Raw genomic sequence first — 144179 nt, 5'->3', positions numbered from 1 at the left:
TTTTAGAGAGAATAGTAGTCAACAGGGGGAGACTGGCAGTGGATGGTTGGTGTTCCCTACCCAGTCAGGAGGTCAATAATTCAGCGGGGCCAATAGGAGACAATGTGATCCTTCAGTATCATTCTTGCAGAGGTTTTTCTGGTGTAAACCTGATAAGATTCTTATAAAGAGTTGAGGCTCCAGGCCGGAGGTCCTGTTTAAATGGCAGAGTTTTAATCCAAAGCCAGTAACGGATTTGAAGTCACATCACATGGCGTCACGTCACGTCAAGTGTCTTTCTTGTCATGTTAGCCATACACCGCATTGCAGCATACAGTGGTGTGGAATAACAGGCACACAAACAGAGGATGAGTGCAAGACAAGTAAAGAATTACACAATTGTACATTATATTTCCTCTTGGGATTAATAAACTATCTATCTATCTATAAATAGGTAATCGATAAACAGTAATAAATGATACATTGAAATAGAGAGGAATAAATAATGAATTCATTAAAACAAGTAATAACAAAAAACAACAGCAGTAACAAATCTCCTGTATGTAGATTGACCACTAGGGGCAGAACTGAGGGCAGTCTGGATTTCTGGATGGGCTATTATAATATATATAATATATAATTATAGAAGCTATTATAGAACCTTCCAGAATTGGTTAGGATGCCACAGAACAGCCATGAATAAAGTGCCTCTTGAATTTTTTCCAAAATTTTCTGCTGCTGAAAGGTCACCTCGACAGCCATTTTGTGTCCAGTCTGCTCAGAGCATAGGAGTCAGGCACAGGAGAAAGAGCAGAGTTCAGGCAAAGCAAAGCGAGGGGTCAAAATGAACGTCAGAGTCACAGGGCAGAGCTTTGGGTCAATAAGCAGTAATCCAAATATCAAGTAAAGGGGGACGCTGGGTTTGGTTCAGTCTCAGATACAAAATAGCCGTTTAGACGACCTTTTAACCCCTTAGCAATTACCCAAATGTCATGACCCTAGAGGCCACTCCCCCAGCAATCATCAAATAAAATACAGTGTGCGTGTCATAGTCATCACTTTCGAGGTGCCCTACGAGTGCTTAGTGTGACGATTCGGTGACCTGAATTATTATCCGCGTGAGTTGTCACTTAGCAGGTTTGGCTGCATTTCCCCTACTTGATCAAGGGTGTCGCCATTTCCCCGTTTCTCTGAAATGGTTTTGTAAAGTTGGATCAGAGTTGCCGTCAATATAAACAAGCTTTTCAGTCAGGTTCTCTTTTATCAATCCTGACATTTGTGTGGAAAGTTACGCAGGCACATTTAAAGCCTCTTTTGGTTCGTACGCAAGTTTAACAAGTTGCTGACCCCGGGAGTGTGGAGAAGGAAATAGCGCAGTGAAAAAAACAAAGCAAGAATCAGAAAAGCCAGGAAGTCAAAGTGAACAAAAACAAAGTAAACACGCAAAAAAAGTCACTTCATGTGACTTCTAGTCAGAAGGGACGTCACACTTGGAGGCTGCAGTTTATAGCATGGCCACATCGTGCATTGTTTGTTTTGGTTTCTTTGTCCTGATGTTTAGGGAAGTGGGACAGCACTTCATGACAGCCTTCATTGTACCTGCATGGATATAAGAGGTCTCTGAGGACACCACTTCTGGGGCCACCAGAGGTCCTTTATGAGGAATAAGAGCAGCAAGAAGATGAAGAAGACAGACAGCTGTGAACATTCACTTCAGCATCATATAGGAGTGATCTCACCCACCACCTCCCAATGCTGGAAAGTCACAACGGTGCCATTTTTGCCAGACCTGGGAATACTTCTGGTGCCATGGCATGGAGAGCCCATTGGAAATCACTTCCTTATCAAGCTGGAAATCTGCTGGGAGATAAACCCCCCCCCCCATCTACAACCCCCCATATGGAACCGAACAAGGCTACAGTCCCCAGCATACCTTGTGGGTGTCCATATGGGTGTTGAACCCATAGGATGCTACCAGCTAACATATTAGGGGGGCAGATAGTGATGCTCTGCATTATATTGGCTTTCTGGCTGGGTAAGGGTCTTTGGTCCATCCTAGTTCCACAAAGGCACCCTCTTCCTCCACTTTCCTCCACCTGGAAAGCCTTGTCCACCACCTCCCAACGCTGAACTCTCAGGAAAAGTCACAACGGTGCCATTTTTGCCAGACCTGGGAATACTTCTGGTTGCCAGGGCATAGATAGCCCATTGGAGATCACTGCTGAGAGTCTGCGAGAGTGCAGATCATAAACTCCCATAGCAAACCACCAATGGAACCAAACAAGGCTGCTCCATGGCACTACATTTTCCAGTATACCTTGCGGGTGTCCATATGGGTGTTGAACCCATAGGATGCTGCCAGCTAACATAATAGGGGGGGCAGATAGTGATGCTCTGCATTATACTGGCCTTCTGGCTGGGTAAGGATCTTTGGTCCATCCCAGCTGGGACTCCAGCAAACCCAGTTCTGCAAGGGCATCTCCTGCCAGCCCTTCTGGCCAAAGTAAAGACCCCTCAGCGTCTTTCTAGATGTGCCTCTGATGGTCTGGTAAGAAATCTCACCCAGTTGGGAGAAACTCCCAGGAAGAGAACCATCACTACAACACCCAGCAGGTCTTGGCTTTATGGCAGGGTGGCCAGAGAGAAGCTTCTCCTCACTAAAAGACACATGGAAGCCCCCTTAAGAGTCTGCAAAATGTCACCTGAAGGACTCCCAGACTGTGAGAAACAGGATTCTCCAGTGGGATGAAGCCAAACTGGCATACATGTCTGGAGGACCCCAGAGGCGCCCCTTATGTGGAGCATCGAGGTGGCAGCACCACACACATGGAGACAGACGTACACACACATCTACAGTATACGTTATTATTCTTGTTACTGAGAGATCTTCGTACTTATAGTGTACCAGCCGAAGTGCCTGGCACTGACTGGTGTGACCACTTGGGGGCACAATATCACCCCAGATACAACCTCGTAGACACGAGTCCCAGGTCTAAAGGACCCTCTGGCTTCATCATGAACTTCACAATCAGCAGCTCAGTTACACTCGTCCTCGCCCACCACCTCCCCAGGTAAGTCAGAATGGCACTGTTTACACCGGACCTAAGAGTCCTGCCTTGCCCGTTGGAAATCACTTCCTGGAACAGCTAGAAGTCTGCCAGAGTATGGACCATGAAACCCCTGTAGCACCCCCAAGGCAGCACCCACAGAGCCCACCTGGGCTGCTCCATGGCACTGCAGTCCTTAGCATGCCCTACGTCAGAATGAAGCCCAGGGTGCCATCATCTAATATAAGGTGTGGGTGCAAATCTACGACACACGTCTATGGCTGCCTACCCGCACACGCAAACACACAGATTTGCACGCACACTCACACACACACAAACACCCTTAGAGAGTCACACGTGCACCTGAACATACAGTATGTGGAGTCCTATGCACGCACACACACACGCCCAGAAGTACACATGCAATTACACACGCTTACACACTAGCAGTCGCACGCTCATTAGAGTCTCACACACACACACGCATTCTCCAGAGGCCTTCTGAGCTCACCCACAATGCCCTTCACCTGCCAGTCTGTTCTTCCTATGCCAGTTATCAGAAAGTCTCCTTTTCTTTGTAAATCTTTTGTCATGTAAGGCGCTATATGAACCCAAGCTGAACTGACTAATTGATGGGTGGACTGCTGGGTTTCGCTGTGCTGGGTTCACCAGAGGAGACCAACTGTCCCTCGGGTTTCTTTTCTTTTCATTCTAAGAGACTCTTTGTGGCATCCCCAGAATATGCCAACCTTGATTAAAAGGCTGCCATCCCAGAGCCCACTGCCATGGCTTCACCAGACCTGACAGCTTTGCCCATCTACACTAGCTCACTCAATCTTTCCTTCTGTATTTGGGGTCTCAATTGGAGTGACCACGTCTGTCAGCCACATCGAGCCTGGTGGCCCCCCTCCACCATGCCCAACAAGGGGCCTCAAGTCCCGACACAGAGAGGTGCCACCTTCCCGTTTGTACCCTTTGCGCCCCTCGTGGATGATCATTCTCAGTCAGTTGCCAACCAGAAGCAAGACAGAAAGCTCCTGCCACTTTAACGCTCAGCCGGCAGCCCAGCCTTGGTTTCCGTGGCAACGGAGCCAATTCCCGCTAATATATGAGGTCATTTAGCATTTCCTTGTAAAACAGGGAATAATGTATGGAGCCTGCTTAAATCTCGGGCTGCCTTTATTGATCTTCATTTAATGGAAGTTAATTATAGCAATCATTTAATTAATAGAATCCCATCCTGCTTTATCGGTCGCCTCGTTCTCCCTATGAATAAAAATGACTGCCTGACAGGCCCATCGGTCATAACGAGTGAAACGGGGGGCCTGGGTGTGTGCAAGTGCAACCCTTTGTGTGTGAGCGTGTGTGTGAGTGTGTGTGTGAGAGTGTGTGTGTGTGTGTCAGTGACTCTGTGTGTGTGAGTGTGAGAGTGTGTGTGTCTGTGAGAGAGGGTGTGTGAGTGTGAGAGTGTGTGTGCATATGAGTGTGTGTGTGTGAGAGAGAGGGTGTGTGAGTGTGAGAGTGTGTGTGCGTGAGTGTGTGTGTGTGTGTGTGTGTCAGTGACTCTGTGTGTGAGTGTGTGTGTGAGAGTGTGAGTGCGTGACTCTTGTGTGTGTGTGTGTGTGTGTGAGTGACTCTGTGTGTGAGTGTGTGTGTGAGAGTGTGAGTGCGTGACTCTTGTGTGTGAGTGTGTGTGTGTCAGTGACTCTGTGTGTGAGTGTGTGTGTGAGAGTGTGTGTGCATATGAGTGTGTGTGTGTGAGAGAGAGGGTGTGTGAGAGTGAGTGTGAGTGTGTGCGTGTGAGTGCATGTGTGTGTGTCTGAGGGCTCCTTCCTCCATCATTCCTGACCCCCTGAGGCTTCACTGGCTCAGCGTTTATGACAGCTGCTTTATGGCTAACATCGTGACTGAGCTGGGATCTACAATTGGCACACAGATGGCCTCCAGCGGGCACAGGTGGTGCAGATGAGTGAAGATGTGCGGGTAGGTAAAGGAGTAGGCCAGTGGAGTGAGGGGATGAGGGGGGAGGTAGCAGGGTGATAAGGCCACAGAAGGGCCATAATGGTACGAGGCCTAGGAGTGGGGTGTTGGTGAGTGGTACTTCAGTCGGGTAGTGGGGTAAAATGCAGGGTAAGGCAGGTGAGTGACACACTAAGGTGAATCAGAAGAGCGAGGAGATGGAGGAAAGACTGCAGAGTGAGGCAGCAAAGGGGCACAGCTAATCAAGGTGATAAAGAGAGACGGCAGACTGGCACAGCGGGTAGAGACGGAGCCGAGTGAGGGGCGCGAGTGACACCTACCAGCTGCGAGACTCTTAAGGTGAGCCAGGCCTGCACTCACAGCCCAGTGATCTCAGTGTACGACCACCTGGCAGCTTTACCTGGCATGGCCTACACTGGTGCCCACAGAGTAGATGGGCTGTACAGCAGGATTGGGGCCGCCTGGCTCTGCCAGTAAATCCACAGGTAACATGAAGAAATACGATGGACAGGACCACACTTCTGTCACGGCCACCTCGTGAATGGCTGTGAGCCCAGGAGATCAAATCTAACCTGCAGCTCATGTGTATCTCGAGGCGGGGGTACACCGTGAGGTGGGGTGGGGTCTATGAAAAGTGCACAGTCACTGTGAGCTCTGATGGACTGGCATCACCTCCAGGGGTGGGTACCAACAAGTCCTCAGCTCTGCTTGGATAAGCTGGCACCCATGTGACCCCGCATTGGGTTTAAGAGGTCTTGAGGATATCACATTATGTCACGCGATGTGATGCCATGTTAGATTGCTGAAAGTTATGTCATATCCTGTTGTTATAATATGGCCTGGTTTGGCACGTAATGATCATGTCATGTGATGCTATGCTATGTTAGTGAAAGTTATGTCACCTTACGTCATCTCACGTTATGTTATGTCACCTTATGTCATTCCATTACATTACATTATGATACGGCATGAAATAATTAAATCATGTAATGCTATGCAATGTCATCTCATGTCATGTCATGTGATTTTACATTATTATGTTACGTCACCTCATCTTATGTTATGTCATGTGATGCTATGCTATGTCACCTCATCATATGTTGTAATTTCATATAGTGCCTTTCCATTGTTTAAACTATCATAATTAATGCCTGGCAAAGGATTACACCATTTGGGATCAGAGTCTAATTTCATATATAGCGCCTTTTCATTGTGAAAACTGTAACATGAATTGACTGGCACAGATCCCACTCAGAGTTGACTCAGGGGGTCTCCCACTTGTCAGGCGGCCAGCACTATTGCTATCAGGGCTGTAATTATATTTTTGCACCTTTTCATTGTGAATCCCACAACACTACGTGTCTGGCCCAGAACTGCACCCGTTTGGGTGGGTCTTCTGATGTCATATAGCGCCTTTCAGGTGTATAAATTACAATAATTACAAGTGTCTGCCACCAGGCTTCTCATAGAGACTGGCATAAATCACACCCATAAATTGCCCTTCCACTGGACTCGAGGTACGAAAAGCTGCTGGTCAGTCAAAGGGTGAAGTTTTGCAGCCTTGCACCACCTCCTCCCAATGCCCACCCCACCCCACAGCCCACCCGTGCCATTTTCCGTCCCTGTCTGGGTGTTATTTAAACGCTACCCCCAGATGGCAGCTCTGTGTTACTGCATTGTTGCTAAGGAGGGGAAGAAGCGTCACACAGTCTCCAGCTGTAAAGACCTCCCTAATGGCCGGCAGATGATTCATGTGATTGCCCACCCGTGTTTGGCAGTGCCTAACGAGGCCGCAGTAATTACCAGTAACGCCGCGTCCACACTTATTTATGGTGACTTCAGCTGCCAGATGCCTGGCTCTGTGTGGGCCAAGTCCACATCTGGACGCCATTCTTGACAGCGACTCTGCATGGGTGGGCCTCACTTAATTGGGGACACTGGAATTCTGGCTGGTGGTTCCCTTGGCTGGACTGGGTGGCAGCGTCACCTTGGCACCCCTTTATCTCCTTCTTTTCATTTTCGGCTCTCGCTCTGCTGACAGATAGCAGGCTGTCAAGGTATAACCCACCCCAGCTCCCCAGCCCCGGGGGGATCCTCTGGCCTACAAATGTCCCAGGACAGCTGCCTGCCTGACAAATGGCTGACTAAAAGCTTCGAACCACGTACTGCCCACCAATATCCGATAATCAACGTACAAGAGGGTAATTGGCCTTAAATCACCCGCTGCTTATGCCAAGTGGGGCATCCATCAAAATAAGCATCTGTGCTTGAGCGGCTGAGCATAGTGCCGGCCGCCTGACCAGAGGGAGACCCCCTGAGTCTATCTGTCACAGAGAAAAGAAATGGTACAGGGAATACTACAGGGGCTTTGGGTGAAGGTGTAGGGGCAGAGGTGGGCAGCTCCAGCAGTGCTTGGCAAATAGAAACAACAACTGTAGCCCTGAAAACATCACAGGGCCACTGCCCCCCAGGGTCCAGCTGAAATGGCCCAGTACATTTCACACCCCCATGGGCTTGAAGGAATCCATTGGCACTTTACAAGGGGTATGGGGGGGCACAAAAACTAAAAAGTTTTGGGGGGGGGGCGCTAATCCCACTTCTACCACCTCGAGCATCACGGCTTTGACTCTCCTGCACAACACGGTGTCCGATTCTGAACCATTAGAAACTGACTCTGCAGGGTGGTCCGCTGGCTCCTGACATTAGACCCCTTTGTATTATACGGCCCCTTTCAAGGCCCTCGACAAGGACACCTGAGCTCTGGAGTCGCACACACCGGGGTGCACAGGTCTACACTGAGTCTGCCTTTTATAGCGCCTTTCCACATGGGGCACACGCAGAGTTGGCAGATGGGAAGGTAATGTTTTATAGCGCCTTTCCAATGAGAAAATTAGGCTCTATAGAAATAAAATTTATTATTATTAATTATTATTATTATCATCACAATAAGGGTCTGGCCCAGGAATACACATAGAATTTGAAATAAGGATTTTAAGTTGATATAGCGCCTTTCCACAAGGGCACATGTGGAGTTGGGAGATGGGACCGTAATATTTTATAGCGCCTTTCCCATGTGAAAATTAGGCTCTCTATAAATAAAATATATCCATCCATCCATTCTCTAACCCGCTGAATCCAACCACTGGGTCACGGGAATCTGCTGGAGCCAATCCCAGCCAACACAGGGCACAAGGCAGGAACCAATCCTGGGCAGGGTGCCAACCCACCGCAGGACACACACAAACACACCCACACACCAAGCACACACTAGGGCCAATTTAGAATCGCCAATCCACCTAACCTATTATTATTATTATTATTATTATTATTATTATTATTATTATTATTATTATTATTATTATTATTATTATAACAATTAGTGCCTGGCCTAGGAATACACATAGTATTTGAAATCAGGAAGTGAAATTGATATAGCACCTTTCCATTGTGAAAAGTAGGCTCTATATAAATAAAATGTATTATTATTATTATTATTATTATTATTATTATTATTAGAACAATTAATGTCTGATCCAGGAATACACATAGAATTTGAACTCAGGATTGTAAGTTGATTTAGCACAATCCATTATAAAAACTATAATAACGAGTGTCCAGTACAGAGGTGGTTGTCAGGGCTGCCATTTTATAAAGCGCCGTTCCTTTTGTGAAAATCACAATACATCAGAGTATGGCACATTGTTACACGTTGTGTTGGAAGGCAAGACCATTATTCTGTATAGCGCCTTTCAATTGTGAAAATTATGAAAAGAAGCTTCTAGCACAGGGTCGCAGAGTTTTATTCAGAATTGTGATTTGATTCCTGGCTCTTCCTGGTGAAGATAAATAAATAAGAAAATGTTGGGCACAGGGTCACACTCAGGGTTGGTAGGCAGGGCTGCAATTTTATATAGCGCCTTTCCATACCGAAAAGCACCATACTGAGAGCCTGCCATATGAAGTTGGACGATGGGATTGTAATATTGTATATAGCGCCTTTCCATACTGAGCACCATAATAATTAGTATTTCTCTCTAGAGTCTGAAGTTGGGATTTTAATTGTATACAGTATAGTGCCTTTCCATTGTAAGAAATGTAGTAATAAACGTCAAGCACGGGGGTCTCAAACAGAGTTGGTGGTCAAGCTGTAATTGTATATAGTGCATTTAAATTGTGAGGAATCTAATAATAAAAATCAGGCACAGGGTTTGTCATGGCGTAGGTGACCAGGACTATAACTTCATAAAGTGCCTCTCCATTCCAATCAATCCAAAATGATTAGCAATAAGGGTCCGGCTGGCACAGGATCACAAAAAGAGTTGGTGGTTAGGACTGTAACTCTTTATAGTGCCTTTTCAGTGAGGGTATGGAGTCTGTGACTAGTCAGTCAATGTCCAACCCGTTATATCCTAACTACAGGGTCATGGGGGTCTGCTGGAGCCAATCCCAGCCAACACAGGGTGCAAGGCAGGAAACAAATACCAGACAGGGTGCCAGCCCACTGCAGGGCACAAACACCCACTAGGAACAATTTAGGATTGGCAATGCACCTAACCTAACCTATATGTCTTTGGACTGTGGGAGGAAACCCATGCAGACATGGGGAGAACATGCAAACACCATGCAGGGAGGACCTGGGAAGTGAACCTGGGTCTCCTAAATGCGAGGCAGCAGCGCTACCCACTGCGCCACCGTGCTGTCCGTCTCTAACCAGAATTCTGTTCTGTTTTTTTTTTTTTTTATATGATGCCTTTTCTTTGTGAAAACTGTACTAAACATCTGGCTCGGGGTCACACAAAGAAAGGGTGTAATGGCTTTTATCCTATGTAGCGCCTTTCCATAGTGAAAACCATTATAATAAGAAGCTGACAAAGGATTACACGTGGAGTTGGAAAATGAAAACGTGATTGTGTATAGCGCCTTTCACTTGTAAACACTGTAAGTGTCTGACACAAGTTACACAAGGAGTTTGCAGTCAGGACTATAATTTGTATATAGCGCCTTTCCATCGTAAAAATAATAATGAATGTCACAAATAGGATCACAAGCAGAGTTGGTGACCTGAACTGTCATTTCATATAGCGCCTTTCCATTGTGAAAACTTTAATACTAAGTGGCACTGGCTTGTAAGATGAGTAATAGTTCATAATGTCTTTTACTTGCAAAAAAGATAACAATAAACGTCTAGCCCAGGATTACACACCGAGGTTGCGCTGCAGCTACCCAAGTGAAACTTGACTCTCACGTTCAGTTAAATTAAATACTCGTTTTGAACGAGGGAGCCCATAAACCCGTTTATTTATTTAGCTGTTACTTCTTTATCATATTATTAAAGTCCCGGATGTTTGAGACAACGCATTTGTAAATGTTAACATGCGAAAACGCGCTATAGAAAGATCACAACTATAATTTGGAATCTCAAATGCACACTCAAAATGAAAATGAAATGCCATCAATGCGTTCTTACCCGTAACTGATACGTAAATGTTGCGAAATTACCGCAAGACTATACGAAAGCATCGGTTTACCGGTTGAGGTCTTGACATACGCGTCAAAGTCGCAGGCGGTGTAGGTCGGAGGCTCAGTCGACGCGTCACTTTCGGTGTGAATTAGCGCTTACCTCGCCCGCTATCAGGGCTCGCGCAAGCGCACTGCGAACACAGCAGCAGGCGCAGGAAGCTGCGAGCGGGCGTCTCGCCAACAGACTGCGTATCGATCGACAGTCGTAGCGGCTCCAGCCGGCAGGCCCTCACCACAGATGGGCCGCCCGTCGCTCGACGCGTCGGGAGATGAATGAGGCTGCTTAGCCGAGTGATCTACAGACACTAAATGTCAGCAGAGCACTTCATGTTGAATTGAATACTTTTCAGAGGTCTGCTGGACTTCATCGGTCCACCTCACGACGTGGAGGTGTGTGTGTGTGTGTGTGTGTGTGTGGAGGGGTCTGAAAAGCCAAGATGGTGAGGGCGGCACGCGACAGCAGCACGCAGGGAACAGGCGCGCACGGGTACAGACTCAGTCCAGTCCGGTCCGGTCCAGTCAAGTGGCCGCCATTTAGATGTAATGTGAGTGTCTGCAAGATATGTGACTGGCTCATGGTCACACCGCGCGTTAGTGATGGGGATCGTAAAGTCACCCTTGTGGTTTTATATAGCGCCTTTCATTCGTGTACATCGCCTAATCCTCTAAAGACAGTTTACGGATGCAGTCAGACCGCTTCAGTGTTAACAACAATAACCTTGTAATTTTATATCGTGTCTAACATTCGTTTAAATCGCGCGAGGACATTTTACAGTTACAGCCAAACTGCTTTGACGTTATTAAAATATGCGCACCGGCAGGTTATGTAATCAGCTGGGAAACAGCGGAGAAAGAGGACATCTTATCCTTACAGTTTTATATAGTGCCTTTCGTTAATAAAATCAGGCAAAAGCACTTTATTTATTTAGATTTATTTATTTATTTTTTTTTTTTTTACGGCTGTGTTCTTATTTCCACAAATTGAGCCCTGGTGGATAAACCTGACTGGTTTCGGGTGACAGTCATTGCGTGCCTTTATTTGATGTTATATAGCGCCTTTCAAAAGTTATAGATATCCATGAGCTCTTACCAGATACAGCTGTTTGTACACTGCGAGCACCAGCGAGAAAAAGGGGCATGGCGCAGGGTCACACTTGTAATTTTATATAGCGCCTTTCAAAAGTACACCAAATTCCTAGACGATCTTACTAGATGTGGCTTTTTTTAACATATTTGTACAGAGTCAGCACCAACGAGAGAAGGGTAAGACACACGTGGACATTATTTTTTATGCGCCTTTCCAAATGAAGCACTTACTGAATGCAAGTAACAGGAATATCTTTACGTAGGCAACACTAACAAGAAAAGCGTCCGGCACAGCGTTATACACGTGGAGTTGCTGCACAGTATTATGATTTTATATAGCGCCTTTGTGTAAGGAAAAGCTTCCAGAGACCTTATACGGGTACGAATTGGGGAGATAGTGGGGTCTGGGAAAGACGCTATAAAAACAAAATGTATTATTATTATTATTATTATTTACCAGTACGCCGGGCACACGTAGAAGCAGCTTGACGGAGACAACAGGCACGCGCACATCGAAGTGGCGCGCTGTGCAAGGATACGCGCCTTACGTATTATCGCACGTGCACGCGCACACAATACTTACACAGATATGTAACATTTGCACACGCGCGCACATATAAACACACACACATTCTGAGGACGCCGACACATTCACACGTACAAGCGCACGCACAGGACCGACGTGGACGCGCACACCAACACACTCGGAGGCACGCGCTGGTACACGAGCACACGACAGTGGTACGTGCAAATACGCTAACGTGGACGGTGAGAGCCGACCCTGGGGGTGTCATATAGGACCGACACAAGCACATCTACTGCACAAAAAGCAGCCTCGTCCACACACACACACACGGGCGCTCAAAGTGCGTTTATATATTTACACTCGGGTGACACGCGGGACACGAAGAACAGACCACCCAAGCTCAAAACTCGTAAATTACACTCATCCACACACAAACCTTCACACACAAGCGCACACATGCTGAACAGAAGTAACATTCGGGCATTTTCACACGCGCAAGCACAATCAGCGGGAACGAGCGTGCTACTAGACATTCACACGTGAACAGAACGGAGACACAGGCGCGTTCACACACGCGCACGCTGTACCCCGGAGAGAGCAGGCACGCGTGTGTTCACGACTGTTCACGTAGTGCCGTCACACCACCGAGAGCTCGAGCGTTTGCATAAGCAAGAGTCGCTTTTCACGCACGCGTGTAGTCAGTGAGTCGGTGCCGGTCGAATTCCATATGGAACCCCAGGCGTTGCGGGGTGGGGTACACGCGCGGCCCTGTGTGCCAATGTCGTAGAGAGGTGGGTGGAGAAGAAGGGAGTCGGGAAAGTCTGGAGAGCGCGCCCCTCGGTTGTCCACACTGTGTTTTCAGTGTTATTTGACTTCAATAACCTGGGGTGTTGGGGAGTCGGAGCATCTCCTCGATGTTCATAGCTCGGGGCATAAAGGAAAGGCAAGGAACGCTCACCGCTCGAGTTAAGCCTACATAAACGGCGCCCCTCACTGACCGGAGCGCGTGCCTCTTAACTTTCATGAACGACACCCCTCGGGTTGCCTTTGTCGCCCGATGGACTTTGCGGCTTACCCTCGATACGCAAAATCGCTCGTAAACATTCAGGGAGAGCAGTCGTAGGCGTGCGCGCACGCGCAAACGTTAAATACACGACAAACACACACGAACGGTAACCTCGGACTCACAGTACGCACACACACACTCGGACAAATATGACAAATATGCCTGTCACCGAAGTGTTGGCGACAGACGTCAGGGTACGCGCCAGGGTGTGCCATTGTCCACAGGAGGCAAAGGGAAACCCACACGTGACGCAAACCTGTGCGTCCTTTGTCTTTTACATTTCTAATTAAATCAGATAAAGATGGTGGGAGTCGTGAATGACTGCCAACCAAGTCAACAAACATGATACAAAGTGACCTTGTGAGCACCTTGTGTGGCATAAATAATAGCATCTCCTAGCATGTGGCACAATTCAGGCTTGGCTCATGGAACAATGCCAGCTTGCCCTTGTGGAGTTCACACCTGGCATTAAGCTGGGTGCCCTCTTGGCATATACTGTAGTAAGATTTGCTGGTGAAAGTCACCTTACCTGAATAATAATAATAATAATAATAATAATAATAATAATAATAAGCAGAAGAAGAAGAAGAGAAAGAAATTCTTATTATTTTACATTTAAAGCATTTTTGATATTATTGAATACCAAATAAGCTTCTGAAGACTTACCTAAAAAAATCATGCCTTCCTGCTATAATTATAAATAGCAGCATAAAACTGGTATGAGCCACAATAACTTTATGCATATCAAAATGTCTACTGCCAATCTGGCACAGTGTGTGTGGTGCCATGTTGTTATTATGCTGGACTCCCACTTGGCACAACCCAAGTCATATTCATTCAGTTAAGCAGTGTGCCCACCTTGCCTGATACAAAGTTACTTTTCTGGGAACTCTGTAAGCAAAATGCAACGTGTCCTCATGGTGCCACCATGGCATCCCCTGTGGGCATCGTACAGCATGCCAACCCCTCCTACTGGTATAAATCAGGATTGGTTTCAGTTGTGCTGGGTTGTTCCCAGCTGGCATGAAGCAGGGGTCACTGTATTGCTGCTGCCCCAATGCAATGTGATGTACTGATCACTCGCTTGCCCAATTCCTTTTCTTTTGCTATGAAAACAGTGCAAGATACATCATGCCATCTTAAATAAATGCCAAATAATACCGCATTTCCCAGAAATGACCACAAATTGACTTTTATCATGATGTGTGGCATAAAGCAGGCCACTTCCCTGGCATGATCCAGATTTGTGTTAGGACTCAGTGTGCCTATCATGCATGGTTATAATGACCTTCTGGACTTTGTGATTATGCCAGGGCTCTCCTGATATGATTTGTGATGCCCTCCTAGCTGGAGATTTATGCCAGCCTATTATAATGATATGGTGCCATCCTTATATATATATATAGGTCTTTGGGCCCTCCTGTAATAACACCACCTGATGGGAGCCACCTTGGCACTGCCCAGGATGCTCTTAGCAGGAGACTTTCGAGAATGGCAGATTCCAGCAGACTCCACACATCTGCGTCCCGTTTATCCAGCTCGCGGATAACTTTTCCCTTTGGCCTCAGTGCCAGCTGGCAGCCCACGTGAATGACTAGAGGTCTTGTTAGTCACCATAATTGGCATCAGACCCCCCCCCTCTTAGCACCACTTGAGCCCGCAGGCTCAGCTCTCATGCTTTCCGTCGATAAAGATCAAAAATGGAGTGTGCTGCCAGCCGCGGGCACGCCTCAGCCTAGAGGAGGTCAAGCTGAAGGTCAGAAGAAGGTCGGCCACCCCCTCCCCGGTTGAAGGGGGCCGTAAATTTGCCACCTTGCTGCCGGGACTCGCGTGAAATATTAAAGAGGCGCGGGTGCGTCTGCCATCAGCGCCTCGTCGCCCCGGGTCCTTTGTCTTTTACATTTCTAATTAAAACAGATAAAGATGGTGGGAGTCGTGAATCCCACCGCGATTTCGGCGTTAAGATTTTAGAGAGCACCATAAAACATTAAGGGCAGCAGGAATTGATTTTGTAATTACCTCCAGCTTCACTTGCACAGGCCGCGCCAGTGGATGCAAGGTATTAAACTTATTAATAATGGGGAGAGAGAAGGGCGCCAGGGCTGGCAGGACCCGGGCAAAGGCAGCGCCAAAGACTCACAGTGTACCGAGCCTTCAGGCGCTTGGCAGGAACAGTTTAGGGCGCCAGGTGACATCGGAAAAAGCTGGGGTTGGGTGTTCACATCTGTCCTCCCAGACCTATGAGATATTGGGGGTCCTCAAACCCACACTGTTCAATATTAGGTGAAGAAGGGTGAACGAATGGTGGTACAAGAGCTCCTCCCACAGAAGACAGTGAGGCGGGGCTTATATTACATTTGGCATCACTTTCTCAATGGTACTGGGGGTAAAGAGGAGTCCCTAGGTGAAATATGGCTGCAAGGGGGCACTCCAGCCCTGGCAGAGGAAATGGGAGCTGCGAGGCTCACCAATCGGATGGCACACTAGGTCGGGCAGAGGAAACGCAAGGCAAAAGCAAACAGGTGGTCTCGAGGTCTGGTATAGGAAATGCAAATTGTGGGTAGCATTCTAGGTCTGGAATAGAAAATGAGTCATGAGGCTCACCAATCAGATGGCACTCTAGACCTGGCACAAGAAATGTGTTACCAGACTCGCCCGCCAGAGGGCCATCTAAGCCTGGCAAACAAAATGCAAGATCACCAAAGAGATATGGCAGTCAAGGTCTAATATTGGAAAAGAGTTATGGGGCCCACCCAATTAGATGGCACTCTAGACCTGGCATAGGAAATGTGTAAGATGTGGGGGTTCACACACACTATGTCTGGCACAGGGATCACCCACCAGAGGGCACTCTATATCTGGAATAGGAAAAGAGTTTGTGGACTGGATGGCACTCTGGGAAAGAGAGCTAAAGTCACAAATCCTGCCTACCGACTGGCATCTGGGATGAAGGCCCGTTCTGAAGTGCACTGGGGTGGACCCGGTCAGGTGTCTTCTTACCACACTATGCTTGGTGGAGCTGAACGCACATCCATATTAAATCTGCTCAATTCAGTCCGTAATCATAGAGACTGACTCCGGGTGCGAGGCACAAATCAGTCATCAGACGGCGTACTCATGCCCACACCTGCAATAAAATCATTGTGCCACCGCAGGAGAACTCCCCTGGGCACAAGGCAAATGTGAAGACCCCCACAAAAGTGTGTCTGCTTTGCTTGGGTGACGGCCATTTTGTTTTTGTGGTTGCTAGGCACATAATGCACATGCCACATGACCAGTGACATCACAGCGGACAGGTTACATCAGATGCCTACCGGTTACAGTAACTTTACTAGTTTATTTAAATCTGTTTTTCCCACCTAAGCATATCGTTCAAGGTTTTCTGAATATAGAGGACCCTGGGGGTCACAACCCACATGTCATATCCGGTGGGACTGACTGGCAGAGCGTTAGTCGCGGACTGTCTAACTCGTTCCTCATGCGGCTTTCAGTTCGTTCCAAATGCTGCTGCTGCCAGAATCCTTACAAGAAACAGAAAGGTCAAACTCATAACCCCAGTGCTAGCATCTTTATGGGGGCTTCCAGTGACGTTTAAGGGTCATTTTGAAAATCCGAATTCTTACATATAAAGTTGGAAATGGCCAAAGCCCTGCTTAGACGGATCAGAGGGCGCGTTTATAGTTCGGCTTTGTGACTATTGAAATACTTATGGTGGCAGACGACGGGGGAAGGTCTCTATGATGGAAGGACCGGAGGAGAAGGACATACTGGGGACAATACATGAGCGGGCGACCACCCTGGAGTATGCCAGCGCTGTCTGGGGCCCGTGGGTGCTGCCAGGGGGCATCTGGATACTTGTGGAGCCCTAGATGTGATGCCAGAAGAAGGGTCTGGGTGCCCATTCAGCATCTCCGACCACAACCGGGAATGCTCCCAATGTGAGAGCGCCTGGAGGTCTTCTGAGTGCGGCATAAAAGGGGCCGCCTCACTCCATTCAGGGAGCCGGAGTCTGGAGGAGGAGGAGGACAAACTGTGAGGAAAGGAGAGGAGAAACAAAAGAAAAGGAAAAAGGAAGGAAGGAGACGGAAAAGGGGATGAGAGATTTGTGGCTGTCTGTGTGTGTGTGTGGGCCGTGGCGTGGGCTGGCACTCGTGTCGCCGGGCCTGTCTGTGCCAGGCTTGAGTTCCACAATAGATACAGATATCGATATTTTATTTTGATTTTCCTCTGGTTTTTGAATACTTTCTGTTCCTTGCATTTTCCAGATTTCTAATTGGGTCACAAAAAAATGGCTTCCAGGTAACTCGTTTTTGTTTGCTTTGTGGTTTTTCTTTTGTGCATTTGTGCCCATTTGTGCCTGCTATCACTTTTTTTTTCCTAAGACCCTACATACAGAGCCCCCATAACATTATTTTTTCTTTGACTGCCCCCCCTCTGCTCCACAATTTAAAATTCCAGACATTGTGATTAAAGTGCCCACTGCAGACTTTCATTTAAGAGGATTTGTTTTAATTTCGTCCCCACCTTTAGAGATGACAGCACTTTTTCTACAGGGTCCCCCCATTTCAGGGCGTCACAGGTGTGTGTGATCACTCAGGTGGGTTTCATGGCTTCATCAGACCCCTCGGTTTGCTTCTTCTCGCCTTTGGAGTCTGTAGCTGCCATTGGTCAACATGAAGACAGCAGCTGTGCCATTGAAAGACAAAGAAGCCATCATGAGGGTGAAATACAAGAATAAAACCATCAGAGACGTCAGTAAGGCCTTAGGGTGACCGAAATCAGCTGGAATATCATGAAGGAGAAAGAACACACTGGTGGGCTCAGTCATCACAAAGAGTCTGGTGGGCCAAGGAAGACCTCCACTGCCGACGATAGGAGAATCCTCACTATGGTCAAGAAAAAGCCCCCAACAGTCTTCGGGAGGCCGGTGTGTGTTTGTCAGAGACGACTATCAGCAGAAGACTTCATGAACAGAAACACAGAGAAGGACACTCTCCAAGATGAAGACCCCAAACACAGGACGGCAGGTTACAGTTTGGGAAAAAGGACTTCAAAGAGCCTGCAGAATTCTGGGAAAAAAGGTCTTGTGGACAAACGAGACGAAGATGAACCTCATCAGAGTGATGGCGAGAACAAAGTGTGGAGACGACAAGAGGGAGCCGCTCAAAGCAGAGCACCTCATCTGTTAAACATGGTGATGCTGGGGGTGTTATGGCTTGGGCATGTATAGCTGGCACAGATCCTGGCGCACTTCTCTTCACTGATGAAGGAGCTGCTGATGGCACAATGAATTCTGAGGTGCAGAGAAACATCTGACCTGCTCAAGTTCGGTAAATGAGCTCCAAACTCACTGGACGGCACTTCATCCTACAACGAGATAAGAAGCCACGCAGGCTGCTGAGGACACACAGGAGATTATCAAAGCTAAAAGAGGCCATGACAGTCACCTGCTTTCAGTCTAACTGAGCAGGCCTTCCATCTGCTGAAGAGAAAACTGAAGGGAACAAGCCCCCCAAAACAGACAGGAGCTGAAGATGGCTGCATGAGAGGCTCGGCAGAGCAACACCAGAGAAGATCCTCAACACCGAGTGATGCCAATGAATGGCAGACTTCAAGCAGTCATTGCATGTGAGGGACACGTGACAGAGAACTAAATATGACAATGGCTTTAATGGACCTGCCATTGCTGTGTGACAAACATTATGGTGCCCTGAAATTTGGGGGTGGGTGGGCATGAAGAGAAAGTGTCGTGTGACCAAAATGTCTACAAATCCCCTCAAATGAAAGTCTGCAGTGGGCACTTTAATCACAACATCTGGAATTTTAAACTGAGGAGCAGAGGGGGAAATCAAAGAGAAATGTGTCTTTGTCCCAAACATTATGGGGGTCTCTGGGTAAACAGATTCTTTCTTTTTTTTTCCTTTTGTATATAAGCTGGGTGTTTACTGTCATCCTCTCTCTTTTGATGTGTTTTGTGATATTTCTAACGAGTTTATCAAATTTCGTTTTTTTTTTACACCTGCTAGGCCAAAGCCTGGAGGTAGCAGTGAGGTGTAAGCCTGACTGGATGAGTCTCTTCTGGGCTGGCTAGTCAAGTTTTCTGCCTGTTTTAGGCCCATTTTGGTAGCCTTGTGCCCACTTTGTCATATTCAAGCCCCCTTTCCACAGTGAACTGGGAGGGACTCTTCAGGCCTCGGCCAGTCTTGTGCCTGTTATTTCAGAGGCCTTTGTCCCATTTTGCTATGTTTGGGACTCCAATTCACAACTTCAAAGTAGGTCCAAATTGACCTTTGTAATGGATGTCAGACATCGGCTGTCATCCTGGCCAGGACTGAACTTCTTCTTCTTTCGGCTGCTCCCGTTAGGGTTGCCACAGAGGATTATCTTCTTCCATATCTTTCTGTCCTCTGCACCTTGTTCTCTTACACCCATCATCTGCACTGAGACCCTTAAACAGTCGGCAGGCCAGAGCAATGGAAGAACCAGGGGAGATGAGCACTGGTGAATATTTTCTCCTCCAGCACACTAGATGGCAGCCTCACTGGGGTACGATTCCCACACAGGGCATGCTGGGACTTGTAGTTCCATGGGATCTGTGAAGGACCTCCATGGAGGACCTGCAGGGATTTATAATCCCTAATTTCAGGGCCTTCCATTCGATCCGGAAGAACCTCCAGTGGGTTTAGCCCTAAACACTGAGTCATAGATAAAAGGTGAGCCGGAGTCGGCAGAGGAGTTGAACAACACTAGCCTGGGAGGAGTCGAGGACGAAGAAGAAGATGAAGAAGGAGAAGATAAAAAAAGAATAAGACAAAGAAGGAGAAGAAGATGAAGGAGAAAAAAGACAATGAAGGAGAAGACAAAGAAGAAGACAAAAAAGAGGAGGATGAAGGAGAAAAAGATGATGAAAAAGGAGAAGACAAAGAAGAAGAAGAAGAAAATGAAGGAGAAAAAGACAATGAAGAAGGAAAAGATGATGAAGAAGAAGACAAAGAAGACAAAGGAGAAGATGAAGAAGGAGAAGAAGGAGAGGAAGATGACATACAAGGCACTACAAAGATAGATAGATAGATAGATAGATGAAAGGCACGATATGATAGATAGATAGAAAGGCACTATATGATAGATAGATAGATAGATAGATAGATAGATAGATAGATAGATAGATAGATAGATAATGAGAAAGGCACTATATGATAGATGATAGATAGATAGATAGATAGATAGATAGATAGATAATGAGAAAGGCACTATATGATAGATAGATAGATAGATAGATAGATAGATAGATAGATAGATAGATAGATAGATAGATAGAAAGGCACTATATGATAGATAGATAGATAGATAGATAGATAGATAGATAGATAGATAGATAGATAGATAATGAGAAAGGCACTATATGATAGATAGATAGATAGATAGATAGATAGATAGATATAGAAATGAAATGAACTATATGATAGATAGATAGATAGATAGATAGATGTGAAAGGCACTACATAGAGACATTCAGCACATCCCCCGAGTGTCACAGGGTTACCCCGTTAAGCTCATGTGGGCGTGGCTCAGATGTAAGACCCCAAGTCACAGGCCCCTCCCACAGTCCCTGCATAGTGAAAGACGTTTCTGAAGGACATCACAGGGGCTGCAGGGTCCAGATGTGCTTTTTAAAGAGTCACAGAGGCAGGTCATTGAGGAGCACTGGAGGTGACAGAACTGAGATCTCTGGTGTCTCATCCTGCATAGCAACCGCTGCTGAGTGGGCTTCACGAATGCCAGCTTTGAATGGTAATAAATGTCTTTATAAAATGCTCCCCCAAGAGTCACAAAGCTCATCCACAGAATTGCGCTGGGGGGTCTCTAAACTAAAGAGACTTTTAGTCCCCCATCTTCTCCTACTGGGCACCAAACAGGACTGTGGGCCTCGCTCAGGCCCCCCTTCTTCTGCTACATGGCACCTTTACACTTGGGGGCTCAGAGTAACATTACTCGGGGCTGGGCAGGGTGGGCGTTGTGTTGTCCCTCATTCACCAGGTGGTTGGCCAACCTGTAAAAGACATGAGGATGGAGCAGGTCCTCACAGGGCCAGCGTGCAACTCATTTCTCCTGCCTAACAGGTTCACGTCACAGGCCTCCCCGACTCGTAAAGGCAGACTAAAGGCACCATAAAGCAGGATTTTTACAGCCTTTATTGCAGCAATAAAGCAAACAGACACTTTATATCAGAAACAGAAGTGACCGCAGCCACAGGAGAGTCAATTATCTTAACAACCTGAGGTCAGCGTGCCGCACACCAGACAGGACGGCACAGCTGGGTGACTGGAGGCGGCATTGAAACCGACAAGAGCCTCACGAGGGTAAAGGGTTAAGTGGGCGGGGCCCAGAGTGGGACGGCCTTTAGGAGAAATGAGTGACAGATAATCGGTGCTGTGAGAACATAAAGCCACCATTCCAGCAATTTATTTAAAAGGAGAGATGGATGGAGGGGTGGGCTGTGAGCCAGAAGAGACGGTCGACAAGCACAAAGTGAGGCACACACTCAGTTCTGGTCACACACACACACACATAAGACATGACAGACGCACTGACACATGCATGTGCACAAACACACACACACACACACACACACACTCGGGCAAACAAAAAGAGATCCGTCTATTCACAAAACACACAAAGATGCATGCTGTGAAAGAAACACAACACACACACTGGGGTACAAAGCACAGACACAAGGCCACCAGCACACATAAAGATACATAATGAACCCTCTCTGAAGCGAGGGTCTGGTGTTACTCATACCAGGGGCACATTAGAAGAAATAGAGCAATTGCAATGAGAATCGGCCATTCTGCCCATCCTATTCACCCGAACACCAGGCTGAGATCTGACCACCTTGGTAGTCTCAACAGGGAAGGACCATAGCCAGTTCTTACTAGAAGTTAAGACCCAGAATAGGGACCAGAGTCCCGCCTCTAGCCCCGCCTCCAGTTCCAGTTTCCCTGTGTCATAAAGGCCATGAATTGGATGGCACTCTGGGTTAATTACCCAGTCAGGAAGGGAGGAGGGAAGACTGGCACTAGAGGTCACATGCTCCTTCGACACGATAGATGGAAGCCCCCAGTAGGGAGGTATAGTTCTCTGCTGGGTTTCTTGGGAGGCAACAAGGGGAGCAGAAGTGAGGAGGATTCCATATTGGGCAAGGCGGCAGATAGTGGGGTATAGTTGGTTAAGGATTTGGACTTCAAATCCCATTACTGACACTGTGCGACCCTGACCTGCCTGTGCTCCGATTGTACGTCACCAATGGTATCAGAAACTAGCTGTCCCCCATGGCTCAGCCCCCCTAGTAGTGAAACAGGACAAACTTTAAAAATCAAAAAAAAAATGTAATAATTTGTATTGAGAAGAATTTTCGATTAATAGCTTTTGTATCCAAGGGGCTCTTGATGTACAATATTTATGGTTTGTTATCAGGGGTGAGAATGTGGCTGTGATCTCTCTGCCAAACATGGAAAAAGCTGGCCGAGCGACAGGTGGGTACATTCTAACGTCAAATGCTGGCACTGTATCTGATTGTGTTGAGCTTAGACGGGAGAGTGCCCCCCCCCACCCTAACACTAACCCTAATGAGCAGCTACCCTCTAAAACACACGTAGCTCTGATCTCTCTCTCAAAAACGTCAAACGTTACTCCTTCACAATCTCTAGATGATAATGTCTGCTGAACAAACAGGAATCGCTAGCTAAGTGGAGGCGAGGTGCGCTCCAACACGTGGCGACTCGAACGGAGGCTGGTGTGTGAGCGAGGAGGGCCCTGCCCGCTTTCCCCCTCCCTTCGGCCTGTGTGCAGGAGAAGGCAAAATAAACAAGTGTGTTGTTTGGAGATGGCGATGTGATACAGGCTGACATCTTCCACAACAGACACAATAAACACAAACACGCCTAATGCAAAACACACATTAACATGCACACAAACGGAAAATGAACTCCCATGTTGCTAGGTAACACAACACACACACACCCACACATTGTGAAGAAAACACACACACTCACCCAAACCCTCAAAAACGAACACAAAGACACGCAGTTCACACCTCCAGACACGCACACACACACACTGCTGCCTAAATGCACAGACGCACTGCCTACTGTTACGTTTCAGGCACAGGAGGCTCCTCCCCCTTGGCTTTTGCTTAAATTTCTTTCTTTGATCTTTTCCCATTGTAACCACTAGGGGGTGCTGCTGAGTCCAAAACCACAAGACACAGTAACGCAGCACACGTTTTTAGAATAAAATAAAGGATTTTTTATTCTTCACAAATCCTCCAATAAGCAGACATAGCAATAATACAAATACATTCACCAATTCTTCCTACTGTATGCCCTCAGTTGAGTGTTGCCCACTGCCTCCTGACTCTGATTAAATGATATGAGGCAGCAGGCTCTCTTTTTCTGATGCCGGACCTGGGAGTGCTGCTACTTCCACGCCAGCCATATCTTCCAGTGAAGTCTTACCCTGACAGCGCACCCCTCTATTGGCACGCAGGGACCCCGACAGGGCTGCATTTCCGGATTCCATATCCCAAGCATCCCTGTGTGGGAGTCCTGTCTGGGTTGCCATATGAGGACCACTGCCAACTGGCGTATGGGGGATGGAACTGCTCCCTATTCCTGGTCGATCCGTCTATTCATTTATACCAGCCGGGCACAAAGTTATTTTCTTGTCCTGCCAGCCAGTTCATCGGACCCTAGTAATGGATCCTTTTCCCTTCCCAGTCGGGATTGCCCACTCTGCTCTCACACCATTCAGTTTTCATTACTGTTCACTGCCCCTCTTTATGCAAAGAGTTTTGGAGGGGATTGGAAACAAAAGACAGAGACGTGCATTTGAAGCAGAAACCTTGACGACATTAATGAAGCATCTGGGTGAGATATTGGGATAGCATAGCTATTAGTCAAACGAACAATTAGACTCCAAGCTATTAACAGCTATTATTAGCTATAAGCCAAACAAGCTATTAAAGGAGCGACAAATGGACTGAATGGCCTCCTCCCTTAAGGTGGTGGGTGGGACTACAACTGCACATCATGGTGGCTCCACACCCAGAAACACTACCTTAAGGGAGCAGGACGCATAACTAAATATATTTATACATTACTGGAAATACAACTCAGGTTTTTAAACCAGATAATCCAGACTAGGATTGCCAGGCCGGAGACTGTCTCAGATAGCATAGGGCGATCTCACACTTACACCCAAACACAAAGACACACACACACACACACACTAGGGACAATTTAATGTCCCCAATTTGCTTAACCTGCATGTCTTTGGACTGTGGGATGAGTCCGGAGCACCTGGAGGGAACCCACACAGACACGGGGAGAACATGGAAACTCCACGGAGGGAGGACCCGTGATGCAAACCCTGGCCTCCCGAATCTGATTCTATTGGCACGCAGGGACCCTGACAGAGCTGCATTTCCGTATTCCATATCCCAAGCATGCCTGTGTGGGAGGCCCAAATGGGTTGCCATATGAAGACCACTGCAAATGCATGAATAAATCCTTAATAAACAAATGAATATTCAAAAGGAAAGAAGATATGATGTGCACAATTGAGACACTTACATAGCAACAAATAGAACAATAACAAAAACTGAAACTGCATTTAAAAATAATTAAAATGTTACATCCACAAAGAGACTTTCTGATTGGTGCCCACCAATATATGAACTCAAAGACGCCCACTTGCATATAAAAATTAAATATTATCCACAAATGATTATAACAGACAAACTTGGAGAACTAACTAAGCTAACACACCACAGATACGCTACACAAACCAAACCACACACGAGTTCTCCACAAACTCCAGGGAGACACAAAGACTCACCAAGCAGAAAATGCACAGATGCACTTGGAAGCTGCCAGGCAGACACAAAAATACAAACCAAAGGCACTGACGTACATCACAGCAAAGTTAACACACAAATGTGAAGGCTTGTAAACACACACACACACAATTGACACACCTTGTATACCTGTGAACAAAGACAAAGACAGACAGACAGATGCACACTAATAAATGAAGACAAAGACACAATCCAATAGAGCAACACACAGAGTGCATTAACAGCACCGAGGCATACTGATCAGTCTTGGGGACTCAGACAGCATTTCTGTAACATATAAAAACATTTTAAAGTCCCTCCGTTTCAAAGATCCCAGAGTTCAGTGGGAAAAGGATCCCTTAACATTTCAGAAACGGACTGGAAGGCAGCCACGCACGCAATTCCCTCGAGCTCCACATGCGCAAAGCATTCAATTATTCAACTTCAAATTTTGTATCAAGCACATCTGTGTCATTTAAAATTGTTCAAAATGTTTCCAGGGCAAAGTTCAATCTGTGAATATTACAATTGAGCTCAAGCCTCACTTGGCCACATGTTTTGGGCCTGCACCAAATTAACATCATTCTGGACCAACACCTTTAAATGCCTACCCAGAGGTGGCCTTAGGGGTGTGTGCGGGTTCAGTGGGGTTGGGGCCTAGGGCTGACCAACCCACGCGGGGCCGGTTACGTCACACGCTGTTAACGGTATATGTGGGCTGTAGAAACTTGCACGCGAATTTAATAAAAATAATGATAACATTCACCGGATTTTCTCATTAGTGTATTCAACTACATTTTTGCAAGATAACACGCGGACTTGATCAAAATATAACGATATCATCTATTAAAAAAGTGCAATTCACACTTCATGACAATACCACAACAGTGCGAACTGCGATGTCATGCGGAAATTAGCAGGGCCTCTTTTAGAAAGCGTCCCCAAATTGCAAGTGCACTCTGAGTCTCGATATGCAATAAGGGTTCCTCTAAGAAGCATCTCATATATATATATATATATATATATATATATATTATATATATATATTATATATATATAATATATATATATCTATACTAATAAAAGGCAAAGCCCTCACTCACTCACTCACTGACTCATCACTAATTCTCCAACTTCCGTGTGGGTGGAAGGCTGAAATTTGGCAGGTTCATTCCTTACAGCTTCCTTACAAAAGTTGGGCAGGTTTTATATCGAAATTCTACGCGTAATGGTCATAACTGGAAGCTGTTTTCTCCATTTACTGTAATGGAGATGAGCTTGAACGCCGTGGGGGCGGAGTTTCGTGTGACATCATCACGCCTCCCACGTAATCACGCAGTACATAGAAAACCAGGAAGACCTCCAAAAAGCGCTGAAGAAAACATGCATTATATAATTGAGAAGGCAGCGAAACAATAAGAAGCGGCGAGTGACATATACAACCATATTCATGAGTTCTGCTACTTGAAACAAAGCACGATGTAAACCTACACTTTAAATTAAGTTCATAGACAGGCTGCGCTGGCGTTTGTAATTTAGTGCCTGCCCATATAAGGCCGTCCGTCAGCGGCAATCCAATAGCAAACTCCACTAAATATTCACGGTGAAGGACTGTGCTTATGGAGAGGAAGATGAGATGGTCAGGGTGGTGTTTGACACAAACTCAGCGAAACTGCGAGAGAAAGTTTTAAGTGCCAGGACTAAGGTAACATTAAATACAGCCATGGACATAGCGAGATGGCACCAGCACAGCTGGGAACTTCGATGCATGTACACCGGCGGCTCACGTGAACTGGCGCGTGCACAGATAAAAGCAACAGTTCCAAAGAGCTGAACAAAACCGAATTACACAATTGAAAAGGCAGCAAAAATATGAAGCGTCTGATACATACAAGCATATTCATAAATGCAGCTACTGTGGAAACAAAGCACACGGTGGAAAAAGTCAATGTCCGCTAAAGGAAGACAGTGTAAAAAACCCGTGCATGCAGTGTGTCAGGTCTCAGATAAAGAAGAAGACGAGCTGTTTATTGATGCAGTAAGAAACGAATCGATGAATGAAACCTGTCATCTTTACAGCGATTGACAAACACGGAATGTAACTTGAACACAACACATCCTACAAATACGAACCTGATTGAAAGAAATAATGATAATCAAATCCTTGATGACAGCAACACTCAGTAACACTCACAAAACAAATACTGTATATTGACAGTCATGTTACGTTATTTTTAAAATGTTCCCTTTTCTTTTCTAGCTTTTTAACACACTACTTCTCGCTGCGATACGCTTGTATATATATATGTATATATATATATCCCGATCTACATACTCGAATAATGGATACTTTATTCGCCATCAATGATTGTTTTGGTAAAGCCATACTCAGTGTATTCATTAGATGAGCGGTAAAAAGTAAGAGCGAGGGAGGATGACTTATTGAGGCATGCAGGCTGTAGTGCGCGTCAACTCTATCTGAATTGCGCGATCACATTTGAAAAATATATCTTTTCAAGTTCTATTTAGTCCATATGTGTCAAACTCAAGGGCGCATCCGGCCCGGCGTAATTATATCCGCCCGAGATCATTTTATATACTGTATTATTGTTATTAATGGCCGGGTATATGAAGCGCTGGTAACACAATAAACTACAGATCCCATAATGCAGCGCTTCAGCTGCCTTGCCGAACACTTACCGCGTTAATCAAGTCTAGCTTATGATGCTGCAAGTTATTGCGAAGCTAGCTCACACGATGCTGAAGAGAAAAGTTGATTCTGAAAATAGAGCCTTTAAAAACCGATGGGAGGCTGAGTATATGTTTACTGAACCCGTGTGTCTCATTTGTGGAGCTAATGTGGCTGTAATTACAGAATTTAATCTAAGACGGCACTATGAGACAAAACATCAGGGAGTTCTGTGTTGTGGAGATTCTCAGGATGGATTGCAGGTGCTCATCAGTGAGGCTGAAAGACCTGAATGCAATGCAGAAGATACAGAAAGCAGAAGAATTAAATAAGAATCTGACACTTCAGTGGACGTTTTACCGTGCACAATCACAAAGTGATTTCAAGTGAAGTTGCTTTTATGGGAGACACAACCACCAGTGCAACTTTCCCTGTTGCCAAGTAATGTTAAACCAAGTCGTCACTACGGTGTTCCCAAATACGCACTTTGCTGATAAACTGAGTGCACTGAGTTTGCACGGCACTTTGGTGACTTTGAAGAACAAAAAAAGTCCGTCTACATGCGGCTCGAACCTTGTGCATGTTTGGTAGCACATATCTGTGTGAGAAGCTCTTCTCAGTGATAAAGACTAACAAAACAGCACACAGGAGTCGCCTCACTGATGAGCACCTGCAATCCATCCTGAGAATCTCCACAACACAGAACCTCACAGCAAACAGAAACGAACCTGTGGCCAAAAAAGATGCCAGGCGTCCAGCTCTAAAATGACATATGAGCAAAGACAACTGAATGATTTGATTTGTTATTGCTGAAAGGAACACATTTTATTTATATTTCCAGGTTTTGTTATGCAGCATGTTCATATTTGAATTTGTATAATTTTGAAGGATATATTTTTATGGAGAGCAAAATCTTTTGGGATATTTAAAATCTAAGTTTATTTTTATATAAATTTACATAAGAGTAAAGAAATTTGAATGTTTGTTCTTTTAAGTTATTTAAGGTTTGAGTTGATTTATTCACAAATAATATTCCTGTCTGTTTTTACCATTCCTACCAAAGATATTTCTGTCGACTAAATAAAAATTCCTTCTATTTAAAATTTAAATAGAACTTGAACAAATCGATAGTTCATAATATCCACGCAGACTTACGTAAGAGCGGGAGTTATCCGTTTTAACAAGCAGCGTATTGCACTGATCTGAAATAGCTGTGTGTGTATATATGTAGATATGTATGTATATGTAAATATATGTTTATATATGTGTGTGTGTATGTATATATATATATATATATGTATATGTATATGTATGTGTGTGTGTATGTATGTATGTGTGTGTATGTATGTATGTGTGTATGTATATGTATGTGTATATGTAGATATATATATGTATGTATGAATATATGTGTGTGTGTATATATATGTGTATATGTATAGATATGTATATATATATGTTTATGTGTGTGTGTGCAAATATATATATATATATGACAGCAACACTCATCACTCACAACAGTGACAAAACAATTACATTGACAATCATGTTACGTTATTTTCAAAATGTTTCCTTTTCTTTTCATTACTTCTTTAACACACTACTTCTCGATGCGGCGGTATTTTACTAGTTATATATATATATATATATATATATATATATATGAGATGCTTCTTAAAGGAACCCTTATTGCATATCAAGACTCAGAGAATTCTATATAATAAACTTAATAAGTTATAATGAAAATTGCATAATTAGATCTGGACCACCCTATACATACACTGGAGAAAATAACTTGACAAATCCACTCGAATGGGACACGCAGACCTCAAAAGCGGGGTCCCCTTTGGTGCAGAGCATGGGGCGGTCGCCCCACTTGCCACCCCCAAATGCCACTCTTGTGCCTACCAGACAGGTTTGGTATCACAATTCCTTCTAATTCACTAACAGCTGTATTTGGTGGGCTCAAAGATGGGCTTAAAGTGGAGAAGAGCAAACAAACTGTACTTGCTTTTACTTCATTATTGGCTCTTAGACTTATCTCACTCAACAGAAGGGTCCGAGTCCACCTCTGTTAAGTCAGCGGGTAACTGATGCTATATCTCATTTGAAATTGGAACAAAATCAAATTCTCACTTAGAGGGTCTGTACAAAACTTTTTTTTAAAATCTGGCAGGATCTAATCAATAACATTTTAGAATAAGCAGTTATATTGGGGAAAATACTCCTTTCTCTCTTTACTACATCTCAACAGTTTGATTCTGGCTGTTGGCCTTCCTCTCTTTCTCATGGGTGGTTGATTTGATTTTAGTTCTGTTAAGTTTGACTTGATTGCATGGAACGCTATATGTTTTTATTAAATTTAATACTGGCTAACTGGAAAGACTGTAATCCTTCTAGTTAGCCAATAAAAGGAGTCCTTCTGCTTAACTTCTCACCCCATCTATAATCACTAACGTGGTACAACACCCTAATACTACTTAAATCCAATAATAAAAAATCAGAAACGAGCGCCCTCACACTTCTAAGCAGACACACTTACACACATTCGCTGTTAAACAAATCAACGCGCACAATCCACCCATGTTCTTTTAGGCAAAAACAAGGATGCAGGCCAGTAAATGAACACAAAGACACTGCTTGTGTAACACAGCACACGCACATCTGCTCGATAATAAAAAATTCAAAAACACAAATGCACAGGCTGCTAGGTCAATACAAATCAAATCAAATCTAACTTCCAGAAAAACACAAAGACACTGCTGAACCACACAGACACCAACCTGCATGACACAAAGACAAAAATCAGTAAGCACACACAAAACCTCCGGACCACTAAACACACAACCTTTCAATGCTGAACAGACATAAAAAACACACGCCAGCACGTGGCAGCAGGAAGCACGTAATTATTTGCCATTTTAGACAACAAAATAGAAAAAAAAAGGAAAAATAAAATCAAGCTCTGGATGTCTGGCCGCACACACCAGCAATTTAAAGGCTTTGTGAATTGCTGCAGGAAAACCCAGGAAACAAACAAACAAAAAAAAAAGGTTTGAAAGAAATGAAATGCTGAGCACAGCCTGCAGGGGGCGACGCAGAGCTCTCTCCTTACTGAAGTGTTCACCTGCTTTAGGGAGTGCAGAGTAATGAAAGTCATCTGATTCAATGGGGGCATCCAAAAAAGAAGACAAGGTCGTCAAAATGGTAACTAAAAACCAAGACAAGGTCGATTCTAAGATTCATCACATCATTTTCTAAGCCACTTAATTCAGACCAAGGGGGTCGGAAGGTGTTTTGGTTGGTGCTGGAGGCTATCCCACCTGGCAAAGGGCACAAGGCAGAAACAGACAGCAGACAGGGCGCCAGGCCATTGAAGGGTGGATTTTAATAATCACATTTTATGAATGAGCAATGAAAGTCATCCAATCGGGGCATCCTAAAAAAAATAAGTCAAAATGGTAGACAAAAAAAACAGGCAAAGTCGATTCTAAGACTCGTCGCGTCACTTTAATCCAGACCAGGGTTACTGATGTGGGGAGAGTGGTGTGAGCTTTGGGCTGGAGGCTGTCCCAGTTAGCTTAGGGTGCAAGCCAGGAACAAAACACAGACAGGGTGCCAGTTCATTGCAGGGCAGATTTAAAGACTGACATTTTATAAATGAGAAATGAAAGTCATCTGATTTAATGGAGGCATCCAAAAAACAAGTCAAAGTCAATTCTAAGACTCATCTTGCCATTTTCTAACCTGCTTAATCCAGACCAGGGTTACTGATGTGGGGGGAGTGGTGTGACTTTTGGGCTGAAGGCTGTCCCAGTTAGCTTAAGGTGGAAGGCAGGAACAAACTCCAGACAGGGTGCCAGTCCATCACAGGGCAGACATTTTAAAAATGAGCAATGAAAGGCATCTGACTAAAAAATAAAGAAGGCAAAGTTGGCAGTTAAGACTTAATAAATATAGACGCAGGGATGGGGCAGTGTTTAGTTGCATAATAAACCGATAAAGTAACAATACCACACTGTTAAAATGATTGAATGCAAAAGAAAAAAGTACAAAGAATGCAGTTTTTGCTTCTTCTGAGGCCCCCCGCCTTTATCCCCCGAAAAAGAACAAAGCCGTATTTATATTTGCTATCCTGAAGCACAACCTTCAGTATGGCGCACATCCAACTTGGAGGCCATGCTGTAAACCCAAGCAGAGGACTCTTCTTTAATTAACTCAGTCAATCCTATAAAAGTTACAAATATGGACTTCTCTTGTTCTACGTTTCTTACCGTTTGATAATAAAGAGTTCATGAAGCGACTTAAAGCCATTGCTTTGTGGCGGGACATGGAGCCGCAATCGCAAAGTAACTTCTTGCTGCAGTGCCGACCTGTGTTTTTCAGCAGTGGTCCACCACGATGGGAGGGAGTGGAGGGGGTGCAAGAAGGATCAGAAGCAGCGGACCCCATGATGTCAGTCTTCGCTGGTTCACGGCTTTTGATTTTTATTTTATTATTTTGCATTTCTTCAAACCTGTACACATAAACCCTGTTGCCGGTGTAAGGAAGTGTCCTCTCTGCACAAATCAGAGCTGCTGGAAGAAGAAGTGGCTGTCAGTGCGCCCCCTCCAGGCCGGCGGTAGGCTCTCTGCAGAATGGGCCTTCCTTCCAGGGAGATGCTGAAGCCAACTCACCAAGGTCTTCGTCGGAGTCTCCAGTCCGACTAGGAAGCCTGTGCAAGAGAACATGAGGCCATTTAGGATCTTCGCTTATTACTAACCAACAAGATCTCCCAACTTCAGCTTATGAAAGAGGATCAAGCATTGTCAAAGACCGAGAGGCTTGCTAGCCTGTGGGGTAATGCTAACTATTTATGTTTATAGGCAATGTACAACTGTCAGTATCTTTCTACCTGGGCTTCTTGATTTAATTATCTGCATGGGACAACTGTGATGAAATGTGTTTGGTGCTCATCATGGAGTGGTGGCTCTAAGGCCTTGTTCACACGGGCGTTAAAATCGAGCATTTTTTTTGCGTTCGTAGTGTCCGGTGAGCGCGGATCAAGCGGCGAGTGTTTTCTACACGTAGGAGTCAATGAGAGTATTCACACGGGCTTTGGTGACGTGCGTTTGTCCGCTCTTGCGTTTATACGGCATCAAAAAAACGTTGCATGCAGCTTTTTCTTGGCGTTCAAAACCCAACAAACGCAAGGAAACCGCTTCTAGTTCGTTTTCTGCGCGTTTATTTTACGCTTCGGAGTAGCGGTTTGCATTTCAGTGCATAACACCGGTGTAAGCGCACACTCGACTACTGTTTCCTTACCTCAAAGTGACAAGTAGTCTCTCTTCGGGGCTAACACCAAGTCGCATATTGGTTGATCGGCGTGCAATGTGGCATTGCACCAGCTGCAGCAGACAATCAAAAGTAGAAACCGACATCCGACAGTAATTAAAAAACTTGCGCAGAAATTTTCGCATTTCTTCATAAAGCACAAAAAAACTTCCTTTAACCTGACGTTGTGCAGTCAGAGGATGAACCCAGTAGCGGCGATTTTTTCTCTCCCTACGCCAGTATTACGAGTATTTTAAAACAAGAAGATTAATATCTAACATAGCAAAATGGTCCATATTGAAAGGAGGCACCTCAAATAAAACGACAAGGGCTTTCATATCCAGTTCCCGACACTGCCTCCACAGGTTAACACACAAACTACAATTTGGGCTGCAGGCTGGCGTTAGACAGAGACAAACGAACGCCGGTGTAGAAGTCAATCGATCGCCACCACAAAATGCAACATAAACGTCTAGGTGGTTCAGAGCAAGTTCGTTTATCCAAAAACTTAACGCCCGTGTGAACAAGGCCTAAGGCTAGGGATTTGCACTGGTAATCGGAAGGTTGCCGGTTCAAATCTTGTAAATGCCAAAAGTGAGTCTACTCCGTTGGGCCCTTGAGCAACGCCCTTAACCTCCAATTGCTCCGTGCTGGGTATGACGTTAATCTGCGCATCCAGTCCAGCAAGTAGGCCATCCAACCTGCAGGAAGAAGCCTGGGGGTTGGTGGCAGAATTGCCACGCCAGCCACCATAAAAAACCTCACACTGGTTCCTTTCCATCTGAACTTGCGTGGTGTTGACGTGTCACCCGTTGCATGGTTGCACTCGGGTCCTAATCTGGGATTCCTGAGTTGGTTTGTCATCAGCGTGTGCTCCTTACCTCGTCACGAAAGGCACCATGTAGAAGATATAAGCTGAATGCACTGTTCCATACTGATGAGACATACTGAATAATTAGAAGAGTACAACATACAAGCTGTCACCCTAAATTAATCTTATATGGCATCTGTACCAGCTGAAGACACTTTACAGAGTAAAAACCACCATAATGAACCAACTATACAAACGTAACGATAGAGAATAAGACCTTGTCAAACCTGCTTAATCCCGCTTAGGATCATGGTGGGTCAGTAGCCTGTCCTAGCAGCAATGGGTGCAAGACTGGAGCAGACCCAAAATGGGATGTAGTGCCCAAACACATACAGGGTACAGTCGTGGCCAAAAGTTTTGAGAATGACCCAAGTGTTGGTTTTCACAAAGTTTGCTGCTTCAGTGTTTTTAGATCTTTGTGTCAGATGTTTCTCTGGTTTACTGAAGTAGAATTACAAGCACTTCAGAAGTTTCAAAGGCTTTTATTGACATGAAGTTTATGCACAGAATTCCATATTTGCAGGGTTGGCCCTTCTTTCTTCTTCCAAGACCTCTGCCATTTGCCCTAGCAATCAACATTTGGGCCCAATCCTGACTGATGGTAGCCCATTCTTGTATAATCAGAACTGGTGGGTTTTTGTTTGTCCACTTGCCTCTTGAGGATTGACCACAAGAGTTTCCTGGGCATGGACCCCACATTTCGATGTTTTGTTCCCCGAGCCACTTAGTTCTCACTTTTGCCTTATGGCCCGGTACTCCATCATGTTGGTCACCAAACTGTTCTTGGATGGTTGGGAGAAGTTGCTCTCAGAGGATGTTTTGGTCCCATTCTTTATTCCTGTGCGTCCACTGCCTCGGCTGACATGAATGGTCTCAGGATGCTTTACTGTTGGCATGACACAGAACTGATGGTAGCGCCGCTCACCTTTTCTTCTCAAACAATCGGAAAGGGGATTCATCAGAGAAAATGACTTCTAGACCCCAGCAGTCCAATCCCTGTGCCTTTTGTAGAATATCCGCCTGTCCCTGATGTTGCTCTTGGCTTCTTTGCTACTCTTCTTGACACCCACCAGGCCATCCTCCAAAAGTCTTCACCTCACTCCCACCTGCTGCCATTCCTGACCAAGCTCTGCCCTGGTGGTGCCCGCAGCTAAATCAACTTTAGGAGACGTTCCTGGTGCTTGTTGGACTTTCCTAATTAGCGTGACCACCAGCCTTGTACTTATTGACACTCTCACCTGCGTTAACGAGAGGATCACTGAAGTGATGTCAGCAGGTCCTTTTGAGGCGGGCAAGACATGTAGTGGAAATGCAGGGTTTTGGGATGAAGTTCATTTTTATGGCAAAAGAAGACTTGGCAATTAATTGCAATTCGTCTGATCACTCTTCAGTCGTTGGAGTCGTTACAAATTGCCATCATAAAAACTGATGCAGCAAACTTTGTGAAAATTCATATTTGTGTCATTCTCAAAACTTTTGGCCACCACTGTACATGTGGAATTGCCATTTCACAGCAAATGCACACGCTTGGGGACGAGGGAAGAAAAGCAGAATGCCAGGAAAAATAAAGAAATCTACAGACACTGGGAGAACACAAGACAGTGAACGTCAAAAAAAGCAAATTATCTAACAGGGAAGACGTGATAAATAGATAAATAATGTGAAAGGCACTATATTACAGAAAAAAGATAAATATGACATGTGTCACAGTGCAGATAGACACAAAAGGCACTATGTAGTAGGCTGCCAGCTATAAAAAGGTGCTATACTGCAGATTGTCAGCCAGATATGAAAGACAATATACGATCAGGGGAGTCCAACTCTGGTCCTGGTGGGCCGCAGTGGCTGTAGGTTTTCATTCTACGACTTTTCCTAATCCTAATTAACTCCTTTTCCCTTCATTTTAATAGCCCTGTTTTTAAGGATTCAGTCCACTCAGTGTTTCTTCATTAAGTGTCAGCCAAGCAGAAATGCGATGTGAAACGGGCCAACAGATGACCAGCTAAACTGGAATGTCAGACTCCAGCCAATTTCGTTCCAACCAGTTTCTTATTGAGAAGCCGATACTTGCTGTTCATTAAAGCTGTTATTGAATATCGTGACTTGTTGCTGCTCTTGTTCTGCCACAGCAGACTGTTGATTTTCTGTTATTTAAAAGACCGCCATCAAGATGTTTTCGTGACCTGAGCAGACCAACCTGACCGAGACCTTCACCATTCTTTATTTTCAGATGAGCTGGTCTTCTTGTGGGTCTCATTATTATTTGGCTGCTCATTAAGGATAAAGAAACAACTAAGAGGGTCCAAGACATGCCAATTAAAACAAAGGCAAAACAAGTTAATCAGAAGCAAAAACGCCTCACTAATTAAGATGGTTAGAATGAAAACCTACAGCCACTGGGGCCCACCAGGGCCGAAGTTGGACACCCCTGCTGTAGACAGACATAGATATGAAAGGTGCAATATCGCAGATAGATAAATATGGAATGTGCTATATAGTAGACAGTCAGCTATGATAGACGCTATACAGAAGACAGACAGATATGAAAGGTACGAAAGACAGACAGACAGACTTAAAGGTGCCATATTCCACATAGACAGAAATGAAAGTCACTATATAGTTGAAAGTCAGCTATAAACACAGCAGGTAGAAATATCCATAGATATGAAAGACACTGTACTTTAGAAAGACTGATAGATAGATAGATAGATAGATAGATAGATAGATAGATAGATAGATAGATAGATAGATAGATAGATAGATAGATCGATAATATTTGATATTACAGACAGATAGATATGAAAGGCACTATATGGTAGACAGGCAGCTATGGAAGGTTCTATGCTGACAGACTGTCTGATAGATACATATAAAAAGGCACTATATTGTAGAAAGGTAGACATAGAAATAAAGATGCAATATAGCAGACAGCTAGACAGACAAACAAATATGAAGACTGTGGACTGCAGAGGTAGATATGAAAGGCGCTATATAGTAGACAGGCAGCTATGAACGGTTCTGTGTTGTAGGCAGCTATGAAAGGAGCTACAATGCACACAGACCAATGGATTCCAAATGGTTCCAAATGCAGACAGATAATTAATGAAAGGCATCATATTGTAGATAGGCAGATATGAAATATGCTATAATGTGTATAGACTGATTCACATAGAGGTAGACAGTCGCTTGACCCACACACTGAACAATAGAACACTCTGGACGAGAACAGGCTATTAGGTCCAACAAAGCTCGCCAGTCCTATCCACTTGTTTCCTCCAAGAAAACATCAAGTCGAGTTTTGAAAGTCCCTAACGTCTTACTGTCTACCATACTACTTGGTCTCTTATTCCAAGTGTCTATCGTTCTTTGTGTAAAGACAAACTTCAAAATGTTTGTGCAACATTCCCCCTTCACAAGTTTCCAACTGTGTCCCCGTGTTCTTGATGAACTCATTTTAAAATAACAGTCTCGATCCACTGTACTAATTCCCTTCATAATTTTAAACACTTCAATGATGTCTCCTCTTAATTTTCTTTTGAATAAACTGTAAAGGCTCAGCTCTTTTAATCTTCATAACTCATCCTCTGTAGCCCTAAATCAGCCTAGTTGCTCTTCTCTGAACCTTCTCTAGTGCTGTTATGTCCTTTTTGTAGTCTGGAGACCAAAACTGCACCCAGGACCCCAGATGAGGCCTCACCAGTGTGTTATAAAGCTTGAGCAGAACCTCCTGTGACTTGAACTCCACACATCAAGGCGCTATATAACCTGACATTCTGTTAGCCTTCTTAATGGCTTCTGAACACTGTCAGGAAGTCGATTGAGTCCACTGTGACTCCTAAATCCTTCTCATAACGTGGACTCTCGATTTTCTGACCGCCCATTGTGTATTCAAACCTAATATTTTTACGTCCTCTGTGTAATTCTTTACATTTACTGATGTTAAATTTCATCTGCCAAAGCCTGTCTGCTGTCCAAGTCCCTCTGTGATGATATAACGGATTCCAAATTATTTGCTAATCCACCTATCTTGGTATCATCTGCAAACTCAACCAGCTTGTCACTTATACTCCTATCCAAATCATTTATAAATATTAAAAATAGCAGCGGCCCAGCACTGACTCCTGCTGGTCACCATTCTTAACATCGGCGATTTCTGATGAGGTTCCTCACACCATCACTCTCTGCTTCCTGTGTCTAATCCAATTCTACACCCATCTACACCCTGAGCTCCCACTTCTTTTAATTTGATTCCCACCCTCTCATGTGGCACCTCATCAAATGCTTTCTGACTGCTAACTGGTGGCATGAAAGGTGCCATGTATACAGTTGTGTTCAGAATAAGAGCAGTGTGTTTAATAAACAGAATAAAGCTCTGAATCCTGATAATAGCTTTTATTTCCCATACACGCAAATGCTTTGGGAACACTGCACATTCCATTCCAAATCAAAACCTGAAGAAAAATGGAGCAAATTTGTGTTATTCCTTTACAGAAAGTGAAGAAAAGGGAATATTAGACTCTTCAAAAAAATCAGAGTGTCTGCATTCTCCTTTACAAACTCAAACATTCACTATATAAATAAATGTTTCAAAGATTTTGCTTTCCTTTGAATCACTGAACTAGTATTTACTGTAGTTGTACGGGGAGATTCACTCTAAAGAGGCCCCAAATATTCTGTTGAAACTCCCGTTAGGATGAAGCCATCTGAACCCAAAAATGATGCTCCGTACCTTGACGTGTGTCTAATCGATTGCATTCCATGCGATGCTGGAAGCGGTTTCTGTTTCCTGCCAGACACATTTCGACACGGCGCTCCATGTTTCTGAACGTATCGGCAAGCGTCTCGGGGAGGAATAGCAGCAATTTCACGTTGGATATTTTCCTTCAGATCTTCCACAGTGCGGGGTTTGTTCTGATAGACTTTTCCTCTGAGCAGATCCCAAAGGAAGTGTGGGGTCAGATCCGGCAACCCTGGTCGTCAAAGCCCCTGTTGTCTTAAGAAATACTCAAATTTCTACCATGCTCCTTGCCCATGTGTGAGACATTGCTCCATCTTGGTGGAAGTGACCTTCCGTGAACTCACGATCATCCAATTGATTCTGACATCGCTTGCCGATACGTTCAGTTACCCATCGGTTCACCAATTTGTGAACAACATGGAGACGTGCTGCTCAATGCTGTACACCACCATCCTGATGAGGTGACTGAGTGAAGGGGTATGGGCGGTAGGCACCCAGAAGTTGCAAACGGAGGTTAAACGTCAGGACGCGATCCGGCGCCTAACTCATCTCTCCGATGGCTTGCTTGTTTCGACGCCCCATATGCTGAGGAGCACATTGCATGTTGTTTCGTTCAGATTGCTTCGTCGTAGTGAGAGGTATTATAGAATATTCGGGGCCTCTTTGGAGTGAATCTCCCTGTAGGAAGCACTATTTCTGAGAACTGCTGCACATCTGCATTGGCATGGAGTTGACCAACTTCTGGCACCAGCTATTCCAGCCTAGGATGATTGGACTCCATTCCATAATTCTTCTGCATTTCTTGGTTTTGCCTCAGATACAGCATTTTTGATGTCCACCAAAACACAAGTTTTCTATTGGATTAACTCTTTTAGGGCGCATGTCAACTTTTGTCGAAATTCAGGGGTAGGTGATGGTAATCAGCTGTAAACTGTGGCACAACTCACCGTTCACGGTTTAGTTTGACTCTCTTTGCTAGAAGGAAAGTCAGATTTTCAATTCCTTGCGCGTGCGTGAGTAGCAAAGAGCAACCAACCTCTAAAATGGCATCAACTCCTGGCGGGAGACCTAAGCGAATGCACAAAGGAAAATACTCCTCGGATGAAAGTTTTGTGTGTTATCGTTGAATCGAGCTCCGAGTTTGATGCATGTGATCTGGAGATGGAGATCGAATGGAGATGGAGATCGAAAATGAAGGTGAGGTACCAGCGTCAGGAGACTGGTCCCCAGCTGACAGTAGCGCTGAACATATTTTTGTAGCTGATGCGCCTACAGCAACCGGCCACTCCATAACATTAATCTTGTTGGTCTGGAACCAAGATGGTGCTCGTTTTTTTGGTGTGTTTGGGGTCGTCATCTTGTTGAAACACCCGTTTTCAAGGGCATTTCCTCCTCGACATAAGACCTCTTCAAGTACTTGGAGGTATTCAAACTGATCCACGATCCTTGGTATGCGATAAACAGGCCCGACACCGTAGTATGAGAATCATCCCCATATCATGATGCTTATCCAATCCTGCTTCACAGAGTACTGTGACTTGAATTCAGTGTTTGGGGGTCGTCTGCGGCCCCTAGACCCAAAAGGAGCAATTTCACCTTCCTCTGTTCACAAAATGCTGCGCCATTTTTCTTTAGGCCAGTCAGTGTGTTGTACTCTCTTCAGCTTTGTGGGGGCTTCTTGCCGTCAGCTTGACTTCGCGTAGGGGTCTTCTAATTGTAACACAGGCACTCACAGGTAACTTCAGACCTTCTGTGATCTTCCAGGAGCTGATTATTGGCCAAGTCTTTGCCATTTCGGCTGTTCTTCGATCCGTTCGAAAGGCAGTTTTTGGTTGCCATTTTAAAGCATTTGTGATCATTTTAGCTGAGCAGCCTATCATTTAAAAAACTGCTACAAACACATTATTTTAACATGGCTTTTTTCATAGCCTAATCCTGATACTCTGTATATGCATTTAATTATCATTATCATTTCTATCATGGCTCCACAATCCATACTAACCCCTTGATTTCTCTGCTGTTCTTTTTCCAGTTTTCTATGCTGGTGATCTGCGTCCCCCACCACCTGATCAAGTAACCATTTGGTCGCACCATTGATGGATTGACGGCCAGAAGTCAACATGACCGTCATCATCAAGTTCTTCCATGTGAACCCTGAATACCATGAGGACTGATTGAGATCATTGATGTTCGGAGGGGCTTGGTGGTCTCATGGCCTCATGACCCCTGCGGATTTTTTTTTTTCTCCAGCCGTCTGGAGTTTTTTTGTTTTTCTGTCCTCCCTGGCCATCGGACCTTACTTTGATTCTATGTTACTTAGTATTGCCTAATTTTATTTTTTATATATTTTGTCTTTTATTCTCTTTCTCCATCCTGTAAAGCACTTTGAGCTCCATCATTTGTATGAAAACGTGCGATAGAAATAAACACTGTTGTTATCATTTTCGGCACTTCTTTATCTATTTTCCCCTCTAAAAGTCAACTTTTTTAATCAAAGTGCGCTGTTCTTCTGAACAATGTCTGGAGCGACTCCGATTTTCAGAGAGAGATGCACCCTAACCAGCATGTCTAACATCTAATGAGGGCCGTAATTGACACCAAATGGATGGCCTCAAATAATTGAACTCCACACTGCTATCACTCTGAACAGCCTAATATTCCCTTTTCTTCACTTCCCATAAAGCAGTAACATAAATTTGAACCATTTTTCAGTATGTTTTGATTTGGAATAGAATGTGCAGTGTGGCGGCACGGTGGCGCAGTGGGTAGAGCTGCTGCCTCGCAGTTAGGAGATCCGGGTTCGCTTCCTGGGTCCTCCCTGCGTGGAGTTTGCATGTTCTCTGCGTGGGTTTCCTCCCAATTGTACACATTGTAAATTGTCCCAAGTGTGGGTGTGTGTGTGCCAGCAGACCCTGTAGTTAGGATGTAGCGGGTTGGATGATGGATGTGCAGTGTTCCCAGTGCATTTGTGTGTAAGGGAAATTTGAGCTTTATTCCGTTTTTTTTAAACACACTGCTTTTATTCTGAACACAACTGTATACATGGTACCTTTCATGCCACCAGTGAGCAGTCAGAAAGCATTAGACGAAGTGCCACATGAGAGGTTAGGCATCAAACTAAAAGAAGTGAGAGTTCAGGGTGCAGAGAGCAGCGGGGATTGAAACATAGTGTCCGTCATTCTGGGCAGAAGAAGAAGTTGCCTTACAAAGCAAGCATTGGGATTTACAGTTGTGTTCAGAATATAAGTTCATCTCAACAAATTAGAATATCATTGAAAAGTTAATTTATTTCAGTAATTCAATCCAAAAAGTGCAACTCATATATTATATAGAATCATTACACACAGAGTGACATATTTCAAGAGATTATTTCCTTGCGTTTTGCTGATTATGGCCTACAGGAAATGAAAACCCAAAATTCAGTATCTCAGAAAATTAGAATATTGTGACAAAGTTCAATATTGTAGACTCCTGGTGTCCCACTCCACTCAGCTAATTAACCCAAAACACAGACAAAGGGGTCGTGACCCTCGAAATGGTCTCTCAGTCTGGTTTAGTAGGCCACACAATCAGACTGCTAACTTGACAGTTGTCCGGAAGACAGTCATTGAGACCCTCACTCCACACACAAAGCATGCATTGGGATTTACTGTTGTGTTCAGAATACAGGTGCATCTCAATAAATTAGATCATCATCGAACAGTTAATTTATTTCAGTAATTCAATTCAAAAAGTGAAACTCCTATCTATAGATATAATTCACTATAGCAGCCAACCATGGGCAGGCAAGACGCAAGACAGACCCCAGCACGCCAACTCATGGGCAGGCAAGACGCAAGACAGAGCCCCGCACGCCAACTCATGGGCAGGCCAGACGCAAGACAGAGCCCAGCCCTCCAACTCATGGGCAGGCCAGATGCAAGACAGAGCCCCGCACGCCAACTCATGGGCAGGCAAGACGCAAGACAGAGCCCCGCACGCCAACTCATGGGCAGGCAAGACGCAAGACAGAGCCCCGCACGCCAACTCACCGAGCCCTACCCACCAACAATTCACTACGCCCACCAAATCTTACCCTCCCCCTGCCACACTCGCAAACTGTTTTATACGCTGCATACAGCGATTCCCAAACGGGACAAACTTTGAAGGCTTGCCTGCCTGCCCGCCCGCCCGCCTGACCGTTACCAGCATTCACCGCAATGTTCTGGAGTGTTAAACTATCGCAGCTGATACCTCACAAACTGTCCTTATTCCCTGGATATCGGATAAGCACGCAAGCACGCACGCAAGACAGAACCATGCCCACAACTCCTCTCCTGTGTCGCTTTCATCTGTGTACAGACCACACGCACCTGTGCGCCACGTTGACTGTTCGCTTTCCAAACACATCCTGATTCGCTTTGGTCTGTGCTACGGTCTACATGCACCTCTGAGTCACGTTGACTGTTCATTTTCAAAACATGGCCACCGCTTCAGATGTATTTCATGGAAACAACACTTCTTTCAATGTAAAACAAATTCCTGCATCAGGTAACTGTTTTGGTTCTATCAGTCGGATATTTTTGGAAAAATGTCATCGACGAAACTGTTGCTCTTGAACTTCGCAACATTGCTGTAACTTTTGTTTGCCAACATTGGGATAACTTCGGCGACGTGCTGTCCGTTCTCTTAGTCAAGGCGGCATAGTCATACAGTCTGCTCAACAATACGCTGGCTATATGAATACTTCCAGAGTTTATGGTGGTGAGCCAGAAATGGTGGATATGTGCCAAATACTTACAGCTACTATCACCATTCACTTCAGAGAACGTCCTCATGCTTCTCCTCGACTGTACAATCGGGGCCAACCTCTCTCCATAGCCCTGCTCTTTAGCGGTCCTTTGGATCATGGGCATTACGAAGTTCTCTTGCCTCTCGCAAACATACCTGTTGACCTTCTGGTGCCATCCATTGACAATGTCGGTGTGTGCACACAAAATACACACTGATGTGACGTCACCTTCCCACTATCCTCTTACTGAAAAACATTTACAAACGCTTTTCACACCGGAATTGCAATACAACGTCTGCTCCAAAACCTTCACACTCCACAGAAATATCTCAACGCACATTTAAAAACACACTGCCACTAAACAAACGCATTCCACACTGGACTTTCAATGCACCATTTGTTCTAAAACCTTCACACTCCACAGAAATATCTCAACGCACATTTAAAAACACACTCCACTGAACGAATGATGTAATGTGCACATTGCCAGGAATGCTTCAAAACAACTCGCACTCTCAAGAAGCACTTTACAAACTCATTCCACTCACACCTTTAATTGCACAATTTGTCACGAGGACTTCACGGCTGAGATGGATCTCCTCAACCATGTGCAAATCCATTCAACACAAACATTTGTATGCAGCATTTGCGACAAACAGTTTCACGCACAAAGATATCTTACTAACCATTTCAAAACACATTCCCTGACGAAATCCTTTCAGTGTCAACACTGCACTAAATCATTCGAGACTTCATTTCTTATCAACAAACATACAACAACACATTCCCGTGACACATTGCAAAAGCTGTTCCACAAACTCACATCATCTCGCAAACCCCATGCACGGTCATCGCATTCAATAATCCGCTGCTTTTCAAGAAGATACCGCCATTCCCGTCCAAGAACATAACATTGGCCTACCTAACGCGCTGTGTACTTCTTGCAATGCTCTTTATTGGCCAGCAGAGGTCAACAAATCCGGACATTACACTAAAGTGTTGTCATACCGGCAAGGTGTCTTTGCCACCGCTATCCCAACCTCCTCTTTTATTACAAAACCTCTTGACTGGCAAGAAGCCGCTGTCACGGAATTACTGTGATCATATCAGGGAATACAACTCTGCTTTAGCTTTTGCTTCAATGGGCGCACACATCGCTCAACCATCTGGCCACGGACCGTATGCTTTCAGAATCCATGGTCAAATTTATCACCAGGTCTCTCCTTTATATACCAATCCTAACACGTCACCACAATACGGTCAGCTATATATCTTCACTCTCCAGAGTTCCATCTTTTCATTCACTCACAGTTATATCCTCAAACCCACCCCATTTGGACAACTGTCTCTTTCAAGAAGTGTTCAGTCATCAATAAATAATTATGCGGCGTTGGCTAGTATTATATAGATTCATTACACACAGAGTGATATATTTCTTTTCATTTTGCTAATTATGGCCTACAGGTAATTAAAACTCAAAATTCAGTGTCTCAGAAAATTAGAATATAACATGAGAGAGATATTAGGAGCACACGCTGATACAGCGCATTGCCGCACCCACCACATGACAAGCCAACTCAGCATCCCAGATTAGGACCCGAGTGCAGTCATGCGACAGGCGACACCTCAGCACCACACTAGTTCAGATGGAATGGAAACAGTGGGAAGTTTTTTGTTACGGTGGCTGGAGTGCCAATTTTGGTTTGGTTTTCCCCTGCAGGTTGGAGGGCCCACATGCCGATTAACTTCATACCCAGGATGGAGCAATTGCAGATTAAGGGCCCAACGAAATGGAGTCACTTTTGGCGTTTACGGGATTAGAACCGGCAACCTTCCGATTACCAGTGCAGAATCCCTACCTCAGAGCCACCACTCTGCCCCTTACAAGACCAATTAATAAAAATAAATAAATGTTGGTGCACTGAAATGTCTGTCCATGTAGGCACTCAGTACTCGGTCGGGGCTCCTTTTGCATTAATGACTGCATCAATGCGGCGTGGCATGGAGGTGACCAGCCGGTGGCCCTGCTGAGGTGTTATGGAAGCCCAGGGTGCTTTGATCGCGGCCTTCAGCTCATCTGCATTGTTGGCTCTGGTGTCACTCATCTTGCTCACAGATTCTCAATGGGGTTTAGGTCAGGTGACTTTGCTGGCCAATCAAGCCCAGTGATACACACCGTAGTAATTAAACCAGGTATTGGCAGTGCTGTGCAAGTTCACACTTCACAAGAACAAGCTCCAAGTTCAGTTCACACAGATTCAAATGAAGAAACTCACGTTCATAGGTCACCATTTCAATTTTGAACTACAGTTCATTTTATTATTTTTTTAAGGAGTGAGAATAAATGAGCCATGAGTTTACTTTGTATCAGTTTTACGTGCCTTATATTAGGCTATTACAGTGTTCTTGAATAAGATACAATAATTATGAAGACATTTTTTATTTAAATACACTTTATGGAGTTATACCCAGCAACAGACAAGTATAACCATATATGCTAATATCCTCCGGGTCAAAAAAGAAATGAAATGGATGCAAGTACTGTTATAAACATAAATTACCACTGTGTTTCCAAATGTGTGACACAAATGGTGACTGTGGTGAACTAACCTATTTTGCCGCTGCTCAAAGTTCACGTCACATATTGCATGTCCAACGGGGAAAAATATAAGGTGGCCTCGCAAAGTCCAACGTTTTTTCTAAAAGCGAAAGCGAAGCATCACCGCGTGCTCATGTCAATGGGGGTGCAGCTTAAGCACAAGCAGGCAGACACAGACAGCGCCGATTTGATCTGACGTTACTTTTTCCGAATACAAATAAATAAAAAATCCACTATTTGTGCTTATCTGAATACTATATTTAGATTTGGCTCCACCCCCTACATAAAAGGTAAAACATTTCATCGGGACCTAAACCAGATCCAGAATGTCACCTAAAACTAAACTGGCTCACATTCAAGTTCTTCACTTGCAAATACGTTACATTAAGTTCACCATTCTTAGAAAAATGAGCTTATTCAATGAAGGCGCTCTTTTGAACTCGTTCATGCACAACACTGGGTTATTGGTACTTTTGACAGTGTGGGCAGGTGCCAAGTCCTGCTGGGAAATGAAATCAGCATCTCCATAAAGTTCGTCAGCAGAGATGTGCATGAAGTGCTCTGAAATCTGCTGGTAGACGGCTGGCTGTGCGGACTTTGGACTTGATAAATAAAACAACAGCAGATGACATGGCTCCCCAAAATCATCACTGACTGTGGAAACTTCACCCTGGACCATCAAGCAACTTGGATTCTGTGCCGCTCCACTCGCCATTTGATTTTCAAATGAAATGCAAGATTGACTTTTCATCTGAAAAGAGGACTTTGGACCACTGAGCTGTTAACAGTCCAGTCCGTTTTCTCCTTAGCCCCGGTAAGACGCTTCTGACGTTGTCTCTGGTTGACACCAGGAATGCTGTGACAGTTGTAGCCCACGTCCCCGATACACACGTCTGTGTGTGGTGGCTCTTGAAGCACTGTCTCCAACCGCAGTCCACTACTTGTTAATCTCCCCCAAGTTCTTCACAATCCTCTCCAGGCTGCGCTTATCCCTGTTGCTTGTGCTCCTTTCTCTGCTCTCACGTTTCTCTTTCCACTCCACTTTCCATTAATCTGCTTGGCTTACAGCACTCTGTGAATAGCCAGCTTCTTTAGCAGTGACCTTTTGTGGTGTCCCCTCCTTGTGGAGCGAGGGTCTCAATGACTGTCTTCTGGACAACTGTCAAGTCAGCAGTCTGATTGTGTGGCCTACTAAACCAGACTGAGAGACCATTTTAAGGCTCAGGACCCCTTTGTCGGTGTTTTGGGTTAATCAGCTGAGTGGAGTGGGACACCAGGAGTCTAGAGGTACTGAATTTTGGGTTTTCATTACCTGTAGGCCATAATCAGCAAAACAAAAAGAAATAAACCCTTGAAATAATTCACTCAGTGTGTAATGATTCTATATAATATATGAGTTGCACTTTTTGAATTACTGAAATACATTAACTTATCAATGATATTCTAATTTGTTGAGATGAACTTATATTCTGAACACAACTGTAAATCCCAATGCTTGCTTTGTAAGGCAACTTCTTCTGCCCAGAATGACGGACGCTATGTTTCAATCCCGGCTGCTCTCTGCAGTGTAAAATGTTAGCGTGCAGTATTAACAGGGGCTCCTAGAAAAGTCACATGGATTCCGACTCCGCCTGATGTGGTAGATCTCATTCTATAATAAGCCTGACTGCCTGCTCTGCAATGTTCTTTGTGTTGACGTCCGCCAAGAAAGGCTTCCTGAAAACTCTTCTTGTGAACAACAGAGTATGTGCTGACAGTTATCATAATGAACGGTTGTTTGATTTCCAACACTGCGGACCAAAAGAGGACCATGAAATTATTCTATAGAGCACAGAGGTACACAGAGGTAGGTGTTATACAAAATACATCTTGATCTGTAGACAATGACACTAGCAGAACCTTATCTTCATTCATTCATTCATTCACAGTCTCATTCCTGTTTCTTCTATTGCAGGGTGGGGTGGTGGGTTTGTGTCCGACGCCTATCCTGGAAGTTTTTGGTGTAAGACAGGAACCGATCACCAAAGTGGCAGCAGTCACAGAGCGTGCCCGCTCATATAGAGCCAACTTAGAACTGCCTAATAGCCTAAAATGCATGTAAAACTAAGAGAAAAATCTACAGGGATACGGAGATAAAGTCCAGATACACAGACTGTGGGTTGGGTGGGCGCCAGGACAGAGCTCTGAATACTGGGCCCACATGACGGCTGTGCTAATCACGGCTCCACTATTCTGCATCACTCTCACTCACAACCAGTTGATTTACTGTAAATTGGAAATCTTAGACCATATATTTTAGTAATGAAAGGTACTATATAATAAATAGATAGATAGATAGATAGATAGATATGAAAGGCACTATATGATAGATAGATAGGAAAGGCACTATATGATAGATAGATAGATAGATAGATAGATAGATAGATAGATAGATAGATAGATAGATATGAAAGGCACTATATGATAGATAGATAGATAGATAGATAGATAGATAGATAGATAGATAGATAGATAGGAAAGGCACTATATGATAGATAGATAGATAGATAGATAGATAGATAGATAGATAGATATGAAAGGCACTACATGATAGATAGATAGATAGATAGATAGATAGATAGATAGATAGATAGATAGATAGATAGGAAATGCACTATATAATAGATAGATAGATAGATAGATAGATAGATAGATAGGAAAGGCACTATATGATAGATAGATAGATAGATAGATAGATAGATAGATAGATAGATATAAAAGGTGCTATATATATATTGGGTATTGAAAAGAATCCCTCCTTCAAAATATTCACATTTTTTTGCTTTACAGCATTAAAGTAAAACACACACAAAAAATATTTCTTCCCAGTTTTACTTACTCAATGCAACCTACAGCATCCAAGTGAAAGATATCACAGCTGCAGTTCAGAAAACATATAAAAAAATCAAACACAAGACCTACTAAGATTAAGAAAGGATCAACTCCCTCCTTTCCCATGAGTTTAATGACTGCCTCGAGTCTGTTGGGATTCTTCTCTATCAGCTTTGCACACCTAGACTGAGCCCACGCAATATCTGCCCACTCTTCTTTACAGTTTAACTGTTCAAGTTCGGTTACATTGGATGGTGAGCATTGGTGGGCTGCTATCTTCAAATCATTCCACAGATTTTCACTATGATTTAAGTCTGGGCTCTGACTGGGCCACACCAGGACATTCACTTTTTACTTCTTCTGCTACTGTGTGGTCAATGTTGCTGTGTGCTTCAGGTCGTTGTTAGGTTGAAAGATGAACATTCTGCCCATCTTCAACTTTCTGGCAGAGGGTAACAGATTTTCCAAAAGACTTTTGACAGTATTTTGCCCCATCCATTTTTCCTTCTACCCTAATGAGGCCCTGCAACAGAGAAACACCCCTACAACAGGATGCTGCCATCTCCATGCTTTACTGTCGGTATGGTGTGTTGTGGATGCTGAGCTGCATTGGTGTACTGTTTGGTATTGAGGCCAAATAGTTCGATTTTGGTCTCATCTGACCATAAAACCTTTTTTTTCCACTTGGCATCAGAATCTTCACGGTGCTTTCTGGGAAAGCTCAAATGAGCATTAATGTGGCCTTTCTTGAGAAGTGCGACCCTCCCGAACAAGCCACCATAGTGGAGCGCTTGTGAAATTGTTGTCACATGCACACAATGACCACTCTTTGCCTTCAAATCCTGTAACTCCTTCAAAGTGGCCATTGGCCTCTTGGTGGCCTCTCTTACCAGTTTCCTCCTTGCTCTTCCATACGGTGTGGAGGGACAGCCGGATCCTTGGAGGGTCCTAGTAGTACCAAACACTTGCCACTTCTTTATGATGGACTTTACTGAGCTCCTTGGGATTGATAAAGCCTTCGAGGTTTGTTTGTCTCCATCTCTTGCCTTATGTCTGTCCACAACTCTATCACTGAGATCTTCTGAAAGTGGCCTGCCACCCATAGTCCGTTGTTTGCTGTCAGTTGCTCTACCAAGCAATGGAATGAAGGCTCCAGGAACAGCTTCACTAATCACACTCATTACAACTGATCACAAGTGGAAGGAAGCCAGTAACCAGCGTCTGCAATGGAAATGGTGAGCACTGACACCTGATTAAGTTTAGTGTGTGTGTGTGTGGCAGTCCTTTATTAATCTCAGTAGGTCTTTTTTTTGATTTTTTAAAATTCTTCTGAACTGTAGCTGTGAAATCTTTCACTTGGATGTTATTGATTGCATTGAGTAAGTAAAGCTGGAAAAATATTGGTTTGTGTGTTCTCATTTAAGGCTGTAAAGCAAAAAAAATAGGAATATTTCAAAGGGGGGTGATTCTTTTCAATAACCCACTGTAGATAGATAGATCGATCGATAGATAGATAGATAGATAGATAGATAGATAGATAGATATGAAAGGCACTATATAAGAGATAGATAGATAGATAGATAGATAGATAGATAGATAGATAGATAGATAGATAGATAGATAGATAGATAGATAGATAGATAGATAGATAGATAGATAGATAGATAGATGTAAAAGGTACTATACGATAGACAGATAGCGGGTACAACTTGAACGCAGATAATGATCCCTCTTGTACGGACCCCTGGCTTGATTGGTTACATTCTGGAGCCTGAATGTGTCGCACTTGCTCCATCACGCCTGGGACTCACAAATACAAGGCATGAGCCCACCCAGGGGAATCAGATTGGCTTCAATATAAAGACACAAAAGCAGCTCAAGATCAAACATCAAGTCTGCCGTGCTCTGCCACTTAGGCTCATTTTCATATTTATTTTGGCTTTATGAAATTGGAGATGTTGAGCAAATTTATTCCAACAGAGAAAATAAAATGACAACAGAAAGAGAAGGAACAAGGGAGCGGGAGAGTGGAGAAAAAAGGGAGACGGCAGGAGACTCTAATGATGCTGAAAATTGATTCGGAAGCTGTCTGACGCGGCTGTATATCACATACTCCCCCTCTATGTCATTTTAACTGCTGCCAACCATAAAAGTCATCCGCACTCCCACTTAGATCTTCGCCCGCTTTTATTTATTTATGTCATTTTTTTCCTTTTGCTGTTCTAAAAATAAAAAAAAGAAAAAATTGACAAAAGGATGCCCCTCCCCCATCCACTGTTTCCCATAAGTTGGTCGCTGAGCCTCCACTAACTTAGCTAGAAAACTTCAAGTTAGCCAACTGCCCAGCACTTGCCACAGGGTGGCACTGGTAAGGAATGCCAACTGCAGTTCTCATCTTAGAGACAAGAGGACAGCCACCAGTGTCTGCCGAGTCCCCAAATAGCTACAGAGTAGCAGTTGTGGCATTACCAACTAACCCAGATTATGGTGTTTCCACACCCATATAGACACCATCTTACCTGATTATGGAACAAGTCGTCTCAGACAGCTGTGCAGCAGTCTCACCTCCAGAGCTGGGCACCTTGGACACCAAGCACTCTTTGTCTCCACTGGAATCCTGATGGAAAGTGTGAGAGGGAGATAATCAGACAAGTCACTTGTGGGCACTCCAAAGCGATGTGCGGTGCAGATCCCTCTGAAATGTACTTTAGATCGGCAAAAATGCCCCAAAATTAAACAATTTTGACCATCAAAGCAGATTGTTAGGGGCTGAAGGACTATCACTATATGTCATAGATAGATAGATAGATAGATAGATAGATAGATAGATAGATAGATAGATAGATAGATAGAGTGAAAGACACTATATAAGAGATAGATAGATAGATAGATAGATAGATAGATAGAAAAGGCACTATATAAGAGATAGATAGATAGATAGATAGATAGATAGATAGATAGATAGATAGATAGATAGATAGATAGATAGATAGATAGATAGATAGATAGATTTAATCGGCTAAGTACATCTACATATATTGGGCTGAATTGATGAGACATTATTTAGGAAGACACGTGTACCTGTGTAGAGAAGGTCAACAATTCACAATACATGTTAGAACAAACCCCAAGCCATAAAGTCCAAGGAACTCCCTGTAGACTCCTGTGATCAAATTGTTTTGAGTCATACATTAGGCCAAGGGGATGAAATCTATTCCCAAAGCTTTGAGTGTTCCAAGGAGCACAGTGACTTCAATAATTGTGTAATGGAAGATTGTATCCTTTTATTTAATCCTCATAGAATTCCAGCATGTCGGTAAAACATGACCTCCCTCATCTGAGCCTTGCTGACTGTTGTTCAGTAAAACTGCGTTTCTTGTCATGTGCTGCTACTGGCCTAAAGCTGCTTTGATATGCCCAGTCACACTTTTTATATAATAGGATAATATTTGCCAATTTCCAATCTTTGAGAATTTCTCCAGTACATAGTGAGCCTCTAAAAATATGCGTCAAGGGTTTATAAAAATATGATCTGCTCCGGTTGATTTGTTTGATTTCAGCTTATTTAATCTCAGCAGCTCTTCTCCCTCTACAATTTCCAAATCCCTCAGTACCCCCTTAGTAGTCCCCGTTACCTCTAGGAGGTTATCCACTTCCTCACTTGTGAAAACATCAGAAAAACGCAAGTTTAGAGCATCTGCTCTTTCACTGTCTGTATTTTTTACAATCTTATCTCCAATTGAGCAAAGAGTTACCACCATTATGGAATCAAATCAGACACAAAAAGAGCACAAGAAAAAATGTGACTTGAAAAAATCTCATGGCAATATTCTCATCTCGCGAGATTTGAAAAAATTTTTTACAAAAAGTCTTGTCTCCTAAAACGTCTCGTTGCGTCGAAAGATTTTTTTATATAATAGAGAGAAATAAATTGTTAAAAACCAAAGGCAGCATCAGATCATAACACAAGACACTCTCCATAAATAAGGTGACATGACAGAGCCAAGGTGACCAAGTAGATTTCTTACTGGGTCGTCTTTCCCCTGCAGATCAAGCCCACCTGAGCTCACCACAGGTCCCTAAGCTTGTGCCCCATCAGCAGCCATTTATAGTTGCCACAAACAAATGACAATTGCAAGTAATGTCACTACTCCACTGCCCCGAGTGCACCTCTCACCGACTCCCATTTTGGGTCCTGCCTCTCGTTGCTGGATTGAGAGGTGGAGATTGCAGTGGGCTGGCTGATGACCACACCCCCTTGGGGCATCCTGCTGGGTAGCGGTGGCGGTGCGCAGAAAGACCCCTTTTCGATTGTCAGGTTGTAAGGCCTCCTCTGGCAAGTAGGCCGAACATCTTCAGGTAACTCATCCTCAGAGTCTGTAGTAGTGGGAGAATTTGGTCGGGCTGGGAAGGAAAAATTTGAAATATTAGAGCTGATAGGTAGGAAGGAAAAAGAAGATAAAAAAAAATCAGGAGTGTTCTCCTCTGGACTTTCTCGTATACTCAGATATGGGGATGGCTATTTCAGGAGTAAACCGCAAGACAATGATTATATTTTTATATTATGTAGATTAAAGAACCATCAACAACAAATCAAATCAAATTAATAATATATTGAACGATTATTATAAAAGTAAAGTTGAATAAATCAGACTCTGCAGCTACATGAATAAAAGTTAAAGTACCACTTCCAGTTAAAGGAAATAGCCCAACGGTTGATAGAAATCTACATTTTGCACCTAATACTCGTATGCAAAATTTGGTTGACCTAAGAGAAAGCGTACTGAAGTTATCGTGTTTACATACTGTGACAGACGACTGGGGACCTTGCCCCTCCGGGATGCCCTGAGAAGGGAAGGACCAGGAGAGGGGCAACATCTTCCATGGGACGAAGAGGGCAGCTGACCTGGATTGCATGGGGGCCACGGAGCTTGGAAGCTCAACCCTGTGGGGGAACGTGGCCACTGCCACTGCCAGGAGGCGCCTGGATGGTTCCGGAGCCATGGACTGCAGCACATGCTACACCAAAAAGTGCTGCTGGAACAGGAACCAGGTGCACCTGGAGCACATCTGAGTGCATGATAAAAGGGGCTGCCTCACACCATTCAGGGACCCGGAGTTGCGAGGCAACTTGCAAAGGAGAAGTGGAGGCGGGAGAGTTGTGCTGAGGACTGGAAAGCAAAATAAACGTGTGTGTTGTGTGCTGTCCATCCCTATCTGTGTTCTGGGCGTGTTCCACAATACACACATAGACAGACAGACACACAGACATAATTCCAAAATTGGTATTTTCAAACTCAGGGAGGTCTAAAACGTCGAGATTAATCAAAATCTCAAAATGGAATTTTTGGAGGATTGCTGTACGGGAGGTCTAAAACGTCGAGACTCATCAAAATCTCGACATCACATTTTTGGACAATTACAATACTTTCCCTATTCTTTGCATACGAGAAAGTAAAAATAACAGAAAAGTGCAAGATTTGGGATATTCTGCTCACTGGCGCAGCTGGACTCAACTTCGCTCCATTTGGAGTCAGCCATCTTCTCCAGCCTCTGCTCCAGCTTCCTCATGTAGTCGAACAGCTCCTGGAAATGGACAGACAGAGAGACACATGGAGTCGAAGAGTAAGCAGGCAACAGTGACATTATTAAGCTCCTTTTACACTTATTAGTTAGTGCCCACAGCAAACGCACTGGTTAATCTCAATGAAATGTACAAAACATAGGAAGCGAATGACATTGACTAACTCATAACAATGGCGTATGTCAGGTGAAGGATATATTAGAAGCAAGCTGACATTAGAGAGACTCAAGGCTGACGTGTTGAATGCAGAAGCTATGAGCAGATATAAAGACATAAGTGGCTTTCATAAGGGCTAACTAAATCTTGATGGACAGACGACTGGGTCAGAGAATTTCAGAAATGGCAATGCATGTGGGGTGCTTCTAGTCAGCCATGGTGAGTACCTACTGAAGGTGGTCCGGGAAAGGAAAAACTACAAACCGCCTATAGATAGTTGGACGGCCAATTCTAAAAAGAGTACTAAGTGTCATGACTGTTAGGTTTCATATTTTTTGGGAGGGTCCCCAACAGACAAGGCCGCCTGCCCATCACTGCATGAAACTGTTCTGAACCCTGTAAAGGCTGAGGCAACTCACAGTCCCTTGCGGTTCATTCAAACGCAATGTCAATGTCAGTTTATTCATAGAGCACACTTAATCAATCAATCAATCAACATTTATTTATATAGCACATTTTCATACAAAAAATGTAGCTTAAAGTGCTTTACAAAATGAAGAGAAAAATAGAAGACACAATAAAAAATAAACATAAGTCAACATTAATTAACATAGAATAAGTAAGGTCCGATGGCCAGGGTGGACAGAAAAAACAAAAAAAAACTACAAATGCTGGAGAAAAAAATAAAATAAAATCTGTAGGGGTTCCAGACCAAGAGACCGCCCAGTCCCCTTTGGGCAATCTACCTAACATAAATGAAACAGTCCTCTTTGTATTTAGGGTTTTAAAACAACTTCAGTAATGCCTAGCCAAAGTGCTTTACATTAAACATACAATAAATATTAGAATAAACATAAAAAATGACAATAAAACAGAATGCAACCAGCAGTAAATTGAAAACAAACAAATGACTAAGAGGAGGGAACCATCAGAGAATAGACATGAGTATTCAGTCCAGTTTTAAACAGTTCAATTGAAGGAATGTAGAAAGATAAAGAATTCCGCAGATGAGGTGCAGCAGCTGCAAAAAGCCGTGTACCCCTTAGTTTTGCACTTAGTACAAGTAATAACAAGAGATAGCTGACCAGTAGATTTAAGCTCTCTGGGAGGCTGGTGTATAACACACAATTCAGACAAACAGGTGGGAGCAAACCCATGTAGTGATTTAAAAACCAGCAGCAAATTTTTAAAATCAATTCTAAATTTTATTTTTATTGAGATCATGAAAACTGTCAGCCATCCAGAATCTTAGTTCTAAAAGACAACTGTGTAGCTGATTCATTGTAGAATTGTACACAGAAATACAAACCTGTGTGTCATCAGCATAACAGTAAAAAGAATTATTAAACTTCTTAAAAACAGACCCAAAAAGGACCCCTGAGAAACACCACCTTTTAACATGAGGAAAAGAAGAATTGAAAGTCACTGAAAAATGTGTCTACCAGTATGATATGAAATCCACCCAGGAGTGGCGGGTTTCTTGGTTTAGTGATTTCTTATGCTTCGTGATTTACTGGATTTTGGCCTCTGTGCTCTGAGTTTCGACTATTTTTTGGATTTCATATTGTGACTTTGTTCACCTTGGATTGCCGTTTCTGGCAACTCCTTTTTGTCTTTTTGTGCTCCACGGAGCTTCACTGTTTTTGAAGAATACATCTTTTATCTTAAAAGATTATATGTTTCCCTCTGTGACACTAGCCAGGGTTTTTGATAGGACTTCAAAGTGTGCATTTTTCGAATTATTCAGGATTTTCGTGGTTTAACTGTCAAGTTTCATAACAACAACACACAGTGCATCAAACCCTGGTGTGTATGGGATGGGTATCTGCAGGACAGCTATAGGGCCCATGCTAAACCTTGTCTACCATCAAAAGCAGATTCGGAGCTGAACCTTGGACCAATGGAAGGAGGTAGTCTGGTCTGCTGAATCCCATTTTTCTGTTGGATCATATGGATGAATAGGTATGTGTGCATTGTCTACCTAGGTAAGACATGGCACCATGGTGCACTGTGTGTAGAAGACAAGCTAATGGAGGGAGTGTGAGGCTTTGGCTGATAGTCTGCTGGGAAACTTTAGGTCGGGGCATTAATGTGGACAATAACTAGATGCGCAACACCTACCTAAAGTTTCACCCCTTTATGGTAATGGCATTCCCCAATGGATGTGGCACCCTTCTGCAGAAAAATGTGCCCGTGAATACTGAATTGTTCAGGAATAGTTTGAGGAACATGATGGAGAGTTCAAGGTGTCGTCCTGGTCCTTTAAATTCGCCAGATCTCAGTTCAATTGAGCATTTGGAGTTAGAACATCTGCTGCTAACATCCCAGTGACACATACCACTGAATACCTTCAGAGGTTTTGGGTAGGGGGAGCAACAGCATATTAGGCAGGAGGCCATAATGTTTTGGCTCATCAGTTTATATAATGCCCTTTCAAAGCAATCATTTCACCCCCAGGGCTCTTTGACTGCTGTATACGGGCAGTCATTAAACTTAAAAAGGTAAAATGGTCTTCAAAGCCACAAATGCTCAGAAACACTGACAGATTTCCAGCATTTAAAAAAAATATATAAAATCCTTGCAATATTTAATACTAATCCTTGTGTGCTGGCAGCACAACATGGCTAACTTTGTATGCAAATAACTCATGCACTCAGCAACAATCTCAAAACAAGCCTTGAAAGAGCCTTTTCCCTCCCCTCTCCTGCTCATCAGAAAACACTGGACACACTATGAAATAATAAAAACAAATGATTTTTTTACTATTTACAAGGCGTTTCTGTGCACATATACATGGGAAACAAAAGAGAATGTTCCAACAATGCCCGGAGCTGCGACTTCAAACAATGGAAGAAGTCAATCCCAAGCCATGGGTTCACCGCGCTGCCAATATGCGCCCCAAGATTAAAACTCTGTGAGTATTATGATCTATATTGTATTTACTTATTGCTAGTTTATGGCTGTTTCATGCAATTTGTTTGTGGTACTCCTTGTGTCTGTGTCTTTTGCACTACCGCCTCAGAGCCCAGATCACATACTGGGCCACAATAATCGGGGCAGCATAGCTTTTCCCTAGCTCTCAGGGACACTTAAAAGACCATTATAATCTACTCAAAACTAGTTCAGTTCGTTCATCCCCACTGACTTCAATGAATTTCATGCAGTTTGGAGACATTTCTGTGAATTTGCTGAACTTTTGGAAAACTGAATTTAGTGGGGTTCACTCCTCACTAATAAGCACATAAAACGAAGCACAGTTTCCACCTCTTAATGTTTTCAATTGCCTTTCTTTCGAACTGTTCTCCTATTTGCAATGTTAATGGAACTTTAAGCAAAACGGTAGTCAATGATTGAATGTTAAATGGGTAGGACTGACCAATGAGTAAGGGGGAGGCAGGACTTCAATTAGAAAAGGTTGTGATTTGAGTGCTTCTCCCAAATTGTTCCTGACAGGATTCTCTGGAAGTGGTTCATTTAGCAATATTTTACACAATACGAGAGGGTACATAAAAATAACCAGAATCTGTACCTGGTACGCAATCTCGACTTAGTTGCGAATTTCTCCACTAGGTGTAGCATACTTACAGTATTCTGTCGCAGTTTGCCAAGTGGCGTTGCTCTGTATTGTTTGAACGCCATTCCGTGTCGTTTTCTCTTGGTGCTTATTAAACGTGTTCTGTGATTTTTGTGATAAGTGATCATAAAGAACGGTGAGTCTGCGTTAAATTTTGTTCTCTCTTAGGGGAAACAGCTGCCGAATCTGTATTGATAGTTGAAACTGTTTTTAAAGAGGAAGCTTTAAGTAAAACTCATGTCTACGAGTGGTTTTGGTGTTTCAAATGAGAAGAAATATCACTTGAAGACCAACCAAGATCTGGCTGACCTTCCACAATTAGGAATACTGAAAATCTTAAAAAAGCTTGCAATGCAATTTATGAAGATTGGCGTCAGATTATGGAAGAGATTTCTGAATTGACTTGTGTGTCTTAGAGTTCTTGTTACCTTCTCTACACGCCTGATCTTTGCTCCGTGTGACTTTTTCTTGTTCCCGCCCATGAAAAAAAGAACTTAAAGGAAAGCGTTTTCGTACTGTGGAAGAAGTAAAAAAAAAAAAAAAATCACTGCTGGCATCGGACAAAATTCCTCATCAGCAATTCCGAAAAAGTTTTCACCAGTGAAAAAAACGTTGGGACAAGTGGATTCATTCACATGGAGAGGACTTTAAAGGAGACTAAAGTTTCAGTAAGTAAAAATTATTAAAACATTTTAACACTTTGAAAACAAATCAGATCTCACTGGGGAAAAAATCTTGCTGACTATCTCTACTGATATGGTAATGTGTTAGGAACAAAAGGATGGCAGCCACATCGTTTGCTGGAAATGAAAATGATCAACCTACAGAGGGCTGAGTTCAAAGACACCCCAAAAATCAAAGGGAAAAAATGATGGGGTGGGCAGGCAGGCGAGTCCATTTTGATGAAATGTCATTGCAGCAACTCCAAATCTTACTCAGTAGTTTGTATTTTAATGCCAAAGGATTTACTGCAGCTGTAGTATTCTATCTAAATATTATCTTGTCATATTGATATTCATCCATCATCACAGAGGTGGATCTCAGGGCAGCTGTGGCCAATCCCAGAACCTTTGAAAAGAAACTGCTCTACATCTCAAAACAGCTTTCACGGTAAAGAACTTACAAACGGCTTACCTCCTTCTCCACAGCCAGCTGGTCTCGTTCTTTCTGAATCGCAACCAGGGTGGACTTGAGTTCTTTGACCGTCTGCATTGCATCTCCAAGCTGCACCTACAGGCGGCAGTGTTGACAGGGTGTGAGCTTCTTTTCTGACATTGTAATTTTCATAATTAAGAATGCTTGAAAAAACAGACGGTCACACAGATAATTTCACATTACTGAAATGCACACTTTTATTTTCAGTCTCCAGATGCAGCATGGGGAGACACACAAGCTCTTTTCCACAGATTCATGTATCTATACTAATAAAAGGCAAAGCCCTCAATCACTGACTGACTGACTGACTGACTCATCACTAATTCTACAACTTCCTGTGTAGGTAGAAGGCTGAAATTTGGCAGGCTCATTCCTTACAGCTTACTTACAAAAGTTGGGCAGGTTTCATTTCGAAATTCTACGCGCAACGGTCATAACTGGAACCTACTTTCGTCCATTTGCAGTGGTGTGGAAAACTATTTGCCCCCTTCCTGATTTCTTATTCTTTTGCATGTTTGTCACACAAAATGTTTCTGATCATCAAACACATTTAACCATTAGTCAAATATAACACAAGTAAACACAAAATGCAGTTTTTAAATGATGGTTTTTATTATTTAGGGAGAAAAAAAAATCCAAACCTACATGGCCCTGTGTGAAAAAGTAATTGCCCCCTTGTTCAAAAATCACCTAACTGTGGTGTATCACACCTGAGTTCAATTTCCTGATTACTGCCACACCTGTTTCAATCAAGAAATCACTTCAATAGGAGCTGCCTGACACAGAGAAGTAGACAAAAAGCACCTCAAAAGCTAGACATCATGCCAAGATCCAAAGAAATTCAGGAACAAATGAGAACAGAAGTCATTGAGATCTATCAGTCTGGTAAAGGTTATAAAGCCATTTCTAAAGCTTTGGGACTCCAGCGAACCACAGTGAGAGCCATTATCCACAAATGGCAAAAACATGGAACAGTGGTGAACCTTCCCAGGAGTGGCCGGCCGACCAAAATGACCCCAAGAGCGCAGAGACGACTCATCTGAGAGGTCACAAAGACCCCAGGACAACGTCTAAAGAACTGCAGGCCTCACTTGCCTCAATTAAGGTCAGTGTTCACGACTCCACCATAAGAAAGAGACTGGCCTGCAAAAACGGCCTGCATGGCAGATTTCCAAGACGCAAACCACTGTTAAGCAAAAAACATTAGGGCTCGTCTCAATTTTGCTAAGAAACATGTCAATGATTGCCAAGACTTTTGGGAAAATACCTTGTGGACTGATGAGACAAAAGTTGAACTTTTGGAAGGCAAATGTCCCGTTACATCTGGCGTAAAAGGAACACAGCATTTCAGAAAAAGAACATCATACCAACAGTAAAATATGGTGGTGGTAGTGTGATGGTCTGGGGTTGTTTTGCTGCTTCAGGACCTGGAAGGCTTGCTGTGATAGATGGAACCATGAATTCTACTGTCTACCAAAAAATCCTGAAGGAGAATGTCCGGCCATCTGTTCGTCAACTCAAGCTGAAGCGATCTTGGGTGCTGCAACAGGACAATGACCCAAAACACACCAGCAAATCCACCTCTGAATGGCTGAAGAAAACAAAATGAAGACTTTGGAGTGGCCTAGTCAAAGTCCTGACCTGAATCCAATTGAGATGCTATGGCATGACCTTAAAAAGGCGGTTCATGCTAGAAAACCCTCAAATAAAGCTGAATTACAACAATTCTGCAAAGATGAGTGGGCCAAAATTCCTCCAGAGCTGTAAAAGACTCGTTGCAAGTTATCGCAAACGCTTGATTGCAGTTATTGCTGCTAAGGGTGGCCCAACCAGTTATTAGGTTCAGGGGGCAATTACTTTTTTCACACAGGGCCATGTAGGTTTGGATTTTTTCTCCCTAAATAATAAAACCATCATTTAAAAACTGCATTTTGTGTTTACTTGTGTTATATTTGACTAATGGTTAAATGTGTTTGATGATCAGAAACATTTTGTGTGACAAACATGCAAAAGAATAAGAAATCAGGAAGGGGGCAAATAGTTTTTCACACCACTGTATACGGCCATAGCCTGCAGCTCAGTCCCCGTGTGAGGCGGAGTTGCGTCCCGCATCATCACGCCTCCCACGTAATTGAGTGCCTGCCCATATGAGGTAAATATTCGCAGGTGAAGGACTGTGCTTAGCATATTCATAAGTGCAGCTATTGCAAGGTGTAAAGCTTAAGTTTAAATTACGTTCATAGACACGCTGCCGCTAAATATTCGCAGGCAAATCCACAACTTAATACCGGGAATGCCTGTTAAACATCTTAGATTCACGAGTACCGATTTGGGTAGTGATCACTTTGATAAACGAAACCTGTTCAAAAAACACATTACACAATTGAGAAGGCAGCAAAAGAATATGAAGCGAGTGACGCATACAAGAATATTCATAAGTGCAGCTACTGCGGAAACAAAGAACGGTGTAAACCTAAAGTTTAAATTAAGTTCATAGACCGGCTGCCACTGGCGTTTGTCATACCAACGACGAATATGATATTCGCAAGATACTGTACAAGTTTAATGAGAAGACGCAGGGTATAAACGAGACTTTTGATCACTTTGTAACGGAGTTAAAATTGCTGATGAAGGAATGTGCTTATGCTAACGAATAGGAATGCAGGGTGTAAAGCTTAACTTTAAATTAGGTTAATAGACACGCTGCCGCTGGCGTTTGTCCTGCCTAAGACGAATACGATATTCGCGAGATACAAGTTTAATGAGAGGACGCAGGGTATAAACGAGAATTTTCAGCATTTTGTAGCAGAGTTAAAACTGCTGGTGAAGGACTGTGCTTATGCAAACGAAGATGAGATGGTTAGGGATAGAATGGTGTTTGGCCCAAACTCAGTAAAAGTGCGAGAGAAACTTTTAAGTGCCGGGTCTGAGCTAACATTAAATAAAGCCGTGGACATCGCGAGATCGCACGAGATAGCACAAGCACAGCTGAGAAGCTTCAATGCATGTACTCCGAGAGGCTCGCGTGAACTGATTTTGGTTAAATTAAGGTTAAATTAAGTTCATAGACACGCTACCGCTAAATATTCGCAAGCAAATCCACAACTTAATACCGGGAATGCCTGTTAAACGTCTTAGATTCACGAGTACCAATATGGACAGTGAACACTTCGATGAATGAAACCTGTCATCTTTACAACGATTGACAAACACGGAATGTAACTTGAACACAACACGTCCTACAAATACGAACCTGATTGAAAGAAATAATGACAATCAAATCCTTGATGACAGCAACACTCATAACACTCACAAAACAATTACACTGACAATCATGTTACGTTATTTTTAAAATGATTCCTTTTCTTTTTCATAACTTTTTAACACACTACTTCTCTGCTGCGAAGCGCGGGTATTTTGCTAGTATTACATATTACTGACACCTTTTGCACTTTTTCCAAATAAATTACAAATTAGTGATTAACAAAAAAAGGCAAGGTCCCTGCTATTTTTAATAAATATAAATGATTTGGATAAGAATTTAAATAATAAGCTGACAGATGATATCAAGCTAGGTGGATTGGCAGATAATCGAGAATCTGTTGAATCACCACGGAGGGACTTGGACAGAATACAAGCTTGAGCAGAAGTATGTCAGATTACATTTAATGCAAGTACATGTAGGAAGTGAAAATGTGAGGGTTGAATACACGATGGAAGGTTAGAAAATTGAGAGAACACCTTATGAGAAGGACTTAGGAATCATGGTGGACTCAAAGATATCAACTTCCAGACGGTGTTCAGAAGCCATTAAGAAGGCTAACAGAATGTCAGGTTATATAGCGCCTTGATGTGTGGAGTACAAGTCACAGGAGGTTCTGCTCAAGCTTTATAACACACTGGTGAGGCCTCATCTGGAGTCCTGTGTGCAGTTTTGGTCTCCAGGCTACAAAAAGGACATAACAGCACAAGAAAAGGTCCAGATAAGAGCGACTAGGCTGATTCAGGACTAAACGGGATGAGCTATGAGGAAAGATTAAAAGAGCTGAGCCTTTACAGTTTAAACAAAAGAAGATGAAGAGGAGTCCTGACTGAAGTGCTTAAAATTATGAAGGGAATTAGTCCAGTGGATGAAGACGGTGACTTTAAAATGAGTTCATCAACAACACGGGGACACAGTTGGAAACTTGTTAAGAGTAAAATATCACACAAACATTAAGCAAAATGACACCTTTTATTGGCTAACTATTTCAATTCTTTACTGTCATGTGTACAAGAACCATTACCATGTACCATGAAATGCTTGCTTGCTTGCGCCCCTGCAGACAGTGAACATTGACAAAAAAAAAAAAAACACACACACAATAAATAAATGAAAATAGTAAGTAAATAAATAAAACCAGAATCCTAGATATTCCTAGAGACAGTGGCAGAAGTATATGTGCAGGTAACAGTGGAGGTGACACAAGGTTACTGATTGTTCATGAGTCTGATTGAAGCTGGGTAGAAACTGTTCCTGAACATGAAGAAGAGGCCTGGGTTGCCTCAAAAGCCTGCATATAGAAATCTTCCTAGTTAGCCAATAAAAGATGTCATTTTGCTTAACTGCTCACTACATCCATAATGGCTAACACGGTACAACACCCAAGCACTACACAAACATTATGAAGTTTACCTTCACACTGTGAACCACAGACATACAGGGAGTGCAGAATTATTAGGCAAGTTGTATTTTTGAGGATTAATTTTAATATGGAACAAACACAGTGCTATCAGTCAATCCAAAATGTTAATAAACCTGAAACCTGAATGTTTCACAACGGAAATGTGAGTGTGAACATCATCAGGGAATACATATGTGCACAATTATTAGGCAACTATTAGAGTGCAGATTTATTATGCAACTAAAGGAAAAATGAAAATGTTCCCATCTCACTTGTTTATTTTCATCTGTTATAGTATAATATAAACAAACAAATAAACATCTCTGACATTTAAAAAAATCAATCAATCAATGAATGACCAATAACAGTCATAAGCCTTTCCATTCATGGAGTCTGTCAGTTTCTTGATCTGTTGACGATCAGCTTTTTGTGGAGCAGTGACTACAGCCTCCCAGACACTCTTCAGAGAGGTGGATTGTTTTTCTCCCCCGTAAATCTAGCGTTTAAGAAGTGCCCACAAGTTCTCGATAGGGTTTAGTTCAGATGAGGAAGGGGGGCCATGTCATTATTCCTTCATCTTTAAGGCCTTTACTGGCTGGCCACGCAGTGGAGAACTTCGATGCAAGTGATGGAGCATTGGCCTGCATAAAAATCCTGGTCTTCCTCTATCACTGTTTGAAGAAAGTGTCTTAGAAAAACTGGCAGTAGGTTTGGGAGTTGATTTTGAGTTCATCTTCAATGCAAAAGGTCCAACTAGCTCATCTTTAAAAATACCAGCTCATACCAGTACCCCACCTCCACGTTGGAGTGGAGCTCTGTGCCCATTACTGATCCACAGGTCCATCCATCTGGTCCATCAAGAGTCACTCTCATCTCATGGGTCCATAAAACCTTTGAAAAAATCTGTCTTCAGATATTTCTTGGCCCAGTTTTGACGTTTCAACTTATGTTTCTTGTTCAGTGGTGGTTGGGTTTCAGCCCTCCTTACCTTGGCCATGTCTTTGAGCACTGAACACCTTGTACTTCTGGGCACTCCAGGTAGGTTGCAGCTCTGGAATATGAAAGTACTGGAGGATAATGGGTTCCTGGTAGCTTCACGTTTGATTCTTCTCAAATCTTTGGCAGCTAATTTGCGTCTTTTGTTCTCAACTCGTTTCTTGCGACCCTGTTGACTATTTGCAACAAAATGTTTGATGGTTCTGTGATCACACACCAATATCTTAGCAATTCCAAAAGTGCTGCATCCCTCTGAAAGACTTTTTACAATTTTTGACTTTTCAGAGTCAGTTAAATCTCTTTTTAGGCCCGTTTTGCCCGAGGAAAACTAGCTGCCTAATAATTCTGCACACCTTGATATAGGGTGTTGATCTCCTTAGGCCACACCCTCCCTCATTACACAAATACACATCACCTGACGTGCTTAAATCCAATAAGCATTCAAGTTAATACAGCTTGGAGTTGGAATATACGCATTAAAAATGATGATATGGTCAAAATACTCATTTGCCTAATAATTGTACACACAGTGTATGGAATAAGTGACCAAGTAGTGTGGTGGACAGTAGGACCATAGGGACCTTCAAAACTCGACCTGATGTTATTTAAGTAGAATTAAGTGGATAGGAATGGCAGGCTTTGTTGGGCTGAATGGCCTGTTCTTATATAAATTGTTCAAATGTTCTACTTATGCCTCAAATTTGCATCTCCACGAAGAAATGAAGTATGCTTTTTAAAATTGTGACATGCTATAAATGTTCCACCATGCACATTACTGCGGTTTCTGTGAGTTCTCTGTTTTGATTGGTCTCAACTGTGCACATGCCTGTGAGCCACAGGATTCCAAAGGCCAACAAACTTCATGCTCAAAGTTTGGACTGTGGCCATCGGTGACAGATATGAATGAAAGAACATGTTGGCCAGAATTACTGAGCAAAGTGGCGGCACTGAGATTCAAGAAGCTCTAAATTCATCATCATGGCAGGAGTCTGTGTCTGAAGTGTCTGGTGTAATTGTGGCACTTGATAGCTGAAGATGTACAGTACATCAGATCTAGTGATGATCTACCAGTCAAGAAGCAGTACTGGCTAGAGGCCACCCTATCAACTTGGATAGGTGAAAATACAGTTTTAATTTCAAGGTATATTTAATGTTGTGTGCAGTGCAAATGAAATTAAAAAAAAAATGAAAAAGTAATCAAATAAATACAGTGCCTTGCGAACATATTCATCCCCCTCAGTGTTTGACGCATTACACAAGTCAAGTCAAGTTGGGGAGCCTGCACTGGTGCTGCACCCACCACATAACGAAACAGTTCATGATCCCGGCTGGCAACCCCCTAGGCAGACACGCGGTCCATTCCCACCCTCCGGAAACGACCCTCCATCTGCTGCAGCCCGGTGTTATGTGGCAATCCCCAGCTACTCAGGTCCTCAACAATGAGCCAGATCACCCTCGGGGAAACACACCACATAACCGTTGTGCCATAACTGACACTCCCTCACAATGCAGGTCATGTGGCTCATTCAGGACTCCATGAGCAACACAAAGTCAAACCAGTGATACACAAGGTTTCTCTGAAGAGACACAAGCACTGAAGGACTCCAGTCTTCATCTCAGGTCACTGGATAGTATCCATGTCTCGCAAACAGGAAGCACCAGGACTTTGAAGACTTGGACCCTCATCCGTTTGCTGAGATAATAGGAGCACCACACATCCCTTTCCAGTGACCTCATGACCCCCCCATGCTCTCCCGATCTGTATACTGACTTCATAAGAAGAGTCACCAGAGACACGAATGTCACTGCCGAGGTAAGTAAACACCCTGGAATAAAAATGGATTTTATGTTATGAACTTAACAATACAGTTCAAATTGTTGAAGAGAGGCACGCGAGAGAGAGACACACACACACACACAGGCGCACGAGACAGAGGCACACACACACACAGGTGCGTGAGACAGAGGCAAACACACACACAGGCGCGTGAGACAGAGACACACACACACAGGCACGCGAGAGAGAGGTACACACACACACACAGGCGTGTGAGACAGAGGCACACACACACACACAGGCGAGCGAGAGAGAGACACACACACACAGGCGTGTGAGACAGAGGCACACGCACAAGAGCTCCAGGCTCGCAAAAGAGACACACGCACACACAAAAGAGAGAGCGAGAGCGAGAGAGGGAGGGCTGGACGCATAAGATAGAAAATGCTTCTTTTTGTTTTCAGTTCTGTTTACAGCGATTGGTTTGTAGCGTGCATTGTTGCATTGTTACTTTTCTTGGTGGTTTATTAAATTACGGATTTTTCAAATGTTTACTTTTTTCCCTGTGCTTAAAACTCAGCACAAACTATTGCAGTGTTAGTTTTCTCTGTTTTTCAAGGTTTTCTCAGTGTTATTCAATGTTTTTACATTTAGTTTACTATTGCACTGTGCATTCTATGGTGTAATTAACTATATTCATGCTTAAAAATCTTTTAAAGAAAATATATTTACATACAGTTCATATGGTATGGAACGGATTAATTGTATTTACATATAATCCTATGAGAGAAATTGCTTCAAATCGGTTTACGACCAGAGTTTTGGAACAAATTATGGTCATGAACCGAGGTTCCACTGTATATAAATTATATACTGTGGTGGAAAACCAGGATGCACACTATGTCCCCCAGAACACGTGGTGGCTAGCCCTGGCACGGGGTGGCACGGTGGCGAAGTGGGTAGCGCTGCTGCCTCGCAGTTAGGAGACCCGGGTTCGCTTCCCGGGTCCTCCCTGAGTGGAGTTTGCATGTTCTCCCCGTGTCTGCGTGGGTTTCCTCCCACAGTCCAAAGACATGCAGGTTGGGTGCACTGGTGATCCTAAATTGTCTCTAATGTGTTAGGTGTGTGTGTGTGCGCGCCTTGCAGTGGGCTAGTGCCCTGCCTTGCGCCCTGTGTTGGCTGGGATTGGCTCCAGCAGACCCCCCATGACCCTGTACTTAGGATATAGCGGGTTGGATAATGAATGAATGGATGGATATATAAACAAGTAAAAACTGAAAAGTTGGAAGTGCACATGTATTCATCCCCTTTGCTATGAAACCCTTAAATAAGATCTGGTACAACCAATTAAATTCATAAGTCACAAAAGGCATTCAAAGTGTCACATAATCTGTCACGTGATGTCTATATAAATAGCCCCTGACTCTGCACTAAACAAGCAACATAAAGACCAAGGAGCACTCCAAACAGGTAAGAGACAAAGTTGTGAAGAAGTAGCGATCAGGGTTTGGTCAAAAAAAAAAAAAAAAATCCAAAACTTTGAATATTCCACGGCGCACCATTAAATACATTGTAACAAAATGGAAGGAGCGTGGCACCACTACCAACCTGAACAGAGAAGGCTACCCATCAAAACTCACAACCCAGGCAAGGAAGGCATTAATCAGAGACACACAGAAGACACCAAGAATAACACTGATGGAGTTTTAAATATCCACAGTGGAGATGGGAGTGTCTGTCCATAGAGCCACAGAGTGAGGCTTCATAAAAGAATGTCCAAAAAAATGGCAATGCTTAAAGAAAAAAAATAAGGAAAGAAGTTTGAGTTTGCCCATCAGCATGTGGCAGACTCCCGAAAAACATGGAAGAAGGTTCTCTGGTCAGAGAGAGACTAAAACTGAGGGAAAGGGAAACGTCATATGTGGCACAAACCCAATACTTCTCATCATGCCAAGAACACCATTCTGACAGTGAGACACGGTGGTGGACGTATCACGATGTGGGGGCAGGAAAACTGGTTAGGAATGAAGGAAAGATGGATGGCACAAACTAAAAGGACAATTCTTGAGGAAAACCTGTTTTGGTCTGGCAGAGACTTGAGACTGGGATGAAGGTTCTCCTTCCAGTAGGACAATGAATGACAATAAACATACTGCTAAAACAACACTGGAGTGGTTTGAAAGGAAACATTGAAATTTCTTGCAATGGCTGAGTCAAAACCCAGACCTCAACCCAGTGGAGAATCTATGGTGTGACTTGAAGATTGCTGGACACCAACACAACCCATCGAAGATGAAGGAGATGGAGCAGTTTGGCCTTGAGGAGTGAGTTAAAATCCCAGTGGTGAGGTGTACTAAGCTAATATAGACATTCAACAAGAGACTTGCCGCTGGAATTACAGCAAATGGGGACACTACAAAGTATTTCTGTATTTTTTTTTCATTTTGATTACAGTTTGTGCTACAATAATAAATATTTTGTACCAGTCAGAGTGCCCACGTTAACCGCTGACCACCACTGAAAGTGCCTACGATGGGCATGTGAGTGTCAGGACACCCACTGCACCACAGCTTGCTGTGCTAAAACCCCAAAAATCCATTTCAATGTCAGACTATAATGTGACAAACACTGAGAGGGACGGATACTTTCGAAAGGCACTGTACATAAAGAAATAACCAACAAACATATTTATTTTGTGAAGCATTTAACTAATTATGCTCACATATTATTGGGTTTTATTTTTTTTATTTTCTCACCTCACAATACAATACTTAATTTTGATCGATAAAGTCCCACATACTCAGCAAGACTGTTACCGGGAGGGAGACGAACAGGTCTGTAGATTCTGAACATCTGGCATCAAACTGCAGTATAAAAGGTCACACAGCATGCTGAGTATGCCCTAACAGTGTGTCAATGCATGTTGCTGTCTTTGTAAATTTTATTCTGCACTGCTGTTTTCTAAAAGAGCAGCACCCGACACTAACAGTGTCACCCCAGGGCACTTACCAGGCTGCAGTCACGCTCAAGTCTAAACCTCTCCTTGTCGATTCGCTCTTTCTGAAGTGACTCTTCCAGTTTAAGGACCTCACAGCTCAGATTTAGGATCTTCTCTTTTTCCACCTGAAGAGACATCTGAATTAGATGACATGAATAACACACAAACGAAAAAGCCCAAAATTGCCAAAAATGGCTGGGATTATGATGCAGAAGATCAGGGTATAAACAAGAATACTGTTATGGTACAGTAACATTTGATATAAGGTTATTTCTTACATATTTTGACTTTGTTGAAATATAATTTGTCATATAATTTTATGGATTCAGTTTATGGTTGTGCTGTCTTTGTGATCTGTCCTACCTGCCATATGTGAAGCCTAAGGAGGTGGGGCCACCTAATCATGCAGTTGAGGTACCAGTCCCAGAAATCCTTAAACTGAAGCTTTAGTGTACTCATGAACTTCAGCATAGTTAGTTTGGCTCTTACTCCCTTGTGTTCCCATTAAAAAGAGTCCTCCGGTTCTGATTTAATTTTTGTAGATGTCTGCTTATGCTTGAATTATCTTTTTTTGTTGTAATCCCGTGGAATCATATCTCTCTATATACAGTGCACCTGGAAAGTAACCATAGCACATCACTTTTTCCACATTTTGTTATGTCACAGCCTTATTCCAAAATGGATTAAATTCATTTTTTTTCCTCAGAATTCTACACACAACACCCGATAATGACAACGTGAAAAAAGTTTACTTGAGATTTTTGCAAATTTATTAAAAATAAAAAAATTGAGAAATCACATGTACATAAGTATTCACAGCCTTTGCCATGAAGCTCCAGATTGAGCTCAGGTCCATCCTGTTTCCCCTGATCATCCTTGAGATGTTTCTGCAGCTTCATTGGAGTCCACCTGTGGTCAATTCAGTTGATGTGACATGATTTGAAAGGCACACACCTGTCTATAGAAGGTCCCACAGTTGACAGTTCATGTCAGAGCACAAACCAAGCATGAAGTCAAAGGAATTGTCTGTAGACCTCCAAGACAGGATTGTCTCGAGGCACAAATCTGGGGAAGGTTACAGAAAAATGTCTGCTGCTTTGAAGGTCCCAATGAGCACAGTGGCCTCCATCATCCGTAAGTGGAAGAAGTTCGAAACCACCAGGACTCTTTCTAGAGCTGGCCGGCCATCTAAACTGAGCGATTGGGGGAGAAGAGCCTTAGTCAGGGAGGTGACCAAGAACCCGATGGTCACTCTGTCAGAGCTCCAGAGGTCCTCTGTGGAGAGAGGAGAACCTTCCAGAAGGACAACCATCTCTGCCGCAATCCACCAATCAGGCCTGTATGGTAGAGTGGCCAGATGAATGCCACTCCTTAGTAAAAGGCACATGGCAGCCCGCCTGGAGTTTGCCAAAAGGCACCTGAAGGACTCTCAGACCACGAGAAACAAAATTCTCTGGTCTGATGAGACAAAGATTGAACTCTTTGCTGTGAATGCCAGGCGTCGCGTTTGGAGGAAACCAGGCACCGCTCATCACCAGGCCAATACCATCCCTACAGTGAAGCATGGTGGTGGCAGCATCATGCTGTGGGGGGCAGGAACTGGGAGACTAGTCAGGATAAAGGGAAAGATGACTGCAGCAATGTACAGAGACATCCTGGATGAAAACCTGCTCCAGAGCGCTCTTGACCTCAGACTGGGGCGACAGTTCATCTTTCAGCAGGACAACGACCCTAAGCGCACAGCCAAGATATCAAAGGAGTGGCTTCAGGACAACTCTGTGAATGTCCTTGAGAGGCCCAGCCAGAGCAGAGCCAGACTTGAATCTGATTGAACATCTCTGGAGAGATCTTAAAATGGCTGTGCACCGACGCTTCCCATCCAACCTGATGGAGCTTGAGAGGTGTTGCAAAGAGGAATGGGCGAAACTGGCCAAGGATAGGTGTGCCAAGCTTGTGGCATCACATTCAAAAAGACTTGAGGCTGGAATTGCTGCCAAAGTTACACTGAAAAAGTATTGAGCAAAGGCTGTGAATACTTATGGACATGTGATTTCTCAGTTTTTTATTTATAACAAATTTCCAAAAACCTCAAGTAAACTTTCTTCACGTTGTCATTATGGGGTGTGGTGTACAGAATTCTGAGCAAAAAAATGAATTTAATCCATTTTGGAATAAGGCTGTAACTCAACAAAATGTGGAAAAAATGATGTGCTGTGAATACTTTTCGGGTGCACTGTGTATGTGTATATATATATATATATATATATATATATATAAAATCCAGCGTCTGTATGTATGTCCGCTTTTCATGAGAGAACCACTTCATGGATTTAGATCGTTTTTTTTTTTCTATAATTTGATTGAACATTCCGGTTGATTATTTTTCGACTTCTCTCATCACGCTAAATATTATCATTTGTTTGTGACACTGATTTATTCATGCAAATCCGTGAGAGATGCTGCAGGCCGAGGGGAGGCAGTACCTCAGGAGTAGGGAGCCGGATGGGGCCATCCTCACTCACATGCCAGCCTCTGTTTGAATAGTCTACCTCTTGTCAATTGTTGGAGCGTACCCTGCCTCCGCTTAGCTAGCCAGCTTGTTCAGCAGAAATTATCATCTACAGATTAAGGAGTAACGTTTGACGTCTTTGAGAGAAACATCAGAGGTCCGTGTGTTTTAGAGGGTAGCTGCTGATTTCCAGAGATATCACGGCCATGTGCTCTTCTCGCTACACGGGGGAAGCTCTCCCGTCAGAGCTGAACACGATCAGATACAGTGGGAACGTTTGACATTACAGCATACCTACCTTACACTTGGCCAGAGATACCTTGCCAACTTTTTACATTTTTGGCAAAGAGACCACAGCCATATTCTCGCCCCTGATATCAAAACCAAAAATATTGTATACCAAGAGGCCCACGGAAACGAAAACTATCAATATAAATTCTTCTTGATACAAATTATTACATTTTTTTTTATTTTTAAATTGATATTTAAAGTTTGTCCTGTTTCACTACTATGCGGGCGGAGCCACCGGGGACATCTAGTCCTTCGTAAATCTTCCTTTATGAAAGAATGTGTCTTGTTTCGTTTTTAGATCAGAGGTTTCACAGGTTTAAAATTCTCCATTTCTCCATGGACATTTGTTATTTAAAAGCCTGACTTCATTTTTTGGGCCAATGGTAGCTTGAAGTCTGCCTTTTTAGTTTGGGGACAGGCTGCCATGGCTGATCTGGCCTTTTGTGTGAATTTCTGGAGGTCTGCTTGCCTTTTTGTGCTTTGCAGTGGAAGGGTTTCACAACAGATAAAAATTTCTGGCTTCAAACCTGTGACTGAAAGGCAAAAGAGGGTGACATAAGCTGATGGGATGCATTAAAGAGTTAATGAATGTTCACAGGATCACATGAGGAAGCAGTAGCCAGAGTGACCTTTCTTAGGGGAGCATAAGACAGCCGCTGAGCCTTCGAGAATGACTGACTGAACTTGTTGTGTTGCATATAACTCCATTATTATGGCGTTTAAGGACCTATGAGGAGACAGGCAAATAGTCACCTGCTCCAGGAGAGGGCCCCAAGAGCGAGTAATGTGATAATTAACGTATTTTATAATGTCACACACATGCGCATGGGAGGCAGCTAAAGGGCCTGAATGAGGGTAATTCCACAATAGACCAGGGGGTGACAGAGTGTGCTGACTCTTTCTCTCTTTCCACTGCAGACCGATTATGGGAAATTCCGCCTAGGTCCCATGACCTCACTACCGGTTTCTGACCCTGATGATCTCACTTCCTTTGCTCTCCCTTAAGACCGCCATCTTTGCCCCCTTAAGTCAATTCTGTTTTGGACTCGTATCTGTACACAATGTACTCCCAATTTATTTCTTTTGCAGCCAGGAAAAATTATACGGGTGGCTGCTCTAAACCTTTTTGCAACTCTATTGTCTCATCTCTGACAATACATATTTTTTGCTTTGTTTTATTTTAGGTTCAGGATTACAGCTGACACAATACATGCCCACTGGTGCAAGGTGTGTGTCAAGGTTTAAAGGACAGACTTAAATTAGGGATTGGGGTGAAGCTCAGTGTCTCTGCTATCACATCCAATACAGAGGCCATGCTGTGTCTCTATCATTCCATCTAAGAGCCACATCAGGCCACAGACCAATCAAAATACTAAGACAGAGAGTCACATATCAACATTTTTGCTTCCCCTTCATTTAAAACTTGGACTGATTAAAAATTTTGTTAAAGTCAAAAACCAGGAATGTGAAGGATTTCAGTATCTGAGTCAGGTGTTTCCAGGAATAACTGATGCTAAGATTAAGGCAGCCATTTTTGTTGATGCACAAATCACACAATTTATCAATGACAAGCAGTTTGTATACTGTATATCTGTGAGTGGGGCTGGAGGAAATCTCATGGAAGGCATTCAAGGATGTTTTTGACAAGTACATGGAACCAAACTATGTCCCAGCTAGTTGGCAACACGTTTCAAGCTTTCAAAAACCATAGAGCACAGCATGACACTAAACATGCCTTTTCTGCATTCTCATTTGGGCTCCTTCCCTGCTAATCTTGGTGCAGTCAGTGACGAACGAAGTGAAAGGTTTCACCAGGATACTGCAATGATGGAAAAAAGGTATCAGGTCAAGTGGAATCCAGTTCTGGCTGACTACTTTTGGACAATGAAATGAGAAGCTTAAGACGCAGAGTACAAACGAAAATCAGCAGCAAAACATTTTGAGCTCAAATGATCGAATGCAGTGTATTGGCATCATTGGTCATTTAAAAAAAAAAGTAAATTCAATAAATGTCAATTTGATGTTTAAACAAGTACGGTCAATCTGAAATTACATTTGTATTCAGCTTGAAAAGATCTATTATCATCGTCTTCTTTCAGCTGCTCCCATTAGGGGTTCCCACAGTGGATCATCTTCTTCCATATCTTCCTCTCCTCATCATCTTGCTCTGTCACACCCATCACCTGCATGTCCTCTCTCACCACATCCATAAACCTTCTCTTAGGTCTTCCTCGGATCCCCTTACCTGACAGTTCTATCCTTAGCATCCTTTTCCCAATATACCCAGCATCTGTCCTCTGCACATGTCCAAACCAACACAATCTCACCTCTCTGACTTTGTCTCCCACCTGAGCTGACCCTCTAATGTCCTCATTTCTAATCCTGTCCACCCTCGTCACACCCAATGCAAATCTTAGCATCTTTAATTCTGCCACCTCCAGCTCTGTCTCCTGTGCCACCGTCTCCAGCCCATATAACACAGCTGGTCTCACTACCGTCCTGTTGACCTTCCCTTTCACTCTTGCCGATACCCGTCTGTCACAAATCACTCCTGACACTCTTCTCCACCCACTCTACCCTGCCTGCACTCTCCTCTTGACCTCTCTTCCACAATCCCCATTACTCTGTACTGTTGATCCCAAGTATTTAAACTCATCCACCATCACCAACTCTACTCCCTGCATCCTCACCATTCCACTGACCTCCCTCTCATTCACACACATGTATTCTTGTTGTGATGGTCCTACTGACCTTCATTCCTCTCCTCTCCAGAGGATATCTCCACCTCTCCAGGGTCTCCTCAACCTGCTCCCTACTCTCGCTACAGATCACAATGTCATCCACAAACATCACAGTCCACTGGGACTCCTGTCTAGTCTCCTTTGTCAACCTACCCATCAGCATTGTAAATAAAACCCAGCCACGGGGATCCCAAGCCCTGATAAATGGGGAGGGTTTTGTCAGCAAAGGACATCAGGAGTAAAATTTTGACAGATCAATATGAGGATAACAATACTGATTTCCATTGAAGATATCTATCATAACCTCCACAATTTATTTTAAGGAACCCAAATTTAAACAAAAAAAATCTTTTTCCTAATGTAACTGATAGATTAGTTCTCTCACTCACTCGCTAAGCCTCATTCTCCCTATGAAAGGGGGACTTGGTAGGTCCAGCAACATGGTAGGAATCTACCATCTGATGTAATCCAACACTCTTATCCCACAACTTTGTCTTACCTCTAAGCTGTTGAGCAGCACTGTCTTCTCCTGCAGCCACTGGGTTCGGCCCTCCTTCCAGGCCAGAGTGCTGTCTGCCAGCTGGGCATTCAGCTCGGCCGTCAACAGCAGCGTCTTCTTCAGTTTCAATGTGGCATGGTCTCTTGTAGACAGGGCAGAGGCCAGCTCCTCAGCCAGCACTTCAGCCTTCTGTTGACTGGCAGACAGCTGATCTTGGAGGTCACGCACCTGCTCCTGTAGGGTCTCAGCTCGTTCCTGCCAGATGGGCGACAAGGTGACTTGCCTGTAATTCCCCACATTTCCCTTGTCATCCTGCTGTCCTCGTATCATCCCAACCCTTACCTGCTTTTAATATTTTATCTTCTTTCAGCCTCAGCCAAAAGGCTTTCACCTGCTGCCCATCTATTTATTCACATTGTTTGTCTCTTATTCTCCCCTCCACCTGTTCAGGTGATCTTTTTCTGGCACATTTCCATCTGTTTACTGCCCTACTTTGGTGGCCTTATCCCTTCACCTATTTTTTAATACAGTAAGTAAGTATGACTGACAGATGACATTTTAGATTTTAGAACTACAGGGTGAGCCAAAATGAAGTAGCACATTTCCCAAGGTCATTGCGTGAGGTAGAGGCAGTCGAGTGGTTTGGCTGGGTGTCCTTTGATAGGCACTCCCTTGTAGTTTTCAGTCGGCCATATGCCTTGGTCCGGTGCACACCGTGCTTTTGCTGTCGAAGCGTTCTTCAAAAACAATGAATCCATCATCACTACGCAATGCGCCTTCCGAACCCATGTCCGCATTCCTCCTAACAGTGACGTCCCCAATGGGTAAGCATTTCTTCAGCGGGTGGCTAAATTTAGACAGATGGGTACAACATTGAGTAGATAATCTCCAGCCCGTCCTCGGTGTGTATGAATGCCTGAAAACAGCCAAACTGTAAGGGCATCAATTTTGCAGTCTCCTAGACATTCAGCACGGTTCTGCCTTTGGCATTTCCAACATATCTTTAAGGAGGATTTTGCATGAGGACCTTAATTTCCATCCAGACAAAATGATGGCAGAGCTGGAACTCACTGACAGAGACTGGTAGAGCCATAGAAGAGTTGTGCGGCAACATTCTGAAAACCGTTCATCAAGATGCCATCTTCATGTGACGTCAGCGATGACGCACATTGCCATTTGAATGGTTGCGTAAATAAGCGAAACTTTCGCTACTGGGGTGAAACCAACCCTCGTGAACTTCATCAGAGACCCCTGCACATTGAGCATATGTATTAGTTTGATGTGCCATGACAGAATTTGGCATTGTAGGCCCATACTTTTTGCATGAGGGGGGAGCAACGGATACCGTCACTTTAGCACGTTACATTGAAATGCTAGACAACTTGCTCCGTACGATTTTTTCTCAAGTCGAAGGTCTCCACACACCGATCTCAAAACCTTGAAGCCCTCAAGGACACTATCCTCCACAAAATCGCCGCTATTCCCCTTTAAATGGCAGAACGAGTCATGCGAGCGTTCAGAAATTGTCTCGACGAGCGTATTGCTAATGACAGCTACCACCTTAAAGACATCATTTTTAAATCACAGTGAAACAAATCTATTTTGCATAGCCTTTCTTTTGTTGTAATGAAATTGATTTTACCTTGTAGCGATTTTGTAGAATAAACGTTTAAATTTGTGGTACTTCTTTTTGGCTAACCTTGTATGAATCTAGTCATTGTATTTACAAGTAACATAAGGGATAAAGTTAAAAGTGTGAGGAATAGCATTATTACATGCAATAGAAACAACATTTTGAAATATGGTGCACTGCAAACATATTGCAAATACAGTGGAACCTTGGTTCACGACCATAATTGGTTCCAAAACTCTGATCGTAAACCGATTTGGTTGTGAACCGAAGCAATTTCCACCATAGGATTGTATGTAAATACAATTAATCCGTTCCAGACCGTATGAACTGTATGTAAATATATATATATATTTAGTTTTTAAGCACAAATATAGTTAATTAAACCATAGAATGCACAGCGTAATTGTAAACTAAATGTAAAAACATTGAATAACACTAAGAAAACCTTGAAAAACAGAGAAAACTAATGCTGCAATAGTTTGCGCTATAGCGCTACCAACCGCTGGCTAAAAACACTTTTTTTTTTTAATGAGTTTTAAGCACAGGGAAAAAAATGAACATTTGAAAAATCCGTAATTTAATAAACCACCAAGAAAAGTAACATTGCCACAATGCACGCTACGAACCGATCGCTGTAAACAGAACTGAAAACAAAAACAGGCCTTTTCTACCTTATGCGTCCAGCCCTCCCTCTCTCGCGAGCCTGGAGCGCCTGTGTGTGTCTCTCTCTAGTGTGCTCCTGTGTGTATGTGCCTCTCTCTCGTGTGTGTGTCTCTCTCTCCTCCACCTGTGTGTGTGCATTTGTGTGTCTCTCTTGCGCACCTGTGTGTGTGTGTGCGTCACGCTCTCTCTCTCTTGCTCGCTTGCTTCCTGCATTTTTCTTTTCTGATGTGCGAAAGAACAAAAGGAAAAAAGTAACTGTTTCACATTTTTTTCATTTTTTCCATTTTAAGTTGAAAATCAAATAAGTGTTTCTTTTTCTTTTTTAAATTATATTTTCTGAAATCCATCCGTAATCCAACCCGCTATATCCTAACTATAGGGTCACGGGGGTCTGCTGGAGCCAATCCCAGCCAACACAGGGCACAAGGTAGGAAACAAACCCCAGGCAGGGCGTCAGCCCACCACAGAGCGCACACACCAAGCACACACTAGGGACAATTTAGAATCGCCAATCCACCTAACCTGCATGTCTTTGGACTGTGGGAGGAAACCCACGCAGACATGGGGAGAACATGCAAACTCCACGCAGGGAGGACCCGGGAAGCAAACCCGGGTCTCCTAACTGCGAGGCAGCAGCGCTACCACTGCGCCACCGTGCCGCCCTTTGGCCTCGATGTAACCCAGGAGGGCTGCCACCGCGTGTTCTGGGGGACGTAGTGTGCATCCCATGGCTGCTTCCCCAGACCCATAAATGAAATTTCATATAGGACAGTACGGTGGCACAGTGGTAGTGCTGCAGCCTCGCAGCAAGGAGGCTTGGGTTCGCTTCCCGGATCCTCCCTGTGTGGAGTTTGCATGTTCTCCTCGTGTCTGTGAGGGGTTCCTCCCACAGTCCACAGATTTGGTGCATTGGCAATCCTAAATTGTCCCTAGTGTGTGTGTCCTGCGGTGGGCTGACACCCTACCCGGGGTTTGTTTCTGCCTTGCGCCCTGTGTTGGCTGGGATTGGCTCCAGCAGACCCTGTATCAGGATGAAATTTCAAATACCAAAAAGTACACGGACCCTTTACATTTAAGTGGTTAAATCTGAATTAAAATTGTGAAGATCTGTCATGGAACAACCTCATTGAAGAAGATAACAGTGGTTACACCAGAACTTGTTGCTGGTTGTGAAGGGGCCCCCGTAACAGTTAAAAGCTTCAGAGCCGAAAAAATTAAGGTCCGCCACTGTGTGGATCCACTGTTTTGTAAAATTTTGTAATCTCAGAGACACAAATTGATACTCAATTACATTTGTGACTATAAGAAATAGACATCATATTTTGTAAGTTTGAATACTTTTTGATATTGGGACCAGGGTATCCATTAGTTCAATTATAAAATGCAAGAGCAGGCTAGCTACTATTTACCTTTTATAAAATATACTTCACTTTAGAAAACAGTTTGATGTGACAAATTATTATATACCATGATTGTGAAGAAATAAGTGTGGCTTGAAAAATACCAAACTTATCCTTTAAGGGTTATGATCTAATTTCTCCTTCTCCCATCCATTCCTACTTCATGTCCCACACATTGCTTTGTTGAACCTGAACCTCTCCACTGATCTCAGTCTTCTACTCAAACCTCGGGAAGATCCCATGCAAGTGCATACTTACCTGCAGCCTCTCCTTGTCCTGATCCTCCCCTTCCAGGCTCTTGGCCTGCTCCTCCTGCATGAGAATCACCTTCTTCAAATGGTCCTTCATCCTACAGCGGATAAAGAAAGGGTAAAATTATCTTTTTGGTTTTTTTTTTGGTGATTATTTTCATGCAAAGTCCACCCATACCTGTCCAGCTCCGTTTCTTTCTCTAGCACTTTCCCACTGATGACTTTGATGTCTTCCTCCAGTTCACAAATTTGCTTTTGGTTCTCTGCCTGCTGTTGGATCAGGATGTCACGTTCAGAGGTCACCACTTGTTTGTCTTGGAGACCTTTCTGGAAGGGGAAGAAAAGTGTAAGCACAGGGTGTAAGTGCGCATAGGGCTCCATGTGGCCAGTCACAACACCAGAGTTGCCCAAGCTAATGCTTCACCTGGTACTTCTCCAGCAGAAGTGAGTAACGCCCTTCTGCCCAACTCAGAGCTCTCTTCAGATCAGCACTCCTCATCTGCAGTTCTGCCATCTCATGCTTCATCTCTGCATTGGACTCCAGCAGCTGGCTCTTCTCCTGTTGGCACTCCTCCAGACGACCCTGTGGTGCACAATTGGACTCCAAAATTTGTGGCTGCCCCATGTAAATGAGACTTAAGCCTCGCCCCCCTTACTAAACCTGGTCACACCTGTAACATCTCTGCTTTGGGAATGATGAAGAGCATGTCGGAGGCAACTCCATCCTCTCCTTCCAGGGTCACAAGCTCATCGAGGGTCTGAGGAGCACTGAAGGTGAATGGGGTGCTGCATGAGCATACCTCACCCTGGCTGTCCACGTAGCAGAACTGGTAGGACTCTGAGCTCCCCTTGGGCAAGTAAAAGGCTGCAAAGTACAAATATGGGGACATATTCTGTTCATCAGGGCTTTGGATCAATTGCAAATGAGTAAAAAATAATTAAAAAGGGAGAGAGGTTTGGGAAAAGGATTTAATATAAACTGAAAAAATATATAAAAATAGGGGGATGGAGCAGGAGGAGATTGAGTGGATGACTGGAGTCAAATAAATAAGGTCAAGAAATGGAAAGAAAAAAAAAATTTCATGATTTGTGAAGTAATTTGAGGGGATGCACCATGAGAAAGACAAACAAATAAGGGCAGAGAAATAGATAGAAAAGTAACTCCATAATATATAAATAAGACCTTATCAGATAGATCATCAGGATAGAAAAGTAACTCCATAATATATAAATAAGACCTTATCAGATAGATCATCAGGTAACACACTAATTGGCATGTCAGATATAGGGGTTAGCCGGACTGAGAGGTTAAAAAGTCATCATGCAGTTGCTAAATTTGACATGGCCAGAGATATTTATGTGCAAACTGACACAATCTGGCAATGAGATCAGCAACAGCAGTCAGCAAGACTGACATACCCTATGAGTAGAAGTCTCTTACAAAGAGGTGGACAGATAAAAAAAGGCAGAATATGCTAGAGAGCTGTGAAAGGCACTACATAACAGGTAAGATATAAAAGGCACCATATAACAGAGATATTAAAGGCAGCATATAGAGATTTTGAAGGTACAATGTAAGAGATATAAAAGACAATATACAAGACATAGAAAGAAAGATATTAAAAGAAATATATTGTGAAGGATGGCCGGCCGTTTATCCCGGCCAATATCCCCAAGCCGACAGGTGGAGCCCTCCTTGTAGCATAGAGGTCCCCAGAAGACCAGCAGGGCATCATGGACAATGTGGTTTTTATGTACAGCCCTGCTGGATGCCATGGGGGCCACAAGAGGGAGCTGCAGGGAGGGCCGAGGACTTCTTCGTGCCCTATGACCCGGAAGTTCGTCATAGGAAGAGCGACAGGCTTCCAGGTTGAAGAGAAGAGCTTTTACCTGACCCGGAAGTGATTGAGAATCACATGGACTGGGGATTGGGAACACTTCCGGGTCAGGAGATATAAAAGGACTGTGGGAGCTCCCAGACGGCGAGCTGAGTTGGGAGGCAGGGTGGCTAAGCGTCTGGGAGAATGGAGGATTGGTTTATTGTGTATTTCTTTATTGAGTATTGTGGAGAGGAGCGTGCTTTGTGCACATTATTATTATAATAAATAATAATTGGACTTTTTATCTGGTGTCTGACGTGTGGTCTGAGGGTACAAGGGAGCGAGGAAACCCTAAATCTGTCACAATATATATTATAAACAAGAAAGGACACTACAGATAGATAGATAGATAGATAGATAGATAGATAGATAGATAGATAGATAGATAGATAGATAGATAGATATGAAAGGCACTATATAATAGATAGATAGATAGATAGATAGATAGATAGATAGATAGACAGATAGATAGATAGATAGATAGATAGATAGATAGATAGATAGATAGATAGATAGATAGATAGATAGATAGATAGATAGATAGATAGATAGATAGATAGATAGATAATGCACTATATGATAAGCTAGTAAATAAAGAAAAGCAAAGAAAAATACAATCAATCAGAATGTTCAGAAAAAAATAATAAACGAACAAAATGTTAAATAAAAAGTTAACGCACTTAAGCAGAGATGGAACCCTGGCTACACCATATCCCTGTCATAAATACACTTGTGGCCTCAAAGCCTGTGGGGGGACCCCCACCCTTACAAGTATACCACTTAAAATTTAAAAAATGCAATGAACTCCCAAAAGTGTGGGATTGGGGACTGTAGGATGGCTACTGTGGAGTTTACTTGGGTACACAAATTTTATTCTGGTGTAGTGTGAAAAATGATTATGCTTGGAAAAAGTAAATGGAATGGGGTGACCCTGCGGTTACAGGCTAAAGCTGAGGGGCATCTGAAGGGAGTGGAGATTGGTGTTGGGGCAGGTGGCATTAGTGGGCAGTAAGTGTGCTTTACCCCCTTCTCTCTTTACCTGCTAGCTTTCCCATAATCTACACTCAGGTGTACCTTGAAAATTGACACAGCATTTAGCAGGCGTCCCCTCTTGGTAGCCATCTGGAACCTGCGACCACACAAAGGTGTGGTAATCCCGTATAGAATTCCACCCAACCTGTGGAAAAATGAGCAACAATAAAGTCATCAATATTTTAAACAGCACTTTTATGACACAAAACTAAATTTTATATGACATCTTCACAAATGTCTGTCATGATTTAGGACACTGCTCTGTGTTTGTTTCTGCCTTTTGCCCAAAGCTGCCAGGACAGGCTCTGACTCTCCACAACCCAGAACTGAATTAAGTGGCTTTAGGAATTCATGCATAGATCCTTATAAATGATTTAAGAGGCAGACTTGGTAAATGTTAGGTAGATTGCCCAGAGGGGACTGGAACCCCTACAGATTTTACTTTTTTCTCCAGCCTTTGGAGTTTTTTTTGTTTTTTCTGTCCACCCTGGCCATCGGACCTTACTCTTATTCTATGTTAATTAATGTTGACTTATGTTTATTTTTTATTGTGTCTTCTATTTTTCTATTCATTTTGTAAAGCACTTTGAGCTACATTTTTTTGTATGAATATGTGCTATATAAATAAATGTTGATTGATTGATTGATAAATATAAACACTGATTTTATAAAATGTGTTATTTAAAAACTTTTCCACCAAGTGGGAATCCACCTGTGGTCAAGTGAATTGATTGGACATGACAAGGACAGTCACACACCTGTCTATAGAAGGTCCCACAGTTGGGCAAAAACCCAAACCGTGAGGTCCAAGAAATTGCCAGAGGAGATTAGAGAGAGGACTGTGTGGAGGCCCAGATCTGGGGAAGGCTACAAAACAATTCTTGCAGCACTGAAGGTTCCCACGAGCACAGCAGCCACCATAATTCTTAAATGGAAGACATCTGCAAAAACCATTAACTCTTCTTAGACCCGGACAAATTGAGCAATCATGGGAGTAGAACCACAGTAAGAGAAATGACAGAGAATCTGAAGGTAACTCAGGCTGAGCTCCAGAGACCCAGTGAGGAGAGGGAAGAAACTTCCAGAAGGACAACAGTCAGTGCAGAACTCCAATGATCTTAGTTTTATGACAGAATGGCCAGACAGAAGCCTCTACCCAGTAAAAACACCTGAAAGCCTGCTGGGAGTCTGCAAAAAGGCACCTAAAGGACTGGACTCCCTGACTGTGAGAAACAAAATTCCGTGTTCTGATGAAACCAACATGTCTGGAATAAACCAGGTGCTGCATTTCACCCTATGGAATACCATTCCAAGAAGAAGAATGGTGCTGGCCGTATGAGGGACTGGGAGACTAGTCACGGTTGAGGGGAAGCTGAACATAAAGCCATATATGCATGCCAGTGGGTCACCTTCCAGGTTCACCTAAGATATGTGGTACCACCCCGGGACAACAGGGGGTACTACCACAAATGGTCTTGTCTCTTTTTTTACCTCACAGACTCAAGAAGCTGCCACTTGAGGGTAACAACGTCAAGGAAACTCCACCCTACCCGATCTGCTTGGTACAAAAAAGATACAATCCCAGAAGGCAGAGTCTCGTTATGATCCTGACCACAACAGCGAACACTCCTGAGAGAGAGCAAGAGATAAAAGTGTAACCCAGAGAGAGCACTGATTCATGGGAATTGTCCCTAGCAAAGAGAGCCCAAGAGCACATATTCTTCTTTTTTTGTTGGAATTAAATGGGGCCTTGTCTGGTTGGCACGCCAAGCATTTAGCATTTGCCCTGCCTCATCCTTCACCTGCTTGCTCCAAAGTGCTTCAGATCTCAAACCGAGCTGAAGGTTCACCTTCCAACAGGACAATGACCCTCAGCTCAATGCAAAGACAACACAGGAGTGGCTTAGGGGCAACTCTGGGAATGTCCTTGAGTTGGCCCCCTAGATTTGAGCTCAATCGAATATCACTGGGGAGACCTGGAAATAACTGTCCACTGCTGGTCTCCATCCAATATGAGAGATCTTGAGATCTGCAAAGAGGAATGGCAGAAAATCCTAAAATCCAGGTGTGAAGCTTAGCACATCAAATCCAAGAAGCTGGAATGGCTGCATAAGCTGCTTTAAATGAGTAAACTAGTAAAAGGTCTAAATACATTTCAATATTTATTAATATCTATAAAATCTTTTTTTGCTTTGTCACCCTGGGGTATTGGACGTTTCTTAATGGGGCAGGAAAAAAACTGAATTTAGAATAAAGAACTGACTTCTGCATAAGATTGCAACATACCAAAATGTTGTCAGGGATGCCAGGGGCCATGACCCAGCCGGGACGTCATGAGGGACCGGATGTGGGTCTGTGCCCACCCTGGATCACATGGGGGTTGCCTTCCGGGTTGCTCTGGGGGCCACGGGTACATGGCATGGAAGCTCCACCCTGTAGGGGCCCGTGGTCACCGCCAGGAGGCGCCCCAATGCCTTGGGGACCTGTTACCCCTGCACTTCCGCCACACCAGGAAGTGCTGGGGGGAAGATTTATGACGGGGCACGGAGAGCAGCCGGGAGGACAGCCGGCACTTCCGCCACGCTGGGGCGTGGCCAGAGGAGGAATGCCGGGAACACCTGGTGCTCATCGGGGAACCATATAAAAGGGGCCGTCTCCATTCATTCGAGGCTAGAGTCGGGTGGAAGAAGGACGAAATCAAGAGAGGAGAGTGGAGGCGGCCCAAGAAGAAGGCATTTGTGGCCAGGACTGTGTTTATTGGGGTATTGTGCACTTTTGGACTGGGTCTTAGTGACCATTTATTGTAAATAGTGTATTTAATAAACGTGTGGTGGTTTGAAGACAACATGTCCACCTGTCTGTGTCCGGGTCGGCTCCACAATGTGTAAAAAGGGAAGGGGTCTGAAGACTTTGTGAATCCACCGTGTCTTACATCTCAACAGTACTCAGTCCATCGATTCTGATCAGATGCCATGCACTACCAGCTGTAGTGACACCCCCAGGTCATGAGTCACAGGTAGCAATGAGCAAAAATCACAGAGAAATTCTGTGTTTCACTTCACAAAAAAAATGGAGAAACAAATTTGAGTTTTGCTAATAGCAAAGTCTGTGCCATTCATACCTAAAGAAAGGTGATTAGTTCCTGTGTGGAAGAGTTCACATGGATTAATGGTGCCTGTGTCCGTGTGTCATTTAGAATTTAAATAGACTAAGGGGCTCTGCCCCCTGCTCGCTTCAATCGCCCAACCCCGGGTTTGGTTAACTGGATATACAATTTGAAGAGATTGTTATTGTTATACTCTTTCGATTCTATGTTGCATTGCTTCTCCGTGATCATAAATATAAACCTGACCCAATTATGGTTTCTTCAAAATTAAACTTGTCGTAGCTCTAATTGTTACGGGACCACATATTCTCATTGCATGCGGTCCTGAATCGTGTAAATCTACATTTTGGGCATTGAATGATACGAAAGCGAAAAGATTATTGTAGACTCAAATATTTTGCCAGTAGTGTTTGTGGATTTCACTTTCACCAAACAACAAATCTTTTAATTCTCGCAGATACGTCTCTTCATTGGGAGGCAACAATACTTCTCCTTGATGGCAACACAAAATAAACGATCAACAAGTCTCTGACTTAAACTTTAAAGCCTTACAATATCTACATACTTCTGATATATCACCTATGTCCATATATTCGATCACTTTTTGCTGTTCTGTTATTTCACTGCCTTATCTTTAACCCCTTATCAAGCGGGGTCATTTTTGCTAAATCGCTTGTAATTCGACCTCTCCAAATTAGAATCATTGCTGTTATTGAACTATCTGGAGTATAAACACGTTTGGTCTCTTTCTAAAGGTAACATTCTCTAGTTTCACCCTTAGTAGTCAGAATCACTGTAGGTGTGACTGATCAAAAGTTAAGCACATTAGAACTCACAGAAAAAATGAATTTTTTTGTTCTCGCCTAAGTAGGAAAAGTCAGCTCTTAAAAAGTATTTACTTCTCTGTAAAAAAGGATTTAGTGTCAGTGCTGTGGTTGTTGTGTGTCAAAATGGTTTATATCATTGGAAAGACGAGACTCTGAATTTTCATTTGATGTGTAGTATGTCGAGGTGCATGACAGAGGGGCATGCACACATGGCTGTGATATGATTGTGATGTCGTAAAATCGTCGTTATGTACCGGGACCGGTACGTGTGCATAAACCAGACACCCAGCGGAGGAAACTCATTTCAGCCGCTTGTATTCGCGATCTCGTTCTTTCGGTCACTACCCACAGCTCATGACCATAGGTGAGGGTAGGAACGTAGATCGACCGGTAAATTGAGAACTTTGCCTTACGGCTCAGCTCCTTTCACTGCGGACCCCGCACCGATCCACCTGTCGATCTCCCACTCCATTCTTCCCTCGCATGTGAAGAAGACCCCGAGATACTTGAACTCCTCTACTTGGGGCAGGATGTCACTGCGAACACTGAGAGGGCATTCCACCCTTTTCCTTGTGAGAACCATGGTCTCAGATTTGGAGGTGCTGATTCCCATCCCAGCCGCTTCACACTTGGCTGCGAACCGATCCAGAGAGAGCTGAAGATCACGGCCTGATGAAGCACACAGGACAACATCATCTGCAAAAAGCAGTGACCTTAAAGACAGGGTGAGAAGCTTGATCATATGCGAGGAACTCAAGAGTAGAGCCACTGCTCCTCCACATGGAGAGGAGTCAGATGAGGTGGCTCGGGCACATCTAACTGGGAGGAGGCCCTGGGGAAGACCCAGGACACGCTGGAGGGACTATGTCTCTCGGCTTGCCTTGGAACGCCTAGGGACTCCCCTGGAAGAGCTAGTAGAAGTGGCCGGGGACAGGGAAGTCTGGGCATCTGCGCAGAGAGGACACAGGCGTTGCTTGTTCGCCGCTTCTCTGCCTCTGATTTAGTGGTATCTGTTGGTATTGCTGAGTTAGTATTTGTTGTAAAATTGCTTTAAATCCGCGGCTGTGTTCCGGTGTTCGACTGGCTGGTTAACCTTACCACCTTGCCACACAAACGGTCTGGGCCGAGACGGCAAATATCAGCTGGATAGCCATTGCTGGAGCTGTGAAATGGCGTCCGGGAGCATTTTAAAATACTCCATCTCTCAGCTGCTGAGCTTCAATCAGTGGCTACCTCCGCCTTGTCTTCCAACCATTAAAAAGCTCGGACTCCTACGTCGGCCTCGCTATGTCCATAGAAGTTCCTGCAGAAAGTTTTTCTACTGCCAGCGTGATGCCGATTCGAATCCCTCCGTCTGGTCGTCGGCTGTACATCGCGCACCTGCAGGACGTCATCTGAGCACTGGTGCACCTGGACTACGTAGTAGCTACCCGCCCCTCCTTCCTCTGAGAGCCTTTAGTGCTGGGCGAAATGAAAATCACGGAGTGGATCACAGTGTCTTGAGGAGTTTAAAGAGACTCGCATCTAAAGAACTGCCCTCCACTACAATGGAACTAAACTGCTCAAAAAAATTAAAGGAACACTTTGAAAACACATCAGATCTCAATGGGAAAAAGAAATCCTCCTGGATATCTATACTGATATAGACTGGGTGATGTGTTAGGAACGAAAGGATGCCACATCGTTTGATGGAAATGAAAATGATCAACCTACAGAGCCCTGAATTCAAAGACGCCCCAAAAATCAGAGTGAAAAAATGATGTGGCAGGCTAGTCCATTTTGCCAAAATTGAATTGCAGCAACTCCAAATTGTACGCAGCACTTTGTATGGCCCCTGTGTTCTTGTATACATGCCTGACAACATCGGTGCATGCTTCTAATGAGATGACAGATGGTGTTGTGGGGATCTCCTCCCAGATCTGGACCAGGGCATCACTGAGCTCCTGGACAGTCTGAGGTGCAACCTGGTGGCATTGGATGGACCAAAACATAATGTCCCAGAGGTGTTCTATTGGATTTAGGTCAGGAAAGTGTGGTGGCCAGTCAATGGTATCAATTCCTTCATCCTCCAGGAACTGCCTGCATACTCTCACCACATGAGGCCAGGAATTGTCGTGCACCAGGAGCCACTGTACCAGCATAGGGTCTGACAATGGGTCCAAGGATTTCATCCTGATACCTAATGGCAGCCAAGGTGCCTTTGTCAAGCCTGTAGCGGTCTATGTGACCCTCCATGGATATGCCTCCCCAGACAATCATTAACCCACCACCAAACTGCTCATGCTGAATGATGTTACAGGCAGCATAATGTTCTCCATGGCTTCTCCAGACCCTTTCACTTCTGTCACGTGCTCAGGGTGAACCTGCTCTCATCTGTAAAAAGCACAGGGCACCAGTGGTGCATCTGCCAATTCTGGTATTCTATGGCGAATGCCAATCGAGCTGCATGCTGCTGGGCAGTGAGCTCAGGGCCCATTAGAGGACATGGGGCCCTTGGGTCACCCTCATGAAGTCTTTCTGGTTGTTTGGTCAGAGACATTCACACCAGTGGCCTGCTGGAGGTCATTTTGTAGGGCTCTGGCAGTGCTCATCCTGTTCCTCCTTGTCCAAAGGAGCAGATACTGGTCCTGCTGATGGGTTATGGACCTTCTATGGCCCTCTCCAGCTCTCCTAGAGTAACTGCTTGTCTCCTAGAATCTCCTCCATGCCCTTGAGACTGTGCAGGGAGACACAGCAAACCTTCTGGCAATGACACGTATTGATGTGCCATCCTGGAGAAGTTGGACTACCTGTGCAACCTCTGTAGGGTCCAGGTATCGCCTCATGCTACCAGTAGTGACACTGACTGTAGCCAAATGCAAAAATAGTGAAGAAACAGTCAGAAAAGATGAGGAGGGAAAATGTCAGTGGCCTCCACCTGTTAAACCATTCCTGTTTTGGGGGTCATCTCATTGTTGCCCCTCTAGTGCATCTGTTGTTAATTTCATTACACCACAGCAGCTGAAACTGATTAACAACCCCCTCTGCTACTTAACTGACCAGATTAATATCCCAGAAGTTTCATTGACTTTATGCTATACTCTCATTAAAAAGTGTTCCTTTAATTCTTTTGAGCAGTATATTTAAATACTCAATCTCTCACTAATAAATCCCTCCTTATTCGTGATCATATTCTGGACAAAAAGCTGGATTTTACGTGCCTGGTTGAAACTTGGCACAAACCTGGGGATTATTCAGTACTAAATGAAGCCTGTCCTCAGGGATATTGTTACCTGGAGAAAGCCTGTGGCTCTGGGCGGGGAGGAGGTTTGGCTGTTATCCATCGGGGTGATTTGCAATTTTCTCCTCTTCCACTACCTGATTTTCTCTCCATGGAATGCTTAGCCTTTAAATGCAAAACCCCCCTCAGTGACAGTGCTGCTTATATATCGCCCTCCCAAATCACATTCCTCATTTCTTCCGGAAATTCATGACTTATTTACATCACTCTGTTCATTGTCATTGTTGTTATTGTTGGTGATGTTAATATTCATGTGGACAATCCCTCTTGCCATCTCTCAACAGAATTTCTGAATGTGCTCGATTGTCTGGGTCTCCAGCAGCATGTAAAGGCCCCACCCAACACACACTAGGGGGCACACGCTAGATCTTGTCATCACCGACTCAGCTCTTTTGAAATGCTTAGAAGTCTATGATCTGGGTGTGTCTGACCACAAGGTGGTCTCTATGGCCTTCACATTTTACTGCCTATCACAAGACCTAAACGCCAAATATCTTTCCGGAATTGGAAACAAATTGACTTAACCTCTATGGCTGCAGACCTCAAACAAATTCCCTGTCCAGCCGTTACAACGGTAGATGAGCTGGTTGATTATTATAATACATCTTTGAGCAGTGTGTTTGACCTCCATGCCCCTATCAGGACACGTGAAGTTATGTTTGTACGCTCTGCTCCCTGGTATACACCAGAACTACGCCAAATCAAGATGGCAGGACGTGCTTTGGAGCGCAAATATAGGAAAACTGGACTCACTGTCCATAAGCTTGCATTTCGTGACCATCAAAAGGCCTATTACAAGTCCCTAAAAGATGCGCAAGGCCAATTTTATTCAAATCAGATAAATAAAAATATAGGAAACTCAAAGCAGATGTTTGCTACAATAAATCAACTTATGGAACCACAGCAGCCATCTTTCTCAACGCCAGTTACTAAGGAGCATTGTAACAGCTTTATTGACTTTTTTAGATCAAAAATCTATAACATTCGCTCCTTAATGCCTGGACCATATGCTCTGCCTCTGCCTGCTTCAAATCCATCAACTGGGAATATGCCATCTTTCACACATTTCACGGAGGTTTCCAGCAGCTACATTGGTGGAATTGTGCAAGGAATGAAACCATCATCCTGCACATTGGATCCTATTCCGACAGTTCTGCTTAAGTCATTTATTCCCATTGTCAGTCCAACTATTACAAAGTTTGTCAATCTCTCACTACAAACAGGCCATATACCACCATCTCTCAAAGCAGCTGTCATTCGCCCACTGCTGAAGAAGCCCTCATTAGATCCTGAGGTTCTTGCGAACTACAGGCCCATCTCAAACCTGACGTTTTTGTGAAAGATTATAGAAAAGACAGTTGCCTTTCAACTCCAGAGTCATCTTACATGTAATAATCTGTTTGAAAAGTTCCAGTCAGGTTTTCGTTCAGCCCACAGCACGGAAACAGCACTGCTCAGGGTGACAAACGATCTACTGATGGCAGCTGATGCAGGCTCACCATCCCTGCTTATTCTTCTGGACTTGTCAGCGGCCTTCGATACAGTCGATCATTCCATCCTCCTGGATCGTCTTCATCACACTGCTGGGCTCTCGGGAACTGCATTACGGTGGTTCCAGTCCTACCTGTCTGGCAGGACTGAACAGGTCTCGTTGGGAGATTGCTCCTCCAGACTGTCCACCGTCTTATGTGGGGTCCCGCAGGGGTCAGTTCTTGGTCCTTTTCAATATCTATATGTTACCTCTTGGGCATGTCATTGCCAGACACGGACTATCTTTTCATTGTTAAACATTAAAACTGCCCCAAATCCTTCAGAGGCCACATTACACCTTACTACATGCCTGGAGGAGATAAAGGCTTGGATGAACAGCAATTTTCTACAGCTGAATAGCAATAAAACTGAGGGACTCCTTGTTGGCCCCCCCACCAGATTCGTTCTTTTCCAATACTCCAGTTCACTTTTGACAGCCAGGTCATTACTCTTTCTTCCTCGGTCACTAATCTGGGGGTTCGGTTTGATCCACAGTTGACCTTTAGTGACCACATAAAACATGTGTGTAAGGCATCGTTTTACCATCTACGAAAAATCTCCAAACTCCGCCCCCTCTTAACCCTCCCAGATGCAGAGAAACTTGTCCGTGCCTTTATCTCTTCAAGGCTGGACTACTGCAATGGACTTTTTGTGGGTATTCATACCAAGGAATTACAAAAGCTTCAATATATCCAAAACAGTGCTGCAAGAATCCTACTAAGAGTAAGGAAATTCGAACAAATTACTCCCATCCTCAAATCACTTCATTGGCTCCCTGTTTCCTCCCGGATTGAGTACAAAATTCTTCTATTAACCCATAAATGTATCTATGGCCAGGCACCTTCTTACCTTCAAGATTTGATTCACTTACAAACTTCCAATCGGATCCTCAGATCATCTGGCAGCATGCAGCTTCAGACTCCCCTTACTAAGCTCCGTACTATGGGGGGTCGAGCTTTTTGCTCTGCTGCCCCACAGCTCTGGAATCAGCTCCCTGTTGAACTGAGAACTACACAAAATATGGACACCTTTTAAAGCAAATTTGAAGACTTTTTTTTTATTTAGGAAAGCATATAACTGCTGAGATTGTAAATTTAATCTAGTCTTTTAAACTTTTCAACTTTGTGGTTATTGCTCTTGCTGTAGCACTTTGAGATTTTGTCAATGAAAAGCGCGTTATAAATATATTATTATTATTATCTCTGCTCAAGCTGCTGCCCCTGCATCCCAATCTCGGATAAGCGGAAAAGGATGGATGTATGGATGGATGGTTATTTCAGTGAGTAATAATTTCCATTTTTTTGTGCTAATGTGAGCTTTACTTTCTTTTTTTGTGATACTTTCTAATTTTACTATTTTCGTATTTTTTAACCTGCTCTGAATGTGTATCGCACCAACGTTTTTGAACCTCTTTATAAAAACCTTTTATTTCTGACCCAATTGGACCTACAAGGTTTTCCTTTCCACTTGGTCCGGGCTGATCAGAATTTGCACATAGATTATTAATGTTCACAGATCTCTGGTGACGAAAAACAAAAATTCCCAGCAGTGTTTATATTCTCATCTAGGATAAGGCAGTTGCCAGATAATGAAGCAGCAATAGCTTTCCGTGTATGGAGTTTTCCCATGAAGAAAACAATGGCTTTGTTTTTTGTGTGTCTCCATATGGAAATTTTTCAGCATGTCATAATTTTACAAAATGCGAAGTGAATGAGAGGTGTTACTAAATTTGATTTAACTGATTACAAGCTTGCAGATAAGAGCACAGGTCAACACGGAAGCGTGAACAAAGATTGGAAGCAAAATTCCATGTTTTTCACCCCAATAAAACTTTCCATTTCAGATTTCAAAAAATTGCCTGTGAAACTGTACACAAAATTAAATTTAAGTTAGTTTTACTGATCCACTGCTCATCATTGTGCTTCAAAGAAGACTGGACAGCCATCAGTGTCTTTCTTGACAAATCTTATCATGACATATGGTGACATACCATTCTCTTTTTCTAAACTCAAAATTTCTGTTTCTGCCACTGGTTGCCTCCCAGTACTTTATGAATCGTATCAGCAAAGAAGGGTCAACTAAAAACTAAAACAGTCCAAGAATATTAAGCTATGGCAAAGAATAACATTAGAACGATTTGGAAAATAACAGGCCATTCAGCCCAACAAAGCCCACCAGTTCTGTCCACTTAATTCTTCCAAAATAACATCAAGTTTTAAAGGTCCCTAAAGTCCCACTATCTACTTCACTACTTGGTGACTTTTTGCATGTGTCTATAGATCTCTGTACACTCACCTAAAGGATTATTAGGAACACCTGTTCAATTTCTCATTAATGCAATTATCTAATCAACCAATCACATGGCAGTTGCTTCAATGCATTTAGGGGTGTGGTCCTGGTCAAGACAATCTCCTGAACTCCAAACTGAATGTCAGAATGGCAAAGAAAGGTGATTTAAGCAATTTGGAGTGTGGCATGGTTGTTGGTGCCAGACGGGCCGGTCTGAGTATTTCACAATCTGCTCAGTTACTGGGATTTTCACACACAACCATTTCTAGGGTTTACAAAGAATGGTATGAAAAGGGAAAAACATCCAGTATGCGGCAGTCCTGTGGGCGAAAATGCCTTGTTGATGCTAGAGGTCAGAGGAGAATGGGCCGACTGATTCAAGCTGATAGAAGAGTAACTTTGACTGAAATAACCACTCGTTACAACCAAGGTATGCAGCAAAGCATCTGTGAAGCCACAACACGCACAACCTTGAGGCGGATGGGCTACAACAGCAAAAGACCCCACCGGGTACCACTCATCTCCACTACAAATAGGTAAAAGAGGCTACAATTTGCACGAGCTCACCAAAATTGGACAGTTGAAGACTGGAAAAATGTTGCCTGGTCTGATGAGTCTCGATTTCTGTTGAGACATTCAAATGGTAGAGTCAGAATTTGGCGTAAACAGAATGAGAACATGGATCCATCATGTCTTGTTACCACTGTGCAGGCTGGTGGTGGTGGTGTAATGGTGTGGGGGATGTTTTCTTGGCACACTTTAGGCCCCTCAGTGCCAAATGGGCATCGTTTAAATGCCACGGGCTACCCGAGCATTGTTTCTGACCATGTCCATCCCTTCATGACCACCATGTACCCATCCTCTGATGGCTACTTCCAGCAGGATAATGCACCATGTCACAAAGCTCGAATCATTTCAAATTGGTTTCTTGAACATGACAGTGAGTTCACTGTACTAAAATGGCCCCCACAGTCACCAGATCTCAACCCAATAGAGCATCTTTGAGATGTGGTGGAACGGGAGCTTCGTGCCCTGGATGTGCATCCCACAAATCTCCATCAACTGCAAGATGCTATCCTATCAATATGGGCCAACATTTCTAAAGAATGCTTTCAGCACCTTGTTGAATCAATGCCACGTAGAATTAAGGCAGTTCTGAAGGCGAAAGGGGGTCAAACACCGTGTTAGTATGGTGGTCCTAATAATCCTTTAGGTGAGTGTATAAAGAAAAACTTCCTAATGTTTTTGCAAAGTTAAAACTTCACAAATTTCCAGCTGTGTCCCCGTGTTCTTGATGAACTCATTTTAAAGTCACCGTCTCGATCCACTGCACTGTTTCCATTCATCATTTTAAACACTTCAGTCAGGTCTCCTCCTCATCTCTGTAAAGGCTCAGCTCTTTTATTCTTTCCTCATAACTCATCCCCTGTAGCCCTTGAATCCGCCTCGTCACTCTTCTCTCTTGTGTCCTTTTGGTATCCTGGAGACCAAAACTGCACCCAGGACTCCAGACGAGGCCTCACCAGTGTGTTATAAAACTTGAGCAGACCCTCCTGTGACTTGTACTCCACACCTCAAGGTGCTATATAACCTGACATTCTGTTAGCCTTCTTAATGGCTTCTGCACACTGTCTGTCAGTCAATAGCTTAGAGTCCACTACGACTCCTAAATCCTTCTCATAAGGTGTGCTTCTGATTTTCAGACATTAAAACATTAGAACAATCTGGATGAGAACTGGCCATTCAGCCCAACAAAGCCTGCCAGTCCTTATCCACTTAATTCTTCTAAAATAACATCAAGTGAGTTTTGAAAGTCCCTAAAGTCCTACTGTCTGCCATACTACTTGGTAGCTTATTCCATGAGTCTGTGGTACTCTGTATAAAGAAAAACGTCCAAATGTTTGTGTAAAATTTACCCTTAATAAATTTCCAGCTGTTTCCCTGTGTTTTTGCTGAACTCATTTTAAAGTCACCGTCTCGAACCGCTCTACTAATTCCCTTCATCGTTTTAAACACTTCAGTCAGGTCTCCTCTTCATCACTGTATGGCATGGCTCAGCTCTTTTAGTCTTTCCTCATAACTCATCCCCTGTAGCCCTGGAATCAGCCTCGTTGCTCTTCTCTGGACCATTTCTTGTGCTGCTATGTCCTTTTTGTAGCCTGGAGACCAAAACTGCACCCAGGACTCCAGATGAGTGCTCACCAGTGTGTCATAAAGCTTGAGCAGACCCTCCTGTGGTTTGTACTCCACACATCAAGGCGCTATATAACCTGGCATTCTGTTCGCCTTCTTAATGGCTTCTGAACACTGTCTAGCAGATAATGGTGACGAGTCCACTATGACTCCTAAATCCTTCTCTTACGGTGAACTTTCAATTTTCAGACCTCCAATTCTGTATTCAAACCTCACATTATTACCTCCTACATTTAATGCTTTACATTTACTGACATTAAGTTTAATCTGTCACAAATCTGCCCAAACCTGTATGTTGTCCATGTTCCTCTGTGATGAATCAATGGATTCTAGATTACCTGCCAATCCACCTATCTTGGTATCATGTGAAAACTTAACCAGCTTGTTACTTCTATTCCTGTCCAAATCATTTATATTTATTATAAATAGTAGCACCCCCAGCACTGACCCCTGCTGGACACCACTCTTAACATCACCTAATTCTGACCAGGTTCTTTTGCACCTTCATCCTCTTCTTCCTGTGTCTGAATCAAATCTGCACCCATTTACAAACCACACCTTGAACTCCCACTTCCTTTAGTCTGATGTCTAACCTCTCATGTGGCACCTTATCAAATGCTTTCTGAAAGTCAAGATAAATAATATCATGTGCTCCACTTTGATCATACCCTTTTGTTGCTTCCTCATAGAATTCCAGCATGTCGGTAAAACACGACCTCCCTCTTCTGAACTCAAGCTGATTGTTAGTAAATCTCCTGTTCTTGCCATGTGCTGCTCAATCTAACTCTTTTTAATTCCTTCCATTAATTTCCCTGTGATGCACGTTAAAGTTAATAGGCTATAGTTGCTTGCATCTGCTCAGTCACCCTTTTTATATAATGGGATAATATTTGCCATTTTCCAGTCCTTAGGACTTCCCCAGTGTGCAGTGTAACACACTTGCCAATAGGAGACAGCTAAAGGGCCTGAATAATAGTGATTCCATGCCATACCAGGGGGCAACGAGGTGTGCGGTCTCTCTCAATCCCTTGCAGAACATTCTTGGAAAATCCCTCCCTGTTCCGGTGCCTCTGATGACGTCACTTCTGGCTCTTGCGCTAGTGATGACATCACTTCCGGTTCTGGCGCCGCTGATGATGCCACTTCCTGCCCCAATGACATCACTTCCGGTTCTGATGACATCACTTCCTCCACTGGCCTTTATAGCCGCCGTCTTACCTCCATATCATCAGTTCAGTTGTGGACTCCGATCTGTAAAAATCTGTGATTTATTTTCAACCTTTCGCGGCCAGGACATAATATACGGGTGGCTGCCCCAAACATTCTTGATGTCGTTGTGTAGTATTTGTGACAGCAGTGACCTCCTAAACATATGAGTCAAGGGTTCATATCTGTACTTGCTAACCTCCTAAACTCTTTCAGGGTGGATGTTGACTTTTATAGAAAGAAGGAGTTGATGGTGGTAATCAAGTGTAAACTGTGACAAAACCCACCATTCTGTTTAAGTTGGACTCTCTTTGCTAGAAGAAAAGTTAGCTTCATTGGTTTGACCGAGATTCCCTACAAGGAGCAAAAACCAGTAAAAATGGCATTGACATCTGGCGACAGATCAAAACGAATGCGCAAAGCAAAATACTCTCTGGACGACATTTTCCATGTTATCGTTGAATTAGACTCTGAATTGTCGGACTCCAGTTTTGTGATCGAAAACAAATGTGAGATACCAGCATCAGCTGATCGGTCCCTAGCTGATCGTGTTGCTGAACAGGTTCGTGTAGCCAACATAGCTATGGTAACAATGACAAGAGATACAAACCAGATTGCAATGCACTGCAACCGCGACCGCCCCTGCCATGCAAAGACAGCCTGGCAGCCAGTCAGCCGCGCATTCCTGATGAACTGGTGGCCACAGCACACAACAATAGACATTTTATGTTGACTTCTGTGCGAAACCATAGCTTAGTGTTATTTGCGAAAAACTGTATTTTTCTAAAGAAAAAATGCAGCCCTCAAAGTGTTAAGCACTCTGTGATAAAAATGATCTGGTCCTGGTGATTGGTTTGATTTCAGCCTATTTAATCTGAGCAGCTCTTCTCCCTCTACAATTTCCAAATCCCTCAAAATCTCTACCTGCTGCAGGGACATCGAACTGTTGGCCGTAAGTCTGGGTCCCTATTACTTGCCCAGAGAGTTTGGACACATCATTGTAGTTATTGTTTACATCCCTCCTCGGGCGGATGTGGAGATAGCGGGTGTCATCATCCATTCCGCTGTTGCTAAACAACAAATGCAGTACCCGGAGGTGCTTGTGCTAATCGCTGGAGACTTTAACCATGTGACGCTGGACAAAACATTACCTGCCTTCTCCTAGTATGTGGATTATAACACCCAGGGAAATAGGACTATTGACCTACTGTATGCAAATGTTAAAGACGCATACAGCGCCACCCCACTGCCTGTGCTTGGGAAAGCAGATCATAACCTGGTTCTGCTTCAGCCTCACTACAAACCAAGAGTGAGGGAGCTACCTACAACCGCACGCTCATTCTGGAAGAGGTCCCCTGAGGCAGAGCAGGCTCTGAGAGACTGGGATATCCTGCAGGGATCATATAGTGAGAACATTGAAGAGGCAGTTGACTGCACTACTGATTACATCAACTTCTGTATGGACATTGTAGTTACAGTAAGAACAGTACACTGCTATGCTAACAACAACCCATGGATTACAAGTGACATCAAAGGCCTTTTGAACCAGAAGAAAATGGCTTTTAAAGGTGGTGATCAGCATGAGCTCAAGCGTGTGCAGAAGGAACTTAGAGTCCAGCTCAGGGCGGCGAAGGAGCAGTACAGGAGAAAGCTGGAGCAGAACTTGCAGAAAAACAGCATGAAGGAAGTGTGGGATGGGATGAAGATCATCACTGGCAGCAGCTCGAAGCAGGGTGCCACCATCGAGAGAAACGTGGAGAGAAAACCAGATAAACAACTTCTTCAACAGGTTTGACCACCATAACCCAATCTCAACTCAGAGTGCTGCACCCTCCACCCATCCTTCTGCTGATACCAGCATAGGAGAGAGTTTCCCCCCACCCACAATTACAGCAGCCCAGGTAAGCAGAGAGTTGAGGACACTTCGTGCCAGCAAAGCAGTGGGTCCAGATGGAGTAGCGCCACTACTGCTGGAGCCCTGTGCGCTGGAGCTGGGAAGTCCTCTACAGCACATCTTCAACCTGAGCGTGGAACAGGTGAGAGTCCCGAGACTTTGGAGAACATCTTGCATCACCCCAGTCCCAAAGGTACCACGTCCTAGTCAGCTGAATGACTTCCGGCCTGTCGCTATGATGTCACATGTGATGAAGACCATGGAGGGGCTACTACTTCACCACCTGAGGCCACAGGTCCACCACACCCTCGACCCTCTGCAGTTCGCATACCAGGAGAAGGTGGGAGCGGAGGATGCCATCATTTATATGCTACACCGATCCCTCTCCCACTTGGACAGAGGCAGTGGTGCTGTAAGAATTATGTTTCTGGACTTCTCTAGCGCCTTCAACACCATCCAACCTCTGCTCCTTAGGGACAAGCTGATAGATAGATAGATAGATAGATAGATAGATAGATAGATAGATAGATAGATAGATAGATAGATAGATAGATAGATAGATAGATAGATAGATAGATAGATAGATAGATAGATAGATAGATAGATAGATAGATACTGATACAAAAAAAAAAATATTAAATTAAATAGAAATAAAAATGCATGTAAAAGCAGACAATAACTTTGAATGTTAGCATTTACTCCCCCGGGTGGAATTGAAGAGTCGCATAGTGTGGTGGAGGAACGATCTGCTCAGTCTGTCAGTGGAGCTGCTTCTCTGTCTGGAGATGACACTGTTCAGTGGATGCAGTGGATTATTCATGATTGACAGGAGTTTGATTAGTGCCCGTCGCTCTGCCACAGATGTTAAACTGTCCAACTTTACTCCTACAATAGAGCCTGCCTTCTTAACAAGTTTGTCCAGGCGTGAGGCGTCTTTCATCTTTATGCTGCCTTCCCAGCACACCACCGCGTAGAAGAGGGCGCCACAACGTCTGGTAGAACATCTGCAGCATCTTATTGCAGATGTTGAAGGACGCCAACCTTCTAAGGAAGTATAGTCGGCTCTGACCTTTCTTACACAGAGCATCAGTATTGGCAGTCCAGTCCAGTTTATCATCCAGCTGCACTCCCAGGTATTTATAGGTCTGCACCATCTGCACAGTCACCTCTGATGATCACAGGGTCCATGAGGGGCCTAGGCCTCCTAAAATCCACCACCAGCTCCTTGGTTTTGCTGTCTTTGATTAGCTTCCTGTACTCCTCCTCCTGCCCACTCCTGATGCAGCCCACCATAGCAGTGTCGTCAGCGAACTTTTGTATGTGGCAGGACTCCGAGTTGTATTGGAAGTCTGATGTATGTTGGCTAAACAGGACCGGAGAAAGTACAGTCCCCTGCGGCGCTCCTGTGTTGCTGACCACAATGTCAGACCTGCAGTTCCCAAGATGCACATATTGAGGTCTGTCTGTAAGATAGTCCATGATCCATGGCACAAGGTGTGAGTCTACTCCCATCTCAGTCAGTTTGTCTCTAAGGAGCAGAGGTTGGATGGTGTTGAAGGTGCTAGAGAAGTCCAAAAACATAATTCTTACAGCACCACTGCCTCAGTCCAAGTGGGAGAGGGATCGGTGTAGCATACAGATGATGGCATCCTCCGCTCCCACCTTCTCCTGGTATGCGAACTGCAGAGGGTCGAGGGTGTGGTGGACCTGTGGCCTCAGGTGGTGAAGCAGCAGCTGCTCCATGGTCTTCATCACATGTGACGTCAGAGCAACAGGCCGGAAGTCATTCAGCTCACTAGGACGTGATACCTTTGGGACTGGGGTGATACAAGATGTTTTCCAAAGTCTCAGGACTCTCCCCTATTCCAGGCTCAGGTTGAAGATGCGCTGTTGAGGACTCCCCAGCTCCAGCGCACAGGCCTTCAGCAGTAGTGGCGATGCACCATCTGGACCCGCTGCTTTGCTGGCATGAAGTCTTCTCAGCTCTCTGCTCAAATGCAATACAACTCGGAGTCCTGCCACATGTAAAAGTTAACTGATGACACTGCTATGGTGGGCTGCATCAGGAGTGGGCAGGAGGAGGAGTACAGGAACCTAATCAAGGACTTTGTTAAATGGTGCAACTCAAACCACCTACAACTGAACACCAGCAAAACTAAAGAGCTGGTGGTGGATTTTAGAAGGACCAGGCCCCTCATGGACCCCATGATCATCATAGGTGACTGTGTGCAGATGGTACAGACCTATAAATACCTGGGAGTGCAGCTGATGATAAACTGGACTGGACTGCCAATACTGATGCTCTGTGCAAGAGAGGACAGAGCCGACTATACTTCATTAGAAGGCTGGCGTCCTTCAACATCTGCAATAAGATGCTGCAGATGTTCTACCAGACGGTTGTGGCGAGCGTCCTCTTCTACGCGGTGGTGTGTTGGGGAGGCAGCATAAAGAAGAGGGACGCCACACGCCTGGACAATCTGGTGAGGAAGGCAGGCTCTATTGTAGGCACGGAGCTGGACAGTCTGACATCCGTGGCAGAGCGACGGGCGCTGAGCAGACTCCTGTCAGTCATGGAGAATCCACTGCATCCACTGAACAGGATCATCTCCAGACAGAGGAGCAGCTTCAGAGACAGACAGACTGCTGTCACCGTCCTGCTCCACTGACAGACTGAGGAGATCGTTCCATATCCACACTATGCGACTCTTCAGTTCCACCTGGGGTGGGGGGGGGACATTAACATTATACAATGATATTGTCTGTTGCACCTGCATTTTTATCACTAGTTAATATTGTTTTTTATCAGTATGCTGCTGCTGGAGTATGTGAATTTCCCCTTGGGGATTAATAAAGTATCTATCTATCTAACCACCGTGAGGTTATCCACTTGCTCACTTGTGAAGAAGACCTCAGAAAAATGCGAGTTTAGGGCATCCGCAGTTTCATCGTCTGTATCTTTTAATTCCCCTTTGCTATTCCTGATGCACTTCATCTCCTCCTTAACTGTTCTTTTACTACTAAAATACTGAAAGAATCTCTTACGGTCGTCTTTCACCTTATCTGCTGTATTCCTCTCTAACCACCTTTTAGCCTTCCTGATATTCTTAATGGTTGCCCTCATGTTCTCATTAGTCATAAACACCTTTTGTTTGTTGTTTTTTTTTTAACTCTTTATTATTCCACTGCAGAGTTTTTAAAAACTTCCTATTAATTCTAAATGTATGCTATGCGCCTGTCCTGCATTACATGTAATACAAATATTTATCCATTTCTGAGGCATATTTATAGGGCATTGAAAGGAAGAATGAAGCACAAATTGTTAAACTGGTTGGAATAAAAACCTGCTGGCAATGCCACCGCCTTGTTCCACTCTCCCAAAAGGTCAATCAACCTTTAAACCCATGAAAAGGTGACACAAATACCACACTGATCCAGTGACTGTCCTCATGTCCATCTTGCAGTTGTTCTACCCTGGCAACCAGGATGTACATATTTCTTTAAAATAAAAAATGTCGGAGCTGATCACGTGACGGTGGGAGATATCCAAGCCCAACTCACCTTGAAAATGCCAATCCAGTCTTTAGAGGACCATGCATGCGCAGGACTTAGGGTGTAGTGACACTCCACACGGCTCTGGGGAATATAACTCTGGGCCACATTATGGAACGTCACCTTCTCCATGGGACAGTCCTGTGAGACGCTCACCTGAAGCCACTCCATTCACAGCAGCTCATTGATGAGGAGCTAAGGAGAGAGAAGGGAGCAACTGGGTATTAGAAGTAATGATGTTGTGCCAATCTTAATGTTACAGAGGTCTCACTCTTTGAAAGGCGCTATATCAAACACAGCACGTGACTGGATACAATGCAGTTTGTTCCACATAAGCAGGTCTGTTTAGTGACTGAAACGATATTTACATTTCTAGTGCCACACATTCTGGAATCTTCTACAGGGGGAGACCAATGTCAGCCCCTGCCCACCAGCCTAAACAAAGCTCTCCGAGTCAGAAACACATACAGAAACAAAACAACTAAGGAATTTAGCCTGGAAATCCCAAAGTTAAAGGTTCAAACTATGCAGCCACCTTTCCATGCAACTACCCAGTGGAGCTGAACTTACCTGCTGAGACACTGACACTGTGTTCAATAGGAAAACAACATTTTGAACCGTAACCACTATGAAAGAAGCTTTAGTGAAATAAAAATAAAAAAGCGGGTACTATGGAGTAGTGGTTAAGGATTTGGACTTTAAACTCTGATGTGGTGGGTTCAGATCCCACTATGGACACTGTGTGATTATGAGTGAGTCGCTCCGATTGGGAAAAAGAAAGAAATGGAACGAATTGTGTTCACAAATGCTCTAAGCTAGTTTTGAGAAATAACAAGCAGTAACAATAACAAATGAACTGGTTCCGATCTGCCCACCATGCTAAGATATTTTTAAATTCATTCTTTAGAGCTAAAACGTGTCGATCGCCCTTTTTTTTTTTTTTTTTTGCTATTTTAATTCCCAAGAGATAAATAGATAAAGGTGTTAAATAATAGATAAAAAGGCACCACATAACAGATAGAAATAAGAAGCTCTATAAGATAGAGAATAGGATACAGATATGAAAAGCATTATGCACAAATGTGGGTCCCCTTGTCATTGTGCTGATTTGAATGCCTGTCACTGCTCAATGCTGATTACTTGCAACACCAAATTGGTTGGAAGAGCTTGTTAAGCCATAAACTTCATAGACCGGTGTGTCCAATCATGAGAAATGGTATTTAAGGTGGTCAATTGCAAGTTGTGCCTCCCTTTGACTCTCCTCTGAAGAGTGACAGACAGCATGGGATCCTCAAAGCAACTCTCAAAATATCTGAAAACAAAGATTGTTCAGTCTCCTGGTTTAGGGGAAGGCTACAAAAAGCGATCTCAGAGGTTTAAACTGTCAGCTTCAACTGTAAGGAATGGAATCAGGAAATGGAAGGCCACAGGCACAGTTGCTGTTAAACCCAGCAGGTCTGGCAGGCCAAGAAAAATACAGGAGTGGCATATGAGCAAGCAGGATTGTGAGAATGGTTACAGACAACCCACAGATCACCTCCAAAGACCTGCAAGAACATCTCGCTGCAGATGGTGTATCTGTACATCGTTCTACAATTCAGCACAATTTGCACAAAGAACATCTGTATGGCAGGGTGATGAGAAAGAAGCCCTTTCTGCACTCGCGCCACCAACAGAGTCGCTTGTTGTATGCCAATGCTCATTTAGACAAGCCAGATTCATTTGGTCATAACAAAGAGTGCTTTGCATGGAGGAAGAAGGACACCACATTCCAAGACAAACACCTGCTACCTACTGTCAAATTTGGTGGAGGTTCCATCATGCTGTGGGGCTGTGTGGCTAGTTCAGGGACTGGGGGTCCTTGTTAAAGTTGAGGGTTGGATGAATTCAACTGAATATCAACAAATTCTTCAGGATGATGTTCAAGCATCAGTCACAAAGTTGAAGTTACGCAGGTATTGGATATTCCAACAAGACAATGACCCAAAACACAGTTGGAAATCTACAAAGGTATTCATGCAGAGGAAGAAGTACAATGTTCTGGAATGGCCGTCACAGTCCCCTGACTTGAATATCATCGAAAATCTATGGGATGATTTGAAGCAGGCTGTCCATGCTCAGCAGCCATCAAATTGAAGTGAACTGGAGAGATTTTGTAATGAAGAATGGTCAGAAATACCTCCATCCAGAGTCCAGACACTCATCAAAGGCTGCAGGAGGACAGCGTCGAGAGGCTCAAAGGAGCAAAAGGAGGCTCAACTCAGTATTGATGTCATATCTCAAATGTATGCACCTGTCTAATTTTATTATGATGCATATTGCATATTTTCTGTTAATCCAATAAACTTAATGTCAGTGCTGAAATACTACTGTGTCCATAAGGCATGTCAGATATTAAAAGGAAGTTCAGCCAATGAGAAACAAAAATCCAAAGAATTAAGAGGGGTTCCCAAACTTTTTCATATGACTGTAAAGATATACCGTATATCTTCCAATAGTAGTCCCGGCGTTTAATCAAAAAATTATTCGGACGGCCCGGCGTTTAAAAGAGACCGGATATTATTAAGCCAGACGGAATGGTGATGGGTAAGCGGATTCATTTGGCAGTAAAATACGGTATGGTACCGTATTTACGGTCACAAAATGTAGGCAACAACACCGGATGAACATTTCAGGATTTAATGAAATTATCAGTACAGCAGTACGGTCTTATTAAAGCAGTATATACAGTATGGTACTACCCTAAGCATGAACAACAGGTACGGTAGACGTCAACTTTCTTGCCAATGATGCCACCAGCACTGGCCTGCACCAGTCCGAATTTCGCATGAAAATGCTCATCAGCCCGACAAGTCCCCTGCGGAACATAAGGAAATGCAATAAGCTACAAACTCATGCATATACGTATACATTACGACATGAGACTGGATAAGATACAATAAAAGTACAGTACTTACCATCTACTCGTCGTCTGAATAGGTAATGATTGCTTTGTTATTTGTGAGTTCTTCTTCATCTTCCTCTTCTTGTGATGGCAGTACAGGTACTCCCATTGCTCGTTGTCGCGCAGTAATCAGTTTTATCAGGATTAACGTGCCGAAGATGGCATTTTCATGTTCATGTTCTTCCTGCCGGGTTATGATTGACGTGGAGACGAAAGGTCAAAATGTACACAAAGAAAATTCTTTTTGACTTTCTCGCTTCCTCGATAGCATCCGATGACAAAACATTTTTGACACGAAAAGGTACTTACCGTATGATTCACTGCAGGAGGGCGGTAGCCCAGGTGGTACGAAAAGAGGATTAGCGTACGAAAAAGGCGGTGGGTCATTGGAGATCGGCGTTTACTACAGACCGGCGCTTAAAGGAGACCAGTTACTATTAGAGACCGGCGTCTATTTGTCGCGACATCTCTTCAAACCTGGCGTTTATTGGAAACGGGCGTCAATAAGAAGCCGGCCACTACTAGAGGATATACGGTATATATATATATATATATATATATATACACAGGGTGAGCCAAAATTATGTTGACAGTTGCATTCAAAATATAGAACTTTTTTATCGAACAAATTTTGCAAACAACTTAAACTGTAATTTTGACAACATATTTTCAACCATCCAACGAGGCATTTAGACTTATAAAATATCCAGAGGTGCTTGTCAAAAGTTGTACTGCACTGAACAATATCTTAGAAAAGGAACGAATAGTAAATATTTTTTGTAAACCAACTACACTTCCTGGTAATGTTAACAATCTCTGTCCACTGACATGTTAAAGTAACTTTTTAAACAACTTTATCATCATTAAGCTGCATTATATTTAAACTAATAAATAAGAACAATAAAATAAATAATAGTGCAACTTCCAGTAATAATACTATTACTTCAAGACTTCAAGCCCATGTACATTAGATAGATAGATAGATAGATAGATAGATAGATAGATAGATAGATAGATAGATAGATAGATAGAAATGAAAGGCACTATATAATAGATAGATAGATAGATAGATAGATAGATAGATAGATAGATAGATAGATAGATAGATAGATAGATAGATAGATAGATATGAAAGGCACTATGTAATAGATAGATAGATAGATAGATAGATAGATAGATAGATAGATACTTTATTAATCCCAAGGGGAAATTCACATAATCCAGCAGCAGTATACAGTATTCACCAAAAATAAAATAAAATAAAATAAAACAAGTGCAACTTGGTGATGACATCTTTACCAACTGAACCATCATTAAGGCAAATTGCATTAAGGAAGGAAGGTAGGCAGGTATTTTATTAATCCCACGGGGAAATTCACATAATATGGACCTTGCTTCAGCCCACAGAGACATATATTTATGGGACAGCAGGTTGGGGGAAGGAAAAAAGAAAAGATAGAACAGAAGGAGGTTAAAGAAGGGAAAAGGCAGTTATGGGAGACAACCCAGAACGAGCTGGGGCTCCGTGAGGGAACGCAGGCTGAGGCGCTCTAGGGGCTGCTTCGCGTGTAGAGTGGGGCGAGCAAAATGTAAGACCTCCCAACAGATCCGAGGAACGACTGAGTGAGTGCGAAGGAAAACAGGAGGTGTGCCAACCTTGAACGGTCTGGCTGAGCAGTACGGCAGCAGCCAAGACAGGGGATCGGCAGAAAGAAATTTGTGCTGCAGAGGATCCGCCGGCAACACCAGTGATGGGTGAGCCGGGCTGTGATCGGGTGAGGAGAGAGACTGCATTTTAACCTCTAGTTTAACAGATTTATTTATTATGGATTTTATCCCCATGTTTCACTGGTTTTATGGATTTGCTATTTATTTGGGTACTGTATTTTAATTTTTTTTAACACTGCACAATGGACATTTGTTTTTACTTTTGACGGTTTTTAATAAAAGCACTTGAGCACTTTCCACCATCCCCTGGCTTCAATGAGATTTGTCAGCTCATCTCAGTCATAACTATCAATGGCGTTGGTTCAACAGACTCCCATGTGGGAAGAGGGAGTCTGCAATGGACCGGCGTCAACAACAACAACAACATTTATTTATATAGCACATTTTCATACAAACAGTAGCTCAAAGTGCTTTACATAATAAAGAATAGAAAAATGAAAGACACAATAAGAAAACAAAATAAATCAACATTAATTAACATCGAATAAGAGTAAGGTTCAATGGCCAGGGGGGGGCAGAAAAAAACAAAAAAACTCCATATGGCTGGAGGAAAAAATAAAATCTGTAGGGATTCCAGACCATGAGACCACCCAGACCCCACTACACTATTACACAGTATTCAAGTATTGGAAAAAAAAGCAAAAAACAAGTGCAACTTGGCTTGCAGTATTATCCAATAGTATACAAATAGTATTCAAATCAACATCACTGACTGATTCACAGTATTCGCACATTTGAACATAATAATGGTCCACATCCAACAGCTTTCCAATCCCGGCTGAAGACTCACAACTTCAGTTCAGCACACCCTGACTAGAGCTGCTGATTAACTGTGAAGACTGCATCTCTGTTGTCACTCATTAGCACTAAAACATAAGGAATATCCATCCATCCATTTTTCAACCCGCTGAATCCGAACACAGGGTCACGGGGGTCTGCTGGAGCCAATCCCAGCCAACACAGGGCACAAGGCAGGAACCAATCCTGGGCAGGGTGCCAACCCACCGCAGGACACACCCAAACACACCCACACACCAAGCACACACTAGGGCCAATTTAGAATCACCAAAGTACCTAACCTGTATGTCTTTGGACTGTGGGAGGAAACCCACGCAGACACGGGGAGAACATGCAAACTCCACGCAGGGAGGACCCGGGAAGCGAACCCAGCAGTGCTACCACTGCACCACCGTGCCGCCCCTCATGAGGAATATAATAGTTATAATTTGATATTAACCCTCACCTATTCTGTTTCTCTTCTAGGCACTCAAATGTGGCACTTGGTGCCCACGGTCCACCTGCAAAGTTGTTTTGTCTGCCTAAGGTAAAGTCATACCTGATGTAGGATCACAGAAATCATGGGAAAGAGGGGTCATTTCATTGGATTAGCGCTATATTAGCTGTGGAATGGCCAAATGGGGAAGGTAGCTTGATGAATGAGGTCTCCAGGACTCTAAACAAATCCAAATCATATTATGGGATGTCATCTACTGTTAAATTCTACTCCGTACTTTTTATAATGTATTGAGGATTTGTTCTGTTCTGTATATTGTATTGTATTGACCCCCTTTTTCTTTTTGATACCCACTGCACGCCCAACCTACCTGGTAAAGGGGTCTCTCTCTTTGAACTGCCTTTCCTGAGGGTTCTTCCATTTTTTTCCCCTAAAAGGGTTTTTTTGGGAGTTTTTTCTTGTCTTCTTAGACAGTCAAGGCTGGGGGGCTGTCAAGAGGCAGGGCCTGTTAAAGCCCATTGTGGCACTTCTTGTGTGATTTTGGGCTACACAGAAATAAATTGTATTGTATATTAGACAGACAGACAGATAGATATGAAAGGTACTATATAATAGATAGATAGATATGAAAGGCACTATATGATAGATAGATAGATAGATAGATAGATAGATAGATAGATAGATAGATAGATAGATAGATAGATAGATAGATAGATAGATAGATAGAAAAGGTACTATATAATAAAGAGACAGACAAATGTGAAAGGCGCACTATGAAAGAAATATGACAGTTATAACAGAGAGAGTCAGTCCAGAGTATAACTGTGTCTGTTTATAACGGGTGGTAAGGGGTCATGACAGCCCCCAATTTGGTCGTCATCTTCTTTACTGACACTTTCCTCATTGAGATCACACTCACTGCTGTATATCCACTGGCCCTTCCTGATGTGTTTCGGACATTTCCTGAACTGCTATGGTGTTCATTATATAAAGGTGGACTGCTGTCACTGAATTGGCACTAGTGTGTGGTTGGGGTGTGTTTAGGACTAAGCGGGTTACAAAATGACTGACTGGCTGATTAAACGTTCATTTTATTTTCACATTGTATTTCCAGGACATGGAACTTGACGGGAGTGTGTGCTGCAACCATTGGGTTTCCTCTTTCTTGTTGCCTGTTAGACGATTCATCTTAGCATAAAGGGTGGAGTGTGCAGAAAGATCAGAAAACGTTACAGTTATAGATCATGACAATTTAACTCTTCCCATATTGCAAAAAAAGTTAATTGACTAAACAAAGAGTTTCATAATGCTGCTGCACCTAATCAGACAGACATCCTTAACTTCTAACACCTCTTTCAGAGTCTACATTGCAAAAAAAAATAATGTTAAATTTACGGTAAAGCACGGGCAGCTGGGTTGCCAGAATTTTATCATAAAAAAGGAGACAATATTTTTAGGTTTACAGCATAACCTTGTAGAAAGTAACTTTTTTTTTTTCTTTACAACACATTCCAACAGAAGGGGATGTTTAACCATAGCCAGAAATCCATGCACTATAATAAAAAAGCCAATCAATAAACCATTAGAAAGTATTGTCAGGATCAAACCCGAGTAGACAGTTTGCATCAGTAAAGTAACAACCACCAATAGCAAACATGCACAATTTAATTATACACATTGAAAACAATTCAATGTTTAAGGAAGTTATGGCACATTGTCTGCCGGAGAAGTAAAATTTGCTTTTGTGGTGTAGGGTGCCCTACAGGTGTGCCAGCTTATCAAATACAGCCCACCATAAATCAGCTTCCATAACCTCAAAAAACCTTCAGCACGCAGGGAAGAATATGTCTGCTAACTTGGTTTACATTTTTTTCCCTTCTGTTCAAAGGTAGGCGGTTCACCAGGAATGATATGGTAAAAAGGAGGCGTGTCGTTATGCTAATAGCGTAACTTTGGTGTTATTGACTCAGCGGTCTCGCTATTTAACAGTTTTACACTTGAAAATTAACAGAAATGTATAAATGTATCAGTAAACGAAATGTAGCAAATTTTAAAGGTAGAAAAATATTGATTTCATAAAACTTGGCTGTAAAAAATAATGAAATATATTGTTTAAGATATAAAGGTCATTTTTATTAGAACACAAGGTACCTTTCCTTTTTTCAGAACAGGTATTGTACTTTCACCAATCACAGTATTTTTACCGGTAAATTTACTGACATTAGTTACAGTGTACAACTTCCCATGGGTACCTACAGTATAGACGCCTATATATTAATTACTAGCTTCAAATATATTGCCATTTCACTTTGGCAATCGCGTGCATGTTCTATAAATCACAAAATTTTAACAGGATGGTCACTCATCTCAGTTTTCTTCATTGTCTTTGAAAATGCCAACTAAAACGATTGCCCGGGTTTATTCGGATGCAAACAGGCCGGTGTCTTTCAAGTGGCCCTACTTTAATGAAGTCAAGTCAAGTGAAGTTGGGGAGCATGCACTGGTACAGCGCGTTGCCGCACCCACTACATGATGAAACAACTCGGGATCCCGGTCAGCAACCCCCCAGGCAGACACGTGGTCCAGTCCCACCCTCCGGAAATGACCCTCTATCTGCCGCTGCCAGGTGTTATGTGGGCGACCCTTTGGCCTGGTCCAGCCACTCGGGTCCTCAACAATGAGGATTCCCCTCGGGTAATCGCGCCACGTGTCTGTAGTGCTGTAAATGACACTCCCTCACAGTACAGGTCATGTGCCTCTGTTTCCTTTAGAAACAAAAGCTCCCTAAATGGAATAAGTTCTTTTAAATTGCGGCATTTTAAGTAACCGAAAAGTATAGAGATATGATATTAAAAGGTGATATCCCTCCCATAGTGATACACCGGTACAAATCACATAAGAGAAATGAACTTAGCTTTCTTTACTTAGACGATTTATGTGGCATTACAAATGGAGGAAGCCATAGGAGACGATACACAAGGTGGGAACTTGATGTATACAGTCTGCCATTTTCCGTTGCTGCACTGAAAGGATTTTCCAGACGGATGACATCATCCACCCATCGGCTTCGAAAGGTTTGGCCGTCGTTGTCCAAGCCATTTTATACTGTCTGCTCCACGTGTAGGCCCCTCTCTGGTCTCCAAACAAGGAAAGGAACAAAATACAGAAATAGCACAATGCCTACCCTCGCAGTTGTCCCCTTCATTCTCCAAACTGCTAAACTAGTGGTTTCTAAATGCAGCGCCTGGCCCGTGTGTGCCAAACTTGGCCTGCACATGTGAATGAATCCATAAAATAATTTCTTGTACAGAGCACAGTGACATTAAACTTACATTTGTGTTACAGTCTCATTCAGGACTCCATGAGCAACACAAAGTCACACCAGTGGTACCCAAGGATTCTCTTAAGGGACACACATGAAGGAGTCCAGTCTTCATCTCAGGTCACTGGATAGCGTCCATATCTCACAAAACAGGAAGCACCAGGACTCTAAAGACTTGGACCTTTGTCGTTTTGCAGATATCAGGAGTGCCACACACCACTTTCCAGTGACCTCATGACCCCCTATGCTCTTCCAATCCGTCTACTGAATTCATAGGAAATGTCACCAGAGTCATGAATGTCACTGCCGAGGTAAGTAAACCTCTCGACGAAGCCGACACTCTCTCCGCAAACAGACATACTGCTAATGGCCGTGCCCAAGATATCATCAAAGGCCTGGATGTTGGTTTTTATCAGGACCCTCGCAAGCCCAGGCAATCAGACTCCCCACTCAGTCTCTCGAGCGTCCTGCTCAGAGCCTCCATTGACTCCGCGAAGATCACGGCATCGTCAGCAAAGTCAAGATCCGTGAACCTTTCTTCACCAATGGATGCCCCACAGCCGCTGCACCCCACAACCCTGCCCAACACCCAATCCATACTTTAATGAAGGTGGGCCAGTAATCCAGTACGAATGACCTTCCCCGTTTCTCAGTCACAGCATTTCCAACACTGATATTCTCACCTTCCCTTTTGCTCCGGAACTGAGCTTCGCTCTAAAACACTCTGCCTGATTCTCTCCACGGAGCATTTGGTTCTGTTTTCATCGTTATGATTTGCTGATTATCAGATTGTTGGTCACGGTCATTGACGTTAAATAATTGCACTTAGTGCTGAGCGCTGCTCGAGGAGCCACTCTACAAAATTGACGATGTCGTGTTTAGAAGCCATCATTGAGCCTGTACACTCTTAACAATAAAGATGCTGGAGTGGTCCTGCAGAGCAATGCCAAAGGGGAACCATTGTGGATTCCCAAAAGACCCATCCACGTGAATGTTCCATTGAGTTAGATCCATTAACAGGCTCCATACAGTAAATAACCACGAAGGGATGGAAAGAGGTTTGTGAAATACCTGTGGGTCCTGACTTCATAACAACTCCTGCTGCATTCAAACAGCACCACAGGCCAAGTTCACGCTTTCTTAATCTGTTTGTGTCCTGCTAGGCAGCCAGCCATGAAATAAACATTTTCTTTCCCACATATGAGGAGGTTTTTTTTCAAAGTATAAAAAGCCAACTTCATAGGCAAATACCACTCAAAAAAATGAACTAAAGGGGATGTTCAATGTGTGTATTTAATTTAAGTTGCTTCATGAAGTTATGGGAAAGAGTGATGATAAGTGAGCAGCAACATGGTTTCATGCCAAGAAAGAGCACCACAGATGTGATGTTTGCTCTTATGGTGTTGATGGAGAAGTAGAGAGAAGGCCGGAAGGAGTTGCATTGTGTCTTTGTGGACCTGGAGAAAGCAAATGACAGGGTGACTGAGAGGAGCTGTGGTATTGTATGATGAAGTCGAGAGTGGCAGAGAAGTACTTAAGAGTTGTACAGGATATGTACGAGGGAAGTGTGACCGTGGTGAGGTCTGCGGTAGGAGTGACGGAGGTGGGATCACATCAGGGATCGGCTCTGAGCCCTTTCTTATTGGTAATGGTGATGGACAGGTTGACAGACGAGATGAGACAGGAGTCCCTGTGGACTGTGATGTCTGCTGATGACATTGTGATCTGTAGTGAGAGAAGGGAGCAGGTTGAGGAGACCCTGGAGAGGTGGAGATATGAGAGGAGAGGAATGAAGGTCAGTAGGACCACCAAGACAGAATACATGTGTGTGAATGAGAGGGAGGTCAGTGGAATGGTGAGGATGAGGGAGTAGAGTTGGTGAGGATGGAGGAGTTTAAATACTTGGAATCAACAGAACACAGTAATGTGGAAGAGAGGTGAAGACGAGAGTACAGGCAGGGTGGAGTGGGTGGAGAAGAGTGTCAGGAGTGATTGGTGACACACGGGTATCAGCAAGAGTGAAAGCGAAGGTCTACAGGACAGTAGTGAGACCAGCTATGTTATATGGGTTGGTGACGGTGGCACAGGAGACAGAGCTGGAGGTGGCAGAGTTAAAGATGCTAAGATTTGCATTGGGTGTGACGAGGATGGACAGGTTTAGAAATGAGGACATTAGAGGGTCAGCTGAAGTTAGTTGGACGGTTGGGAGACAAAGTCAGAGAGGTGAGATTGTGTTGATTTGGACAATTTGAGAGAAGGATGCTAAGGATAGAGCTGACAGGGAAGAGGAAACGAGGAAGGCCTAAGAGAAGGTTTATGGATGTGGTGAGAGAGGACATGCAGGTGATGGGTGTGACAGAGCAAAATGATGAGGACAGAGAGATATGGAAGAAGATGATCCACTGTGGCGACCCCTCACGGGAGCAGCCGAAAGAAGAAGAAGAAGAATTTAAGTCTCTTAAGTTAAAATAGTTATGTTTGGTGTCATTAGATTTGACTAGATTAAATTAGATAAATTAAACTTTATTAATCCACCTGGGAAATTTAGAAACTACAGCAGTACAAAAAATAAAAAACAACAATACCAACTCACAGGACAGATAATACAACCAATCAATCATTCAATTAGTAAATAAATAAAAATAAAATTAACAGTGTGGCAGGTGGGGGATGCCCTCGACCCTCTGCAGTTCGCATACCAGGAGAAAGTGGGAGCGGAGGATGCCATCATCTGTATGCTACACCCACTTGGACAGAGGCAGTGGTGCTGTAAGAATTATGTTCCTGGACTTCTCTAGCGCCTTCAACACCAACCAACCTCTGCTCCTCAGGGACAAGCTGACAGAGATGGGAGTAGATTCATACCTGGTGCCATGGATCATGGACTATCTTACAGACAGACCTCAGTATGTGCATCTCGGGAGCTGCAGGTCTGACATTGTGGTCAGCAGCACAGGAGCGCCACAGGGGACTGGACTTTCTCCGGTCCTGTTCAGCCAACATACATCAGACTTCCAATACAACTCGGAGTCCTGCCACATGTAAAAGTTCACTGACGACACTGCTATGGTGGGCTGCATCAGGAGAGGGCAGGAGGAGGAGTATAGGAACCTAATCAAGGACTTTGTTAAATGGTTTGACTCAAACCACCTACACCTGAACACCAGCAAAACCAAGGAGCTGGTGGTGGATTTTAGGAGGCCCAGGCCCCTCATAGACCCCTTAATCATCAAAAGTGACTGTGCAGAGGGAGCAGACCCATAAATACCTGGGAGTGCAGCTGGATGATAAACTGGACTGGACTGCCAACAATGATGATCTGTACAAGAGAGGACAGAGCCGACTACACTTCCTTAGTAGGCTGGCGTCCTTCAACATCTGCAATAAGATGCAGCAGATATTCTATCAGACGGTTGTGGCGAGCGCCCTCTTCTACACGGTGGTGTGCTGGGGAGGCAGCATAAAGAAGAAGGACACCTCACGCCTGGACAAACTGGTGAGGAAGGCAGGTTCTATTGTAGGCACTGAACTGGACAGTTTGACATCCATGGCAGAGCGACGGGCGCTGATGTCTGATAGCAGTAGACAGAAAAGACTCTTAGGGGGGGCTTCTTAGCACACAGTGGTGGAATGAGCCCCTCTGGGTAAACGTGCTCCAGCAGAGTGCCTCCTGGAGGGGCTGGAGGGGATTTTTCATGGTGGCAACCAATTACTTAACATTTTCAAGTTACACTGACTTATAATTTGTTAGATGTCACACTAATGCAGTTCATTTTTGTGCTATCAGAATATTTTCTTTCCATTTTTCATTTATTATTGTATCTATTTGTTTCTCTTTATGAGCATAAAGTTTTACTCTGCTGGCCAAGCTCTCTTTCTCAGGGGTGGGGGTTGATTTGTTTCGAACCTTTTTGTTTTTGTTTTTTTTTTTCTTTTTGTAAAACTCGAGTTATGTGTATGGAGTGTTATTTGATTTTAAAAAGTTCAATAAAATCAAAAAAAAAAAACGAAAAAAAAAAACAATATTTTCTTTCAACAGAAGCATAAGCCGTTTCAGGCACTGCTGTCATTGCTCACTTATTTTATGTTAACCTTCCTCAAAATTAATCCTTTTCTAATCCTTGAAACATGGTGTTCCCATTTTTCCCCTCTACAGAAAAGCTGATTTAACTTAAAAAAATCAAGTTTAACGTGCAGTGCATAAATATTCTTGTTTTGCATAAAGTCAGACATTTTGCTTAAAGAACCCCGCCCCCTTTTGCTGACAACACCTTCCATGGGATCTTCACACATTTGTAAACTTGGAAAGGAAGTTAAACACTTGTAGTAAATTGATTGGGTTTTGTGGGGTTATGATCTATTCTTAATACACTTTGGTCACCCTACATCAGAAGAGCATCTTCTTCTATGTTTCCAATACAACAATATAGTTAATGTTAAGAATATAAAGATACAATCAACTAAAATCGAACACATTTACCTTCTGCCATAATAAGTGACCCGCTACACATTTAATGAGCCTTTTGTGATAGATAGATAGATAGATAGATAGATAGATAGATAGATAGATAGATAGATAGATAGATAGATAGATAGATAGATAGATAGATAGATAGATAGATAGATAGATAGATAGATAGATAGATAGATAGATAGATAGATAGATAGATAGATAGATCGATCGATCTGAATGTGAATGTCTCTGACCAAACAATCAGAAACAGACTTCATGAGGGTGGCCTGAGGGCCCAACGTCCTTTAGTGCGCACCGTGAAGCCCGAGTGGGATTTGCCATAGAATAACAGAATTGGCAGGTCCACCACTGGCGGGCGCCCTGTGCTTTTCACAGATGACACCAGGTTCACCCTGAGCACATGTGAAAGACGTGAAAGAGTCTGGAAAAACCGTGGGAACGTTATGCTGCCTGTAACATTGTTCGGCATGACCGGTTTGGTGGGGGATCAGTGATGATCAGTGATGGTCAGTCTGGGGAGGCATCTCCATGGAGGGACGCACAGACCTCTACAGGCTGGACAACGGCACTTTAACTGCCATTATGTATTGGGATGAAATCTTTGGACCCATTGTCAGACCCTAATATGGTGAAGTGGCTCCCGGGTTCCTCCTGGTGCTCGACAATGCCCAGCCTCAGGTGGCAAGAGGATGAAGGAACTTCTACCATTGACTGCCCCCCACACTCATTCGCCTGACTTCAATCCAATAGAACACCTCTGGGTGGGACATTTGGGTCCATCCGACACCTCAGCCTGTCCTGGAGCTCAGTGATGCCCTGGTCCAGATCTAGGAGGAGATCCCCCAGGACACCATCCGTCGTCTGATTAGGAGCATGACCCAATCCCACCCCACCATTGTCAGGCATGCATACAAACACATGAGGGCCATATAAACTACTGAGTACGACATGGAGTTCCTGCAATGAAATTTTGGCCAAATGGACTCGCCTGTCTGCCTGCCTGATGCATCATTTTGTTTCCTTTAATTTTTGGGGTGTCTTTGAGTTCAGCCCCCTATTGGTTCATCATTTTCATTTCCATCCTTTCGTTCCTAACACATTACCATATCTGTCCATAGCAGTACAAATAGCCAGTAGGATTTTCTTTCCCATTGAAATCTGATGGGTTTACAAAGGGTTCCTTTAATTTTTTTCAGCAGTTTATTTCTTCGTTGCAGAATTATTTGAATACTAAAAATAATTATATTTTGATTTCTGTTTTTGTATTCATGGGATTAGCTAGATAGATACTTTATTAATCCCAAGAGGAAATTCACAAATTTCTGTGCATTTATTAAATTGCACCACTGTCCACAGTCTTCGTTTAATATGTAGTGAAATAAGGTTTAATTCGATTGACTTAAGAAAATACGTATCCTCAAATAAAATAAAAAAAGGTTAATAAACATATGAAATGTAAGTTTAATGAAACGGATTTCATTTTACACAAAGACATTTATTTAATTTACCTTAACTATGTTTTCTGAAAACAAAGTGAATGTTTCGACTTAATATCTCATTGTAAAACTGTTCCAACTAATTTTGTGGAACCGCACTGTCTATGAATTAAGTTCTTTTTTTAACAGATCATTTTTGAATCCTTCCCATATGGTGCTCTAGAAAACAATGCCTCTAATAAGGAGCCTCACAACTCAGTAAAGAACCATAAAAGTGCCATTAAAGAGTGTATGCTGACTGGAGAATAAGCGGCCGCAAACTTCGTCCAGCGGTGTCTACCCACGCTGCTGTTCCGTTATTTTTGCACGTCTGTTTGCTGATGTGTCAGATCAGATATTGTATTACTTAATTGTAACCATACACTAACACACGCGAATTTAATTGGGATTTACATTACAAATACGAGTACTGTGTAATCCATTCTTCAGTTCCTCATTTAAATTACATAAATGACCCGCTGTATCCATCACTTAGAAAGCCATGGAGCGATCGCCGCTCGGCTACATTTCTGCATGTTGACACTCAGACGGGTCACTCGCCAAACAGAACACACACAAAAAAAAGCCCATGACGAACTAACCGATTGCAACCTTAGTTCACACTGGGATTCAAATACTATTAGCCGTTCAACAACACCTTAAAACCCTGAAATTGGAAATACATTTACATACATATATACATAATCTAGGTGTTCATGGTGCCCCACACACTTCGCTCACCGCTGCCTCCGGAGGTCGTGTCCGCAAAGTCTTCACGGCGCTCTTACACAACTCGTGAAAAGCGTGTGGAATGGCCGGGCGGCCTCGGAGTTGTCGATCTGTCTCCGGGGTTGTTGACAACACAGGATATGCTGCCTTCTCTCGGGAGTCCTGCCATCGCGAGCCGCAATATGAGAGAAACCATTCGATGGTCACGGAGTTTGAGCGGTGTGAATGGGTGTCACTTCTACATCAACAGACAGAAATTGGTTAAACACGTGGGTAAAGATTGGAGTGTTGATGTTGCTAAAGCAGATAATGGGATCTTTCAAAAAGTAGGTAAAGCCCAATTATTTTCATTCATGAGAATTGTACCAGACTGACCCCCCGAAATGACCTGAAATCCGAATACCTCCCATGAGAAACCTCAGATGCCATTCAGAAAGTGACGAGACTGCGGCTTATTATTCGCAGCTCCGTATTCCGCTGGCTATTTATTCGGAGATACGAATACAGGAAACTTCAGCCTCGTCAGAAAGTGTTCGGTCGAATGACAGATGAGCACGTTCAAGGTGTAACTCATCACACAGACAACAATTATATATATATATTCATGTTAAACAAGGCGCATAGCTGTCAGGGTTAAAAATAGGGTGACAGTACGCCATCTTTATTTCCGGACATGTCCTCTGTTTGGAACCTAAAAAAAGCGCCCGACCGGCATTTCTAAATTCATTCTTAAAAATAACGGTTCTTTATAGGAATTTAATTGGATTGTGTGACGAACCATCACTTAGTAAAAAAAAAAACATTTCATTCTGGAATATGTCCACTGAGCTTTGAAAAGGTATACGTAATATGTGCTAAAATCCGAAACTGAAATCTTTAATGATTAGTAAGCTAGCAGGTTACAACAGATCAAGAAAAGAACCTGAAAAGCCGAAAGCCCATCTGTAATTTACATATACTGCATAGTTCTCATATATTGTTGATTGTTTATGAACCTGCTTCTAGATTTAAAGTTTCTTTCAGAAAACTTCTTGTTTGCGGTTCTTTTGGGAACCAAAAATGATTCCCCTATGGCATCACTCTGCAGAACCAACCTGGCATCTTTATTTCTAAGAGTGTAGCCCAATATTCCTGGGATTTGTTGTTGACATGTTTTTTCTATAGTCAACTTGCATTCTGTATATTCATACTGATTTGTCAAAGATAGATATAGATAGATAGATAGATAGATATGAAAGGCACTATATAATAAGATAGATAGATAGATAGATACATACATATGAAAGGCACTATATAATAGATAGATAGATAGATAGATAGATAGATAGATAGATAGATAGATAGATAGATAGATAGATAGATAGATAGATAGATAGATCTGAATGTGAATGTCTCTGACCAAACAATCAGAAACAGACTTCATGAGGGTGGCCTGAGGGCCCAACGTCCTCTAGTGGGCACCGTGGAGCCCGAGTGGCATTTGCCATAGAATACCAGAATAGGCAGGTCCACCACTGGCGGGCGCCCTGTGCTTTTCACAGATGACACCAGGTTCACCCTGAGCACATGTGACAGACGTGAAAGAGTCTGGAAAAACCGTGGGAACGTTATGCTGCCTGTAACATTGTTCGGCATGACCGGTTTGGTGGGGGATCAGTGATGATCAGTGATGGTCAGTCTGGGGAGGCATCGGGACGCACAGACCTCTACAGGCTAGACAACGGCACTTTAACTGCCATTATGTATTGGGATGAAATCTTTGGACCCATTGTCAGACCCTAACATGGTGAAGTGGCTCCCGGGTTCCTCCTGCTGCTCGACAATGCCCAGCCTCAGGTGGCAAGAGGATGAAGGAACTTCTACCATTGACTGCCCCCCACACTCATTCGCCTGATTTCAATCCAATAGAACACCTCTGGGTGGGACATTTGGGTCCATCCGACACCTCAGCCTGTCCTGGAGCTCAGTGGTGCCCTGGTCCAGATCTAGGAGGAGATCCCCCAGGACACCATCCGTCGTCTGATTAGGAGCATGACCCAATCTCACCCCACCATTGTCAGGCATGCATACAAACACATGAGGGCCATATAAACTACTGAGTACGACATGGAGTTGCTGCAATGAAATTTTGGCCAAATGGACTTGCCTGCCTGCCTGCCTGATGCATCATTTTGTTTCCTTTAATTTTTGGGGTGTCTTTGAGTTCAGCCCCCTATTGGTTCATCATTTTCATTTCCATCCTTTCGTTCCTAACACATTACCATATCAGTCCATAGCAGTACAAATAGCCAGTAGGATTTTCTTTCCCATTGAGATCTGATGGGTTTACAAAGGGTTCCTTTAATTTTTTTCAGCAGTTTATTTCTTCGTTGCAGAATTATTTGAATACTAAAAATAATTATATTTTGATTTCTGTTTTTGTATTCATGGGATTAGCAGTCGGTTGCTGCAAAAAAAAAAAAAAACATCTACGACAAAATGGCAAGCTTACGACACTTCCTCACCATCAGTGTTGTGCATGAACGAGTTCAAAAGAGCACCTTCATTGAATAAGCTCGTTTTTCATAGAATGGTGAACTTCACATCATGTACTTGCAAGTGAAGAACTTGAAGGTGAGCCAGTTCTGTTTTAGGTGACATTTTTGATCTGGTTTAGATCCTTATTAAACGTTTTGCCTTACCCTGCAATGTCAGGGTGGAGCTGAATCTGAATATGGCATATTCAGATAAGCACAAATAGTGGATTTTTACAAATATTTATTTTGTACGATTTTTTGCTATTTAATTGTATTTGGAAAAAATAACATCAAATCAAATCGCCGCTGTCTGTGTCTGCCTGCTTGTGCTTAAGCTGCACTCCCACCGACACAAGCACGCGGGTGAAGCTCCGCTTTCGCTTTTAGGAAAACTTTGGAGTTCGCGAAGGCCGCTTTATATTTTTCCCCCAACGGACATGCAACATGTGATGCAAATTTTTACCGGCAGTGTAATCAGTTAGTCCAGCACAGTCACCACCATTTGTGTCACATAGTTGGAAACAGAGCGGAAATTTATATGGATAATTGTATCTATTTAATTTCTTTTTTGATCCGGAAGATATTAGCATATATGGTTATACATGTTTGTTGCAGGGTATAACTCAATAAAGTGTATTTAAAAAAAAAAAGTCTTCATAATTATTGTATTTTATTCAAGAGCACTGTAATAGCCTAATATAAGGCATGCAAAACTGAAAAAAGTAAACTCATGGCTCATTTATTCTCACTCTTTAAAATACAAAATGAACTGAACATGAACTATAGTTCAAAATTGAAATGGTGACCTATGAACGTGAATGTATTTATTATAATCTGTGTGAACTTCTTGTGAGGCGTGAACTTGCACAGCACTGCTCACCATAATCATCAAGGCAAGAGTAAACGATGTAAGGTCGGCATTAATATTCACCCACTCCGCTCACTGGAAGAGACAAGTGCGGTCAATCTGATGCGTCTCTCACTCACTGTATTCTCTCTCCGTCATTGCTGTGTGTGCGTTAATTGAAATCGTATAACAACTGATTGAGAAAGTTGTTGTGTAATTAGTTTTGACGGATTCTCATTGATACTGGACGGGTATGCAAAATACAGTGGTGTGAAAAACTATTTGCCCCCTTCCTGATTTCCTATTCTTTTGCATGTTTGTCACACAAAATGTTTCTGATCATCAAACACATTTAACCATTAGTCAAATATAACACAAGTAAACACAAAATGCAGTTTTTAAATGATGGTTTTTATTATTTAGGGAGGAAAAAAAAATCCAAACCTACATGGCCCTGTGTGAAAAAGTAATTGTCCCCTGAACCTAATAACTGGTAGGGCCACCCTTAGCAGCAATAACTGCAATCAAGCGTTTGCGATAACTTGCAATGAGTCTTTTACAGCGCTCTGGAGGAATTTTGGCCCACACATCTTTGCAGAATTGTTGTAATTCAGCTTTATTTGAGGGTTTTCTAGCATGAACTGCCTTTTTAAGGTCGTGCCATAGCATCTCAATTGGATTCAGGTCAGGACTTTGACTAGGCCACTCCAAAGTCTTCATTTTGTTTTTCTTCAGCCATTCAGAGGTGGATTTGCTGGTGTGTTTTGGGTCATTGTCCTGTTGCAGCACCCAAGATCGCTTCAGCTTGAGTTGACGAAAAGATGGCCGGACATTCTCCTTCAGGAATTTTTAGTAGACAGTAGAATTCATGGTTCCATCTATCACAGCAAGCCTTCCAGGTCCTGAAGCAGCAAAACAACCCCAGACCATCACACTACCACCACCATATTTTACTGTTGGTATGATGTTCTTTTTCTGAAATGCTGTGTTCCTTTTACGCCAGATGTAACGGACATTTGCCTTCCAAAAAGTTCAACTTTTGTCTCATCAGTCCACAAGGTATTTTCCCAAAAGTCTTGCCAATCATTGAGATGTTTCTTAGCAAAATTGAGACGAGCCCTAATGTTCTTTTGCTTAACAGTGGTTTGCGTCTTGGAAATTTGCCATGCAGGCCGTTTTTGCCCAGTCTCTTTCTTATGGTGGAGTCGTGAACACTGACCTTAATTGAGGCAAGTGAGGCCTGCAGTTCTTTAGACGTTGTCCTGGGGTCTTTGTGACCTCTCAGATGAGTCGCCTCTGTGCTCTTGGGGTCATTTTGGTCGGCCGCCACTCCTGGGAAGGTTCACCACTGTTCCATGTTTTGCCATTTGTAGATAATGGCTCTCACTGTGGTTCGCTGGAGTCCCAAAGCTTTAGAAATGGCTTTCTAACCTTTACCAGACTGATAGATCTCAATGACTTCTGTTCTCATTTGTTCCTGAATTTATTTGGATCTTGGCATGATGTCTAGCTTTTGAGGTGCTTTTGGTCTACTTCTCTGTGTCAGGCAGCTCCTATTGAAGTGATTTCTTGATTGAAACAGGTGTGGCAGTAATCAGGAAATTGAACTCAGGTGTGATACACCACAGTTAGGTGATTTTTGAACAAGGGGCAATTACTTTTCACACAGGGCCATGTAGGTTTGGATTTTTTTCTCCTAAATAATAAAACCATCATTTAAAAACTGCACTTTGTGTTTACTTGTGTTATATTTGACTAATGGTTAAATGTGTTTGATGATCAGAAACATTTTATGTGACAAACATGCAAAAGAATAAGAAACCAGGAAGGGGCAAATTGTTTTTCACACCACTGTATACATTTTATATATATATATATATATATATATATATATATATATATATTCACGTCCTAGTGAGCTGAATGACTTCCGGCCTGTTGCTCTGACGTCACATGTGATGAAGACCATGGAGCGGCTGCTGCTTCACCACCTGAGGCCACAGTTACGCCACTCCCTCAACCCTCTGCAGTTCGCATACCAGGAGAAGGTGGGAGCGGAGGATGCCATCATCTATATGCTACACCGATCCCTCTCCCACTTGGACAGAGGCAGTGGTGCTGTAAGAATTATGTTTCTGGACTTCTCTAGCACCTTCAACACCATCCAACCTCTGCTCCTCAGAGACAAGCTGACAGAGATGGCAGTAGACTCACACCTGGTGCCATGGATCGTGGACTATCTTACAGACAGACCTCAATATGTGCGTCTCAGGAACTGCAGGTCTGACATTGAGGTCAGCAGCACAGGAGCGCCGCAGGGGACTGGACTTTCTCCGGTCCTGTTCAGCCAACATACATCGGACTTCCACTACAACTCGGACTCCTGCCACGTGCAAAAGTTCGCTGACGACACTGCTATGGTGGGCTGCATCCAGGTCCTGGAGTATAATAACCTAATCAAGGACTTTGTTAAATGGTGTGACTCAAACCACCTACAACTGAACACCCGCAAAACCAAACAGTTGGTGGTGGATTTTAGGAGGCCCAGGCCCCTCATGGACCCCGTGATCATCAGAGGTGACTGTGCAGAGGGTGCAGACCTATAAATACCTGGGAGTGCAGCTGAATGATAAACTGGACTGGACTGCCAATACTGATGATCTGTACAAGAGAGGACAGAGCCGACTATACTTCCTTAGAAGGCTGGCGTCCTTCAACATCTGCAATAAGATGCTGCAGATGTTCTATCAGACGATTGTGGCGCCTTCTTCTACACGGTGGTGTGCTGGGGAGGCAGCATAAAGAAGAGGGACGCCTCACACCTGGACAAACTGGTGAGGAAGGCAGGCTCTATTGTAGGCACGGAGCTGGACAGTCTGACATCCGTGGCAGAGCGACGGGCGCTGAGCAGACTCCTGTCAATCATGGAGAATCAACTGCATCCACTGAACAGGATCATCTCCAGACAGAGGAGCAGCTTCAGAGACAGACAGACTGCTGTCACCATCCTGCTCCACTAACAGACTGAGGAGACCCCACACTATGTGACTCTTCAATTACACCCAGGGGGGTAAACGTTAACATTATACAAATGTATTGTCTGTTTTAACTGCATTGTTATCACTCTTTAATTTAATATTGTTATTATCAGTATGCTGCTGCTGGAGAATGTGAATTTCCCATTGGGATTAATAAAGTATCTAATCTATCTGAAAAAATTCACTTCAATAAAAGTGGGTTTAAAATCAGTTGCAAGATTTGACCCAGACAGACAAACAGATAGAGGAGTCAAGTTAAATACTTCTTTTCTTTCGGCTGCTCCCATTAGGGGTTGCCACAGCTGATCATCTTCTTCCATATCTTTCTGTCCTCTCCATCTTGTTCTGTCACCCCCATCACCTGCATTTCCTCTCTCACCACATCTATAAACCTTCGTCTCATACTTTGTGGATGGCTGCATCAAAGAAAATGAGGATGCCGGGTTGTCCCACGAGTAGTAAAAAACACATGGCTTTGTAATTTTTTGTTTGGGGCATCTTTATTTGGATAAATAATAATAAAAAAATCTTTATAAACCTTCGTCTTCTCCTCTTGCCTTAGCATCCTTCTCCTCTGCACATGTCCAAACCAATGCAATCTCGCCTCATCGATTAATAATAATTAAAAATCGAATTCTCACTTTGTGCAAAACTTTTTTTTAAAACTTGGCAGACATTTTAGAATAAGCAGTTATTTGGGGGGGAAAAGGCTTCTTTCTCTCTTTACTACTCTCAACAGTTTTACTCTGGTTGCTGGCCTTCCTCACTTTCTGTTGAATTGATTTTAGTTTTGCTACGTTTGACTGGATTGTATGGAATGTTATATGTCAGTCAGTCATTTTCCAACCCGCTATATCCGAACACAGGTCTGCTTGAGCCAATCCCAGTTTGCATCAGCACACACACACACCAAGCACAAATTAGGAAACCCACGCAGACACGGAGAGAACATGCAAACTCCACACAGGGAGGAACCGGGAAGCGAACCCGGGTGTCCTAACTGTGAGGCAGCAGCGCTACCCACTGCGCTACCGTGCTGCCCGGAATGTTATATGCTTTTAATAAATTCGATAAAAGATCCAAAAAAGAAAAGTAAAAGCTCCAAACGTGTGTCTGACACATCAGCCTCGTGAAGACTATCTGCAGAAGACTTCATGACATCAAACGCCCCTAAGCTGCAGAACCCAATATCAAAAGGGTTGGAGTTGGACCCCGGATTCAGCTCCTCCCACATCCAGCTACAGATGGGTGGAGTCAAACAAAAACAAGGAAATGGTTATGATTAAACTGGATTGTATTTTCTGCTACAGAACGTGCTGGAACATTCCTCATACAAGTTCAAGGACATCAATCAATCTATCACAGAACTATTCCAGCGCACAACTAATAATCACCGACTACCCTCCGAACTTCCAGTCTGTTTCCATTTCTTCTAAATTAAGGGCTAAAAGGTTGGCCATTTAAGGTCAGTAAATGAATGGATGAGTGGGATTTTTGACCTCCGCCACCTGCATTTTTAACACTTTACATCGCCGCCCTGAGGGGAGCAGCTGGTATTGTTAATGTGTGGCATCCGAGGTTTAGTATTGTAAACGAGTCTGGGGGGAGAAACACAAATCCAACATGTACTGGAAGTGTACACCGTAGAGATATTATTACATGCCGACTGACCAGCCACAAACCTACTGGTCGTCTTCATCCCTAAAGTGGGCTCAGTGCCACAGTGCCGAGTAAATCTGCAGCGTGATGTTTACAGCCACACCAGAGGTGGCACAGCAAAAGCATGCAGTGAAAAAGGCACACAGATGGCATCTCCTTGGAGAAACACACAGAGATTTCATTTAGTGGACACTTCTAGAAAGAAGGAAAAGGTTCCCACATGTGCCAGCCACTCTTGGCACAGAGAGCTTGCTGCTATCGTGACTTGGTTTTATTTGGATTTTGTGTTTTCACTCTCCTCCTGGTTTAATTTAAGAATTCTCAGATTCCTTCGAAACATTTTTTGATAAGTTACAGAATCCACATTTTTCATTTATGTTTATTTATTTTATGTTTAGGTTTCTTCTTGCGTTCTCTCGAGGCCATTTTGTTTTTCTTCCTTTTCTGTACAGTTTGCTTCCCTAATTGCTGGCCACGGTAAATGCTAAAGGAATGCAAGGAGTCCACAGCCTAAGCCAAGAGAATCAAAATAATAAATCATTAACTAATTAATCACATTTATGTGGTGCTTTTTCAACCTGCTCAAAGAGCTTTATACAGACAGTGTGAGACCACGTCAGACACCACCAATGTGTAGCGTCCACCTGGCTATTGTGACGCCAGTACACTTGCCACACATTTTATCAACAGCGCCTGATGACCCCGACTCTCCTGGCTCACAGACTGTATCCAGCAGGGGGCGCTAGCTCCCTTGTTGGAATAACTTCTTTGGTAACTGCAGCGTGTTACATAACCCAAAACTTTAGAAATATAATAGAAAAAGGCTGGGTGGTCTAGTGGCCTTGGGACCCCTGCAGATGTTTGTTTTTTTTTTTTCTTCTCTAGCCCTGTTGAGTTTTTTTTTTTGTTTTGTTTGTTTTTTCAGTCCTCCCTGGCCATTGTAGAGAGGGACAGAATGGACAAGGCTATGGGGGGCAACTTAGCCAGGATATCAGGGGAAACACCGTACTCTTTTAAAAGGATTCTCAGGGATCTTTTATGATTACAGAGCATTGGGACCTTGGTTTTATGTCACAACCAAAGGACAATGTCAATTTTTACAGCCCGGTGTCCCCATCACTGCACTGGGATATTGGGATCCACATTCAGACTACAGGGTAAGCGCCCCATGTTGGCCACCTTAACACTTCTGCCAGCAGCAACCCAAGCTTTTCCTAGATGGTCTCCCATCCAAGTAGTGGCTGGGCCTGAACAGGATTAGCTTAGCTTCAGGTGGATGACCTGTTCTGAAGTGCGAATTTGTAGAGATCTGTTTTCACTTTGACATCGAGCGGGGTCATTTTTGCTAAATCGCCTGTAATTTGACCTCTCCAAATTAGAATCATTGCTGTTATTGAACTCTCTGGAGTATAAACACATGTCTGGTCTCTTTGTAAAGGTAACATTCTCTAGTTTCACCCTTAGTAGGTGTGACTGATCAAAAGTTATGCACATTAGAACTCATAGAAAAAATGAATTTTTTTGTTCTCGCCTAAGTTTTATTGTGAAAATAAAGGCCTCTATAGCTGCAGTAGGTAGGTGGGGACAGAAACACACTATGTACCAACAGAATAACTTGTTGACTACTCACATTTCAAATTTGAAAAGAATACCAGTCAAAATGACATTTTTACACCAGTTTTTATGTGGGCATGTCCTGGTGCTTTTTAGAGGAACCTCTGGCTTATCCATTATCCACATTTTGGAACGTATGTTAAAAGTGTAATAACTTTTGAATGCTTCAACCCACAGATATCAATGAGGGCTCGACTGACAGCTTACACCTAAAGGAATCTATATCTACACACAGTGTCACTCTATTAGTTATGGAAATTCATATTCCATAATAAAAACAATAAAAAATACACATTTCAATATAAAAATAGTCAAAACAAGTCTTATGGGCTTAAAATATATATATATATATATATATATATATATATATATATATTTTATTTTTTACTTTTTTTTTTAATAAAATGCACACAAACTATATACATTTTGTTACAAACTGTTACAATACAGCGTTTTTCCGCGTGCCACTGATTGTAGCAATCGTTAGCAGGCAGAAAGCACAAGGGCGTGTCACATGTCGCTCTCTGCCATTAGACGTCACCTGGTCCGATTGATCACTTTCACGCCGCGTACATGCATCTATTATTTAACCGAGAGTGTATTTACGTTTATCTGTACTATTTCCATATTTAAAATGCGAAAAAAACTGAAATCACAATAAACAACCACGCACCAAGTCTGCAGACTGGCACAAATGCCAGCTTTGCGCAGCTCCGTTCGGTTTTGTTTCCAAGTTGGTATGGCAAGTTACATATCGACGTGCTCAGCTGCTCATTGGCTGTAAGTCTGGAGTGACACTCACAGCGTCCAATCAAACGGGTAGATTCTACCAGGGTTTGGAGTTGCGCGTCATCGTTCAGCTGTCTGTGTCACTCGTTGGCTATACGAGGTGCCAGTCACCCCCCAGACCCCTCGTAATTGGCCAACTTAGGTGTCAATCAGAAGCTAACACTTCCGTGTAACATGCTTTAGCATGGTTATTGCCGACAGAAACAAATTACGTCTGATATGATCAATAGAAATGAAAAAAAATGTCGAAGCTAGTCTCGAGTTAAAAAACGTTTTCTGGAGTTTTTGTCCCTTTGAGGATCTATCGTGTGTTTTGGACCTAATCGTTTTACTGGATTATATTCCCTGGAGCCTTACGGACAGAATGAGATCAATATTGCTCGGAAATATTGATGTTTGACTTGCAGAGAGCCTTCAAAGGTAGGAAAAGTCAGCTCTTAAAAAGTATTTACTTCTCTGTGAAAAAGGATTTAGTGTCAGTGCTGTGGTTGTTGTGTGTCAAAATGGTTTATATCATCGGAAAGACGAGACTCTGAATTTTCATTTGATGTGTAGTGTGTCGAGGTGCATGACAGAGGGGCATGCAGACATGGCTGTGATATGATTGTGACTTCGTAAATCGTCGTTATGTACCGGGACCGGTACGTGTGCATGTTAAGGGGTAGAGTCAAAAAAGACAAACCTACCGTGATTCAATGCTTTTATTAAAAAAAAAATAAAATAAAATTCTGAGTGCGCTCCCCTCGACTTTCTAGCGGAAAAGGTCTTCAGAACCACGTCCAGTTGCTCCAGAGTTCTCAAATATCATATCTGTTTGTTTCTCGTCCTAACTAATTGATCATATCGATACACAATCATTTCTCTTTATTTAGAATCAAACTTTACATTAAAATGATTCTGTCGCACTTACAGATGTACGAAAATGACGGTGGAATTTTTTCACGTTTCCGTACACATTACCTCGATTACGTGCAAAGTAAAAATAGTTATAGTCACCTAAAAACATTTAAAGTTTTACTGTTAAATAATATTTGTTGCAATAAATTGCAATGGGTAAAACTGCATTTAGTGACGTTTAATTATAATAAGGATGGCGGAAATAAAACAGTAATATCATAAAATGAAATGTGTTACCAGGAATAAGATGGGGATGTAGCAGCTTATTGTTCCCATTACATGTCATGTTCAATGTTTACACGCTATTGTTAAACTGATGATGTATAAATTACAATAATTGTAGTTCTGGGAGAGGAGATAGAAATAGTGACTGAATATAAATACTTAGGAACTTACCTAGATAACAATCTTAACGGGAATACAAATACAAAAAAGTGGGTTTCAAATCAGTTGCAAGATTTGACCCAGACAGACAAACAGATAGAGGAGTCAAGTTAAATACTTCTTTTCTTTCGGCTGCTCCCATTAGGGGTTGTCACAGCGGATCATCTTCTTCCATATCTTTCTGTCCACTCCATCTTGTTCTGTCACCCCCATCACCTGCATGTCCTCTCTCACCACATCTATAAACCTTCGTCTTCTCCTCTTGCCTTAGCATCCTTCTCCTCTGCACATGTCCAAACCAACGCAATCTCGCCTCATCGATTAATAATAATTAAAAAATCAAATTCTCACTTAGAGGATCTGTGCAAAACTTTTTTTTAAAACTTGGCAGGATCTAATTAATAACATTTAAGAATAAGCAGTTATATTGGGGGGAAAAGGCTTCTTTCTTGTTAAATAATATTTGCTGCAATAAATTGCAAAGGGTAAAACTGCATTTAGTGACATTTAATTATAATAAGGATGTCGGAAATAAAAAAATAATATCATAAAATGAAATGTGTTACCAGGAATAAGATGGGGATGTAGCAGTTTATTGTTCCCATTATATGGCATGTTCAATGTTTACAGTACACGCTATTGTTAAACTGATGATGTATAAATTACAATAAATGTTCACCTATTGTAGTTCTGGGAGAGGAGATAGAAATAGTGACTGAATATAAATACTTAGGAACTTACCTAGATAACAATCTTAACTGGAATACAAATTCTCAAAATGCAACCAGCGCTTATTTCTCCTCCATAAACTCAAACTATTTAAAGTAGACAAGAACCTCATGTTGTCCTTCTATCGCAGTCTGCTCCAGTTTGTGATCACTTTCAGCTTCATAGTCTGACAAACCAAAATTCAAAATAGCTCCAGCAGGTTATGAAGTATGCAGCTACAGTTATTGGGGCTGATGTCGATGATTTGACTAGCGTGTGTGTGTGTGTGTCAGAGAGCAGGCCATGTTAAAGAAACTGGAAATCATCTCCGCTGATGACAGGCATCCATTACATGGAGAACTAAAGTTCAGTAAATGAGGAAGGAGAGTCGCTTTGAAAACCCACACAAATCGCTCCAGAAACTCCTTTCTCCTTACTGCCATATGACTTTTCAATAAGAAATATCGGTTTAATTAAGGTTTTAATATATATCCTGTAACCTTTTGTTTGTTTTTTTTGGTATAAATATGTACATTGGTGTGAAAAACTATTTGCCCCCTTCCTGATTTCTTATTCTTTTGCATGTTTGTCACACAAAATGTTTCTGATCATCAAACACATTTAACCATTAGTCAAATATAACGCAAGTAAACACAAAATGCAGTTTTTAAATGATGGTTTTTATTATTTAGGGAAAAAAAATCCAAACCTACATGGCCCTGTGTGAAAAAGTAATTGCCCCTTGTTAAAAATCACCTAACTGTGGTGTATCACACCTGAGTTCAATTTCCTGATTACTGCCACACCTGTTTCAATCAAGAAATCACTTCAATAGGAGCTGCCTGACACAGAGAAGTAGACCAAAAGCACCTCAAAAGCTAGACATCATGCCAAGATCCAAAGAAATTCAGGAACAAATGAGAACAGAAGTCATTGAGATCTATCAGTCTGGTAAAGGTTATAAAGCCATTTCTAAAGCTTTGGGACTCCAGCGAACCACAGTGAGAGCCATTATCTACAAATGGCAAAAACATGGAACAGTGGTGAACCTTCCCAGGAGTGGCCGGCCGACCAAAATTACCCCAAGAGTGCAGAGACGACTCATCCGAGAGGTCACAAAAGACCCCAAGACAACGTCTAAAGAACTGCAGGCCTCACTTGCCTCAATTAAGGTCAGTATTCACGACTCCACCATAAGAAAGAGACTGGGCAAAACGGCCTGCATGGCAGATTTCCAAGACGCAAACCACTGTTAAGCAAAAGAACATTAGGGCTCATCTCAATTTTGCTAAGAAACATCTCAATGATTGCCAAGACTTTTGAGAAAATACCTTGTGGATTGATGAGACAAAAGTTGAACTTTTGGAAGGCAAATGTCCCGTTACATCTGGCGGAAAGGAACACTGCATTTCAGAAAAGAACATCATACCAACAGTAAAATATGGTGGTGGTAGTGTGATGGTCTGGGGTTGTTTTGCTGCTTCAGGACCTGGAAGGCTTGCTGTGATAGATGGAACCATGAATTCTACTGTCTACCAAATAATCCTGAAGGAGAATGTCCGGCCATCTGTTCGTCAACTCAAGCTGAAGCGATCTTGGGTGCTGCAACAGGACAATGACCCAAAACACACCAGCAAATCCACCTCTGAATGGCTGAAGAAAAACAAAATGAAGACTTTGAAGTGGCCTAGTCAAAGCCCTGACCTGAATCCAATTGAGATGCTATGGCATGACCTTAAAAAGGCGGTTCATGCTAGAAAACCCTCAAATAAAGCTGAATTACAACAATTCTGCAAAGATGTGTGGGCCAAAATTCCTCCAGAGCGCCGTAAAAGACTCATTGCAAGTTATCGCAAACACTTGATTGCAGTTATTGCTGCTAAGGGTGGCCCAACCAGTTATTAGGTTCAGGGGCAATTACTTTTCACACAGGGCCATGTAGGTTTGGATTTTTTCTCCCTAAATAATAAAACCATCATTTAAAAACTGCATTTTGTGTTTACTTGTGTTATATTTGACTAATGGTTAAATGTGTTTGATGATCAGAAACATTTTGTGTGATAAACAAGCAAAAGAATAAGAAATCAGGAAGGGGGCAAATAGTTTTTCACACCACTGTATTATCTAACTGACTTATGTTAACCTTTCTTGTTTCTATTTGTCTGTTTTATTTCATTCTGTCTGTTATTAGATGCAACTGAGAAGGCAAATTTCATGTTTTCTTGTATAAGCATGACTAAATAAAGAATCCTTAAACCTTAATAGTTATTGAAAGAATATGCATTATGTTGAATAAAGTTTTTAATATCGCGTACACATTTAAACTTCTATGATACAAAAAATTTGGATGGTTGTTTAAAGGAGGGCAGCACGGTGGCGCAGTGGTAGCGCTGCTGCCTCGCAGTTAGGAGACCAGGGTTCACTTCCCGTGTCTGCGTGGGTTTCCTCCCACATTCCAAAGACGTGCCGGTTAGGTGGATTGGCAATTCTAAATTGGCCCTGGTGTGTGGGTGTGTGTGTCCTGCGGTGGGTTGGCACCCTGCCCGGGATTGGTTCCTGCCTTGTGCCCTGTGTTAACTGGGATTGGCTCCAGCAGAACCCCGTGACGCTGTGTTCGGATTCAGCGGGTTGGAAGATGGATGGATGCTTAAATGAAATATTACTTCTGGTTGAGTAATTTTTCTCAAATTTCATATCTGTTTGCTTTATAGCTATACAAAATTTTAATCATCTATCTGTAATTATAACCATAGTTCACTTGAAAATTCACTAAAGTATTCAGTTAAAGTAGCACTTCCAGGTGCCGGAAGGGGCCCCAAAGTTGGTAGGATTCCTTATTTTTGATATAAAGCACGAATCTCATTGGCCGAGAAGGGCACAGTGTGTTCGAGTAATCATGTTTGCAGACACACGCTCATAATTTCAAAAATGTATTTTCGGACTCTGGAAGGTCTAAAACGTCAAAGATTCATCATGAATCTTGAGGTTGGATTTTTTCATGATTCCTATACTTTCGTATATGAGAAAGTAATAAAGCCTGAAAAGTTTCGAGGCGGGGTGAATACTTTTTAAATCAACTGTCATGTCAGCTGTCTAGTGGACCTGAAGCAAATATGGTACTGAAGGGCATGGGGCGACAACAGTTTACAGTAAAATGGAATCAGACGATGGATCATAATTAATTATAACAACAAGCCAAAGTTGGAATGGAGAGGACAGCAACTAAATCAACAAAGGCCAGGCCATGAGACAAAATCATAGATTAAGAAATTTGTCAGTTTCCCTGTGGGATTAATAAAGTTTACCTAATCTAATCTAACAAATGTAGCAAGTGAGTCTAACAACCAGAATATTTCTTGTAGCCTTATCTAAAATGCAAGATGTGTATCAAAGTCAGAAAACCAGAGGTATCTGTCCATCCATCCATTATCCAACCCGCTATATCCTAACTACAGGGTCACAGGGGTCTGCTGGACCAATCCCAGTCAACAGAGGGCACAAGGCAGGAAACAAACTCCGGGCAGGGCACCAGCCCACCGTAGGGCACACACACACCAAGCACAATTTTGAATCGCCAATGTACCTAACCTGCATGTCTTTGCAAACATGGGAAGAACATGCAAACTCCACGGGAAGCGAACCTGAGTCTCAGAACTGTGAGGCGGCAGCGCTACCCACTGCGCCACCATGCCGCCCCTAACCAGAGGTATCTTTAACAATCATTTTTTTTTTTCTCACTAGGGGGCTCTGCCCCCTGCTCACTTTGCTCACCCACCCCCGGCTATACAACTTAAAGAGATTGTTATTTTCATGGGAATTGTTACATACGCATTATTTTCACTTTTACTTTCATAAGAAACAATATTTGGAATGAACTTTTCTTCAAGATCACATTGAATTTTGATTCCGTGTTTGGACTTTCATCGTGACAACGCAACTGCCTCTGAGTGAATATCGTTTCTTTCTCTCTAATGAATAAAATGACTTTTCCAAATGTCGGTCCATGCCCTTTCTTCTTCGCTTTGTTGTTGACGTGTCATCTAAAATGTATAAAATTGTTGTCCTGATAAAATGTATAAGAGCTGAGAGCGCAGGAAGTGTGTCTGACAAAAGCATTCACACGACTGAGAGGTGAGAGGACCGTAGGCGTGTGTGAAAATGGTGGACTTGAAAGAATCTCATGTTAAAAGTCTCCATCTCACGGGACTTCATACTGCGCCAACGTTTTAGGAATCTTTTAATTCTCGCAGGCAACACGAATTAGATGATCTACAAGTTTAAATCTGAGCAATATATTCAATTTCTTTTCACTGTTCCGTTATTTTACAGCATGATAATTTCCGTTTGTTTGCGCTGATGTGATCTTTACTATCCTTCTTTTGACACTTTCGAATTTTCCTACTTCCATTGTCTCTAACCTGCTCTGCATGAACACCGCGGCAACGTTTTTGAATTCTTTACAACGTTCTACTTTGTCGTCTACTCTTTGTCTTTTATTTCCGGCCCCGGGTGTGGACTCATCTCGCGGTACATATAAGTGTCTCTCTGAGAAAATCACGTCTCGTCTCCTTCCAAAAAATTTTTTTTTTTATAACAGAGTGTCACACACGTGTGCATGGGAAGCAGCTGAAGGGCTTAGATAATACGGTTTATACATCTGCCCAGGGGGGGACGGGGTACGCTGACGCTCTTTCTGAGTTCTCTGCAGGTCTTACCCGGGAAATCCCACCAGGAGCCGCCATTTCCAGGAAGGACACATCACTTCCGGTTTCCGGCCCCAAAGATGAGGTCACTTCCGGCCCCAAGGATGATGTCACTTCCTGCCCCAAGGATGATGTCACTTCCAGTTCCGGCCCAGAGGACGACATCATTTCCGCCCTCTGTGCTATAAAGCTCACTGCCTTTGCTTAGGCAGGCAGTTCTGTTTTGGACTCTGTTGTGTAACAACTGTTTAAAATGCCTCAAAGACTTTTGCAGCCGGGAAACCGCATTAAACGGGTGGCTGCCCCAAACCTTTCTACGTCTCTGGTCTCCTCTTATTACAAGAGATATTTGTTTTGATTTATTAACAAACACGAAAAGTCAAGAAACTGATGCTGTGACACTAGTGACGTCACACATCGCAGGTTGTCCTACCTAGCAAAGGATTGCCATCCCCGTGTCACAAACAGCAAACAATGGCGGCACCATTTCAAAAATAGCTTCTTCATAAAAGTTAAAAATAAAAAAATAAAAAATTCCAGATCATGAGACTACAGTGCTGTAAAAAAATAAATAAAAATCAGATCACGATGAATATGAACAGGTGCAAATGTGAGATGGAGAACTGCTGTTTCCTTTGTCATGTGGATCGTATCGCTAATAAAGATCAATTACTAGAACTAAAATAAGCAACTATCCATCCATTATCCAACCCGCTATAACCTAACTACAGGGTCACGGGGGTCTGCTGGAACCAATCCCAGACAACACAGGGTGCAAGGCAGGAAACAAACCCCGGGCAGGGCACCAAGCCCACCACAGGGCACACACCCACACACACACACCAGGGACAATTTGGGATCACCAATGCACCTAACCTGCATGTCTTTGGACTGTGGGAGGAAACCCACGCAGACACGGGGAGAACATGCAAACTCCATGCTGGAAGGACCTGGGAAGTGAACCCAGGTCTCCTAACTGCGAGGCAGCAGTATTCATCCATCCATCCATTATCCAACCCGCTATATCCTAACTACAGGGTCATGGGGGTCTGCTGGAGCCAATCCCAGCCAACACAGGGCACAAGGCAGGAAACAAACCCCGGGTAGGGCACCAGCCCACCACAGGGCACACACACACACAGACACTAGGGACAATTTAGGATCACCAATGCACCTAACCTGCACCACGCAGACACGGGGAGAACATGCAAACTCCACGCAGGGAGGACCCAGGAAGCAAACTGCGAGGCAGCGGCCCTACCACTGCGCCACCGTGCTGCTCAAATAAGCAACTAAGAGTGGGCAATTCTAACAAATGAGAAAACTGAAATGCAGTATCAAAATGTGGCTTGAGCAATAAGCAAGAATTGACTTCTCATTAAGAAACTGTATTGAAACAAAAAACCTCTCCGGTACCAGTTTTACAGACCCCCAGGTTTGGACAACATGTAATAGTAAAGAAAGGGAACTAAATGAAATATGATGTGTCATGTCTGTATTGGTACTTCACATAAACTGTTTGCCATTATGAACAATGCGACACATCCTCTTTCTGACACACTAACACTGAGGACTTTCAGCCAACAAATCACTCAACACAAGTGGGTCAAGATACACGATAAGGGTCCTTTATACCAACAGCAATATGTCCGTACAGCCCCTCACTGGGACTGGGACTGATGAGTCAGATGTTTTTTTCTTATTTTTCATTTTAGTCATTGTGGTGTGTGTTCAGAAAATAGTACATATATCCATCCATCCAATCCGAACACAGGGTCACGGGGGTCTGCTGGAGCCAATCCTAGCCAACACAGGGCACAAGGCAGGAACTAATCCCAGGCAGGGTGCCAACCCACTGCAGGAAAATACAAGGTGTGGCAGAAAAGTAACGAGACTGGCAACACTGCAAGCGATCTGGCAACGCTGCGCTGTTGTCCTTGATAGAGCCCGTGTATCAGTACCTCCCATAGCTCAGTGCGAGTTTCAACTCCTTCCGTTAACTACGTGATTTTTGTGACTGCTATTAGCGAAGTTGTGTTTTTGGTTGTGCGTCACGCAAAATGGAACAGCGGAATTTGGAGCAACGTTGTGCCATTAAACGGCAAGTGTGACGTTTGAAAAGTTCAAACAGGCCTATGGGGAACATTCTTGATCCCGAGCTCAAGTTTTTCGCTGGCACAAATCATTTTTTGAAGGCAGAAAACACGTTGAAGATGAACACCGTTCAGGGAGGACTTCAACTTCGAAAACCAATGAGAACATCGAACGTGTGAACACTCTTGTGAGATCAGACCGTCGTTTAACATTACGAATGTTGAGTGAACAATTCAATTTGAACAGATTTACCGTTCATCAAATTTTGACTGAACATTTGCACATGCGAAAGGTCTGTGCCAAAATGGTGCCGAAAACCTGCCCTCTCCATAACAGAATTTTTGACCTCAAAAGGCATTCCTGTGGTTCCCCGGCCCCCTTATTCACCTGACCTCAGTCCGTGTGACTTTTTCCTAAACTGAAAAATGTCCTCAAAGGACGTCATTTCGGGACTTTAGCAAACATCCAAAAGAGTGTAACGGACATGCTGAAGACCATACCGTTGAAGACTTCCAGCGCTGCTACCAACAGTGGGAACAACGTCTCCATCGGTGTGTAGCTGCCCAAGGGAACTACTTTGAAGGGGAGAACATTGATGTTTGAAAAAAATAAAAACTTTGGTAAATAAAAAATCAGTCTCATTACTTTTCTGCCACACCTCGTACATATATTTATTTATCTATTGATCTATTGTGAAGAAAACCCGGGCGTCAGCAAACCCAAACTCCAACACGAACACACAAACACAGACCCGGGTTCAAATAAAAGCTGGTTTATTACACCAAACTCCTTAATAAGTTACAAAAGAGCACAAAACACACGTTTTTTTCTCTCCTTACTCTAATTTCTCTCACCACCGCACTGCCCTCCTCCAGTCAAGTGTTGCCTCTCTACCTCCCAGCTCCGACACGCCTCGATAAGGTAGTGCAGTCCCTTTTATTACAGACCGGTGATAGGGTGATGGCCTGATCAAAGTCCTTCCGGGTCACTCAGAAGTCCATTACAGTAGGGTGCTTGTCTCTTGTGGTACCCCGTGACCCCAGCAGGGCTGCCCTGCCAGACTACATTTCCCAGCATGCCCTGCTGACTTCCCCCTGGGCGCCAATACCCAGGGCGGCTGCCATCTGGCATGCTGGGGGAATGAAAAACCCCCAGCGATATCTTTCCTTTTTAAAGGACTGTCCATCCACCCTTTCCGTTCCTTCCTTCCACGTTTGCTCCCTCTCCTGGCCGGGATGCCCGTCTAGCCCGTGTGGCATCTACACTATTTATATATTCATTTATTTAACAACCTTCTATAAAAAGCCAAATTTCTATCTGGGGACAAATGAAGTTCTACCTATCTAAGTAATAAAGTTATCCACCATCTGTATTGCATGTCTGTGAAAAGATTACGGGTTGTATATTGATGTGCAGTGTTCATAACTCCCCGTCATCCAACCGCCAGCTCTGTTCTTCTTTTATTTTGAAAACCAAAATATGGTCAAGCTAAGAAAACGTACTTTTGTCCTCAAGCTCTTCACAGTTGAGAATAATATATTGTGTCGACTTCTACACATACCTAGGAATGGCGCTATATAAAATATGGTTTGATTGACTTCACAGCTTTAACTACGCACATATTCGAGAAGACATGCGCCCGACAGTTTCCACACTTTCATTTTTTTTTGGGGGGGATGTGTGCGTCACACGATCTCCCACCAGCCCCACCTTGCTGATCATAATGAACTCAAAGAATGGGGGCACTTTCTAGAAGCACAAGCGCAGCCCCGATGTCAGCTGTGATCTTGACCTTTTGACCCTACGTCTGGGTCGTTGACATTCAATCGCTACAATTTCCAACAGCCGCTACGTCACTCTCGGGTTTTAAAACTAATGGAAACATAACTTAAATAAAAGTCGCCAGTGCACTCACCTACAGTGGACGACGGGTTTATGCAAATCTTTCCCCTTAAGATGACATGAGCTGCAGTTAAGGAACCAAAGAAGCGGTTTTCTTCAGACTAAAACATACAGCTACTCCACAAACCAAACAACAACAAAAACAGACCTGACGACAGATCCTTACAGTCGCTGGGAGTTGTGGTTCTCCGATCTTTTAACAACGTTATATTAGAGGCTGTTGAGACTGCATATCCCAGGATGCATGTTGGTGTGACGGCCAGACTCCCACTGTCCAATTGAATCCTAGGAAATTAAGTTGAACGGTCTGTTCAGGTGCTGCCATGTGTGACTAGACGACCACACGCTTTCTTTTTACTTTCTTGTATACGAAGTATAGGGAAAGTATTGTAATATTCCAAAAATTCGATGTCGAAATTTTGATTAATCTCGACGTTTTGCAACAACAGTATGTATTTGTATAACACGTTTTCATACAAATGACGTTTTAGACCTCAACGAATTCGAAAATATTTTTTGAAATTATGTCTGTGTGTGTGTAAACATGATAACTTGAGTACACTTTCGCTTAGGTCAACCAAATTTTACATACAAGTATTAGGTACAAAACGTAGATGATTATCATCTTTTGGGCTAATACCGCTAACCGGAAGTGGCTCTTTACCTTTTATTCATGCATCTGCAGAGTCGGATTTATTCAACTTTACTTTTATAAAATTGTACAATATATTACTAATTTGATTTGATTTGTTGTGATGGTTATTTAATGTACACAATATAAAAATATAATAATTGTCTTGCGGTTTACTCTTTAAATATCCTCCGGGTGCTCAAGTTTCCTCCCACCGTCCAAAGACATGCAGGTTAGGTGCATTGACGATCCTAAAATTTTCCCTAATGTGTGCTTGGTAGACACCCCTGTGACCCTGTGTTAGGATATAGCGGGTTGTACAATGGATGGATGTCCATCCCCATTTCTGAGTATACAAAAAAATGTCTAAGAGAGACTTCTCCCGATTTTTTTGTATGGTTTAAATAAGATTACGGCATGTTTTGGTGATTTGTTAATACTGGAGAAATGAAAAGCATTTGTTTAAATTGGGGCTCCGATACCAAAATTATGAATTCTGTCTCGCATAAATAAACAGGAAAAGCAGGTGCGACTGTCTTTGCTGCATGATAAATTGTATCGATAAGAGACTAACAGTAGAATTATACTATAAAAAATCATATCGCTATATAAATAAAATCCATCGTCTGACTGTCTGCATAGCTAGCGAACGAGAGAACTACTTAACGGATTTAGATTGTTTTTATTTTCTCTATAATTTGCATTCCGGTTGATTTTGCGACTTCTGTCATCGCGCTAAGTAACATAGTTCACTTGTGGTACCGATTTATTTGTATAAATCCGAAAGAGATCAGCTTAAGTGGCAAACAAGAGAACTACAGTATCTTTATCTATCTATCTATCTATCTATCTATCTATCTATCTATCTATCTATCTATTATATAGTGCCTTTCATATCTATCTATCTATCTATCTATCTATCTATCTATCTATCTATCTATCTATCTATCTATCTATCATATAGTGCCTTTCACATCTATCTATCTATCTATCTATCTATCTATCTATCTATCTATCTATTCTATAGTGCCTTTCATATCTATCTATCTATCTATCTATCTATCTATCTATCTATCTATCTATCTATCTATCTATCTATCTATCATATAGTGCCTTTCATATCTATCTATCTATCTATCTATCTATCTATCTATCTATCTATCTATCTATTATGTAGTGCCATATCTATTCTGAGAAATTAATTCATGCATTTATCTCGAGTAGGATTGACTACTGCAATGCGGTGTTCACTGGCTGTTCAAACTGTTCTCTATACAGCCTCCAGTTAATCCAGAATGTTGCTGCAGGAATTATTACAAGAACAAGAAAATATGAACACATAACTCCAGTTCTTAAATCCTTACACTGGCTCCCAGTTAAGTTTAGGGCAGATTTCAAAATCCTCCTTTTAACATATAAAGCATTAAATGGCCGAGGTCCGGCTTACTTGTCTGAACTTATCATGACTTACAAAGCTAAGTGCACATTAAGATCTCAAGATGTCGGTCTGCTTAGGATTCCAAGGATTAATAAAATAACAGTGGGAGGTCAAGGTTTTAGTTACAGGGCTCCCCTCAAACTGTAAAATGGTCTGCCTGCTACTATAAGAGAGTCTCAGCTTTCAAATCCCAGCTGAAGACTTGTGACTTCAGTTTAGCACACCCTGACTAGAGCTGCTGATTAACTGGGCAGACTGCATCTCTGTTTTCAGTCGTTAGCACTAAAACATAAGGAATATGAGAGTTATACAGTAATTGAATACTAACCCTCACTTATTCTGTTTCTGTTCTCGGTACTCAAATGTGGCAATTGGTGCCACGGCCCACCTGCAAAGTTGTTTGCCTGCCTATGGTAAAGTCATCCCTGATGGAGGATCACAGGAATCGTAGGAAAGAGGGGTCCTTTCATCAGATTGGATGGCCCAACTCTGTTTCAGCTGTGGAATGGCCAAATGGGGAGGCAGCTTGATGGATGAGGTCTCCAGGATTCTAAAATATCTAGATTTGTTCTGTTCTGTGTATTGTATTGTATTGACCCCCTTCTTTTGACATCCACTGCACGCCCAACCTACCTGGAAAGGGGTCTCTCTCTCTTTCAACTGCCATTCCCAAGGTTTCTTTCATTTTTCCCTTCAAGGTTTTTTTGGGAGTTTTTCCTTGTCTTCTCAGAGAGTCAAGGCTGGGGGGCTGTCAAGAGACAGGGCCTGTTAAAGCCCATTGCGGCACTTACTGTCTGATTTTGGGCTATACAAAAAATAAATTGTATTGTATTGCAATCTATCTATCTATCTATCTATCTATCTATCTATCTATCTATCTATCTATCTATCTATCTATCTATCTGGCAGAGATTTTCTGTGAAAGTCTGCGAGTGGGTGAACTGCCCCTTTCCTGTCGCAGAGCGGTTATCACACTACTCCCAAAGAAAGGAGACCTCACGGAGCTAAAGAACTGGCGCCCAGTAAGCCTGCTGTGTGCGGATTACAAAATCTTTTCCAAGGCCCTGGCTAACCGGTTAGGAAGAGTCATGGCGAGTATCATGAACCCCGAGCAGACATACTGTGTCTCCAACAGGTGTATTCTTGATAACATCTTCCTGGTTCGGGATGTGATTGATGCGGCCAGGCTCTTTGGGTTTGACGCAGGTCTTTTATCACTGGATCAGGAGAAGGCGTTTGACAGGGTGGACCACAATTACCTTTTAGCAGTGCTGAAGGCCTTTGGTTTTGGACCTTCGTTCATTAAACACATTGGACTTTTATATCACAACGTGTTTAGTGTCGTGAAACTCAATGGCACACTAACCGCCCCCTTCAAGGTTACCAGAGGGATACGTCAGGGCTGCTCTCTGTCCGGTATGCTCTTCTCACTCTCCATCGAGCCGCTACTACAACAACTTCGCATCCGCCTTCAAGGTCTGAACATCCCTCAGTGCCCGAATTTACAGCTCAAGGTGGTGCGTATGCGATGATTTGACCGTGTTCATCTGTCATCATGGAGACATCACAGAGCTGAAATATTGCCTGGATGAATTTGAAAAACTGTCATCGGCAAAAATTAACTGGGACAAAAGTACCGCATTTTTAATTGGCAACTGGAGGGATGGAGACCCACCGGACCTACCTGGTGGCCTTAAGTGGAACAGGAGAGTCTTCAGATACCTGGGGGTGTTTTTAGGACAAGGAGGAGTAGCTGAGGAAAACTGGGCAGACTGGGCGGAAAAAGTTCAAGCCAGACTGAAGAAGTGGAAATACCTTCAAAAGGAGATCTCCTGTCGAGGCAGGGTCCTTATTATTAATAACTTAATAGCCTCCATGTTCTGGCATAAGTTACAATGTATTGACCCCCCAATATCTGTCATCAAGAACATCCAGGCAATACTTTTAGATTTCTTTTGGGATGGCCTACATTGGGTGAAGCGCAGTGTCCTGTATCTGCCTGTAGAGGAGGGCGGTCAGGGACTCATTGACTTGGTGAGCAAGATGGAGGCCTTTAGGTTACAGGCGTTACATCGGCTCTTATACGGCCCTGAGCACCTGCCATGGAGACAGCTGGCCTTTACCTTATTTCGTGGGTAAGGAGCTTAAATTTTGCTGAACATTATTTTTTATTACATTCTGCCAACGTTGTTGGGTCTGACCTGCCGGAATTTTATAAATCTGCACTTCAGGTTTGGCACAGAAAGTTCAGGAGGACCAGGCTAAATCTGGAAAGTATTTTTGGTTCTTGGAAGAACCTTTAGTCTGGAATCCTCTTTTAGACTGTCCGTTATTGTTTTCTGGATCATTCGTATCAATTCTGTTAAACAAAAGAATTTTAAAAATAAAACATTTAATTAATACAAACATGAGGTGCTGGCACACCCC

The 144179-nt window shown here is 43.2% G+C and overlaps 1 protein-coding gene across 4 annotated transcripts; it reads right to left on the bottom strand.

The window, feature by feature from the left end:
• Positions 1-32256: 32256 nt before the first annotated feature.
• Positions 32257-139848, bottom strand: calcoco1a (calcium binding and coiled-coil domain 1a). Of its 4 annotated transcripts, none has more exons than XM_039746713.1 (14): positions 139697-139848; positions 102636-102821; positions 82795-82897; positions 80512-80705; positions 80265-80423; positions 80019-80167; positions 79848-79938; positions 75894-76148; positions 69865-69978; positions 59398-59493; positions 54448-54535; positions 53127-53353; positions 51469-51566; positions 32257-32500 (listed from the first exon to the last, which is right to left on the bottom strand). In XM_039746713.1, exons 2-14 carry the CDS (start codon positions 102795-102797, stop codon positions 32383-32385), a joined length of 1854 nt encoding a protein of 617 aa, XP_039602647.1. In that variant the 5' UTR covers positions 102798-102821; positions 139697-139848; the 3' UTR covers positions 32257-32382. The 4 variants fall into 4 exon arrangements, with proteins under 4 accessions (XP_039602647.1, XP_039602651.1, XP_039602649.1 ...); XM_039746715.1 differs by lacking the exon at positions 32257-32500 and adding an exon at positions 45962-47390; XM_039746714.1 differs by lacking the exon at positions 32257-32500 and adding an exon at positions 50872-51171.
• Between the last annotated feature and the right edge of the window lie 4331 nt (positions 139849-144179).

Source organism: Polypterus senegalus, chromosome 3, assembly GCF_016835505.1.
Source record: "Polypterus senegalus isolate Bchr_013 chromosome 3, ASM1683550v1, whole genome shotgun sequence".
Lineage (NCBI taxonomy): Eukaryota > Metazoa > Chordata > Cladistia > Polypteriformes > Polypteridae > Polypterus > Polypterus senegalus.
Note: the sequence above shows the minus strand (reverse complement) of the source record. Positions and strands in the feature narration are given on the sequence as shown.

Excerpts from the sequence above, each read along its gene's own strand:
- calcoco1a (XM_039746713.1), bottom strand. The coding sequence starts at position 102,797 with ATGGAGTGGCTTCAGGTGAGCGTCTCACAGGACTGTCCCATGGAGAAG. Across the intron at positions 80,168-80,264 it reads TTCTGCTGGAGAAGTACCAG|AAAGGTCTCCAAGACAAACA; the intron begins GTGAAGCATTAG and ends TTCCCCTTCCAG. Across the intron at positions 32,501-51,468 it reads ACGACTTGTTCCATAATCAG|GCTTCCTAGTCGGACTGGAG; the intron begins GTAAGATGGTGT and ends TCTCTTGCACAG.